The sequence below is a fragment of the Bufo bufo genome, chromosome 1 (assembly GCF_905171765.1).
Source record: "Bufo bufo chromosome 1, aBufBuf1.1, whole genome shotgun sequence".
Taxonomy (NCBI): domain Eukaryota; kingdom Metazoa; phylum Chordata; class Amphibia; order Anura; family Bufonidae; genus Bufo; species Bufo bufo.
The window spans coordinates 239,895,073-240,039,251 of NC_053389.1; the positions used below are offsets into that span (position 1 = coordinate 239,895,073).

At 43.8% G+C, this 144,179-nt stretch overlaps 3 protein-coding genes across 3 annotated transcripts; 2 read left to right on the forward strand and 1 right to left on the reverse strand.

Moving 5' to 3' along the window:
* The first annotated feature begins 58,871 nt into the window (after nt 1-58,871).
* Nucleotides 58,872-98,436, forward strand: LOC121005128 (sulfotransferase 6B1-like). The gene is made up of 6 exons (XM_040437697.1): nt 58,872-59,193; nt 61,047-61,231; nt 63,442-63,568; nt 96,469-96,563; nt 96,967-97,153; nt 98,101-98,436. The coding sequence occupies exons 1-6, from the start codon at nt 59,055-59,057 to the stop codon at nt 98,217-98,219; spliced, it is 852 nt and encodes a 283-aa protein (XP_040293631.1). The 5' UTR covers nt 58,872-59,054; the 3' UTR covers nt 98,220-98,436.
* On the reverse strand, nt 69,339-74,877 carry LOC121005120 (posterior protein-like). Its single transcript, XM_040437685.1, has one exon. The coding sequence runs from the start codon at nt 73,688-73,690 to the stop codon at nt 72,104-72,106; it is 1,587 nt and encodes a 528-aa protein (XP_040293619.1). The 5' UTR covers nt 73,691-74,877; the 3' UTR covers nt 69,339-72,103.
* Nucleotides 98,437-107,868: 9,432 nt separating the features above from the next.
* On the forward strand, nt 107,869-113,179 carry LOC121001862 (general transcription factor II-I repeat domain-containing protein 2-like). The gene is given in 3 exon segments (XM_040433120.1): nt 107,869-108,077; nt 111,422-112,074; nt 112,077-113,179. Coding segments are annotated over 3 exon segments (1,965 nt in total).
* The last annotated feature ends 31,000 nt before the right edge of the window (nt 113,180-144,179 follow it).

A 144,179-nucleotide genomic window follows, 5' to 3' on the forward strand; every position in this document is an offset into this window, starting at 1 on the left:
TGTGCCATCCGATATGAGTGGTGGGCACTGGCAGTGGGCACAGTACAGTCTGTGGGCCTGACACACACTGGCAGGCAAACTGCAATTATATTAAAGGGTTAAAAATTAAAATGACTTTTTTATCTGCAAGGTACTGTGCCACCTGATATATGGTTGTGTCACACAGTACAGTCTGTGGGCCTATGCCTCTCACACACGGGCAGGCAACTGCAATATGTATATAGAAAAAAATAAAATTAAAAGCAGACTGATGTACCAGCCCTAAAAAGGGCTTTTTGGGGTGCTGTCAGGACGCTGTTTTTACAGCAGATGAGTCTTTGAGGACTGGAGTGGACACAAAACACTGGCCTAGCTAACGATTTCCCTATTAATTCTATCAGCAGCAGCACTCTCCCTGCTCTAACTAACACTGCAGCTTCAGAATGAATCTAAGATGGATGCTGTCCTTGCTTTTTGATAGGAGGTGGGAGGGTCTGGGAGGGAGGGTATGCTGATTGGCTGGGAATGTGTCTGCCTGACTGTGAGGTACAGGGTCCAAAGTTTGCTCAATGATGACGTATAGGGGGCGGATCGAACATTGCATATGTTTGCCCGCCGCGGCGAACGCGAACAAGTGATGTTCGCCGGGAACTGTTCGCCGGCGAATAGTTCGGGACATCACTAGTTACAATCTTCTTGGTTAAGCTTGTAAATACTGATTATGTGTATTTATTTATTTTTTTACTTTTTTTATTGACACAAAAGAAAGAACAGCAACAACTTACAACCACATTGCATGTCATGGTGTACACAGATAAATCAAGTCCATTTTGTTTATATAATTCAGTTATCTGCTGCATTGCTATAATGTTTCTTATCTATTATTGGAAGTTTATACAGAACATTTTTGTGACTCCACTAAACCGACTGATCCGGAGATCCTTGGGCTGCCGACAGTGCCTGCGACATTCTTGGGACTGAGTGCAATGTATGCGGAGAGTTGCATCAGAGGCCCAAGACTTTCTCAAATTTTTGGGGTTTACAGGGAGTGCAGAATTATTAGGCAAATGAGTATTTTGACCACATCATCCTCTTTATGCATGTTGTCTTACTCCAAGCTGTATAGGCTCGAAAGCCTACTACCAATTAAGCATATTAGGTGATGTGCATCTCTGTAATGAGAAGGGGTGTGGTCTAATGACATCAACACCCTATATCAGGTGTGCATAATTATTAGGCAACTTCCTTTCCTTTGGCAAAATGGGTCAAAAGAAGGACTTGACAGGCTCAGAAAAGTCAAAAATAGTGAGATATCTTGCAGAGGGATGCAGCACTCTTAAAATTGCAAAGCTTCTGAAGCGTGATCATCGAACAATCAAGCGTTTCATTCAAAATAGTCAACAGGGTCGCAAGAAGCGTGTGGAAAAACCAAGGCGCAAAATAACTGCCCATGAACTGAGAAAAGTCAAGCGTGCAGCTGCCAAGATGCCACTTGCCACCAGTTTGGCCATATTTCAGAGCTGCAACATCACTGGAGTGCCCAAAAGCACAAGGTGTGCAATACTCAGAGACATGGCCAAGGTAAGAAAGGCTGAAAGACGACCACCACTGAACAAGACACACAAGCTGAAACGTCAAGACTGGGCCAAGAAATATCTCAAGACTGATTTTTCTAAGGTTTTATGGACTGATGAAATGAGAGTGAGTCTTGATGGGCCAGATGGATGGGCCCGTGGCTGGATTGGTAAAGGGCAGAGAGCTCCAGTCCGACTCAGACGACAGCAAGGTAGAGTACTGGTTTGGGCTGGTATCATCAAAGATGAGCTTGTGGGGCCTTTTCGGGTTGAGGATGGAGTCAAGCTCAACTCCCAGTCCTACTGCCAGTTTCTGGAAGACACCTTCTTCAAGCAGTGGTACAGGAAGAAGTCTGCATCCTTCAAGAAAAACATGATTTTCATGCAGGACAATGCTCCATCACACGCGTCCAAGTACTCCACAGCGTGGCTGGCAAGAAAGGGTATAAAAAAAGAAAATCTAATGACATAGTAACATAGTAACATAGTACATAAGGCCGAAAAAAGACATTTGTCCATCCAGTTCGGCCTGTCGTCCTACAAGTTGATCCAGAGGAAGGCAAAAAAACCCTGTGAGGTAGAAGCCAATTTTCCTCACTTTAGGGGGATAAAAAATTCCTTCCCGACTCCAATCAGGCAATCAGAATAACTCCCTGGATCAACGACCCCTCTCTAGTAGCTATAGCCTGTAATATTATTACACTCCAGAAATACATCCAGGCCCCTCTTGAATTCCTTTATTGTACTCACCATCACCACCTCCTCAGGCAGAGAGTTCCATAGTCTCACTGCTCTTACCGTAAAGAACCCTTTTCTATGTTTGTGTACAAACCTTCTTTCCTCCAAACGCAGAGGATGTCCCCTCGTCACAGTCACAGTCCTGGGGATAAATAGATGATGGGATAGATCTCTGTACTGCCCTCTGATATATTTATACATAGTAATTAGATCTCCCCTCAGTCGTCTTTTTTCTAACGTGAATAACCCTAATTTTGATAATCTTTCAGGGTACTGTAGTTTGCCTCCCATTCCAGTTATTACTTTAGTTGCCCTCCTCTGGACCCTCTCCAGCTCTGCTATGTCTGCCTTGTTTACAGGAGCCCAGATCTGTACACAGTTACTCCATGTGTGGTCCTGACCAGTGATTTGTAAAGTAGTAGGAATATGTTCTCATCACGGGCATCTATGACCCCTTTTGATGCAACCCATTATCTTATTGGCCTTGGCAAGCCGCTGCCTGACACTGTTTTTTGCAGCTTAGTTTGCTGTTTATTAAAATTCCTAGATCCTTTTCCATGTCAGTGTTACCGAGTGTTTTACCATTTAAGTATGTATGGGTGACTTTGCATTATTCCATTCCCAATGTGCATAACTTTACATTTCTCAGTGTTAACCTCATCTGCCCGACTTATCTGCCCAAGCCTCCAATCTATCCAGATCCCTCTGTAGTAGTATACTGTCCTCTTCAGTGTTAATTACTTTACACAGTTTAGTGTCATCTGCGAAAATTGATATTTTACTATGCAAGCCTTCTACAAGATCATTAATAAATATATTGAAGAGAATAGGGCCCAATACGGACCCCTGAGGTTCTCCCACTAGTGACAGTGACCCTATCTGTGTATGTTACCGTTAATAACCACCCTCTGTTTTCTATCATTGAGCCAGTTACTTACCCACTACAGACGTTTTCTCAGAGTCCGAGCATTCTCATTTTATATACTAACCTTTTTCTAGGATACAGTGTCAAATGCTTTGGAGAATCCAGATACACGACATCCATTGATTCGCCGCTGTCAAGTCTAGTACTTACCTCCTCTAGAAACTGATTAAATAGTTTGACATGGACCGATCCCTCACGAAGCCATGCTGATATGGCGTTATTTTCTTATTTCCCATAAGATGCTCTAACATAGCATCTCTCCAGAAAACCTTCAAACAGTTTTACCCACAACAGATGTTAAACTTACCGGCCTATAGTTTCCAGGCTCTGTTTTTGGACCCTTTTTGAATATTGGCACCACATTTGCCATGCGCCAATCCTGTGGGACATTCCCTGTCAGTACAGAGTCCGCAAATATCAGAAATAAGGGTCTGGCTATGACATTACTTAATTCCCTTAGGATACGGGGGTGTATGCCATCCGGTCCTGGCGATTTGTCTATTTAGATTTTTTTAAGTCGCTGTTGTACTTCTTCCTGGGTCAGACAGGACACTTTTAATGGCGAATTTATTTCAGCATTCAGCATTTCATCTGACAGTTTATTTTCCTCAGTGAATACATTGGAGAAAAAAATATTTAACAGCTTTGCTTTCTCCTCGTCGCTCTCTGCGACTCCCCCCTCATTACTCTTTAAAGGGCCGACACCTTCAGATTTATACTTTTTAACATTTATATAATTGAAGAACATTTTACGGTTAGTTTTACTCTCTTTGGCAATTAATCTCTCGGTCTCTAGTTTGGCCGCTTTTATTTGTTTTTTACATGTTCTGTTTTTTTCCTTATAGTTTTTCAGTACTTCCGTGCTACCCTCCTGTTTTAGGGTTATATATGCTTTCTTTCTGTCATTTATTGCTTTCTTTACAGTTCTGTTTATCCACATTGGTTTCTTTTTGTTCCTTAACCTTTTATTCCCATACGGTATGTACCTCTCACAATGGATTTTAGGATGTTTTTTAAGATATCCCCATTTTTTGGCTGTATTTTTATTTTTGAGGACTTTGTCCCTAGTTAGTTAGGCCTATGGCCCTCTCTTAGTTGGCTAAATTTAGCCTTTTTTGAAGTTTGGTATTTTTGTTTCTCCCTGTAGAAACGCTCTTTTGAATGATAATTGGAAGGTTATTACTTTATGGTCACTATTTCCCAGGTGTCCCCCCAACCTGCACGTCTGTTGTTCTGGTCAGGTCTATTGGTTATATTTAAGGTCCAGTATGGCCGTCCCTCTAGTCGGGTCCTGAACCAGTTTGGGAGAGATAATTGTCTTTGGTATTGCAAGAATCTGTTTCCTTTATGAGATTATACAAGTTTCAGTTTCCCAGTCTATATCTGGGTAGTTGAAGTCCCCCATAATAACCCTACTTAATATGGCCCTACTTGTTCACCTGATCTGAACGCCCATTGAGAACCTGTGGTCCATCATCAAATGTGAGCTTTACAAGGAGGGAAAACAGTAACACCTCTCTGAACAGTGTCTGGGAGGCTGTGGTTGCTGCTGCACGCAATGTTGATGGTGAACAGATCAAAACATTGACAGAATCCATGGATGGCAGGCTTTTGAGTGTCCTTGCAAAAGAAAGGTGGCTATATTGGTCACTTGATTTGTTTTTGTTTAGTTTTTGAATGTCATAAATGTATATTTGTGAAATGGTAGAGATGTTATATTGGTTTCACTGGTAAAAATAAATATATTGAAAAGGGTATATATTTGTTTTTTGTTTTAAGTTTGCCTAAATAATTATGCACAGTAATAAGTCACCTGCACACACAGATATCCCCTAAAATAGCTAAACAAAAAACAAACTAAAAACTACTTCCAAAAATATTCAGCTTTGATATTAATGAGTTTTTGGGGTTCATTGAGAACATGGTAGTTGTTCAATAATAAAATTAATCCTCAAAAATACAACTTGCCTAATAATTCTGCACTCCCTGTATTACGGTGTTTATACACCAACACTAAATATGGTATAATTTGGTTGATTTGCAATTTCCACATGGATATGGTCGGTTTATTGGGGTCATACCATCTCAGAGCAATAAATTTGCGTGCCATAAATAGTGATTCTCTCAAGAATATTGTCATGTAGTGATCCCAGTTATCTTCACCTATGAGTCCAAGCAGACAAATACTCAGGAGTGCACTCTAGCTGGAACCGACAACAAATTGGATAGAAAGGAAGTCACCTCTCTCCAAAAACGTGGCAATTGGACTGCAATCTGCATCTAGCTCCCCACATCACGAACAAGCAGTAGATGAGCCCTGCCTATTCTGTATAGCCTAGTTGCGTTATATATGTTTGATGAATAATGTATAATTGTATGATTTTGTTATTAACTGCTGGCGATACTTGTAGATGTGATTCCAATAAATCCGCTATGGACTCATCTGTGAATGTGATTAACTTTCTTTGGCATTTATCAATTACCTTGAGAGGGCTATTCTTGACCTTTGGTGGGAATAAATTGCTGACACTAGTCCTCTGGGGCCCGGGGTTTTAACACCCCCTATTAGTGGGTATTTTGAGATCGTGGTATTGGTGCTCGAGATTGTTGCTTGTATGGCTGACCTAAGTTGTAGGTATGAAAAGAAGTGGGTGGCGAGGAATCTTATATTTTTGGGTCAGCACTTCGATGTCATCAGTACACCCTGATTGTATATATCCCTGAGAGTCCTCACCTCTGCCGCTTGCCATCTATCCGCCCCATGACTACTTGTATCCGTGGTAGCGATTGATTGGCCTGTATATATTCACCTTTATGAACTGGGTAGTGTTTTTGCTTCTCATCTCCAGATAGACTAGCGCCAGCCTAATGCAGCGGTAACAATGGTTTCTGGAAATTAGGAGGCATCTCCAGGACTGGCCATAAGGAGTGGCAGTCCAGGAAGCACATTAGAAAGTACTCTGAAGTAGGTAGTTCCTCCGCAGTATGCTATGTTCTAACAAGTCTCAATTGCCCTGCAATATAATATAAATAGTAATCTGGTAGAGCCATGCCACCTTCTGTTTTGGGCCATTTTAGTGTATCTAAACTTAGTTTTGCCCGTGATCTTCCCCATATAAAAACTCTGGTCATGGAGTCTATTTCTCTAAATATCGGCTTGGGTATGGGTACCTCTGAATGTTGGAGGGCATACAACACCTTGGGGAGTATAATTATTTTGATTAGGTTAATGCATCCTGCTACTGAGATAGGTAGTGTTTTCCAATTTTGGAGCTTATTCCGTATATGATCCTTTAATGGGTAGATATTAAGGGATAGAGCTTGGGAGTGTCTTTTAGTAATATTTACCCCCAGATACTTGAATGTATCAACCACCTCTAATCTTTCTATGTGTGGGGGCCTGACAATTTGTCTTGCCTAGAGGCATATAAAACTGATTTCTCCCAATATGATTCGCAGGCCTGATAACTCACCAAATCCATTGATCAGGGTGACTGCACCATTGAGGGAGTGTCCGGCGTAGATAAATATAAAATCTGTCATCTGCATATTATCCTATGTGGACCTCTCTTTCCCCCCATGGTCACTCATTGTTATATTGTTGCTACTCCTTACCCTAATCGCCAAGGGGATCGATTGCCAATGTGAATAAGAGTGGCGACAGGGGGCATCCTTGCCTCGCACCTCTGTGAAGTAGAAAACTGTTGGATAGCTCTCCATTTATCAGTAATCTGCTGATAGGCCCTGCTGTATAGTATAGTAATCCATTTAAGAAATTGGTGTGCCAAACCCAAACTTTTTCAGGCATTCATTAAGATATGACCATTCTATTGATCGAATGCTTGGCAGCATCTAATGAAGCCAAGGCCCAGTCCTCGTTTAAGGAGAACCCTACCTGAGCAGCTACCTGGACCCTCCTAATATTTTCGGTGATGGATTTCCCTGGCATGAATCCTGTCTGGTCTGAGTGGACCAATGACAGGATTACCCGATTTAGCCAAGTGGCCAGAACCCTTGTCAGAATTTTGTGATCTAGTAACATAGTAACATAGTACATAAGGCCGAAAAAAGACATTTGTCCATCCAGTTCGGCCTGTTATCCTGCAAGTTGATCCAGAGGAAGGCCAAAAACCCTGTGAGGTAGAAGCCAATTGTCTCCACTTTAGGGGAATAAAAAATTCCTTCCCGACTCCAATCATGCAATCAGAATAACTCCCTGGATCAACGACCCCTCTCTAGTAGCTATATCCTGTAATATTATTAAGCTCCAGAAATACGTCCAGGCCCCTCTTGAATTCCTTTATTGTACTCACCATCACCACCTCCTCAGGCAGAGAGTTCCATAGTCTCACTGCTCTTACCGTAAAGAATCCTCTTCTATGTTTGTGTACAAACCTTCTTTCCTCCAGACGCAGAGGATGTCCCCTCGTCACAGTCACAGTCCTGGGGATAAATAGCTGATGGGATAGATCTCTGTACTGACCCCTGATATATTTATACATATTAATTAGATCTCCCCTCAGTCGTCTTTTTTCTAAAGTGAATAACCCTAATTTTGATAATAATCTACGCTTAGTAATGCTATGGGTCTATATGAGCCACAATCTAAGGGATCCTTATCCGGTTTAAGTAATGATATTATAGTGGCTTCCATAAAAGTATCAGGTAGGTGTTCTCTATCCAAAGAAAATTGGAGAGTAGATAGCAATTGAGGAGCTAGAACCTCCCCATATTTGGCATACACTTCTTTGGGGAGCCCATCCGGACCGGGGGATTTCCCATTATTAAGGTCTGTTATGGCTTGCATAACTTCTTCCAAGCTCAGTAATTGGTTGGTCTAGTTGTGTACGCTGTGTTGTAGTAAGAGTAGGTATAGTTATGTCTTCGTAATAGGCAGCTATTTTCGCGTCAGTTGCTGTTATGCTAGATCTTTATAGATCTTGATAGAAGTGTGTAAAGGCGCGGAGTATCGCCTCTTGCGTGTTGTGCAGTTGTCCCATAGAATCTCTAACTGCTAAAATTGTTGAGAATGGTGAGTCACGACAGACTAGTTAAGCCAATAGTTTAGCTGACTGATTTCCCAATTCGAATGCTGTCTGTTTCAGGAATAATAATTTCCTATCAGCCTTGTGTCACTAAATATTGTCTTCCCGCTTGGAGCCATGCGTTTCTATTGGTATCAGTTGGGTGGTTAATATATCGCTGTTCCAGTGTAGTACACCAGGATTCCAGCTCTGCCTCTGAACGTTTAGTGTCTTTTTTTTATATAGGATATATAGGATATGCTGGAGTGTAGGGACCCCCGAAGAAATACCTTTAGTGCTAGTGCCAGATTATGTTCATTTTCATGCATCATTAGAAACTCTTGTATTTGGTAGGAGATTCCGTCCACTGATCCTAAAAGGTTCAGCCAGAAGGGATGTATATGCATCTTATACATTATTGAAGGAGTGCCTCTTATCAGGGTGCCCAGTATCGGTGAGTGATCCGATATTCCCCTGGGGAGATATGTTATCGCCCTTAGATATAACATCATCACCTCATTGCCCAACATATAATCTATTCGGGTTAGGGAGTCGTGTCCGCCGCTGTGGCAGGAGTATACCTTATCGGTGGGGTACTTAGTTCTCCAGAGGTCTAGCCATCTAAATTTAGTCAGAAACCTACCAAGTCGTGAGGGAGTCCCTGCATTTGTTGGGTCTGCATTTCCCTGGTGATGGTCGAGTGAGCGGTCTAACATCATATTTAAGTCACCCATACAGATTACTCTAGATATGAGGCTACAAATGTAGCAGCCAGGTGAAGGACCTGCATAGATCCTGGGGGTGGGTTATATATCCCTATTAATGTATACTGTACATTATCAATTAGAGAGTGAACAAATACATTTCTTCTTTCTAAATCAATGACCGAGTTTTTCACCTCCCAGCGCAGTTGCTTGTGCACTAATAAGGACACTCCTCGTGAAGAAGAGGTGTGATATAAATGCGTGGCCCATTGTACCCAGGGTTTCTTTAATACCCGAGAGGTATTGGCGATGATATGTGTCTCCTGCAAGCACAGGAGCTGAAGATTATAGTTTCTAATAAAGGTAAGCGCCGTAGATCTCTTTTGTGATGTCCCCAAAAACCCCTAACATTCCATGATAGTATTTTTAGTTCAGCCATGGATTCAGATGCAGATATGAATGGACGGCAGTGGAGGCTAATGCAGTGGATGCAGTAACACGTAACATTGCTACATAAACAGTTATATGTAACGAATAAAACATAGTTATTATAGAACCAGTAGAAAAACCTTTAAAGGGCTTCTGTCACGCCACCAAAAGTGATATTTTTTTTTGGGGCTAGTTAAATTAGTTATATAGCGATATATGAAAATATAATTGTGTTCCTTACATTGATCCAGCAGTTTATTCATAAAACGAAGTTTTATCATATGCAAATTCAGTCTCTACCAGCAAGTAGGGCGGCTACTTGCTGGTAGCTGCTGCAGAAATCCGCCCCCTCCTCTTGTTGATTGACAGGGCCAGCCGGGATCTCCTCCTCCGGCCAGCCCTGTCGGCATTTCAAAAATCGCGCGCCTGTGTTGATTCGGCGCAGGCGCTCTGAGATGAGGAGGCTCGTCTCCTCAGAACTCCCTCAGTGCGCCTGCGCCGATGACGTCTTCTATTTCGGTGATGTCATCGGCGCAGGCGCACTGAGGGAGTTCTGAGGAGACGAGCCTCCTCATCTCAGAGCGCCTGCGCCGAATCAACACAGGCGCGCGATTTTTGAAATGCCGACAGGGCTGGCCGGAGGAGGAGATCCCGGCTGGCCCTGTCAATCAACAAGAGGAGGGGGCGGATTTCTGCAGCAGCTACCAGCAAGTAGCCGCCCTACTTGCTGGTAGAGACCGAATTTGCATATGATAAAACTTCTTTTTTGAATAAACTGCTGGATCAATGTAAGGAACACAATTATATTTTCATATATCGCTATATAACTAATTTAACAAGCCCCAAAAAAAAAAATCACTTTAGTGTGGTGACAGAAGCCCTTTAAAGTTGCGAACAATCAGTGTTTTCTAACGTTATACTGTCTGAGTATTAGATCTGTAATTATTTCTTATTTCAGACTATAAGCTAGTAAATCCAGGATGCCTCCGCCTATGATGTCAGTTGGTAGAGGCATGCGGGCCGCGGCCACAGAAATAATGTGTCCATACCAGTAAGCTGCCGGCATATAACAAAGCCCTATATTATTAAGGTAAGACAAAACCTAACAGGGAGGGTTTTGCCAGAAAAAACTATAATTAACACATATCTCAATGAGAGCAAACCAGTCCGACGACCGTGTCTAGATGTGCCAGATGTTTCAGCGTCTCTGTGATCGTCGCCGAAGGACCAGCCATTCGGAGACCTCTCCAGGAGAGGTGAAGAATACCGCTCTGTCGTCCTCCACCACTCTGAGTCTGGCAGGATAGCCCATTGAGTATGGGATATTAGCGTCCCTCAGGCGTCTTTTGACATTCATGAAGGTGACACTTTGTTTCTGTAGTTCCATAGAAAAGTCTGGGAAGATGGAGACTCTAGCATTGTCATATTTAATCTCCTGCCGCCTTCTAGCAAGAGCCAATATCTTGTCCCTGTCTTTGCAATTGAGGAGTAGAGATGTCCCAAACTATTCGCCGGCGAACAGTTCCCAGCGAACATCGCTTGTCCGCGTTCGCCGCGGCGGGCGAACATATGCAATGTTCGGTCCGCCCCCTATACGTCTTTATTGAGCAAACTTTGACCCTGTACCTCACAGACACATTCCAGCCAATCAGCATACCCTCCCTCCCAGACCCTCCCACCTCCTATAAAAAAAGCAAAAACGGCAGCCCTCTTAGATTCATTCTGAAGCTGCAGTGTTAGTTACAGCAGGGAGAGTGCTGCTGCTGATGAATTAATAGGGAAAGCGTTAGCTAGGCCAGTGTTCTGTGTCCACTCCAGTCCTCAAAGTCTCATCAGCTGTAAGGACAGCGTCCTGACAGCACCTGAAAAAGCCCTTTTTAGGGCTGGTACATCAGTCTGCTTTTGTTTATTTATATATATATATATATATATATATATATATACATATTGCAGTTGCCTGCCCGTGTGTGAGAGGCCACAGGCCCATAGACTGTACTGTGTGCACACCACTCATATAGGGTGGCACAGTACCTTGCAGATAAAAAAAGTCATTTAATTTTTCCTCTGTAATATAATTGCAGTTGCCTGCCAGTGAGTGTCAGGCCCACAGACTGTACTGTGCCCACTGCCCACCACTCATATAGGGTGGCACAGTACCTTGCAGATAAAAAAGTCATAAAATGTTTCCTCTGTAATATAATTGCAGTTGCCTGGCCTGCCAGTGAGTGTCAGGCCCACTGACTGTACTGTGCCCACTGCCCACCACTCCTATAGGGTGGCACAATACCTTGCAGATAAAAAAGTCATTCAATTTTTTCTCTGTAATATAATTGCAGTTGCCTGCCAGTGAGTGTCAGGCCCACTGACTGTACTGTGCCCACTGCCAGTGCCCACCACTCATATCAGGTGGCATAGAACCTTGCAGATAAAAAAGTCATTTAATTTTTCCTCTGTAATATAATTGCAGTTGCCTGCCAGTGAGTGTCAGGCCCACAGACTGTACTGTGCCCACTGCCCACCACTCATATAGGGTGGTACAGTACCTTGCAGATAAAAAAGTCATTTAATTTTTCCTCTGTAATATAATTGCAGTTGCCTGCCAGTGAGTGTCAGGCCCACAGACTGTACTGTGCCCACTGCCCACCACTCATATAGGGTGGCACAGTACCTTGCAGATAAAAAAGTCATTTAATTTTTCCTCTGTAATATAATTGCAGTTGCCTACCAGTGAGTGTCAGGCCCACAGACTGTACTGTGCCCACTGCCCACCACTCATATAGGGTGGCACAGTACCTTGCAGATAAAAAAGTCATTTAATGACCTTCAATGAGATCAGTGAGAACGAGGAACGGGACATGAGCAGCTCGGCATCCAACCTTGTGCAAATGGGGTCTTTCATGCTGTCATGCCTGTTGAGGGACCCTCGTATAAAAAGGCTGAAGGAGAACGACCTGTACTGGGTGGCCATGCTACTAGACCCCCGGTATTAGCAGAAAGGGGCTGAAATGTTACAGAATTACTGGAAGGCGGAAAGGATGCAGCAGTTCTAAAACAAGTTAAAAAGTATGCTTTACACAGCGTATAAGGGTGATGTCACAGCACAACGGGAATCTAACAGGGGAAGAGGTGAAAGTAATCCTCCTCCTACTACGACCATGCCGGCAAGGACAGGGTGCTTTACAGACGTGTTGTTGATGGAGGACATGCAGAGCTTTTTAAGTCCTACGCATCACCACAGCCCTTCGGCGTCCACCCTCAGAGAACGACTCGACCGACAGGCAGCAGACTACCTCGCCTTAACTGCAGATATCGACACTCTGAGGAGCGATGAACCCCTTGACTACTGGGTGTGCAGGCTTGACCTGTGGACTGAGCTATCCTAATTTGCGATAGAACTTATGGCCTGCCCCGCTTCAAGTGTCCTGTCAGAAAGGACCTTCAGTGCAGCAGGAGGTATTGTCACTGAGAAGAGAAGTCGCCTAGGTCAAAAAAGTCTAGATTACCTCACCTTTATTAAGATGAATGAGGTATGGATCCCGAAGGGACTGACAGTGGGGGATGCATTTGACTAAAAAAGGCCTGATAAGATGCCTTGGGCTAAAAATGGTCCCCACGCTGCTGTATTTAATCTCTGCATGCCGGATGACTTGCGTGACTTCTCCGCCACCAACTAGGGTTCAAGCCGCAATGTTTTAGTACACTTTATGCCTGGAAAACATCAATTTTTCCGGCCGCTGCTACAGCAGCGGCCGGAACAATATCCTAATTTTTACAGGCATGTGTACATGCCTATTTTTCTGGCCTATGGTGCTAGCACTGTGGCTGCAAAAACAAACTAAATAAAAAGGCACATACATGTGTCAATTCCCCTTCGTGAGCGTTACCTTGTTGTGGTGAAGGGGCTTGGCATATTCACAATGAAGCCATCACCTTCTATGAGTGTGTTGGTAATGTTGGCACACCCCCAGATGATAGGTCGTGCTTCATTGTGAACAGACCAAAAGCGATCGGCTGGATAATTTTTCATAGAAAAAACATTAATTTTCTTTTGATCATCTAAGGTGATCATTAAAGCCTACTAGGCCAACAATGGGCCCACACTGCAGGAATCATTGTTTTCTGGGTCACTTAACTGTCACTGAAACTACCTCAGCACGACCATAGGCTTTGAAAAACCCCCATCGCCTGCCATCTCCCAAACGTGCGCACGAAGCACAGTCATCACTACACCAAGATTGATGCATAGAGGAATAAAATTTATGTCATGAGTGTGTCAACTATTGATAGCGGGCGTAACCCTTACACTACCTGATCGATACAACATCATACCTGATCGTATACACACACTGGATGTTTTAAAGCACGTTATTCCAAACTATTTAGGAATGTTAGGTGATTTATGCCCTTTATGGATTAAAACCAGACTCTGCATCAACTACGTAATTTTCCATGGGAGTTTTGCCATGGATCCCCCTCCGGCATGCCACAGTCCAGGTGTTAGTCCCCTTGAAACAACTTTTCCATCACTATTGTGGCCAGAAAGAGTCCCTGTGGGTTTTAAAATTCGCCTGCCTATTGTTGAAGTCTATGGCGGTTCGCCCGTTCGCTAACATTTGCGTAAATTCGCGTTCGCTGTTCGCGAACGGAAAATTTTATGTTCGCGACATCTCTATTGAGGAGTCTTGCAAGCATTTGGCGAGGTGGTGCCCCTGGTGGAGGAGGTTTTGCCGGTACTCTGTGTGCCTGTTCCACCGCATAAGCCGAGGAGAAATTTACATCTGGGAAAAGTTCCTTCATCCAATTTTCTATGAATTCATCTGGCGCCCTGCCTTCAGCTCTTTCAGGCAATCCGATGATATTATTGTTTCTATGGAGTCTATTTTCTAGGTCATCTGCTTTCTGCTTCCATTGCTCCGCTTTGGTATTTAGTTCTGAGATGGATCTTGAAATAGTAGCGGTGGAATCCTCTATACGACGGGATATGCGTTCTTCTTCAGTATATTGGACTCGTGCTGCGCAAATTCTGCAGGTCTTGGCGCAGTAGACCCAGATCTATCTTGACTTCATCCAGTTTTCCTGTAAAGGAAGTCTTGCATGCGTGATAGCTTCCAAGGACTGAGTGGTTACTTGTTTGAGCGTGGGTTTTTCCTGGTCCTCCTCCTGGGGAGTTGTTTGGGACGGTGTTTCGGCCACTGTACTTGCTTTAGTGTGCACATTCCGTTGTGGTCATGGCGGACCGCTCGCTCCGTCCTCTGGTTGTCTGGAAAATCCGCACCGGTTTTTCAGTAGAGCTTTGTGGTTTTGTGGCCCATTGTGATACCAAGATAGCAGACAGTTCTATACTAATCATAGCAAAGATCAGGCCTCAATATGGTATAGCGTACTGTGCATATACAGTGTATAGGAAGCAGTTTCAAGACTTGTATTCTCTATGGATATTTGATTCTTTTTATATATAACTACTGAATTTGATGGTGAGACTCTGGCTTCAAAACAGAACTTCAGCTGTGTTTTAGGTGGCTACTCAGACACGTCTGCTTCAAAACAGGAAAAGGATATGTTAGACATGTTTTTGCTATTGTCTGATTGCAAATAAGCATAGGGCGATAAGGTGTTTAAATTTGTTGTTGGGGGAGGGAGCTTTTGTGGGAGTGTGTGTGTGTGATATATATGAACTAGCATTAGCTTGCCTAATATAGCTTGCATCATTGTCAAAGTGCAGCCATTTTTAAGTGCACTTTGGATAGTCAGGAGGTAATCTGGAGGTGGATACAATCTAAAAAAGTAGATTTGTTTAAAATCTTTCCCCTCTTTACCACCTCAGCCCCCCTAGCGTAACACCCTTAATGACCAGACCACTTTTTACAATTCTGCCACTACACTACTTTCACGTTTATTGCTCGGTTCATGCAACTTAACACCCAAATGAATTTTACCTCCTTTTCTTCGTCACTATATAGAGCTTTCATTTGGGGTATTTATTGCTGCTGACATTTTTACTTTTTTTGTTATTAATCAAAACTTACCGAAACTTTTTGCAAAAAAAAATGACATTATCACTTTCAGTTGTAAAATTTTACAAATAAAACTACATTTCTATATAAATTTTTCTCTAAATTTATTGTTCTACATGTCTTTGATAACAAAAAAATAAGTGTATATTTATTGGTTTGAGTAAAAGTGTTTTACAAACTATGGTACAAAAATGTGAATTTCCGCTTTTTGAAGCAGCTCTGACTTTCTGAGCACCTGTCATGTTTCCTGAGGTTCTACAATGCCCAGACAGTAAAAACACCCCACAAATGACCCCATTTCGGAAAGTAGACACCCTAAGGTATTCGCTGATGTGCATAATGAGTTCATTGAACTTTTTATTTTTTGTCACAAGTTAGCGGAAAATTATGTTTTTTTTTTTTTTCTTTACAAAGTCTCATATTCCACCAACTTGTGACAAAAAATAAAAACTTCCATGAACTCACTATGCCCATCACCAAATACCTTGGGGTGTCTTATTTCCAAAATGGGGTCACTTGTGGGGTACTGCCCTGGCATTTTAACCACCTCAGCCCCCAGTGCTTAAACACCCTGAAAGACCAGGCCACTTTTTACACTTCTGACCTACATTACTTTCACCGTTTATTGCTCGGTCATGCAACTTACCACCCAAATGAATTTTACCTCCTTTTCTTCTCACTAATAGAGCTTTCATTTGGTGGTATTTCTTTGCTGCTGACATTTTTACTTTTTTTGTTATTAATCGAAATTTAACAATTTTTTTGCAAAAAAAATGACATTTTTCACTTTCAGTTGTAAAATTTTTCCCCAAAAAACGAGATCCATATATAAATTTTGCTCTAAATTTATTGTTCTACAATGTCCTTTGATAAAAAAAAATGTTTGGGTAAAAAAAAAAGGTTTGGGTAAAAGTTATAGCGTTTTACAAACAATGGTACACAAATGTGAATTTCGCATTTTGAAGCAGCTCTGAATTCTCGAGCACCTGTCCATGTTTCCTCCTGAGATTCTACACTTGCCCAGACAGTACAAACACCCCACAAATGACCCCATTTCGGAAAGTAACACCCTAAGGTATTCGCTGATGGCATAGTGAGTTCATAGAACTTTTTAATTTTTTGTCACAAGTTAGCGAAAATGATGATTTTTTTAATTTATTTTTCTTACAAAGTCTCATATTCCACTAACTTTGTGACAAAAAATAAAAAGTTCTATAACTCACTATGCCCATCAGCGAATACCTTGGGGTCTCTTCTTTCCAAAATGGGGTCACTTGTGGGGTAGTTATACTGCCCTGGCATTCTAGGGGCCCAAATGTGTGGTAAGGAGTTTGAAATCAAATTCTGTAAAAAATGACCTGTGAAATCCGAAAGGTGCTCTTTGGAATATGGGCCCCTTTGCCCACCTAGGCTGCAAAAAAGTGTCACACATCTGGTATCTCCGTACTCAGGAGAAGGTGGGGAATGTGTTTTGGGGTGTCATTTTATATATACCCATGCTGGGTGAGAGAAATATCTTGGCAAAAGACAACTTTTCCCATTTTTTTATACAAAGTTGGCATTTGACCAAGATATTTATCTCACCCAGCATGGGTATATGTAAAAAGACACCCCAAAACACATTCCTCAACTTCTCCTGAATACAGAGATACCAGATGTGTGACACTTTTTTGCAGCCTAGGTGGGCAAAGGGGCCCATATTCCAAAGAGCACCTTTCGGATTTCACAGGTCATTTTTTACAGAATTTGATTTCAACCTCCTTACCACACATTTGGGCCCCTAGAATGCCAGGGCAGTATAACTACCCCACAAGTGACCCCATCAGCGAATACCTTGGGGTCTCTTCTTTCCAAAATGGGGTCACTTGTGGGGTAGTTATACTGCCCTGGCATTCTAGGGGCCCAAATGTGTGGTAAGGAGTTTGAAATCAATTCTGTAAAAAATGACCTGTGAAATCCGAAAGGTGCTCTTTGGAATGTGGGCCCCTTTGCCCACCTAGGCTGCAAAAAAGTGTCACACATCTGGTATCTCCGTACTCAGAAGAAGTTGAGAATGTGTTTTGGGGTGTCTTTTTACATATACCCATGCTGGGTGAGATAAATATCTTGGTCAAATGCCAACTTTGTATAAAAAAATGGGAAAGTTGTCTTTTGCCAAGATATTTCTCTCACCCAGCATGGGTATATGTAAATGACACCCCAAACCACATTCCCCCACCTTCTCCTGAGTACGGAGATACCAGATGTGTGACACTTTTTTGCAGCCTAGGTGGGCAAAGGGGCCCATATTCCAAAGAGCACCTTTCGGATTTGAACAGGTCATTTTTTACAGAATTTGATTTCAAACTCCTTACCACACATTTGGGCCCCTAGAATGCCAGGGCAGTATAACTACCCCACAAGTGACCCCATTTTGGAAAGAAGAGACCCCAAGGTATTCGCTGATGGGCATAGTGAGTTCATGGAAGTTTTTATTTTTTGTCACAAGTTATTGGAATATGGAGACTTTGTATGGAAAAAAAAAAAATCATCATTTTCCACTAACTTGTGACAAAAAAATAAAAAATCCAGGAACTTGCCATGCCCCTCACGGAATACGTTGGGGTGTCTTCTTTCCAAAATGGGGTCACTTGTGGGGTAGTTATACTGCCCTGGCATTTTCAGGGGCCCTAATGTGTGGTAAGTAGGTAAATGACCTGTGAAATCCGAAAGGTTGCTCTTTGGAATGTGGGCCCCTTTGCCCACCTAGGCTGCAAAAAAGTGTCACACATCTGGTATCTCCGTACTCAGGAGAAGGTGAGGAATGTGTTTTGTGGTGTCATTTTACATATACCCATGCTGGGTGAGAGAAATATCTGGCAAAAGACAACTTTTCCCATTTTTTTTATACAAAGTTGGCATTGCACCAGATATTTATCTCACCCAGCATGGGTATATGTAAAAAGACACCCCAAAACACATTCCTCGACTTCTCCTGAATACAGAGATACCAGATGTGTGACACTTTTTTGCAGCCTAGGTGGGCAAAGGGGCCCCAAATTCCTTTTAGGAGGGCATTTTTAGACATTTGGATACCAGACTTCTTCTCACGCTTTGGGGCCCCTAAAATGCCAGGGCAGTATAAATACCCCACATGTGACCCCATTTTGGAAAGAAGACACCCCAAGGTATTCCAATGAGGGGCATGGCGAGTTCATTGAAAAAAAAAAATTTTGTCACAAGTTAGCGGAAATTGATTTTTTGATTTTGTTCTCACAAAGTCTCCCTTTCCGCTAACTTGGGACAAAAATTTCAATCTTTCATGGACTCAATATAGCCCTCAGCGAATACCTTGGGGTGTCTTCTTTCCAAAATGGTGTTATTTGTGGGGTGTTTGTACTACCCTGGCATTTGAGGGTCTCCGAATCATTACTGTATGCCCGCATTAGAGAGTTTCTGCTATTCTCCTTATATGAGCATACGGGGTAATGAGATTTTTTTTTTCCGTTCAGCCTCTGGCTGAAAGAAAAAAATGACGGCACAGATTTCTTCATTCGCCTCGATCAATGTGGATGAAAAAATCTACTGCCAACAAAAGGAAAAAGGAGGGGAAAGGCGTCTGCCAGGACATAGGAGCTCCGCCCATCATCCATACCCACTTCAGCTCGTATGCCCTGGCAAACCAGATTTCTCCATTCACATCAATCGATGTGGATGAATAAATCATTGCCGGGATTTTTTTTTTTATATATACAAAGTGTTTGCCAAAGTATATGAACACCGCCACCTCCTCAGCTCATATGCCTCGGCAAACATATCTTTTACTGCAGAGGAGAAATCTCGTCTTGCAGCGCCGCATACACCGACTTGCGTGTAATCTGACAGCAGCGCAATGCTTCTGTCCGAATGCACATCAGTGCTGCAGCTAGTCGATCGGTTGGTCCACCTGAAAGGTAAAAAAAAACAAAACAAAAAAGAAAAAACCAGGCCGCAAAGCAATAACTTTATTAACTTTAGAACAGAACATATTAACTTTTTTAAACTTTTTTAACTTTTTTACTTACCGGTAATTTTTTTTTTGTTTAGTTTTTTTTACCTTTATAGAACAAACCTCTCCTTCCCCATGGGACAATGTGCAAAGCGCAAATAGCCCAAAGATGTGGCGAAGTACGTTATGCACTTTATCCCAGGTGAAAGGAGAGGTTTGCAGCAGCTGAGAGTAAAAGGGCCCTAATAGCCCTGTGTGCCTGTCCTGTGAGATGCAATCCCTATGCTAGGTGTACCTGTGTGTGGTACTTCCGGAAACACTCACCAAAGCATAGGGCAGGGTGGTCAGGACAGTCAGGACAGAAATAGCGGGTGTCACGCCTTATTCCACTCCTGCTACAGACACGACATCTTTTTCGGGGTGACGGTTGGGTTGAGGTACCAGGAACGACACTGGGGAAATGTCGCTCGTGTAGACGGCTAACTACACTGGTGGATGGGGCCACGGAACCTCCTGGGTAAAGGAGGTTCTCGATGATCTCTTCCTGGAATTTGAGGAAAGATCGTGTTCTCCCAGCCTTACTGTAGAGAACAAAACTATTGTACAGCGCCAATTGAATTAAATATACAGACACCTTCTTATACCAGCGTCTGGTTCTGCGGAAACTAAATACGGAGACAACATCTGGTCATTGAAGTCCACCCCTCCCATGAGCGCATTATAGTCGTGGACACAGAGGGGCTTTTCAATGACACGGGTTGCTCGCTCAATTTGGATTGTCGTGTCTGCGTGAATGGAGGAGAGCATGTAAACGTCACGCTTGTCTCTCCATTTCACCGCGAGCAGTTCTTCGTTACACAAGGCAGCCCTCTCCCCCCTTGCAAGACGGGTGGTTACAAGCCGTTGGGGGAAGCCCACGCGACTAGTTCGCGCGGTGCCACAGGCGCAAATCCGTTCTAGAAACAAATGCCTAAAGAGGGCCACACTTGTGTAAAAATTGTCCACATAAAGATGGTACCCCTTGCCGAATAAGGGTGACACCAAGTCCCAGACTGTCTTCCCACTGCTCCCCAGGTAGTCAGGGCAACCGACCGGCTCCAGGGTCTGATCTTTTCCCTCATAGATCCGAAATTTGTGGGTATAGCCTGTGGCCCTTTCACAGAGCTTATACAATTTGACCCCATACCGGGCACGCTTGCTTGGGATGTACTGTTTGAAGCCAAGGCGCCCGGTAAAATGTATTAGGGACTCGTCTACGCAGATGTTTTGCTCGGGGGTATACAAATCTGCAAATTTCTGGTTGAAATGGTCTATGAGGGGCCGAATTTTGTGGAGCCGGTCAAAAGCTGGGTGGCCTCTGGGACGGGAGGTGGTGTTGTCGCTAAAATGCAGGAAACGGAGGATGGCCTCAAATCGTGCCCTGAACATAGCAGCAGAGAACATGGGCATGTGATGAATCGGGTGCGTTGACCAATATGACCGCAATTCATGCTTTTTTGTCAGGCCCATGTTGAGGAGAAGGCCCAAAAAAATTTTACGTTCGGAAACTTGGACTGGTTTCCACCGGAAAGGCTGGGCATAAAAGCTTCCCGGGTTGGCGGATATAAATTGTGTGGCATACTGGTTGGTCTCTGCCACGACTAAGTCCAAGAGCTCCGCAGTCAAGAACAGCTCAAAAAATCCCAGGGCCGAACCGATTTGAGCCGTCTCAACCCGAACTCCAGACTGGGCGGTGAAAGGGGGAACTACAGGTGCGGCTGAAGTTGGTGACTGCCAATCAGGGTTTGCCAGCACCTCAGGGATTCTAGGGGCTCTACGGGCCTGTCTGTGCGGTGGCTGCGACGGGGTAACTAGTGCACGTGCCACCGTACCAGCTTCAACTGCCCTTCTGGTGCTCGCCACGTCACCATGTTGTACGGCAGTGCTGGTACTAGGTCCAGGGAGGGCTGCGCTGCTGGTGTATGCCTCACCACGTGATCCGGCAGCGACAGCCCCACTCTGCTGCTCTTGAAGCGGATCCTGCATAACCTGTGGTCTAGCGACACGGGGCCGGGTACGCCTGGTGCTGCCAGGGACCTCCACCTCCTCGTCCGAACTTTGGGTCAGAGAGCCACTGCTTTCCACAGGTTCATATTCTGACCCGCTAGATTCATCAGATGAAGGTTCCCACTCCTCATCCGACTGGGTCAGAATCCTGTAGGCCTCTTCAGAAGAATGCCCCCTGTTTGACATTTTGGACTACTAAATTTAGGGGTATTCCCTGAGACTACCCAAGAAAAAAAGCAAGCCTGTCTTACAAAGGGGAGGCTAGCGAAGTACCGGAGGCTGCTGATAAAAAATATCAAAACTGATTTTTTTATCGCCGCAGTGCGTGTAAAATGAATGTGCAGTGATCAAAAAATATATATTTTTTGTCACTGCGGTGGGGCGGGCGTGGGTGAACGCACGTGTGGGCGACCGATCAGGCCTGATCGGGCAAACACTGCGTTTTGGGTGGAGGGCGAACTAAAGTGACACTAATACTATTATAGATCTGACCGTGATCAGTTTTGATCACTTACAGATACTATAAAAGTACAAATACTGATTAGCGATACGCTATTCAGCGAATAAAAGTGACTGCGGTGCGGTGGGCTGGGCGCTAACTGACGCTAACTACCTAACCAAGGGGCCTAAACTATCCCTAAAACCTAACAGCCAATACTAGTGAAAAAAAAAAAGTGACAGTTTACACTGATCACTTTTTTTCTTTCACTGGTGATTGACAGGGGCGATCAAAGGGTTAATTGGGGTGCAGGGGGGTGATCAGGGGCTACAGTGAAGTGTTTGGTGTACTTACAGTTCAGTCTGCTTCTCTGCTGGATCCAACCGACGAAAAGGACCAGCAGAGGAGCAGACAAGCCATATAACAGATCATATTTACTAATATGATCTGTTATATGACTTTTGATTGGATTTTTTAAAAATCGCCAGCCTGCCAGCCAATGATCGTTGCTGGCAGGCTGGTGACGAACTTCTTCTTTGAATTTTGCTGGCCCGCGATGCGCATGCGCGGGCCGGCTTGGAGCGAAATCTCGCGTCTCGCGAGATGACGCGTATATGCGTGATTGTGCGCAGCGCTGCCACCTCCGGAACGCGAATCTGCGTACAGCGGTCCGGAGGTGGTTAAAGGCCCTAATGCGTGAGAAGTAGTTTGAAATCAAAATGTGTAAAAAATGACCTGTGAAATCCTAAAGATGCTCTTTGGAATGTGGGCCCCTTTGCCCACCTAGGCTGCAAAAAAGTGTCACACATGTGGTATCGCCGTACTCAGGAGAAGTTGGGCAATGTGTTTTGGGGTGTCTTTTTACACATGCCTATGCTGGGTGAGATAAATATCTCTGTAAAATGACAACTTTGTATAAAAAAAATGGGAAAAGTTGTCTTTTAGAGAGATATTTCTCTCACCCAGCATGGGTATATGTAAAAAGACACCCCAAAACACATTGCCCAACTTCTCCTGAGTAAGGCGATACCACATGTGTGACACTTTTTTGCAGCCTAGGTGGGCAAAGGGGCCCACATTCCAAAGAGCACCTTTAGGATTTCACAGGGCATTTTTTACACATTTTGATTTCAAACTACTTCTCACGCATTAGGGCCCCTAAAATGCCAGGGCAGTATAACTACCCCACAAGTGACCCCATTTTGGAAAGAAGACACCCCAAGGTATTTCGTGATGGGCATAGTGAGTTCATGGAAGTTTTTATTTTTTGTCACAAGTTAGTGGAATATGAGACTTTGTAAGAAAAAAAAAAAACATCATTTTCCGCTAACTTGTAACAAAAAATAAAAAATTCTAGGAACTCGCCATGCCCCTCACGGAATACCTTGGGGTGTCTTCTTTCCAAAATGGGGTCACTTGTGGGGTATTCATACTGCCCTGGCATTTTAGGGGACCTAATGCGTGAGAAGTAGTTTGAAATCAAAATGTGTAAAAAATGCCCTGTGAAATCCTAAAGGTGCTCTTTGGAATTTGGGCCCCTTTGCCCACCTAGGCTGCAAAAAAGTGTCACACATGTGGTATCGCCGTTCTCAGGAGAAGTTGGGCAATGTGTTTTGGGGTGTCTTTTTACATATACCCATGCTGGGTGAGAGAAATATCTCTCTAAAAGACAACTTTTCCCATTTTTTTATACAAAGTTGGCATGGGTATATGTAAAATGACACCCCAAAACACATTGCCCAACTTCTCCTGAGTACGGCGATACCACATGTGTGACACTTTTTTGCAGCCTAGATGCGCAAAGGGGCCCAAATTCCTTTTAGGAGGGCATTTTTAGACATTTGGATACCAGACTTCTTCTCACACTTTAGGGCCCCTAAAATGCCAGGGCAGTATAACTACACCACATGTGACCCCATTTTGGAAAGAAGACACCCCAAGGTATTCAATGAGGGGCATGGCGAGTTCATAGAAGGTTTTTTTTTTTTGGCACAAGTTAGCGGAAATTGATTTTTTTTTTGTTTTTTTCTCACAAAGTCTCCCTTTCTGCTAACTTGGGACAAAAAGTTAAATCTTTCATGGACTCAATATACCCCTCAGCGAATACCTTGGGGTGTCTTCTTTCCGAAATGGGGTTACATGTGGGGTATTTATACTGCCCTGGCATTTTAGGGGCCCTAAAGCGTGAGAAAAAGTCTGGAATATAAATGTCTAAAAAATTTTACGCATTTGGATTCCGTGAGGGGTATGGTGAGTTCATGTGAGATTTTATTTTTTTGTCACAAGTTAGTGGAATATGAGACTTTGTAAGAAAAAAAAAAAAAAAACAATTTCCGCTAACTTGTGACAAAAAAATGTCTGAATGGAGCCTTACAGGGGGGTGATCAATGACAGGGGGGTGATCAGGGAGTCTATATGGGGTGATCACCACCCTGTCATTCATCACCCCCCTGTAAGGCTCCATTCAGACGTCCGTATGTGTTTTGCGGATCCGCGGTGTCCGTGCTTTGCAGATCCGCAAAACACATACGGACGTCTGAATGGAGCCTTACAGGGGGGTGATCAATGACAGGGGGGTGATCACCCCATATAGACTCCCTGATCACCCCCTGTGATTGATCACCCCCCTGTAAGGCTCCATTCAGAGGTCCGTATGTGTTTTGCGGATCCACGGATCCATGGATCGGATCCGCAAAACACATACGGACGTCTGAATGGAGCCTTATAGGGGGGTGATCAATCACAGGGGGGTGATCAGGGAGTCTATATGGTGTGATCACCCCCCCTGTAAGGCTCCATTCAGAAGTCTGTATGTGTTTTGCGGATCCGATCCATGGATCCGTGGATCCGCAAAACACATACGGACCTCTGAATGGAGACTTACAGGGGGGTGATCAATGACAGGGGGGTGATCAGGGAGTCTATATGGGGTGATCACCCCCCTGTCATTGATCATTCCCCTGTAAGGCTCCATTCAGACGTCTGTATGTGTTTCGCGGATCCGATCCATGGATCCGTGGATCCGTAAAACACATTCGGACGTCTGAATGGAGCCTTACAGGGGGGTGATCAATGACAGGGGGGTGATCAGGGAGTCTATATGGGGTGATCAGGGGTTAATAAGGGGTTAATAAGTGACAGGGGGGGTGTAGTGTAGTGTGGTGCTTGGTGCCACTTATTACAGAGCTGCCTGTGTCCTCTGGTGGTCGATCCAAGCAAAAGGGACCACCAGAGGACCAGGTAGCAGGTATATTAGACGCTGTTATCAAAACAGTGTCTAATATACCTGTTAAGGGTTAAAAAAAATCGCATCTACAGCCTGCCAGCGAACGATCGCCGCTGGCAGGCTGTAGATCCACTCGCTTACCTGCAGTTCCTGTGAACGTGCGCGCCTGTGTGCGCGCGTTCACAGGAAATCTCGCGTCTCGCGATATGACTCGTATATGCGTGACTGTGCCTGAGTGAGCCGCCTACGGAACGCGATCCTGCGTTAGGCAGTCCGGAGGCGGTTAAATTGGCAGACCTGGTTCAGTGCAGGAATTGTTGTGCTTTTATTTCATGTTCCACTCTTCGGAGATTTGGATGCTGTCTGATCTGTAGACAGCTCTCCGTAATGCAGAAGGAAATTGCATGTTTGAAATCTGAGATTTGTAAATTAACTGTTAAACAAACTCAGGCTGGGAATGTTGCAATGCCACTGCCACAGAGGCCCCCTAGAAATGGAAGATGGGTTACTGCAGGTTCTGGTAGACTTAGAGTTGTTGATAGAAGACATGTCCCACAGTCAGTGGCTCTCCATAATTAATTTTCAGCACTTTCAGGGTGCAAGAGCAACATGGAAGATGGCTCAGGCACAGTGGGTGAGGAGCAATCATCTCCTATGCCTAAGGTATGCAAGACTGCAGCCAAAGACAAAAAGGATAAGGTGAGGACTGATAGTAAGCAGGTGTTGGTGGGCGATTCTATCATCAGAGGTGTGAAGTTTGAGAAAAATTGTTTTGTTAGATGTCTCCCTGCTGCTACCACTAGCAGGGACAGACAACGTATCCTTAATACTGTTAGGCAAGCAAAGCAGGAAAGGGAGGTGGATGTTATCCATCTTGGAGCAAATGATCTGGCTTGCAATGAGGTTTCAAAGGTGAATGAAGCTTTTTACACACTTGGTAATGATATACGGGAGGTTTCATCGACTGTTTCATTCTAGGCAGTTTTGCCTGTGCATAACCTTCAGCATGACAGGCAGATGCGCATTAAGGAATTCAATGTATGGCTTGGTGAATGGTGTCTGAACCAAGGGTTTGGCTTTGTGTCTCATGTTAGCTCTAGTTGGAATGGAAAAGAATTGCACAAGAAAGATGGTTTGCATCTTTCTCTCAAGGGAACAAATGTCCTCAGTGAACAGTTCAAAGTATTTGCTAAGGAGCATTTAAACTAGGAAAGGGGGGCAAAAGAGTGATAATCCAGCAGTCTGACTGCCCCCCGGACCAATGCCAGAAGATGCCAGTAGCACATAGGTTAAGAAATGACAAGCTCAGAGTCTTGTCTACAAATGCTCGCAGTTTAGGAAATAAGATCAATGAACTTGAGTCTATAATGGCATCTGAGAATATAGATTTAGTGGCTGTTACTCAGACATGGTTCAATGAGAGTAATGACTGGGATATAACAATACCAGGGTTCTCTCTATAGAGGAAAGTCAGAGAAGGCAAGAAAGGGGGAGGGGTGGCCCTGTATGTGAAAGATAGCATAAAATCTAATCTAATACAACAAACGTGTATCACCCGTATGGGTGATATGAGATACCGGCGCTGGGTGACGAGCTTAACAGCGCTCCCAATATAGAGCTTTAATGTTTTACTAGTTCTCCCTTTTCATTGTAGGGTCTGTGGTCTAAAGGGTATACTAAAATTGTCCTGTCAGTTTCCAATATAAAAAAAATAGCTAGTTTTACCAGGAGTACAGATATTCTAAATTCCCTACTAGGATTATCTCTACAGCAAGTAGTTGAGGAGCTAACCCGGAAGGAGGCCATTTTAGATTTAGTATTCACAAATGGGAATTTGGTACCTGATATTACTGTAGGGGAAAGATTGGGATCTAGTGATCACCAGTCAGTGTGGTTTACTATAAGTGCAATGACTGAGTCACACCACACAAAAACAAAAGTTTTAGATTTTAGAAAAATTGAATTTTCTAAAATTAGATTAGTGGTATACGAGTCCCTATCAGATTGGAACAGTTTCAATGGAGTCCAGGAGAAATGCAACTACTTAAAAGTGGCACTATTGAAGGCAACAGATAATTGCATTAGGCTTGTCAGTAAAAGCAAAAAAAGGAAGAGGCCACTGTGGTACTCTGCAGAAGTGGCCAAAATAATTAAAAACAAAAAGATAGCATTTAGTAATTATAAAAAACTAAACAAAATGAGGATGACAGGGAAATTTATAAGATTAGGCAGACAGAGGCCAAGCAAGTTATAAGAGCTTCTAAAGCACAGGCAGAAGAGAAATTAGCTCAGTCAGTGAAAGAAGGTGATAAGACATTCTTTAGATACATAAATGAAAAAATGAAACTAAAACAAAGAATTACCAAATTAAAAACAAAAGAAGGAAGGTATATGGAAGAAGAAAAAGAACTAGCTGACTGCCTCAATGAATACTTCTGTTCAGTTTTTACAAAGGAAAATGAAGGAAAAGGACCTCAGTTAGGGAGGAAGACTAATGAATCTTTGGATGCATGTGTCTTTACAGAGGAAGAGGTTAAAAGTCAGCTGTCTAAAATTAATACAAATAAGTCAAAGGGGCCTGAAGGAATACACCCAAATCTATTAAAAGAGCTTAGCGGTGTACTAGCAAAACCATCATCCCAAAAGATTGGAAATTAGCAAATGTTGTGCCTATTCACAGGAAAGGTAGTAGGGAGGAATGGGGCAACTATAGGCCAGTAAGCCTGACTTCAATAGTGGGTAAATTATTGGAAACCATATTTAAGGAGAGGATTGTGGAACATCTAAATCCCCATGGATTGAAAGATGAAAAACAGCATGGGTTTACTTCAGGGAGATCATGTCAAACTAATCTTATTGATTTTTTTGATTGGGTGACTAAAATATTAGATGGCGGAGGTGCAGTAGACATCGCTTACCTAGACTTTAGTAAGGCTTTTGATACTGTCCCACCTAGAAGGCTTATCAATAAATTGCAGTCTTTGTGCTTGGACTCCCATATTGTTGAATGGATTAGACAGTGGCTGAGGGACAGACAACAGAGGGTTGTAGTCAATGGAGTATATTCAGACTTGTTACCAGTGGGGTACCTCAAGGATCTGTTCTGGGACCCATATTGTTTAATATCTTTATCAGCGAAATTGCAGAAGGCCTCGATGGTAACGTGTGTCTTTTTGCTCATGACACAAAGATTTGTAACAGGGTTGATGTTCCTGGAGGGATACACTAAATGGAAAAGGATTTACTGTAGTAAAACTAGAAGAATGGTCAAAAATCTGGCAACTAAAATGTTGATAAGTGCAAGATAATGCGCCTGGGGCGTAAAAACCCAAGAGCAGAATATAAATCAGTGATACAATCCTAACCTCAGTATCTGAGGAAAGGGATTTAGGGGTCATTATTTCAGAAGACTTAAAGGTAGGCAGACAATGTCATAGAGCAACAGGAAATGCTAGCAGAATGCTTGGGTGTATAGGGAGAGACATTACCAGTAGAAAGAGGAAGGTGCTCATGCTGCTCTACAGAGCACTGGTGAGACCTCATTTGGAGTATTGTGTGCAGTACTGGAGACCTTATCTCCAGAAGGATATTGATACTTTGGAGAGTTCAGAGAAGATCTACTAAACTAGTACATGGATTGCAGGATAAAACTTACCAGGAAAGCTTAAATGACCTTAACATGTATAGCTTGGAAGAAAGACGAGACAGAGGGGATATGATAGAAACTTTTAAATACATAAGGGGAATCAACAAGGTAAAAGAGGAGAGAATATTTAAAAGAAGAAAAACTGCTACAAGAGGACATAGTTTTAAATTAGAGGGGCAAAGGTTTATAAGTAATATTAGGAAGTATTACTTTACTGAGAGAGTAGTGGATGCATGGAATAGCCTTCCTGCAGATGTGGTAGCTGCAAATACAGTGAAGGAGTTTAAGCATGCATGGGATAGGCATAAGGCCATTATTCATATAAGATAGGGCCAGGGGCTATTCATAGTATTCAGTATATTGGGCAGACTAGATGGGCCAAATGGCTCTTGTCTGCCGACACATTCTATGTTTCTATGAGACATGCATTTTGGTCCTGTTTTGAGAATATACACTGCTCAAAAAAATAAAGGGAACACAAAAATAACACATCCTAGATCTGAATTAATTAAATATTATTCTGAAATACTTTGTTCTTTACATAGTTGAATGTGCTGACAACAAAATCACACAAAAATAAAAAAATGGAAATCACATTTTTCAACCCATGGAGGTCTTGATTTGGAGTCACACTCAAAATTAAAGCGGAAAAACACACTAAAGGCTGATCCAACTTTGATGTAATGTCCTTAAAACAAGTCAAAATGAGGCTCAGTAGTGTGTGTGGCCTCCACGTGCCTGTATGACCTCCCTACAACGCCTGTGCATGCTCCTGATGAGGTGGCGGACGGTCTCCTGAGGGATCTCCTCCCAGACCTGGACTAAAGCATCTGCCAACTCCTGGACAGTCTGTGGTGCAACGTGACGTTAGTGGATAGAGCGAGACATGATGTCCCAGATGTGCTCAATTGGATTCAGGTCTGGGGAACGGGCGGGCCAGTCCATAGCATCAATGCCTTCGTCTTGAAGGAACTGCTGACACACTCCAGCCACATGAGGTCTAGCATTGTCTTGCATTAGGAGGAACCCAGGGCCAACCGCACCAGCATATGGTCTCACAAGGCGTCTGAGGATCACATCTCGGTACCTAATGGCAGTCAGGCTACCTCTGGCGAGCACATGGAGGGCTGTGCGGCCCTCCAAAGAAATGCCACCCACACCATTACTGACCCAATGCCAAACTGGTCATGCTGGAGGATGTTGCAGGCAGCAGAACGTTCTCCATGTCGTCTCAAGACTCTGTCACGTCTGTCACATGTGCTCAGTCTGAACCTGCTTTCATCTGTGAAGAGCACAGGGCGCCAGTCGCAAATTTGCCAATCTTGGTGTTCTCTGGCAAATGCCAAACATCCTGCACGGTGTTGGGCTGTAAGCATAACCCCCACATTTGGACGTCGGGCCCTCATATCACCCTCATGGAGTCTGTTTCTGACCGTTTGAGCAGACACATGCACATTTGTGGCCTGCTGGAGGTCATTTTGCAGGGCTCTGGCAGTGCTCCTCCTGTTCCTCCTTGCACAAAGGCGGAGGTAGCGGTCCTGCTGCTGGGTTGTTTCCCTCCTACGGCCTCCTCCACGTCTCCTGATGTACTGGCCTGTCTCCTGGTAGCGCCTCCATGCTCTGGACACTACGCTGACAGACACAGCAAACCTTCTTGCCACAGCTCGCATTGATGTGCCATCCTGGATAAGCTGCACTACCTGAGCCACTTGTGTGGGTTGTAGACTCCATCTCATGCTACCACTAGAGTGAAAGCACCGCCAGCATTCAAAAGTGACCAAAACATCAGCCAGGAAGCATAGGAACTGAGAAGTGGTCTGTGGTCACCACCTGCAGAACCACTCCTTTATTGGGGGTGTCTTGCTAATTGCCTATAATTTCCACCTGTTGTCTATCCCATTTGCACAACAGCATGTGAAATTGATTGTCACTCAGTGTTGCTTCCTAAGTGGACAGTTTGATTTCACAGAAGTGTGATTGACTTGGAGTTACATTGTGTTGTTTAAGTGTTCCCTTTATTTTTTTGAGCAGTGTATTATACACAGGAGGATATTGCAGAGCTGTTGTGTGTTTGGGGATATTGTTGTATGTGGTGCTGCAGGAGCCCAGGTCTGCTTATGTCCCTGCCAACTCTGAAGAAGACTCCACAAGATGGCCTTTTGGCAGGGAACTTCTGCAAGCTGGATTTGAAGCCACGTCTCCTTCCCACCACCTCAGGTATGCCTCCCGCGGTCCCCCTGGCTTGTTCCCATATGCCTCACCACTAAAAGCAGAGTGCCAGGTCTTGCTGCCAGTCCCTGGCTTGAGCCGGCACACGATCCACTCACTCCAGTCTCTGGAGCCGTCCTCCCCGAGGCTCCTGGCATCTCTCTTGTGTGCGCTCCTACCGGTCTTCTTGTATGGCTTTTGGTGGAATGCGTTGCTGGGCTGACTCAGGGTCTCTGTCCGGCACAAACGTTCACAGTTCTGTCAGGATTTGTCCCGCTCTGTGGTCGCAGCCGCTGTGCTCTCCTCACATGGGGCTGGCCATGTCGGCTGCTGGCTACTCCCCTATGTGTATATTATTAATGTATTGTATAGTGTAACCCTGCTAAACGTATTTTTGAATTTATATGTGTTGTAACATAGCTGCTTTTCTGTACGTTGTTTATCTGCTCAATAAAAATTTTCAATCTCTGCATTTTTGTTTGTGCTCAATTTGTATAGTGACAATAAGGGGTTTGCTGTGAATTTATATATGTGTTGTAACATAACCGCTTTTCTATACGTTGTTTATTGCTCAATAAACTTTTAAAGACTCTGTTTTTGTTTGTGCTTAATTTGTATACTGACAATAAGGGGTTCATTGGGCGGATCTCTAGACATGTCCAGGTACGTATCTACCATAAAAATTTAACATACGCTGTGCTTTTTAGACAATTTTAGACTTGCCCAGACACGTTTTTACCCTATGTCGCTGTATGGGAGGCTGTATGTAGTATGAGAGGCGTGTCAAACACTCGTTCATATATGCAGACAGCATGCGGTTCATTATTACTGAGAAAGCGTCAGCACCTGTAATTTAATTAATAAAAGAGATTCATATGATTTTAAGAAGACAGATACATAATATTTTAATAAATTCATAAAGATTTGGGCGGGGGTGGAGGTGGGTCGCAACTGAGAAAGCGTCAGCAGCTGTAATTAAATTATTAAAAGAGATTCATATGATTTTAAGAAAACAGATTCATAATATTTTAATAAATTCATAAAAGATTTGGGCGGGGGTAGAGGTGATAGGAGGTCGCATATGCAGACAGCATGTAGATATGTCCAGGCATGCATTATTAAGATTTGGGAGGGGGCAAAGGTGGAGGGTTAAGAAGACAGATTCATAATATTTTAATCAATTCATAATAGATTTGGGTGGCGGTCGCTATCTACCAAAATAATATAACGTGGTCTCTAGACATGTCCAGGTATGCATTATTCAGATTTGGGAGAGGGCCAAGGTGGGAGGGGACCTTTCAAGAGGACGGAAGGGACGTGTCGACGAGTGGGGTTTTGGCAGCTGGGGGGCGCGGCACCTGTCACTTTTGATTACTTATATGTACACTACTATTGTGTATTCCGTTCATGAAAATATTATTGAAATAAACAATAGAAGGGAGGTTTTATATGATTTTCAATAAAATGAATAATTATGAAATTACCTGCTTTATCAAAGCTGAATTTCACACCTGACGCATATTTAAAGGTGTATTTCCGTGTGATTTATTACCGGAAAAGAAAATCATCGACCGTCCGGCGGCCTATATTGTAAATACGGACAATTTGTATCAGCGGCAAAAGCACTGGATTTTAATTATATTATACCCAAATGACGTATCTATTTTTTTTTATAGTTATGGATTATTGCCAACGAACAAAATATTTCCTGGTGAATTTATTAAATTTTTATCTAAAAATTCTAAGATTATAAGGTATCAAAACAGACAAATACAGGACACAGCTAGTTCGGTCTGCGGGCATTACTGCATCTATATCTTACATTGTATCGCTAAAGGAATGTCTTTTGAAAATGTATTAAAAATATTTACGAGTAATTTTAGAAAAAATTACCGTGTTGTAAGTACCTTTGTAACAAATCTCATGAAACAATTATGTATACGTTGCTGTAATTACGCACAAACCTACCCTACTGAGTTATTGCAAAAATGTACCGTGATGCGTTATAAATAAAGACAATTTGCTTAAAACACGGACTCCTTCGATTTTATTAAACATAATTTCGTAACGAAGCAAATTTCCCTAAAGAAACTAAATTATTAATAAATAATGCCTTAGGACATGTCCGAACATGCTTTCATCATGCTCAGACATTCCCTGACGTGCTTCGCAAAATGTGGGGCCGTATTTCTCAAAACGAACGCTCAATCGGCACCCGGGAAAGTTGGGTGCCACGGCTGGCACTCTTAAATATGTCTTAGGACATCTGAATTACTGACAGTAAGTCTTAGGACATGCCCGAACATGTCTTCAACGTGTTATCGGCAACCGGGAAAGTTGGGTGCCGCAATTAGCTATTGTTAATATTTATAAATGATACGTATCTGCGTTAGATGCGGTGATCAAATATTTTGCTTAAATCACGGGTGTTCTGGTTTGCGCAAATGAAGTGCAGTACTGTAGACTGCAGTCATTTATATTATACAACATTCGGTAACTTTCCAATATCTGTTATGGTTCATTTCCTCACAACTGCAGAAATCTTTGCTTGGGACCTTTAATATTGATGAGAGTGGACTCTGGGCAACGTCTCGCGGGATCACGCGTCGCAGGACGGGATTGCGCACCGAAGTGACTGAACTCAGGCCCGCGCAGCCCGCAAGTAGCGGATCAGCGGAACAAGTGCAAGGGGGGTGGGGGGATGATCTGTGGTGGGTTGCCCAGGTCCAATCAATATTAAAGGGCCCTGGAATAGCCAAATAAATAAAAATGCTACCAGCATAACATTCGGGCACTGGACAAAACATCCGGGGCTTGCCCCTGATCAAAGGTCTTTTAGTTTTAGGATACTAGTTGGATCAAATAGCTATTGTCAATGTTTATAATAGCTTAATAAGATGTTAATACAAGCTTAATATCATTTTATTTTTAAACATATTCAGACATCCCAACCTGCAAAAACTCATTTCAGGGAGGTGCACTTCTCATTTCAGGGAGGATTTCTTTTTTTTTTCTTTCACAAACTTTTTATTACATTTTCCAAACATATGCAGTATCTGCACACTTTGCTCTATGGTGTGGAGGACTGGGCTCATTACCCTGCCCCAAATTATCATATTTATGTATATGATTAAAGGAATTCTGTCACCACCTATAAGCCCTGTGAGCTAAACATATGCTCATGTCCAGGGTAGCATTCTGATTTCTAAGGTGGCCTTATAAAAGCTATTTGTGGCTTTATTCTGCGGAAAAACAGGTTTTACTAACCTGTCAATAACTGAATTAAGGTGCCCAAGCAGGGGAGGTCTGTGGATGCATGGTGCCCGGCCGCACGCCCCCTCCCTCCCCCTCCTCCCGCTTTGAGATCCCGCGCGTGCGCACAGGCTCAGCCTGATGCGTCGTTGCGGACTGCTGGCATCGGATTCTTCTTGCACTGTGCGCACGCGCCGAGAAGGGGACACTGCTACAGGTTGCCGGAAAGGTTTACTGCGAGTAAACTAGAGATGGGAAGTTCGGATCTTTCACATGAATCGGTTCATTTGAATAAGTTCATTCAAATGAACCGATTCATGAATCGAATCTTCGGTTCATTCGCTGAGCTGACAAGAAGCAAGTGAACCAAAGCTTAGGTTGCTCAATGCGCATGCGCGGATGCTTCGATTCACTTGCTGACTCCCTGAGTCGGCTCTTGGTCTGAGTCAGGAAGTTTATTCTTTAACCACCTCAGCCCCCATAGCTTAAACACCCTGAAAGACCAGGCCACTTTTTACACTTCTGACCTACACTACTTTCACCGTTTATTGCTCGGTCATGCAACTTACCACCCAAATTAATTTTACCTCCTTTTCTTCTCACTAATAGAGCTTTCATTTGGTGGTATTTCATTGCTGCTGACCTTTTAACTTTTTTTGTTATTAATCGAAATTTAACGATTTTTTTGCAAAAAAATGACATTTTTCACTTTCAGTTGTAAAATTTTGCAAAAAAAACGACATCCATATATAAATTTTGCTCTAAATTTATTGTTCTACATGTCTTTGATAAAAAAAAAATGTTTGGGTAAAAAAAAAATGGTTTGGGTAAAAGTTATAGCGTTTACAAACTATGGTACAAAAATTTGAATTTCCGCTTTTTGAAGCAGCTCTGACTTTCTGAGCACCTGTCATGTTTCCTGAGGTTCTACAATGGCCAGACAGTACAAACACCCCACAAATGACCCCATTTCGGAAAGTAGACACCCTAAGGTATTCGCTGATGGGCATAGTGAGTTCATAGAACTTTTTATTTTTTGTCACAAGTTAGTGGAAAATGATGATTTTTCTTTTTTTTTTCCTTTTCTTACAAAGTCTCATATTCCACTAACTTGTGACAAAAAATAAAAACTTCCATGAACTCACTATGCCCATCAGCGAATACCTTGGGGTGTCTTTTTTCCAAAATGGGGTCACTTGTGGGGTAGTTATACTGCCCTGGAATTCTAGGGGCCCAAATGTGTGGTAAGGAGTTTGAAATCAAATTCTGTAAAAAATGGCCGGTGAAATCCGAAAGGTGCTCTTTGGAATATGGGCCCCTTTGCCCACCTAGGCTGCAAAAAAGTGTCACACATGTGGTATCTCCGTATTCAGGAGAAGTTGGGGAATGTGTTTTTGGGTGTCATTTTACATATACCCATGCTGGGTGAGAGAAATATCTCGGCAAAAGACAACTTTGTATAAAAAAATGGGAAAAGTTGTCTTTTGCCAAGATATTTCTCTCACCCAGCATGGGTATATGTAAAATGACACCCCAAAACACATTCCCCAACTTCTCCTGAATACGGAGATACCAGATGTGTGACACTTTTTTGCAGCCTAGGTGGGCAAAGGGGCCCATATTCCAAAGAGCACCTTTCGGATTTCACAGGTCATTTTTTACAGAATTTGATTTCAAACTCCTTACCACACATTTGGGCCCCTAGAATGCCAGGGCAGTATAACTACCCCACAAGTGACCCCATTTTGGAAAGAAGACACCCCAAGGTATTCGCTGATGGGCATAGTGAGTTCATGGAAGTTTTTATTTTTTGTCACAAGTTAGTGGAATATGAGACTTTGTAAAAAAAAAAAAAAAAAAAAAATCATCATTTTCCACTAACTTGTGACAAAAAATAAAAAATTCTAGGAACTCGCCATGCCCCTCACGGAATACCTTGGGGTGTCTTCTTTCCAAAATGGGGTCACTTGTGGGGTAGTTATACTGCCCTGGCATTTTCCAGGGGCCCTAATGTGTGGTAAGTAGGTAAATGACCTGTGAAATCCTAAAGGTGCTCTTTGGAATGTGGGCCCCTTTGCCCACCTAGGCTGCAAAAAAGTGTCACACATGTGGTATCACCGTATTCAGGAGAAGTTGGACAATGTGTTTTGGGGTGTCTTTTTACATATACTCATGCTGGGTGAGAGAAATATCTTGGCAAAAGACAACTTTTCCCATTTTTTTATACAAAGTTGGCATTTGACCAAGATATTTATCTCACCCAGCATGGGTATATGTAAAATGACACCCCAAAACACATTGCCCAACTTCTCCTGAGTACGGCGATACCACATGTGTGACACTTTTTTGCAGCCTAGATGCGCAAAGGGGCCCACATTCCTTTTATGAGGGCATTTTTAGACATTTGGATCCCAGACTTCTTCTCACGCTTTAGGGCCCCTAAAATGCCAGGGCAGTATAAATACCCCACATGTGACCCCATTTTGGAAAGAAGACACCCCAAGGTATTCAATGAGGGGCATGGCGAGTTCATAGAAATTTTTTTTTTTTGGCACAAGTTAGCGGAAATTGATTTTATTTATTTTTTTCTCACAAAGTCTCCCTTTCCGCTAACTTGGGACAAAAATTTCAATCTTTCATGGACTCAATATGCTCCTCACGGAATACCTGGGGGTGTCTTCTTTCCGAAATGGGGTCACATGTGGGGTATTTATACTGCCCTGGCATTCTAGGGGCCCTAAAGCGTGAGAAGAAGTCTGGAATATAAATGTCTAAAAATTTTTACGCATTTGGATTCCGTGAGGGGTATCGTGAGTTCATGTGAGATTTAATTTTTTGACACAAGTGAGTGGAATATGAGACTTTGTAAGAAAAAAATAATAATTTCCGCTAACTTGGGCCAAAAAAATGTCTGAATGGAGCCTTACAGAGGGGTGATCAATGACAGGGGGGTGATCAATGACAGGGGGGTGATCAGGGAGTCTATATGGGGTGATCAGCCCCCTGTCATTGATCACCACCCTATAAGGCTCCATTCAGATGTCAGTATGTGTTTTGCAGGTCCGATCCATGTATCCGAGGATCAGTAAAAATCATACGGACATCTGAATGCAGCCTGACGGGGGGGTGATCAATGACAGGGGGGGGTGATCAATGACAGGGGGGTGATCAGGGAGTCTATATGGGGTGATCACCCCCCCTGGAAGGCTCCAGGGAGACGCCTGTATGTGTTTTGCGGATCCGATCCATCTATCAGTGGATCCGTAAAAATCATGCGGACATCTGAATGGAGCTTTACAGGGGGGTGATCAAAGACAGGGGGGTAATCAATGACAGGGGGGTGATCAGGGAGTCTATATGGGGTGATCACCACAGTCATTGATCACGCCCCTGTAAGGCTCCATTCAGACGTCCGTATGCGTTTTGCGGATCCGATCCATCTATCAGTGGATCCGTAAAAATCATGTGGACATCTGAATGGAGCTTTACAGGGGGGTGATCAATGACAGGGGGGTAATCAATGACAGGGGGGTGATCAGGGAGTCTATATGGGGTGATCACCACAGCTATTGATCACGCCCCTGTAAGGCTCCATTCAGACATCCGTATGCGTTTTGCGGATCCGATCCATCTATCAGTGGATCCGTAAAAATCATGCGGACATCTGAATGGAGCTTTACAGGGGGGTAATCAATGACAGGGGGGTGATCAGGGAGTCTATATGGGGTGATCACCACAGTCATTGATCACGCCCCTGTAAGGCTCCATTCAGACGTCCGTATGCGATTTGCGGATCCGATCCATCTATCAGTGGATCCGTAAAAATCATGCGGACATCTGAATGGAGCTTTACAGGGGGGTGATCAATGACAGGGGGGTAATCAATGACAGGGGGGTGATCAGGGAGTCTATATGGGGTGATCACCACAGTCATTGATCACGGCCCTGTTAGGCTCCATTCAGACGTCCGTATGCGTTTTGCGGATCCGATCCATCTATCAGTGGATCCGTAAAAATCATGCGGACATCTGAATAGAGCTTTACAGGGGGGTTATCAATGACAGGGGGGTAATCAATGACAGGGGGGTGATCAGGGAGTCTATATGGGGTGATCACCACAGTCATTGATCACGCCCCTGTAAGGCTCCATTCAGACGTCCGTATGCGTTTTGCGGATCCGATCCATCTATCAGTGGATCCGTAAAAATCATGCGGACATCTGAATGGAGCTTTACAGGGGGGTGATCAATGACAGGGGGGTAATCAATGACAGGGGGGTGATCAGGGAGTCTATATGGGGTGATCAGGGGTGATCAAGGGTGATCAAGGGTGAATAAGGGGTTAATAAGTGACAGGGGGGGGTGTAGTGTAGTGGTGCTTGGTGCAACATATTACTGAGCTGCCTGTGTCCTCTGGTGGTCGATCCAAACAAAGGGGACCACCAGAGGACCAGGTAGCAGGTATATTAGACGCTGTTATCAAAACAGCGTCTAATATACCTGTTAGGGGTTAAAAAAATCACATCTCCAGCCTGCCAGCGAACGATTGCCGCTGGCAGGCTGGAGATCCACTCTCTTACCTTCCGTTCCTGTGAGCGCGCGCGCCTGTGTGCGCGCGTTCACGGGAAATCTCGGCCATCGCAAGATGGCGCGTATATGCGTCTCTGAGCGCAGGGCTGCCACCTCCGGAACGCGAATCTGCGTTAGGCGGTCCGGAGGTGGTTAAAACCCTGTGTAATTATCTACCCCACTGTAGGGGGAAAAACAAGCATCCAGGGGGTGTGAATTTAACACTGGGGTAAATAATATAATTAAAATGGAGGGTTAAATGTGTAAATGTATTTAAAAAAAATACATCTCTCTCAATAGTTATATAGCTACTGAATGAGACAGAAAAAGGGATGCCTTTAACATATATATCTCCTTGAGAAGCCAATTTGACCCTAAAGGGTTAATTCAACCTGTAATCTAAACTCTGTCCTGTCACTTCTCTTATCTCTCTGCTCTGCTATCAGTAAACCTTTCCGGATATATTGTTTCACATGCGGTGGTCAGGGAGACGCTATCTAATAGCGGGAGACTCCCTGAACGTCAGAGAGACTTGAGATCCCTGCATATTAATACTTAATTGAATTACTGCCACGTTATCAGATCTAACAGAATAAAAGGGTCGTTGAATGGGCGGTATGACATCTTTAAAGGTCCTAGAAAGATAGACGGATCAATTAGCTGCTGTCAATATCATTTTATTTTTAAAGATATTAAAACTTAATTAAATTACTGACGTTATATAATGTCTAACAGAATAAAAAGCGTTGAATGGGCGGCATTTAGGCGTGGTTAGGGAGGGGTTGTGGGTGGAGTGGGCAGGGTTATGGGCGGGGAAAGGGTGTGTCGACCTGTCACTTTTAGTTTGACGAGAACAGCAGCCCTTTACTACTGGTGGCTGTGGATGTAGTGTTTCTGGATTTTGCAAAGGCTTTTGATACTGTACCACTGCCTTATAGACATTTAATAGGTAAAGTAAGGTCTATAGGCTTGGAAAGTATAGTCTGTAATTGGATTGAAAACTGGCTGTAGGACCATGTCATACACTCGTTCATATATGCAGACAGCATGCGGTTCATTATTACTGAGAAAGCGTCAGCACCTGTAATTAAATTAATAAAAGAGATTCATATGATTTTAAGAAGACAGATACATAATATTTTAATAAATTCATAAAGATTTGGGTGGGGGGTGGAGGTGGGTCGCAACTGAGAAAGCGTCAGCAGCTGTAATTAAATTATTAAAAGAGATTCATATGATTTTAAGAAAACAGTTTCATAATATTTTAATAAATTCATAAAAGATTTGGGCGGGGGTAGAGGTGATAGGAGGTCGCATATGCAGACAGCATGTAGATATGTCCAGGCATGCATTATTAAGATTTGGGAGGGGGCAAAGGTGGAGGGTTAAGAAGACAGATTCATAATATTTTAATCAATTCATAATAGATTTGGGTGGGGGTTGCTATCTACCAAAATAATATAACGTGGTCTCTAGACATGTCCAGGCATGCATTATTCAGATTTGGGAGAGGGCCAAGGTGGGAGGGGACCTTTCAAGAGGACGGAAGGGACGTGTCGACGAGTGGGGTTTTGGCAGCTGGGGGGCGCGGCACCTGTCACTTTTGATTACTTATATGTACACTACTATTGTGTATTCCGTTCATGAAAATATTATTGAAATAAACAATAGAAGGGATGTTTTATATGATTTTCAATAAAATGAATAATTATTCAGAATGGTCCCGGGTTATAAGTGGTGTACCCCAAGGTTCAGTGCTGGGTCCTCTATTATTAAATTTATTTATTAATGATACCGAGGACGGGATTAATAGCACCATTTCTATTTTTGAAACAATATGAACAATGGCCAGCTTGCAGGTAAAAATATAAAAGTACAATTTATTATACCATTCACACAATCAATAGGATCTAAACCATCTAAAAACATCTAACTCATGTCAAATAATTAGTCTAGGTCCCTTTTTACATCCGATTGCGGAGCTCACGCAAACTGAACTAAAATCGGTTCATACAGTGCCGTATATAGTTGCTGCTCTCAGTATGAGTTCTTAATTAATCTTCATGTGCATTGTTTATTCTTAGTCAGTTTCTATAGTATTGTGTTACTTAGTATGGCACAGTTGAAAATAGAGCACTCTGATGTAGCAATAGAGAATAATCAAAGTGGCAAGGTAAATATGTTACGATTGTTCGTTACAGCAAGGGAGAGGTTTTGCTTTAGATATATGGTGTGCATCGAGCTAAAGCCCTTCTTACCAGTCCTAGGGTCTGTCTGCTCCGCTGTATTGCTTCAGGCAGTATTAGATGTATTTGGCTAGGATGTTCAGTACATACCTGGTTTGGTTTTGTTGCGATCCTCACTGGAAGCTGATGGCTGTTGGAGTTTGCAGTCCGGGCTTATGCCGGCATTATTTTTAGAGCATGTGGGATCTTAATTTCTGAACTCCAATTTCCGCTCCTCGTGCTTGCTGTGCCGAAAATAGATTAAATCCTCTTGATGAAGTTGCGATTGTGTTAGGTACAGAGATACCGCAGTGTACTATTCCTCCATAGATCTTTTGTGATTCATGTCTTCTTGACATCCTAGATGTAAAGTCCCCCCTCTCCAGTCTTTCTTTTCAGACTGGATTGTTGCAAATTTCAGTCCTGCTGGATCATTAGCAAGATGTACTCTGAAGTGGAAATATTTCTATGTCTTATTTGCTATTGTGCGGTGCAGTTATATATATGTATACAAGTGAGAAGTAAAAGGACGGCACTCACCGCGATGCGTAGTAAAACTTTCTTTATTCTTGGTAGGAAGCAGACAACATGTGTGAGTGCTCCAGCTGAATAGGCGACGGCCGTTTCGCACCTCAGTGCTTCATCTGGCCCGTAATCAGGTGAGGCACTTCACCTGCTCTTAAGAGATTTTAGACTGTGACGCAACTCACCCCGCACCTCCATCAGGCCAAAGCACCATCTGGCGCTTGCCTGGGTGCGTAAAGAGAATTGCGTCACCACGAAAAATACACATTAAAACAAAACATTTAAAATGTTACCATAACTGCTAGTCATCAGTGCAACATATCCATATGAGTATTAATATGCCTATAGGAAAATGCCCATATCAATCCTATCGTTTAGGTATAGGCAGTGGCGTAGGGATCGCCATAGCAACCATAGCAGTGGCTATGGGGCCCTACGCCACTGGGGGCCGCCTTCTGTTGATTTTTTTTATTTATTTTTTATTATTTACATACACACCACACACAGCGCCGCGGCTGGGGAGGAGTCAGGACTGGAGCAGGGCGCAGGGCGCACGCAGGGCCAGGCCGACACAGTGGCAGTGGTCGGGGAGGCTCCAGCCAGGCCACTGAGTAACTCAGAAGATCCGATGGTATATTCTAACCCCCAGGCGTTCCCATGGTGACGGGGACGCTTGCCTGGGGGTTAGAATATACCATCGGATCTGAGTTTTTTCACGAGCTCAGTGAGATCGTTAAAACTTAAATCCGATGGTATATTCTAACCCCCAGGCGTTCCCATGGTGACAGGGACGCTTGCCTGGGGGTTAGAATATACAAGGGCCACGCCGCTCACAGGAGTATATTTATAAACTAATCAGTAACTAACTACTTTAACTTTAATCATTGACATTGCTGATCTCTTTACTTGGATTATTTGGATATCTTACTCTGTCCCACTAGCTCCGGTAACAGCAGGCAGTGCGGGAGGGCGGCGCTCACTCACATGCCTGCGCCGCCTAGTGGGAGTAAGATATCCCAGTAAAGAGATCTGCAATGTCAATGATTAAAGTTAAAGTTACTGATTAGTTTATAAATGTACTCATGTGAGCGTCGGGGAGGGGGATCTGTGGATGTTACTGTTTAGGGGAGGGGGATCTCTGGATGGCACTATTTAGGGGAGGGAGATCTGTGGATGGCACTGTTTAGGGGAGGGGGGGATCTGTGGATGGCACTATTTAGGGGAGGGGGGATCTGTGGATGGCACTGTTTAGGGGAGGGGGGTCTGTGGATTGCACTATTTAGGGGAGGGGGATCTGTGGATGGCACTATTTAGGGGAGGGGGATCTGTGGATGGCACTGTTTAGGGGAGGGGGATCTGTGGATGGCACTGTTTAGGGGAGGGGGGATCTGTGGATGGCACTATTTAGGGGAGGGGGATCTGTGGATGGCACTATTTAGGGGAGGGGGATCTGTGGATGGTACTATTTAGGGGAGGGGGATCTGTGGATGGAACTGTTTAGGGGAGGGGGGATCTGTGGATGGCACTATTTAGGGGAGGGGGATCTGTGGATGGCAATGTTTAGGGGAGGGGGGATCTGTGGATGGCACTATTTAGGGGAGGGAGATCTGTGGATGGCACTGTTTAAGGGAGGGGGGATCTGTGGATGGCACTGTTTAGGGGAGGGGGGATCTGTGGATGGCACTATTTAGGGGAGGGGGATCTGTGGATGGCACTGTTTAGGGGAGGGGTATATGTGGATGGCACTGTTTAGGGGAGGGGGATCTGTGGATGGCACTATTTAGGGGAGGGGGATCTGTGGATGGCACTGTTTAGGGGAGGGGGATCTGTGGATGGCACTGTTTAGGGGAGGGGGATCTGTGGATGGCACTGTTTAGGGGAGGGGGGATCTGTGGATGGCACTATTTAGGGGAGGGGGATCTGTGGATGGTACTATTTAGGGGAGGGGGATCTGTGGATGGCACTATTTAGGGGAGGGGGATCTGTGGATGGCACTGTTTAGGGGAGGGGGATCTGTGGATGGCACTATTTAGGGGAGGGGGATCTGTTGATGGCAATATTTAGGGGAGGGGGATCTGTGGATGGCACGGGGGGGCCATACATTTTTTTTGCTAGGGGTCCCATTGCATCTGAACGTAGGATCCATTTACTTTCTCTCCTCAGGAGCTCTTTATGTCTATCGCCCCCTTGTGGTAGGCTGTGTACCAGCTCTATGGCCGCAAAGCTAAGAGAAATGGTTGCCTGCATGTTCCTCTCTCACGTGATCTATCAGCCGCAAACAGCCTTTCCCTGTGGTAAGTAAGTTAACATGTTCCCTGATCCTTTCATGGAGACTCCTGATCGTTTTACCTATATAAAACCTGCCGCAAATACACTTGATGAGGTAAACTACGTATTTACTTTTACATGTAATGAGGGTGCTGACTTTATGTTGTATCCCTCCAAAAATCAAAGTGTTCCACTGGGGATTCAGCCTACAGCATGAACAATGCCCGCATCTACGGTTTCCTTTTGGTCCCAAATTCTCCAGCCAGGTCATAGGTTTTTTCTCTTGAAATCTGCTACGGACCAACTTATCCTTCAGAGTATGACATCTCCTGAAGGCTATGATGGGCGCCACATTTTTTATATCCTTTAGGCACTCTTCTCTTTTAAGGATGAACCAGTTATCCTTAATGACCTTCCTGATTTGGGAGGCCATGGGTCCATACTTGAAAGAGAAGATAAAGGGATGAGAGCCATCAACAGCCACTCCCCCTTCTATTTGAGCATTTTCACTATCAGTGGAAGAAATACGGGGTTTTGAATATGCAGCCTTTTTCATGGCCTGGTTTAATAGTTTCAGAGGGTACCCCCTGGCCAGTAACCTGTTTTTTAATTCCAGGGCTTGTCGATTATAATCGACCTCGAGCCTATTAATCAGTTTAAGTTGGACAAACTGGCCGTAGGGCACCGCCTTCTGAACGCTAGGGGCGTGGTAACTAGAATAGTGTAAAAGCGAGTTGGTGGCCGTTGGCTTGCGATAACCCTCGGTCACCAGCTCACCCTCCCTCACGGAAATCTCAACGTCCAGAAATTCCAGACGGTCACCGCCAAATTTGTGTGTGAACTGCATGTTCATATCAATGACCATATTGAGATACTGTACAAAATCAGTAAAGTCAGCTTCTGTCCCTGTCCATACTATGATCACATCATCAATGTATCTTAAGTATGTATGTATGTATACGGGAAAGGAAAGGGTTAGAGAGTGCGTACACATATCTATCCGCGAATCTTGCTAAATATAGATAGCGGTGCAGTTATATGTTCTAAAGCATTTTTTGGCTTGTATTAGTGGGAAAAAAGGGCTTATTAGTAGAGTTTAGCGTACACCTGGATGTTCGGGTTTGACGGGTTCGGCCGAACTTCACAAATAAGTTTGAGTTTGGGACCCGAACTTGACCCCAAACCCGAATCCCATTCAAGTAAATGGGGACCTGAACTTTTGAGCACTAAAATGGCTGTAAAAATGTCATGGAAAGGGCTAGAGGGCTGCAAATGGCATCAAAATGTGGTTAAGAGCATGGCAAGTGCTCTGCAAACAAATGTGGATAGGGAAATGACTTAAAATAACATAAAATACGTAAAAGTAAAAAATAATAATCTTGATCTAGGAGGACGAGGTCCATATGGAGTAGGGGGTTGAGGAGGCGGTGGATGTGGTGGTGTAGGTGGAAGCGGCGGTGGAGGAGGTAGCCTACACTGCTTTTTGGTTTTACATTTATTTTTATTTTTTTAAATTAGGGTACACCCCAAAACATTGGGAAATATAACCTGTGATAACCCCCTCCAGTCGTGCTAAACACACGTTCAGACAATAAACTGGCTGCAGGGCAGGCCAGCACCCTCAACGGCGTAAAGGGCCAGCTCAGGCCATGTCCCCAATTTGGAGACCCAGAAGTTGAAGGGGGCAGACCCATCATTCAGTACGTGTAGGCGTGTGCACACATACTGCTCCACCATGTTGGTGAAATGCTGCCTCCTGCTAAGACGTTCCATATCAACTGGTGGTGCTGGTTGTTGTGGCATGCTGACAAAGCTTTTCCACATTTCGGCCATGCTAACCCTGCCTTCTGAGGTGCTGGCGGTGCCCCAGCTGCGTTGGCGACCTCTTCCTCCTCCTCCGCCTTCACCTTGTGCTTCCTTGTACTCGCGCATCTTACGATCACGCTCCATTGAGGGAATTAGGGACGGTATGTTGTCCTTGTAACGGGGATCCAGCAGCGTGGCCACCCAGTAATCAGCACAAGTTAGAATGTGGGCAACTTGGCGGTTTTTGCGGAGACACTGCAGCATGCAATCGCTCATGTGTGCCAGGCTGCCTAGAGGCAACGAAAAGTTGTCCTCTGTGGGAGGTGTATCGTCTGTGTCCTCTGTATCCCCCTAGCCATGCACCAGTGATGGCCATGAGCTGGTCTGGGTGCCACCCTGCTGTGAACATGGTTCCTCCTCCTCCATCTCCTCATCCTCTACCTCATCATCCTCCAGAACTGTGCCCTGGCTGGACAATTGTCTACCTGGCGTTTGTGGGTGCAGGAACCCACCCTCGGAGCCACTTGGGAATGACTGGCCGGAAACCCTATGAAATGATCCCTCTTCCTCCTCCTCCTCCTGTGCCACATCCTCTTCCATCATTGCCAGCAGTGTTTTTTCAAAGAGGCATAGAAGTGGGATAGTAATGCTGAGAACGGCGTTATCGGCACTGGCCATGTTGGTGGAGTACTCGAAACAGCGCAACAAGGAACACAGGTCTCGCATGGAGGCCTAGTCATTGGTGGTGAAGTTGTGCTGTTCCGCAGAGGGACTCACCCGTGCATGCTGCAGCTGAAACTCCACTATTGCATGCTGCTGCTCACACAGTCTGGTCAGCATGTGCAAGGTGGAGTTCCACCTTGTGGGCACGTCGCATATGAGGCGGTGAGCGAAGTTATGCTGCAGCGTTGACAGGCGAGTAGCAGCAGGGTGAGAACGCCGAAAGCGCGCACAGATGGCCTGCACTTTATGCAGCAGCTCTGACATATCGGGGTCATTTTTAAGGAATCTCTGCACCACCAAATTCAGCACATGCGCCAGGCAAGGGATGTGCGTCAAACCGGCTGCTACGAGAGCTGCGACGAGATTTCGCCCATTATCTCACACCACCAGGCCGGGCTTGAGGCTCACTGGCACCAAACACTCATCGGTCTGTTGTTCAAGGCCCGTCCACAGCTCCTGCGCGGTGTGGGGTTTGTCCCCCAAACAGATTAGTTTTAAAACTGCCTTCTGTCGTTTACCCCTGGCTGTGCTGAAGTTGGTGGTGAAGGTGTTATGCTGACCGGAGGAGGAAGCAACAGGAGGCAAACTGAAGCTCCCTGCAATCCTCGGTGGTGGAAGGACATGCGGCAAAGTGCTATCCGCCTCAGGCCCAGCCGCCACTGCATTTACCCAGTGTGCTTACTAGTCCACGTATCCGTAGTCAGGTGCACCTTGCCACAGATGGCGTTGCGCAGTGCACACCTGATTTTGTCCCCCACTTGGTTGTGCAGGGAAGGGATTGCACGCCTGGAAAAGTAGTGGCAGCTGGGCACAACGTACTGTGGGACAGCTACCACCATAAGGCTTTTAAAACTCTCCGTCTCCACCAGACGGAATGACAGCATTTCAAAGGCCAGTCATTTTAAAATGCTGGCATTCAGGGCCAGGGATCGCGGGTGGGTAGGGGGGGTACTTCCTCTTCCGCTCCAGTGTTTGGGAGATGGAGAGCTGAATGCCTCGGTGGGACATTGTCGAGATGCTTAGTGACACAGATGGTGGTGTTGCTGGCAGATCCTCTGTTTGCGGGGTGGCACTGTCACTCCAGAGGTGGATGAAGAGGCCGAACCTGCAGCAGAAGAGGAAGCAGGAGGAGCCAGAGACCGTTCTTGGTTTTTGAGGTGTCTACTCCACTGCAGCTCGTGCTTTGCAGTTAGATGCCTGGTCATTCAGGTTGTGCTCAGGTTGAGAACGTTTATGCCTCGCTTCATGCTCTGATTGCACAGCGTGCAAACCACTCGTGTCTTGTCGTCAGCACATTGTCTGAAGAACTGCGACGCCAGGGAACTCCTTGTAGCTTGCTGCGGTGGGCAGTAGCAGGCGTACTGTCTAGGGGACGGCCGCTCCGCTTTTGCACCCTGCTCACTCTTCTGCTGTGCTGGTGGCTCTGTGCGACCACCGCCTCTTCCTCCGAACTACACAGGTCACTCGCATGACCTTGATTCCATGTGGGGTCGAGGACCTCATCGTCCTCCACATCATCTTCCACCCAGTCTTCACCCCTGCCCTCCTTGTCGGTCTGCATACTTTCGAAAGCCCCAGCAGTTGGCACCTGTGTTTTGTCATCATCCGAGATGTGCTGCGATGGTCCTCCCATGTACTCATCTTGAAATAAGTGGTTGGGCATCGGTGCACTCAATATCTTTCCCTTCTGGGGCAGGGCTAGGTGGATGGCTAGGTGGATGGCCCTGGGAAACCCTGCTAACAGAGTCATCAAAAGCAGAAGAGACTGCTGCATGACTTGGGCTCAGACTGCTTGGCTGATTTGCAAGGGGGTGAGGTGAAAGACTGATGGACATCGGCTGCAGGTGCCAACTCTGATCTTTCAGCAGGAGACTGAGTGGGAGACAATGTGAAGGAACTGGAGGCACTGTCAGCAACCCACTCTACTATCGTCTGTACTTGTTCAGGCCTCACCATTCATAGAGCCGCATTAGGCCCGACCAAATACCGCTGCAGGTTCTTTCGCCTACTCGCACCTGAGGAAGGTGTTTCACTTTGTGCGTGTAGCTGGCACAGATTGACCACGTCCTCTCCCTGCAACAGGAGCTCCACCAGCAGCACCACGACCGTGGCCACGTCCCTTATTTGACACTCTCCTCATATTTCTCAAATTTAGGATCTTGCCCTAAATGGGTGTTTTTTTAATAGCAGAATAGAACAACAGTATCTAAATGGTGTATCTCACACGTACAGATGTAGAATAGGCCGCTTGTTAAGATTTTTGCCCTAAATGGGTGTTTTTTGAATAGCAGAATAGAACAACACTATCTAAAGGGTGTATCTCACAATGACATATGCAGCAAAGGCTAAAAAATGTATTTTTTTGCCCTAAATGGGTGTTTTTTAATAGCAAAATAGAACAACAGTATCTAAATGGTGTATCTCACACGTACAGATGTAGACTAGGCCGCAAATTAAGATTTTTGCTCAAAATGGGTGTTTTTTGAATAGCAGAATAGAACAACAGTATGTAAAGGGTGTATCTCACAATGACAGATGCAGCAAAGGCTGCAATATTAAGGGTGTTTTTTTTTACTAACAGAATATGACAGCTGTATATAACGCTTGAATTTCACACGTGCAGATGCAGCAAGGGCTGTAAAATTGTATATTTTGCCCAAAAAAGGTGTTTTTTTCAAACCCAGAAAATTATAGCTGTATTTCTAGCTTAAATTGCACACTGACTAATGCGGCAGAGGCCCCAGATGGAGGGTATTGCCAAAAATGGGTGTTTTTTCAAAGCCAGAAAATTATTGAAGTATTTCAAGCTTGTTTTTAACAATCACAGATGCAGCAAGGGCTGTAAAATTGTGTATTTTGCCCAAAAAGGGTGTTTTTTTTACTAACAGAATATGACAGCAGTATATAACGCTTGCATTTCACACGTACAGATGCAGCAAGGGCTGTAAAATTGTGTATTTTGCCCAAAAAGGCAAAGGCACCTGATGTAGGATATTGCCAAAAAAGGGTGTTTTTTTTTAAACTAGATTATTATTGCAGTATTTCAAGCTTGGATTTGAATGTCACAAAAGCACATATGCAGTGCTGGTGCCCTGAGCTTGCATAAAATGGCCGCAGCCGCCCACCTAACTAACAGACGGATAAAAGTTTTTTTTCTCTGTCACTGGGCTCAGGGCAGGGTAAAAAGATTGTGCACTGCACCCACACAACAAAATCTATGTAGATCGCTGAGTTCAATTCGAGTTCTGCTGTTTAGCGGTGCAGTTATATGTTCTAAAGCCCTTTTTGTCGTGTATTAGTGGCAAAAGAAAAAATGTTGCCGTTCAGCGGTGTAGTTATATGTTCTAAAGCATTTTGTGGATTGTATAAGTGGAAAAAAGAAAAATATATTTGCCGTTCAGCAGTGCAGCTATATGTTCTAAAGCCTTTTATGGAGTGTATAAGTGGAAAAAAATAAGGGCCTATATGTGGTTCAGCGGTGCAGTTATATGTTCTAAAGCCCTTTTTGTCGTGTATTAGTGGAAAAAAGAAACATATATTTGCTGTTCTTCGGTGCAGTTATATGTTCTAAAGCTTTTTGTGGAGTGTATAAGTGGAAAAAAGAGCCAGCAAGTCGCTAGCGTGGCCGGGAGTCAGCATGGTAGCAGCAGTGGGAGGTTGGTAGCCAAACGTGCTCTGGGTAGACCACCCGCATCCCGGGAGCCTACCTGCCAGGAAAGTAGTGGTGTACGGGTTCACGGATGCAGCAGCGGTAGCAGTCAGTCAGTGCATAGTGTTGGGGGTAAAATCACCTACTCGGCGCTGTGGCAGTTTTTTGTTAAGCCGCCGGCGGAGGTGAACATGGCCATATGTAGAATCTGTGGGCAGAAGGTGAAGCGTGGCCAGGGTGCCAATGTTGGCACCACGGCACTGCTTCAATATATGCAGCATTACCATAAAGTGGCCTGGGAGAACCGTGGCTCCGATGTGGTGGTCCAGCCTGCCGTAGCAACCGCTGCATCACCCAGTGGCAAGCACCCGGTTTCAGGCAGTCAAGGCTCCACCACCTCAGCTGAAGGGAGCTGTCTGTACTTCCTATCATCTTCTGGTCCTGATGCTCCTGCTTCTCCTCCTCCTCCGCCAAGAGACAACAGTATGGTTGCACTCATCCAACAGCGCAGAAGCTGAATGTGCTCCTGTCCAAGTTGTTGGTGCTGCAGTCCCTCTCTTTCCAAGTGGTGGACTCTGCACCTTTCTGAGAACTGATGGCTTGTGCTAAGCCACGGTGGAGAGTCCCAAGCCATAATTTCTTTGCCAAAAAGGCAGTATCAGACCTGCACACACATGTAGAACAGAAGGTGGGCCACTCCATAAGCACCAGCAACTTGGCTAGGTGACGCCGCTTCCTCCTCCATGTTGTCATGTCGTTGGTCCTGCGACAATGTCTGCCTCTGCCTCCTCATCCTCCACCATGTCCTCAGACTCCACTGCAGGGACAATTCACAGTGCCCCTCCAGCATACCATATACGCAGGGCACGGCGGTGTCACCCTGTTCTGCACCTCGTTTGCCTGGGTGAACGGAGTCACACAGGGGAGGAACTGCTCCGTGTCCTTCATCAAGAAATCAAATTTCCTGCCCGGCCAGTAGTGTGGCATCAGAGCGGGTGTTTAGTGCAGCGGGGGCCATAGTTACCCCAAGAAGAACTCTTGTCCACCTAAAATGTGGAGAGACTGACCTTTTTCAAGATGGATCAGCCAGGATTTCCACCCACCAATGCCTGATGCATCAGACTAGATCATCCATGGTGCCACACCAACACTTTGACAAAAGAGACCGGCTTATTCTGGCTACCTGCCTCAGCTACTATTCTGATGCTGCCACACCGCCTGATGCCACACATTTGATGCCAGGTGTTCCTTCTTTCACCCACCACCTTCAGCTGGTACTCGTATTGCCACCCACCTCCCCACTCTGTGGTCTCCTGATGCTGCTGCCACCTCCACACTATGTCACCTTGCCACTCTGTGGTCTCCTGATGCTGCTGCCACCTACCTCCACACTATGTCACCTTGCCACTCTGTGGTCTCCTGATGCTGCTGCCACCTTCCCACTCTGTCACCGGGTCACTCTGTGGTCTCCTGATGCTGCTGCCACCTCCACACTGTCACCTTGCCACTCTGTGGCCTCCTGATGCTGCTGCTGCCACCTCTACACTGTCATTGTGACACTCTGTTGCCTCCTGCTTATGCTGCTGCTGCTGCCACCTCCACACTCTGCCAATGTGCCACTCTGTAGCCTCCTGATGCTGCTGCTGCCACCTCCACACTGTCATTGTGCCACTCTGTGGCCTCCTGATGCTGCCGCCACCTCCACACTGTCATTGTGCCACTCTGTGGTTTCCTCCTGATGCTGCTGCCATCTCCAGACTGTCATTGGGCCACTCTGTGGTCTCCTCATGCTGCTTCCACCTCACCACTATGTCATAGGGCCACTCTGTGGACTTCTCATGCTGTTCCCACTCTCCCCACTTCATGACTGGGCCACTATTTTGCCTTTCGGCCTGGCTGACATCATCATTTATTTGACCCTTCTGATCTGTCAGAAGGGAGGAAAAATTAGACACACAATGGATCCTGTCTGTGTAGCAGCTGTAAGGCCTGTATGGTCCCATCAGAATTGGCTTATGATTTGGTAGCCAAAAGCAGGAGTGGGTACAAAACACAGAAGACATGCAAATATTCCATTCACGTGTCATCTCTGTTTTGCATCCACTCCTGTTTTTTTTTGCATTAGCAATACTGATGGATTACTGACCAAATGCTGACTGAGTGTAGGCGGGTGCTCAACAAACAGGATCCGTTTTTTTGGGGGTTTCTGTTCTGATGGATCAGAGGAAGGGCAAAATAATCAGTGAAGTCAACACAAACTTATTGTTGACACCCTCTCCACTCTGTCGGGGGGCTCTACTTGTATAAGCGTTTAATAGAACAGGTTCTATAGACATCTATGTGGAATCAGCTGACGAGGGTGTTACAGGCATCTCAAACTCCGGCCCTCCAGCTGTTGCAAAACTACAACTCCCACAATGCCCTGCTGTAGGCTGATACCTGTAGGCTGTCCGGGCATTGTGGGAGTTGTAGTTTTGCAACAGCTGGAGGGCCGCAGTTTGAGATCCCTGGAAAGGAGTGCGCTTCTTCTTGACGCTAACATCGACCTGTAAGGTTGAGTTCATACTTGAGTTATTTGGTCAGTTTTGGCCCCGTGACCGCCCAAATAAGTGAAGTGTGCAGTGATTCTAAGTATTATTCTCACAGTATTATTTCACTACCACAGCAGACTCCGTATGTGTGTCACTGCAAGGCTCAGTGTTCTACACCACTATAAAGGCTCTCTGCAGCCATGAAATAGCAGTTTTTTAACGCGATTTGCCGCAAATAAATTCGGCCGAATCGAATTTTTTTGAAATCCGCTCATCTCTATTTATCACAGATATTATTATTATAATACTACTAATAATAATAATAATAATAATTTGTGGAGCTCGTCAAGAGACATAATGTTATCTGGAGACTTGGCAGATCTTTATAATCTGCAGCTCAGACTCCACAGGAAGGAAGACAGTGTTTCCTCATCAGGCTGATAGATTTACACTTTAGGATGATCACTAATCTGTGCACAATAAACTCACTAACTAGGATAAAATGGGACCAGCACACTACCCGGCAACTGTAACTAAGAAACTGCAAGTTAACTGTCTTTACCCATACATGGTCTTTGCCATAGACAGCAGCAGCAGACAGGAAGAGAGAAGGGAGACAGCACGTGCGCACTGTGTGCAATATCTCCTCATACAGCTGATCGGTAGGTGTGGAACCCCGCTGATCAGATATTGATGTCCTATCATGAGGATAGGTCATCAAGAAGTAAAAGCCCGGACAACCCCTTTAAACCTTTAGCTGTGAACCTGGTATTATCTCTTCAGCAGTGAACCTCTGGGTCACTGCACTACTACAGTTTTGCAGATCCCATGAATATCTGACCACAGTGTAATATGGTAGGCAACCCAGGTAACAGCAGGGATGAAATATTGTATGTGTCGTGGTCTGAGTCACATGTGTATGTACCCATCAGTGATAACAGAAATTTTATTAGCGGATTATAAATTCTTCTGAGTAATTTTGCTGTTTTTTTCTTCTTTACTTCCTTCCAAAGAGTGGGGTGATTTGAGGGTGTATTTTGGCCCTTTGTTCAGGACTAGAAGAAGGAGAGGTAGGGGACAGTCAATGATTTGTTGGGCAGTCCTTGCAGGATATTTGCATTATTGGATTCTGACTGTTTACATTTAGCATATTTTATAATTTCCTGGAGTTTAATAAGTAATCTTCATATTTCCTGGATTAAGTATTCCCATCTGATGAAATCCTCCTCACCAAATAACATTTATAGTTTTCACAGCTCTGGCCGGTTACATCACATCCAGTCTATCATGTGATAATGACTTTATAACTTATAAAGAGTCTAACAGTTTTTACGGAAGGACATAAGGACATATCAGCAGCTCTAGTATGACCATATATCATCATATCAGTCAGTAATGATAACACTCCCTACAACACAAGCCTTAGAACACGGTTTTGTCCACAATGACCCACTAATATAAAGTATAAATTCCTTATGGACTCAGTGTCCCCAATCACCTAGTAATGTATTGCCCAGTCCGCAATGACCCAGTAATGTATTGTCCAGTCGGCAACGACCCAGTAATGTATTGTCCAGTCGGCGATGACCCAGTAATGCATTGCCTAGTCTGCAATGACCCAGTAATGTATTGCCCAGTCCGCAATGACTCAGTAATGTATTGTCCAGTCGGCAATGACCCAGTAATGTACTGTCCAGTCGGCAATGACCCAGTAATGTATTGTCCAGTCCGCTATGACTCAGTAATGTATTGTCCAGTCCGCAATGACTCAGTAATGTATTGTCCAGTCGGCAATGACCCAGTAATGTACTGTCCAGTCGGCAATGACCCAGTAATGTATTGTCCAGTCCGCTATGACCCAGTCATGTATTGTCCAGTCCGCTATGACCCAGTAATGTATTGTCCATTCTGCAATAACCCAGTAATGTATTGTCCAGTCCTCAATTACCCAGTAATGTATTGTCCAGTCCGCTATTATCCAGTAATGTATTGTCCAGTCCTCAAAGACCCAGTAATGTATTGTCAGTCCGCTATTACTCAGTAATGTATTGCCCAGTTGGCAATGACCCAGTAATGTATTGTCCAGTCGGCAATGACGCAGTAATGTACTTTCCAGTCCGCAATGACCCAGTAATGTATTGTCCAGTCCGCTATAACCCAGTGATGTATTGCCCATCTCGCAATGACCCAGTAATGTATTGCCCAGTCGGCAATGACCCAGTAATGTATTGCCCAGTTGGCAATGACCCAGTAATGTATTGTCCAGTCGGCAATGACCCAGTAATGTACTGTCCAGTCTGCAACAACCAAGTAATGTATTGTCCAGTCCTCAATGACCCAGTCATGTATTGTCCAGTCTGCTATGACCCAGTAATGTATTGTCCAGTCCGCTATGACCCATTAATGTATTGTCCAGTCCTCAATTACCCAGTAATGTATTGTACAGTCCGCTATTATCCAGTAATGTATTGTCCAGTCCGCTATGACCCATTAATGTATTGTCCAGTCCTCAATTACCCAGTAATGTATTGTACAGTCCGCTATTATCCAGTAATGTATTGTCCAGTCCTCAATGACCCAGTAATGTATTGTCCAGTCCGCTATTACCCAGTAATGTATTGCCCAGTCCGCAATGACCCAGTAATGTATTGTCCAGTCTGCTATTACCCAGTAATGTATTGCCCAGTCGGCAATGACGCAGTAATGTATTGTCCAGTTGGCAATGACCCAGTAATGTACTGTCCAGTCCGCTATAACCCAGTAATCTATTGCCCATCCCACAATGACCAAGCAATGTATTGCCCTGTCCACAATGACCCAGTAATGTATTGTCCAGTCCGCAATGATCCAGTAATGTATTGTCTAGTCCGCTATGACCAAGTAATGTATTGTCCCATCCGCTATGACCCAGTAATGTATTGCGCAGTCTACAATGACCCAGTAATGTATTGTCTAGTCGGTCCCCAATGATTAAGTAGTGCAATGTCCTGTCCCTAATGACCTAATTATGAACTGTTCAGTCCTTGATAACTTGGCAAGTAAGAATCTATCCGCCAGGTTCGCCAAAATGTGAATCTAGCAGATCACCTGTCCAAACATATCTCTTTGATTCATCAGACGTAAATCTCAAGCAAATCCATTCACCTTATGTTTACCATTAAAGATTCTGAGGAGCAATGTGGTAATGGAATCTACAAACCGGATTCCAAAAAAGTTGGGACACTAAACAAATTGTGAATAAAAACTGAATGCAATGATGTGGAGATGGCAAATGTCAATATTTTATTTGTAATAGAACGTAGATGACAGATCAAACGTTTAATCCGAGTAAATGTATCATTTTAAAGAAAAAATACGTTGATTCCAATTTTCACCGTGTCAACAAATCCCAAAAAAGTTGGGACAAGTAGCAATAAGAGGCTGGAAAAAGTAAATTTGAGCATAACGAAGAGCTGGAAGACCAATTAACACTAATTAGGTCAATTGGCAACATGATTGGGTATAAAAAGAGCTTCTCAGAGTGGCAGTGTCTCTCAGAAGCCAAGATGGGTAGAGGATCACCAATTCCCACAATGTTGCGCAGAAAGATAGTGGAGCAATATCAGAAAGGTGTTACCCAGCGAAAAATTGCAAAGACTTTGCATCTATCATCATCAACTGTACATAACATCATCCGAAGATTCAGAGAATCTGGAACAATCTCTGTGCGTAAGGGTCAAGGCCGTAAAACCATACTGGATACCCGTGATCTCCGGGCCCTTAAACGACACTGCACCACAAACAGGAATGCTACTGTAAAGGAAATCACAGAATGGGCTCAGGAATACTTCCAGAAACCATTGTCAGTGAACACAATCCACCGTGCCATCCGCCGTTGCCAGCTGAAACTCTACAGTGCAAAGAAGAAGCCATTTCTAAGCAAGATCCACAAGCTCAGGCGTTTTAACTTTAAATGTGTTTCTGTGCACTTAAATTACAACACCTGGGATGACCAGCATCGCCCTGACAGTTTAATGGGGGAGGGATTTTTATGCTCACGTCTATATATACACTGTGTTGGAAATTTATTGTGGAGGTCATGATTAAGAACCATCTGGTTCGAAACATGTAGACCGCATTGGGGCTTATACATTGAGGGTTCCGTTACCGCTGTATACTTGGTTTGTGGAATAAACACCGTCAAGCAAGAAAAACAAGGTGCTGGATTTTCTTTTCTTTCAAGTTCATTTGTTTGGGTCTCATCCCATCCGTGCACTCTTGAAACTGCTGATGCAGGTGAGCTGGACTTTTACTATTATTTGTTTTCACTGGGCTAGGGATCATTTAAAATGGAGTGTGGCAAAATGGAAGACTGTTCTGTGGTCAGACGAGTCACGATTCAAAGTTCTTTTTGGAAATCTGGGACGCCATGTCATCCGGACCAAAGAGGACAAGGACAACCCAAGTTGTTATCAACGCTCAGTTCAGAAGCCTGCATCTCTGATGGTATGGGGTTGCATGAGTGCGTGTGGCATGGGTAGCTTGCATGTCTGGAAAGGCACCATCAATGCAGAAAAATATATTCAGGTTCTAGAACAACATATGCTCAGATCCAGACGTCATCTCTTTCAGGTAAGACCCTGCATTTTTCAACAAGATAATGCCAGACCACATTCTGCATCAATCACAACATCATGGCTGCTTAGGAGAAGGATCCGGGTACTGAAATGGCCAGTCTGCAGTCCAGATCTTTCACCTATAGAGAACATTTGGCGCATCATAAAGAGGAAGGTGCAACAAAGAAGGCCCAAGACGATTGAACAGTTAGAGGCCTGTATTAGACAAGAATGGGAGAGCATTCCTATTTCTAAACTTGAGAAACTGGTCTCCTTGGTCCCCAGACGTCTGTTGAGTATTGTAAGAAGAAGGGGAGATGCCACACAGTGGTGAAAATGGCCTTGTCCCAACTTTTTTGGGATTTGTTGACACCATGAAATTCAGATTCAACATATTTTTCCCTTAAAATGGTACATTTTCTCAGTTTAAACTTTTGTTCCGTGATTTATGTTCTATTCTGAATAAAATATTAGAAGTTGGCACCTCCACATCATTGCATTCAGTTTTTATTCACGATTTGTATAGTGTCCCAACTTTTTTGGAATCCGGTTTGTAGATATAGGATTCAGTTTCTGCTGACCAAGGCAGCAGTTTTTTGTCCCTGATGTATTAGAGTACAATACCTAGTTTTCCTGTCTATATTGATGTTGTTCCCTAATCTATACTCCCTGGTAACTCAGTTGCATATGTATAGTCCCTATAGTGTATTGTATAGTGCATGGTCACACAGTGGTGTAACATACAGAGCTTGATGCGACAGTGGTATAATAGTTTTGGTGGTACAGTGGTGTCATGTATAGCCCCTGGTAACACAGTGGTGTAAAGTATAGTCGCCAGTAACTCAGAGGTGTAATTTACAGTCCCTGGTGCCTCACTAGTGTAACATACAGTCCTTGGTGACAGTGTTATAATGTGTACTCTCGGGTAACTCAGTGATGTAGTGTATAGTTTCTGATGGCACAGTGTCATAATGTCTAGTGCTTGGTTTATATTTCCTTGTTAGAGGTTTAAGACATAGTCCCCAGTAGTTCATTTCTATGATGTATAGTCCCTGATAACTCATTGGTGTAACATATAGTGCATGGTCACACAGTGGTGTAATGTATAGTCCCAGGTACGGTAGTTTATAGTTCCTGGTAACTCAGTGGTTTAATGTATAGACCCTGGTAACTCATTTGCATTATGTATAGTCCATGATAACTCAGTAGTGTAACATATAGTGCATGGTCACACAGTGGTGTAATGTATAGTCAATGGTGAGTCAGTGGTGTAATAGTTCATGGTGGCACAGTGGTGTGGTATATAGTCCGTGGAGACTCAATATTGTAACACAGTGGTATATTGTATAGTCCCCAGTAACTCTGAGGTGTAATGTACAGTCCCAGTTGACACAGTGGTGTAATGTAGGGTCTTTGGTAATTCAGTGGTGTAATGTATAGGAAAAGTCCCACCCCTTGTAACCCACGCATTTACCATCCTACCAGTGTAAAATAAAGCATTTCATCTACAAGCAGAGCATTTTATATTCCTTTCTTTGATTCTACAGACTTCTTCCATGAGGAGTCAGCATGACGCAGTGTAAAACACTATCATTATAGCTTGATTATTGCTTCCTTACATAACTGAATTGATTTCTGTCCTTGTTATCAATAAATACCAGCGAGATCCTCAGCATTAAGATAAGGGAACTTTTACTTTCCGTCACATTGTAGGGTCAGCAGGTTTTCAGTACATAGACGGTTCTAATGACAACTTATTACATAAGGTTCAACAATCATAATGATAATTACAATGTTCCCAATCTATATTGATCAGCAGACATTAGCAGCCATAAAGTTCCTGATAACTTCTGTTTATAATCAACTGGCTACCAGATAATAAGCTTGTGTGAAGGAGCCACCCCTTTACCTCTGCTACATAAATCCTGGCAACTGTGCCACTATTGATGCTGCATTCCCACAGGGCATCCAACCCCTAGCACCCATTTCTACCATGTCTCTCCAGTCAGATCTCATCCACGTCTTCAATGGGATCCCTTTCACCACTCGTTCTTCTGCGGAGTTGCTCATATCCTTGGATGATTTCCAAGCCCGGCATGATGACCTTCTTCTCGTCTCTTACCCCAAATCTGGTATGTCCAATCTTTTTTCCATCTTATATTTTTATATTATAAAATTTGAGCTCCCCAGATGCAACTACTGTTAATTTTAAAAAGTTGAGATATTGGTAGCTATTTGGTACATTCCTCAGACTGTAGAACTTCTATAGTTACCCCTGTGACAGAGAAGACATTGTGGTCACCAAAATTCTCCAGGCAGATCCGAGGCAGTGCTTCTTTGTGAGGACCACACAAACAGCTCCCCATATCTTAGCTTTTTGTGAATGAGGCAACTGCACTGATTTTGTATTTCATCTAGGTCTTTAGTCAATTATATGGTTGTAAATTCTGTAGGATAAAGAATCTGAGATTATTATTCCTGATCATAATCAACATCTAAATGAAACTGGGCACTGAGGACATCATCACCCTCCAAATCCCTGGATCACTCATAACAAGCACTCATAGAGCGGTCCATGGTAACAAACAGAGGTGGACTGAGTATTGGTAAAGTGAGGCAGTGAAGGAGGGTCTGACATTTGTCTATATAATAATATATGATAATGACTGAAATCTATGGCTGCTTCGACCTGCCATATATTTTATTCCAGCACTTGGACTGCTGGAGGAAGCAGGTAATTTATAAGGTCATAAATTACATGTCTCCTCCTACAACGCAACCTCTTCAAGATCGGTGCAGCAAGACCGCCGGCCTTGATGAATCAGGGCCTAAGTCTCTAGTGTGTCGAGTCTGCGATGTGTTCTCTTTTGCTTAGAACCAAATCTGGCAGGCAGTTGAGACATGAGTGCAATGTGGCTGGTAACTGTGTGGCCATATGGGTGGCAGCGGTTTTCTATAGATTGTTGAAAACTGATTGTCATTTACTTGCTTTTTTGTTTTATGAGCAAAGTTGGGTCTCCACAGGGCGGCAGCAATGCTGCAGCCCCAACCTCACCCACCCATGACCGACACTGGCTGCATGAATTTGTGGGTTGATAGTGTTATTACATATAAGTTTGTATACCTATTGGCCACAGGAGGTGGGCGAGGTTTTGGTTTAGCCATGACCTACGAAACTGAGTGGCTACCGAAAGTAAGCAAATGATTGATAATCACTTTTTAAAGATCTGTAGAAAACAGCTGGGTGCTTGCATAGCTCCTCGCCCCTAGGTAGCATCACAGCTGCCACCATGACTGATTCCATTCTTTGTCCTGTTTGAAAAGTTTAATTGGAAATTGTATATTTTCCAGGTAACTGCCAATAATCATCACTGCTGCCATGTTTACTCCTAATAAGAAACAACAAGCCCAGCTTATATGGACTATAGAGTGAAAAATCCCACAAAAAAGTAGTGTCAATAAGAATCTGCACATGCAGAAGTAAAGCAGGGGTAACTACAAAATCCTGCAGCAGGTGAAGTAGGGGTGTTAATAAAATTCTGCAGAGGTGATGCAGGGGTCACTAAAATAAAGCAGCTGCAGAGATGATGCAGTGTTGTCACTAAAATAATACAGCTGCAGAGGTGATGCAGTGGTATCACTAAGTTCCTGCAGCTGCAGAGGTGAAGCAGTGGTGTCATTAAATTCCCACAGCTGCAGAGGTGATGCAGTGGTGTCACAAAAATAATGCAGCTGCAGAGGTGATGCAGTGGTATCACTAAATTCCCACAGCTGCAGAGGAGATGCAGTGGTGTCACAAAAATAATGCAGCTGCAGAGGTAATGCAGTGGTGTCACTAAATTCCTGCAGGTGCAGAGGTGATGCAGTATTATCACTAAAATAATGCAGCTGCAGAGATGATGCAGGTGTCACTAAAATAATGCAGCTGCAGAGGTGATGCAGTGGTTAATAGTGAATAAACTCTTTGATTTGTCGCTTCTTCCAGGCACTCACTGGTTGGCTGAGATCATGAAACATCTGTACTCATCTAAAGTCTCCATTACATCCCCCATTGAGTTTGGAAATGTTTCAAAACTGGAAGAACTGTCCAATATAACAACCAAGAGGATCATCCCGACCCACCTGAACTTTAACATGTTACCTGCAGACATCAAAGCCAAGAAATGCAAGGTAAAGACAAACTGGTGGGGAAGGAGATGCAAGGGTGTGCAGGATCAGGGTGGGCCCTGGGGTTCCTTGGTCCCACCAGAGAAAACAATGTTGGGTTACAACCCTAATATCATCTATAAAGTCTAATAGGTTTTGAGACAAAAAAAACTGATCCTAGTAACAAGTTATTGTCTCCAAAGGCAGTTCCAAATTTTATTTTTGTTCTGAACCCTTGGGGCCCACTATGGTATCAGAGCGTGGACCCACCAGAGGATCCTGGTGGGCAGGTCCAAAGCTAGGGGTGTGATTATTTTTGCATAAGTGTCCTTATAACAGGTTTATACAATATGTACTCAAAGATTAATTGTATAATGAAGAATTCTGCAAATTTCATATAAACCTTTTTATTTATCTCAGTATTCAAAGATCTCTACTTGCAGTCAGTGAATAGGAACATTTATTGTTTACATTCAAAGGCTGATATTTGCAAATGAGCTTTCCCTTCTCACAGTTAAGGCTACTTTCATACTAGCGTTTTTTGCGGATCCGTCATGGATCAGCAAAAACGCTTCCATTGCAATAATACAATCGCATGCATCCGTCATGAACTGATCTGGTTGTATTATGTCTTCTATAGCCATGACGGATCCGTCATGGACACCATTGAAAGTCAATGGGGGACGGATCCGTTTTCTATTGTATCAAAGAAAACGGATTCGTCCCCATTGACTTACATTGTGTGTCAGGATGGATCCGTCTTGCTCCGCACCACATCGCGGACAGAAAAACGCTGCAGCGTTATTCTGTCCACGGTGGGAGCGCAACCAAATGGAACGGAATGCATTCTGGTGCATTCTGTTTCATTCAGTTCAGTTTTTTCCCCACTGACAATGAATGGGGACAAAACCGAAGCGTTTTAATCCGCTATTGAGACCCTATGATTGATCTCAATATCGGAATTGAAAACGCTGGTGTGAATGTAGCCTAAGCATTTGTCACAATTGTATATAGCTTAGTCGGTAACTACATTAGCAGCACAATTCTCTCTCTTGTCACAATGTATCAGTGCAGATAAAATCTATCAGTCTGGAGTCCAGGCTGTTTAAGTCAGAGAGTATCAAATCAGGACAGGTTTTCAGCTTCTGGATGGATATTCTCACTTACTGACAGCAAGCAGAGATTATAGAAATGGTGAGGAATTTAAAGTGTACCAGAAAGTTGCAGAACTTTTCATTCTCATAGTGTAGTGGCTTTGTCATCCGTTTCAGGTGTTTTTCACTGCTGAGTGGTGAATACAGTGGTCCACATTTACTAATGCACATAGATTCTTGTGTAAATTGTGCCTAGTCCAACAAGGGGCGTGGCTTAATGGAAAGGGCGTGGCCTGATATGCATCAAGATTGCACCACAGTTCTGGCGTAAAATTCTGTCTCAAGCTAAGCCAACTAATACTTGATATAGAGTTAGCATCACAGTTCTCATTCAGCCTCAGCCCCTTGTTCAAGCCATCTATAGGATTAGTAAATCTACCCCAGTCAGGGGTGCACCACCAATGAGGCCAGGTGAGGCGATCGCTTCAGGCAGCACCAGGTAGGGGCAGCCGAAGGGTCATGGGCTGAAGGGAAGAGGTTAGGTTAAAGTGAACCTGTCACCAGTTTTATGGTGTCCTAACTAAGGGCAACATAAATAAGTGACTGATTCTCTTAGCAAAATGCTGGGTCACGTTCTTTAATTGACCCAGTCAATCTGCCAACATCTTGTATTGAAAAGCTCCAGCTCATAATGATGAGTCCTGAATATTCATGAGCTCCTGACTCTCCCCGCCTACCTGCTGCTGATTGACAGTTATTTTCCATATGAATCAGCAGCAGGTGGGCAGGGAGTGGCTATATTGCTGTTAATTACATAAGACAATGACATGGATAAACAATGACATGACGCTATGGACATCAACGCTGGACTCAAATCAGCTCCTTAGCATGGCTGCAGCTTGGGGGTATATTATGAGGTAACCATCTGTGAATACATCTAAGGTACTTTTTAGTAGTTAATGATTGTATATAATTAGTTAGATTATAATCAAATATCCACATGACAGGTTCCCTTTAAGATATAGATATTGGCATTGGGGAGGGAGGGGCGCCATTTAAGTTTTTTCGCCTCAGGCAGCAGAAAGGTTAGGTGCACCCCTGGCCCCAGTGTATCTGACATTATCTGACACATTCCTGCAGGCCATTTACATCATCCGCAATCCTAAGGACACAGCCGTATCTTTATTCCACTACTACAGAGATAATCCCAACCTGCCAACCATCGAGGGCTGGAGCACCTACTTTGATATGTTCCTGCATGGAGAAGGTAACTCTCATCATTATCATTCTTTATTACTATTATTGATTATTTTTTATTATTATTGAATAATGATCACGTGTGGAGGCTTTAGAGCAGGGGTGCACAGCATTTTCTGGTTGGGGGCCACATTAGCAGGCTTAACCAATGACGAGGGCCGAAAATACATTTTAAAGGGGTATTAAAAACTGAAATACTGCATATTGAACATACAGTATATACCATTAATGTATAGTTACAGGTCCAGGACTCCCATCTAATGAGAGAATGCATGAAAGATAGATGTGAGCAGCCACAAGACATAGACATACATGTCTGTTACCAGATGGTTGGGGGCCACACAAAATTGCTTCGAGGGCCACAGGTTGTGTACCCCTGCTTTATAGGCTACCTCCTTGGGCTCTGGATTCATCTCTGACAATATTATGTTTTGGCTATTATGTTACATACATTATATTCTTATCTTAAAGGGGTTGTCCAGCTTTCTGATATTGATGACCTATCCTTATTAGTTTATTAAGAGCCCGCTGCAGCTCATATGGCCGCCTTGTACTGGAATACAGTGTGGCCATGTTACAATGTTGATACAACCATGCTATGTGGTCATATTTTAAAGATTAATAGGGTTGAAATGAATCAGTTAAAGGGCCAGTAACCCTCACAGCCCTAAAACAAGCTTAAACCTTTTAAAGTCTAAACCAGGACTGTAACCCTTAGAGGTCTGGAATGTATTGGATAACACTAACATAATGCTGTAAGTGTAACCCAATACATTCCAGAACTGTAAGGGTTACATAGCATCATAAATCAATATAATGCTATGCGACCCCGGCAGTGCTGGAAGTTCCGTACGGGAGCTGTCTTAGGGTACTTTCACATTTGCGTTTTTCTTTTCCAGCGCTGAGTTCCGTCCTAGGGGCTCAATACCGGAAAATAACTGATCAGTTTTATCACCATGCATTCTGAATGGAGAGCAATCCGTTCAGGATGCATCAGGATGTCTTCAGTTTAGTCTTTTTGACTGATCAGGACAGAGGAAAAACCTGCAGCATGCTACGGTTTTATCTCCGGCCCAAAAAACTGAACACTTGCCTGAATGCCAGCATTTTTTTCCATAGGGATGTATCAAATGTGTCCTGATCAAATGTGTCCTGATATGTGTGAAAATACCGGAATGCCGGATGCGCAGACCGAAAAAAAGGTGAAAAAAAGAAATGCCGGATCCATTTTTCCGGATGACACCGGAAAGACGGATCCGGCATCTCAATGCATTTGTAAGACCGATCAGGATCCTGATCAGTCTTACAAATGCCATCAGTTGGCATACGTTTTGCCGGATTCGGCAGGCAGTTCCGGCGACGGAACTGCTTGCCAGATCACTCTGCTGCAAGTGTGAAAGTAGCCTTATACTCACGCTCTGAGTCTGAAGCATACAACTCGCTCATCTGAAAGCAGCAGTTTACACCCTGCAACTACTGTATTTGGATAAAACACCGCCCATGTGTAGGAGCCAATGGCCACATGAATTTACCTGACTTTCCTGCAAAATCATACAGCCAAGAGGGGTGGACTGGGAACTGAAAATAGCCCTGGAAAAAAAAATAAAAGTTGCCCCATGTTGTAGGTGGGTCCAAATTGACAGAAGATGGGGCAACACAAGTAGGCAGGGTCAACACAAGTAGGCGGGGTCAACACAAGTAAGCGGGGTCAACACAAGTAAGCGGGACTGCAATACCATAATGCAGCAAAAAACATTGCTTCAGCAGAACCAAATACCTCAGTGCAGCACAAGATACTGCCACCCTCGCCACTGCATTCCTGAGGACGGTGATACAGTTAGGTTCAGGAGGGCACCTGCGGCCGTACCTGATGCTACCAGGATTAAAATAACGCTGAGAACATCAGATCATTATGTACCTGGCCAGCGGCCGTGAGAAGGGCTCAAGCAGCCCTCTGGGCAGCGGCCCGCCAGGAATTTTCCCAGTAGGTTCTATGGCCAGTTCGCCCCGGACTTCAATGGAATGGGTGGGGTTTCTGCCTCAGGGCTCAAGCACACGACCCAGCTCAAGACTTTATGCACCCAGATATGCCCATATTTCAGTCCACAAACAATGCAGCCAAAAGGGGATACCTTCCATGTGCATTCCAAGCTGGTCTACAGCTTTCTCACCCGATCCACTCACTTGTATGCATGTTCGGATGCGCATGCATATTTAGTGAATGAGGATAGGAGAGAAAGTCACTGCCAGACATCTGTGGCGGTGGCATTTCATTGGAGAACAAAAGGATGGAGCAGTTGAAATCCAACATGCTCGATCCTTATCTCTCCTCCTCAACGTCAGCCATCATTGAAAAGTTGTGAGGCCCCCATTCGTGTTAGATGCATGGCCAGTACACATCTAATGTGTACGACCAGGTTTACAGAAAGCCCTCCAAAACATGAAATGGCTGAAAACAAGGAGCAATAGATTCCAGAGTGATACATTGATGATATTTCAGGTCCTGTTCAGCCAAGTCTATTAAGAGATGAATATAGACAAACTCTTATGCTTGTCTGTTTTTTAGGTTGTGATTTTTAGACAGGCATATTGCATAAGATAGTCACTATTTTGCATAGTATTTATAAGAAGTCACACAGCAGATCATGAATTAGTCGGTGTGTCTTTGTACTTGTCAGGGCCAGGGGTGCACCACCAATGAGGCCAGGTTAGACGATTGCCCCAGGCAGCACCAGGTAGGGGCAAGAGAGGGCAGCGGAATGGCCATGGGCAATGAGTGCTTTCATTGTGGCAAAGGGGTTAGGTTAAAAAATGGCCTAGGGGGGAGCGCGGGTTAAGTTTTCGCCTCAGGCAGCAGAAAGGCTAGGTTCACCCCTAGTCAGGGCACAGGTGAATTGTGTACAATTAGACTACTCATTGCTCGTCTCATGAATTAGGGGCAAAAGTGCAGTGAAAAGGTTGCATATTAGATAAAAAGCCACATATTAGATATAAAAAGTTGCATATTAGAAAAGGCGCTTGTCTACCGGCTGATGTGACTATTTTAACAAAATTGTTGCATGGCCTTCCAAAAAGCTAACGAAAAAACAAAGGCACCCCTGGAGTGGAGTAAAAAGTAGTTGGTTTTGCACCTAATTCATGCGTAAAAAAGGTGCACCTACATAAATAGTCTGAAAAAAAGGCACAAAAAATACCCAATGCCACCGGAAAGTCTAAAACAGAAAATTGACGAATCAGGCACAAATGCCTCCAAAACAGGCACACTTTTATTAGTAAATGTGCCTAAAAACTAACGGAATCGTTTTTGCTGAACTCTGCAGGATCCAGCAAAAACGCAGGTGTGAAAGTAGCCTTATACTTTCACACCTGCGTTTTTGCTGGATCCTGCAGAGTTCAGCAAAAACGATTCCGTTAGGATAATACAACAGGCTGCATCGGTAGCATTTGTGTTCTAAAAAACTGATCCATCACCATTTACTTACATTGTGTTTCGTGCCGGATCCGTCTAGCTCCACATCCCATGACACACACAAAAAGTTGCTTGCAGCATTTTTCTGTCTGGCATGGGAATGCAACCAGAATACGTGGTGGATTCCATTCAGTTCAGTTTTGTTCCCATTGACAATGGGAGCTCAATACCGGAAAGCAAAAACGCTGATATAAAAGTAGTCTTAAAAAGGAAAAATTAGACTAAAGCAGGCACAAAACACTATAATAAATGATTCCCAAAATCTGCATTGTTTTTCATTGAATTCAATCTCATTGCTTTAAGATCAGGCTCGGACTGGCCCACAGGGGCACAGGTGGATCCCCCGGTGGGCCCCTGAGCAAGGTGGGCCCCTAGTCTCCCACCCCCTGCACAAGTGGAACATAACACAGTAGACTTACTGCACTATATAGATATACAGTCAGGTCCATAAATATTGGGACATCGACACAATTCTAACATTTTTGGCTCTATACACCACCACAATGGATTTGAAATGAAACAAACAAAATGTGCTTTAACTGCAGACTGTCAGCTTTAATTTGAGGGTATTTATATCCAAATCAGGTGAACGGTGTAGAAATTACAACAGTTTGCATATATGCCTCCCACTTGTTAAGGGACCAAAAGTAATGGGACAATTGACTTCTCAGCTATTCCATTGCCAGGTGTGTGTTATTCCCTCATTATCCAAATTACAATGAGTAGATAAAAGGTCCAGAGCTCATTTCAAGTGTGCTATTTGCATTTGGAATCTGTTGCTGTCAACTCTCAAGATGAGACCCAAAGAGCTGTCACTATCAGTGAAGCAAGCCATCATTAGGCTGGAAAAAACAAAACAAACCCATCAGAGAGATAGCAAAAACATTAGGCGTGGCCAAAACAACTGTTTGGAACATTCTTAAAAAGAAGGAACGCACCAGTGAGCTCAGCAACACCAAAAGACCCGCAAGACCATGGAAAGCAACTGTGGTGGATGACCGAAGAATTCTTTCCCTGGTGAAGAAAACACCCTTCACAACAGTTGGCCAGATCAAGAACACTCTCCAGGAGGTAGGTGTATGTGTGTCAAAGTCAACAATCAAGAGAAGACTTCACCAGAGTGAATACAGAGGGTTCACCACAAGATGTAAACCATTGGTGAGCCTCAAAAACAGGAAGGCCAGATTAGAGTTTGCCAAACGACATCTAAAAAGCCTTCACAGTTCTGGAACAACATCCTATGGACAGATGAGACCAAGATCAACTTGTACCAGAGTGATGGGAAGAGAAGAGTATGGAGAAGGAAAGGAATTGCTCATGATCCTAAGCATACCACCTCATCAGTGAAGCATGGTGGTGGTAGTGTCATGGTGTGGGCATGTATGGCTGCCAATGGAACTGGTTCTCTTGTATTTATTGATGATTTGACTGGTGACAAAAGCAGCAGGATGAATTCTGAAGTGTTTCAGGAAATATTATCTGCTCATATTCAGCCAAATGCTTCAGAACTCATTAGATGGCGTTTCACAGTGCAGATAGACAATGACTCAAAGCATACTGCAAAAGCAACCAAAGAGTTTTTTAAGGGAAAGAAGTGGAATGTTATGCAATGGCCAAGTCAATCACCTGACCTGAATCCGATTGAGCATGCATTTCACTTGCTGAAGATCAAACTGAAGGGAAAATGCCCCAAGAACAAGCAGGAACTGAAGACAGTTGCAGTAGAGGCCTGGCAGAGCATCACCAGGGATGAAACCCAGCGCCTGGTGATGTCTATGCCTTCCAGACTTCAGGCTGTAATTGACTGCAAAGGATTTGCAACCAAGTATTAAAAGGTGAAAGTTTGATTTATGATTATTATTCTGACCCATTACTTTTGGTTCCTTAACAAGTGGGAGGCACATATGCAAACTGTTGTAATTCCTACACCGTTCACCTAATTTGGATGTAAATACCCTCAAATTAAAGCTGACAGTCTGCAGTTAAAGCACATCTTGTTTGTTTCATTTCAAATCCATTGTGGTGGTGTATAGAGCCAAAAATGTTAGAATTGTGTCGATGTCCCAATATTTATGGACCTGACTGTATATATATTCAATGTACAGCACCTCCACCAGCCTACGTTCATATAAAAAACTTGATGGATTACTACAGAAACTCCCCAGTTTATTATTATTATTATAGACACAATCGGAGCTGAGATGACTTCTAGGTATAGAGGAAAGCTAGCCAGTGTCCTCCTTCCCCAGGACCTACTGTAGAATGTGCTCTGCTTTGCGGGTGCCTTAAATTACTGAAGAACAACTGTATCTTAACTCAGTGTTGGATTTATTTACAAATAGGGATATACCTACATTCTAAATACAATTAAGGGAATGGGAAAGGGGATTGGAGGGGGTCAGGATCCTTTAGCTAGCTACACCATTCTCTCTCTCAGTCACACATGCCATGGGCTTTTCTCTGTACTCAGAACACTCCTCTCCAGCAAGTCTCAGCGAATCACATTCTTAATTGTAGAGTCCAGGAAGACTTGTATTTGTAAGCTAGGTTATTGCAGGTAATTACACAGGAAGAAAGTTATATCATATACCCCTGCCATATCCCAGCATGTATGTCCTTGCTGACACAGGTGTGGGCAGTAAATACCAGCAGGGGGGTCGGGCTTTCCCCAGGATGCGACAGTCCTGGCAGATCTTCCTTTCATCAGTGTCCTGCCCCAAGAACCCTTTGATGGTCCTCATTTGCATATCAAGCAGACCAGGGCGGATTCAGTTCCAGATATCAAGGAACATCTTTGCATCAACGCTGTATCATAGATGTCAATTTTATCGGTTCCAACATTCCCTGGTCTTGTGCCTATTGGCACACACAATCAAAAAATAAACCACAGAAACTTGATATCTGCATTGCTCCAGTCCTGCAAACTTTCCGGCATTGCGGCCTTTCTTCTGAGACAGTTTCTTCGTCAACATGGGAAGTCATAGACAGAGCAGGAACCCTTTTATTCAAACAGTCACACGCTATTCATTCTGGATATTAATAAATAAATAACAAGTCACCAATATCCCTCATGATAATCACAGGAAAATCTACATATCCTACATTGATATCACATACAGTATATAACATTACACCATGCTAATTGACTCGATCCCTTAACCAGATTGTCATTTAACTACCAACTAGTCTTGCTTGTCAGCTGCCTTATATAACTGGAATATGGGCAAGCCCACTTTAGCAATATGTGACAGTCTGTGCATTGCAAAGGTCCAATCCAGCTGAATTCTACTTCTCACAAGATCTCATACAATAACAATTAAAAATCAAAAGATACATGATAGATGTATATATGTCTAATACAGGTGATTCTAATGTACGTTGTGCTCTATGTTGGTTATTACGCATAAAGTGAAACCTTGGACTTTTACCCATAATGCCGTACTCTGCATGATTTTAAACTAGACATGTGAAAATTCAGGCCTCATTCATGATAATCGAGTACATCATTTGAGTAAATTAATCACCAACCACATGCTACAAATGTCTGTCATACACATTAACAATTTCCAGAAGGCTGAATAATTTTTCTTGTTGGTCATTCTGCCTTCTTACCCCTGTATAATAGGTGTTGCAAGAGACCTATTATCTGGCTATTCAAGAAGTTTGAATAGACATGGCCATATCAGACTACGGACAATTAGTTTTTAGAACTTCAGTATGGCTTATATATTGATAGAAACTTTTGCTTTCTTCATTTTCCACTCACTGATTTAATGGTGCAAGTAAGAGAAAACAAGAAAACAAAAAGAACTCAGCAATATGTTGAATTTATGCAAAACAACCACATGTGTTCTTCTATTGTCCATGGCAGGCCTTCCCCCATGCAGACTTCTAGCTGATGTCTGTGCGCATTTAAATGGGGCACTGTCATCTTGTTTCAAATAATCTGCCACACCTCGCAAAAAATACCAGTCACTCTTTTTTTGTTAAGCAGTGTCTAAGATCTATCAATAACTATGTACAAGATGAACGCTACGAATGTAGTCCAATTGCCACCACAATATTGGGCTGCCGCTACTTCTCCAGGGTCCCAAATTTGGATATGTAATTTCGCCTCATTATGGATCCTGGAAATAAAAATCAAGAGCAGTATCATTATTCTTAGCAGTCAATACCTTTCTACACCTACATGTAACCTCACTAATATGCCTAGGGGCGGTAATCTAACTCCATCCTAGCTGGGGGGGTATTTGTAAACCACACAAAAACAAAATAAAAACAAACCAAAAAACATGGCTTCTTAGTGTAACTATAATTCTTTCAAACACATTCCCCCATTTGGTACCATACTACACTGGTACCATACTAACTAGAACATGACCAATCTGGTGAACAACTTTGAAGTTTAGTGCCTACCCAAGAAGTAGGTCTGTATATAAAAATAAAAATACAACAACTTGTTAATTTAAAAAATATTAACAAGGAAAACAAATGCAAAGGTAGAAAAGAAAAAAAAATCACATAAAAAAAAAATTCTGCTGGCCCTTAACACATCACACACAGACAGACAGACACATACTAACACCATCTCCCAACTCAACTTTTGTTCTAGTGTGTGAAAAAAGACATCTTCCTGTGAGGTCCATTGAAAGAGCAAATGCTATTTACACCTAAAACACAAAAAGTCATGGGGGGGGACGGGACACAAAAAAAAAATTCACATCACAAAGGTACAGTATACATGATTGTTTTAACCAACAAATGCCTGACTGTTATTTAATTGTTTGCAAACAATTACTAATTATTGAGCTCATGATACCACGTGGTGACTATGAAGACCTTTTTAAATTGATCTAACTAATGCTTAACTAAATGTAGTCAGTACCACTCCACCTAAAACCTGTGAACAAAGCAAAAACATTAGTCTTAAGCCAGCTTGACTAAGCTGCCTTTAGTGGCTCCTGAAAAAGAAACACAAAGACAATTATTACACACAATTATTATTACAGTCAAATCCTTATTCCCTAAGCCTTGTCCTGTTATCTGTATGGCTAGAATTTAAGTCCCATATTCTTCCTAAACTAAGCAGGCATTGCTCACAAAGTTTGCCATATTTTTTAAGAAAAATGGTAATGCTATTTGGGACCAACTGCATACCAGCCAAAATGGAAGATTAGTCCAGGGTGCAAACATTGGTATGCTCGTCCCCCATGGCTGTTGGCTATTCGGAGGGGGGCGGCCATTATTATCTGTAATCTCCTCCTTTTGCCCCTCAGCATTTCCAGACTCCCCAAGGCTGTTATCCATTACATCAGGCTCCTGTGGTATGCTTTCCTTGTCCTGGGTGGATATACCTTTATCATCCGGTATCAGGCTGAAAATATCGGGGGTTCGACAAAATCTCTGAATGTGCCCTGGTCTGTGACATTTGTAACACCTGATGAATTTCTTCCTTCTTGTACCTCTGCTCACTACTGATATATCTGCATCTGATCTATAACCATCACTGGATTCTTCACACCAGTCTCTAAGTATATTGATAAAGCTCTGGTATGAATTGGCATTTCTGAGGGCAATCCTATTAGGATAGTTCACATAACATATATTGGCCATTGAGTATATGAAGCCTGAATCATCAGCAGACATATCAGGGCAGTTATACACACTTTTGTACAGTGAAAGATATTGGTTACAGAACAATATAGGGTCATCTCCTCTTCTAAATCTCATTCTTTGTAACGCATTTATCCCTCTATCATCACGACTCTTTAACACACGCTGCAATTCTTTCATCCTTCCCTCTGCATCTAAGTTATCATTCTCATATGCAGATACCTGGGATGCTAGAGGTGCTGGTACCCAAGCCCTTAGAAGAGAGCATGCATCTTTATCAGTCAAAGTGTATTTCTGTACCATAGCCTCAAATTTATTAGACAGGCACACGGGTGACTCCAGTGTATTAAACTCACCCAGAATCTGGCACAATGTAAGTTTTTCATTAATTGTGAGTACACTAGTGCCCTCCCCTAAATATCCAGGAGAATTTGCTAATGCCACCTCATTGGATGTATTCACATCAGTGACAATACAGATATTGGCTGATGGACACTTTTTCTTCCGTTCATTGAGGGATAATATCCATTGCTCCTTTCTAAGTAGCTGGGAGTTTGCATCTTCCAATTTCCTCTCCAAAGACATTATCAATTCCTCCATATGAGATAATTTTAGTTGCAATGAACCAACAAGCCTACTCTTCATATCAAAGTTTGCATTGCATTGTTCCAATTGTTCTTGCAACTCACAATTTCTTTCGGATAAATTGCACACAGTAGCCCTCAAGTCATCCATTTCAACACTGGAGGCAGTTGCAATGCTACTAAGATTATCTCCAATTTTCTCTATCTGCTCTCCAAGATGACTCCTTTCTGCTCTCCATTGCTCCCCCATTTGCTCAGAAATTTCTGTGATTCTGAGCAATACCGCAATTTCGTTAGCCAATTTCTGTTTGTTACCTTTCTTTGTAAGTGGTCTACTCTGCAGCTTGTCATTATGTTGCTGACACTGAGACAACAACGCATTAACTTGACTCTTAAGAGGTTCATCTGCACATGAATGATACTTGGCAGAGGCATAATTCTTAACATAACTATAGGCCAGTTCCATTTCACCAATGTACACTCAACACAAGATACAACTATTAAAATAAAAGCTATTGTACTGCCAATACACACTCACAAGTGAACAAGACAAAGAACCAAACTTTTCAGTGTTCCCACAATGTCTTTACATACATGCACACACTTAGTCTGAACTCAAGTCAAGATTCCAAACAAGCACAAATTGTTCCTCTACAGAGAATCCACACTTTCCTCTGCTTTAACGCTCATTAACATACAGCATTCAATACTTTATCCACTATTACAACTCCACATACACTCAAGGACAACAAACAATTAGAACTTTTGCATATCCAATGAATAACTCACCACACTTTCAATCCTTCTACGAAGTCCAAAATCCAGCTGACTTCAGCACGGAATCTGTGCAAAAGGTCTGGTCTGTTCTTTCAGCAATTTGAATTAGAGCAATTCCGTCCTATAGGTTCTATGTGGATTTAGGAATTTCCACAGTCCCATCTGGGGTGCCAAATGTAGAATGTGCTCTGCTTTGCGGGTGCCTTAAATTACTGAAGAACAACTGTATCTTAACTCAGTGTTGGATTTATTTACAAATAGGGATATACCTACATTCTAAATACAATTAAGGGAATGGGAAAGGGGATTGGAGGGGGTCAGGATCCTTTAGCTAGCTACACCATTCTCTCTCTCAGTCACACATGCCATGGGCTTTTCTCTGTACTCAGAACACTCCTCTCCAGCAGGTCTCAGCGAATCACATTCTTAATTGTAGAGTCCAGGAAGACTTGTATTTGTAAGCTAGGTTATTGCAGGTAATTACACAGGAAGAAAGTTATATCATATACCCCTGCCATATCCCAGCATGTATGTCCTTGCTGACACAGGTGTGGGCAGTAAATACCAGCAGGGGGGTCGGGCTTTCCCCAGGATGCGACAGTCCTGGCAGATCTTCCTTTCATCAGTGTCCTGCCCCAAGAACCCTTTGATGGTCCTCATTTGCATATCAAGCAGACCAGGGCGGATTCAGTTCCAGATATCAAGGAACATCTTTGCATCAACGCTGTATCATAGATGTCAATTTTATCGGTTCCAACACCTACTTTCTCAAAGTCATCTGGTAGCATCTTGCTGCAGTGTGAGCAGGTAATATTTGAATGTACAGTGGGCCCCCAAATAAAATTTTACTGCTGGGCCCTAGGCACTACAGTCCGACACTGTTTAGGATGGTTTTAGGGCTATTGATTTTATGGGGTAACATAGTACATAACATAGTACATAAGGCCGAAAAAAGACATTTGTCCATCCAGTTCGGCCTGTCATCCTACAAGTTGATCCAGAGGAAGGCAAAAAAACCCTGTGAGGTAGAAGCCAATTTTCCTCACTTTAGGGGAATAAAAAATTCCTTCCCGACTCCAATCAGGCAATCAGAATAACTCCCTGGATCAACGACCCCTCTCTAGTAGCTATAGCCTGTAATATTATTACACTCCAGAAATACATCCAGGCCCCTCTTGAATTCCTTTATTGTACTCACCATCACCACCTCCTCAGGCAGAGAGTTCCATAGTCTCACTGCTCTTACCGTAAAGAACCCTTTTCTATGTTTGTGTACAAACCTTCTTTCCTCCAAACGCAGAGGATGTCCCCTCGTCACAGTCACAGTCCTGGGGATAAATAGATGATGGGATAGATCTCTGTACTGCCCCCTGATATATTTATACATAGTAATTAGATCTCCCCTCAGTCGTCTTTTTTCTAACGTGAATAACCCTAATTTTGATAATCTTTCAGGGTACTGTAGTTGCCCCATTCCAGTTATTACTTTAGTTGCCCTCCTCTGGACCCTCTCCAGCTCTGCTATGTCTGCCTTGTTTACAGGAGCCCAGAACTGTACACAGTACTCCATGTGTGGTCTGACCAGTGATTTGTAAAGTAGTAGGAATATGTTCTCATCACGGGCATCTATGCCCCTTTTGATGCAACCCATTATCTTATTGGCCTTGGCAGCCGCTGCCTGACACTGTTTTTTGCAGCTTAGTTTGCTGTTTATTAAAATTCCTAGATCCTTTTCCATGTCAGTGTTACCGAGTGTTTTACCATTTAGTATGTATGGGTGACTTGCATTATTCCTTCCCATGTGCATAACTTTACATTTCTCAGTGTTAAACCTCATCTGCCACTTATCTGCCCAAGCCTCCAATCTATCCAGATCCCTCTGTAGTAGTATACTGTCCTCTTCAGTGTAAATTACTTTACACAGTTTAGTGTCATCTGCGAAAATTGATATTTTACTATGCAAGCCTTCTACAAGATCATTAATAAATATATTGAAGAGAATAGGGCCCAATACTGACCCCTGAGGTACTCCACTAGTGACAGTGACCCAATCTGAGTATGTACCGTTAATAACCACCCTCTGTTTCCTATCATTGAGCCAGTTACTTACCCACTTACAGACGTTTTCTCCGAGTCCGAGCATTCTCATTTTATATACTAACCTTTTATGAGGTACAGTGTCAAATGCTTTGGAGAAGTCCAGATACACGACATCCATTGATTCGCCGCTGTCAAGTCTAGTACTTACCTCCTCATAGAAACTGATTAAATTAGTTTGACATGACCGATCCCTCACGAAGCCATGCTGATATGGCGTTATTTGCTTATTTCCCATAAGATGCTCTAACATAGCATCTCTCAGAAAACCTTCAAACAGTTTACCCACAACAGATGTTAAACTTACCGGCCTATAGTTTCCAGGCTCTGTTTTTGGACCCTTTTTGAATATTGGCACCACATTTGCCATGCGCCAATCCTGTGGGACATTCCCTGTCAGTACAGAGTCCGCAAATATCAGAAATAAGGGTCTGGCTATGACATTACTTAATTCCCTTAGGATACGGGGGTGTATGCCATCCGGTCCTGGCGATTTGTCTATTTAGATTTTTTTAAGTCGCTGTTGTACTTCTTCCTGGGTCAGACAGGACACTTTTAATGGCGAATTTATTTCAGCATTCAGCATTTCATCTGACAGTTTATTTTCCTCAGTGAATACATTGGAGAAAAAAATATTTAACAGCTTTGCTTTCTCCTCGTCGCTCTCTGCGACTCCCCCCTCATTACTCTTTAAAGGGCCGACACCTTCAGATTTATACTTTTTAACATTTATATAATTGAAGAACATTTTAGGGTTAGTTTTACTCTCTTTGGCAATTAATCTCTCGGTCTCTAGTTTGGCCGCTTTTATTTGTTTTTTACATGTTCTGTTTTTTTCCTTATAGTTTTTCAGTGCTTCCATGCTACCCTCCTGTTTTAGGGTTTTATATGCTTTCTTTTTGTCATTTATTGCTTTCTTTACAGTTCTGTTTATCCACATTGGTTTCTTTTTGTTCCTTAACCTTTTATTCCCATACGGTATGTACCTCTCACAATGAGATTTTAGGATGTTTTTAAAGATATCCCATTTTTTGGCTGTATTTTTATTTTTGAGGACTTTGTCCCAGTTAGTTAGGCCTATGGCCTCTCTTAGTTGGCTAAATTTAGCTTTTTTGAAGTTTGGTATTTTTGTTTCTCCCTGTAGAAACGCTCTTTTGAATGATAATTGGAAGGGTATTACTTTATGGTCACTATTTCCCAGGTGTCCCCCAACCTGCACGTCTGTTGTTCTGTCAGGTCTATTGGTTAATATTAAGTCCAGTATGGCCGTCCCTCTAGTCGGGTCCTGAACCAGTTGGGAGAGATAATTGTCTTTGGTTATTGCCAAGAATCTGTTTCCTTTATGAGATATACAAGTTTCAGTTTCCCAGTCTATATCTGGGTAGTTGAAGTCCCCCATAATAACCACCTCATTATGATTTGCCGCCTTGTCTATCTCGTTTAGTAGTAGATTTTCTGTGGACTCTGGTATATTAGGTGGTTTATAGTAGACTCCTATTAGTAATTTATTGTTGTTTTTAGCTCCATGTATCTCTACCCATAGTGACTCCACATGTTCATGTCCCTCACTTATATCTTCACGGAGTGTGGGCTTTAGACAAGATTTTACATAAAGGCAGACCCCTCCACCTCTCCGGTTTTGACGATCCTTTCTGAACAGACTGTAACCTTGTACATTAACTGCCCAGTCATAGCTATCATCCAGCCATGTCTCAGTTATTCCCACTATGTCATAGTCCTCCTCACACATCACTAATTCCAGTTCACCAGTTTTATTAGTCAGGCTTCTGGCATTAGTATACATACATATGAGAGGTTTATGTATATTTTTTACCCTACACCTTTCCTTCTGAACTGTTCTTGTCCCTCCTTCCATTTCTCCCCCAGTCCCACTACCTTGCCCCCGGTCTCTATCTGCACTATCTTCCCCTTCTATAGTGTAATTACCCTCCCCCCCAGTCCCTAGTTTAAACACTCCTCCAACCTTCTACCCATCTTCTTCCCCAACACAGCTGCTCCTTCCCCATTGAGGTGCAGCCCGTCCCTACGATAGAGGCTGTAGCCGACAGAGAAGTCGGCCCAGTTCTCCAGGAACCCAAACCCCTCCATCCTACACCAGTTCTTGAGCCACTTGTTAATTTCCCTAATCTCCCGCTGCCTTTTCTTGTGTGGCCCGTGGTACCGGTAGTATTTCGGAAAATACTACCTTTGAGGTCCTTGCCCTAAGCTTTTGCCCTAAATCCCTGAAATCATTTTTAAGGACTCTCCACCTACCCCTAACTTTGTCATTGGTTCCGATATGGACCATGACCGCTGGATCTTCTCCAGCCCCTCCCAGTAATCTGTCAACCCGATCCGCGATATGTCGAACTCTAGCGCCAGGAAGACAGCACACTGTTCGGCGATCACGGGCTTTGTGACAGATTTCCCTATCTGTTCCCCTAATAATTGAGTCTCCCACTACCAGCACCTGTCTGGCCTGCCCTGCTCTCCTGGTCCCCTGCTTACCGGAGCTGACATTCCCCTGACTGGCAGAGGAAGTGTCCGGCTGCGGCAGTGCCGTCCCTGGACTGATATCCCCCTCATCTGCCAAACGTGCAAACTTGTTGGGGTGTGTCAGATCAGGGCTAGCCTCCCTGGCACTCTTCCCTCTACCCCGCTTTCTAAATGTTACCCAGCTAGCTACCTCACTTTCCTCAGCCTCCTCTCTGTCACCCTCTCCCTCATCTACCCCAAAGAGTGCTTGCTCGGTGAGAAGCAAACTTTTTTGCAAATTGTCAATGCCTCTCAGTGTTGCAACTTGCCCATTTAGAGACTCGATTAGCGATTCCAAACGGGTAATTTGCTCGGGTGATGCAGTAGACAGTACAATAGAAGCCGTATATACGATATCTGGATGTATTATGCTCATGTGACCTTCCCCAGACTGTGGCTGGTTACCTGCAACTTTTCACAGGGGATCATTTGCAATGGGCGTTACACCAGTTTTGGAGTAAAAAATTAACAAGACCCGTTTTGCGACTTTTTAAACTCTGTGCGACAATATTTTGTCACACAAGCGTTTTTATGCTTTGGGTGCCACTTGGGAATGGAGAGGGAGTGAAGGGGGCTAGGCCAGGGCATCGGGCCCAACACGATTAGTATCTTTCATGCCTGGAAACAAGCTTAAAAGCGGGGAGCAGTCAGGGGCTGGAGTAGTTTATACTCCAGACACATGGACTACCTTAGGAGTCCTGAGCATTGTCATAAATTAGGCACTTTCTCTGCCAGCGCAGGGGATATCAAAGACTGGCGTAAAACCCGCACACCAGGACAATAAAGATAACTACAGCGGAAGCTGTGAGCCAAGAGAACTGTCTATTACTCTGTACGTATCTCATCTGAGCCTCTTCTGTTAACACCCAAACTGCCCAAAGGTCAGGATTAGAATCTCCCGTAGTCTTGGACTTTATCATGGAAGCTTCTGCAGTTGCATAAGAGCTTCCAACTGAGACATCGAATAGTGACATCCAGAAGCTGAAAATCTGGTCTTACCTGCTTCTCAGAGAAGAGGATTTGTTAGGGCTTATTCAGATGAGCTATTTAAAACATGTTGCTAAAAACAAAGAATTATTTTAATCAGACTGCACATGGATGGTGTACATGTGCTGTGATCCATTCACTTGAATGGGAGAGTCTTGAAGGGAAAAGTAGTACGTGATACTTATGGTCCGAAAGCTACACAAGTGAATTGGCCCATTGACTATAATAGGGCATATTTATTAAAAGGGTTTTCTGAGATTTTTTTTACTGATGACTTGTCCTCTGGACAGGTCATCAGTATCTCATCAGTGGGGGTCCGACACCCGGGAACCCCGTTGATCAACTGTTTTGAGAAGGCAGCGGTGCCGTACCAAGCACAGTGCTGTAAATTGCACCCTTTAAGCTTTAGGAGTAAAAAAAACACTAGCTTATTGTAATATGTCTCCAAGTTTTTTATATTTATGAATTAATAATATATCAACTTGATTTGGTAATCCTCTCCAAATCTAGTGTATGCTTATTTGGAGTAAAGAACACCCGGAGGACTTATCACCAGGATTCAACAAGAGTTATATAAAAAATGAATAATGCAATTTATTTTCAGTCTTCATAAGAGTTGATTACTTACAAAAATAGTTTAGGAAAAGTCTTAATGTCCTTGAAGTATCATTGTTGAAGGTTAGGAATCTTCAGGCTTCATGTGTCTTCATCTCTAGCCAGCAAACACCCCCAACAGAGTGAGTGTAAGAAGACGACCTCTTGTCTGTCGCTGTCAGTCATTTATACCATAGATACAGGCGTGTCTTAACCAATGTATGTGCTTCTACATAGAGACTTTAAATATAGGTCTTGACGTCCTCATACAGACCTCCCATAATCCATGAACATTACTATAGATGGTGTCAGTGTGTAATGTAATACATACTTTATATTAAATACCAATTAATATTATATCACATATTATTTAACATTTCCCCCTCTTGAGGGTAAGATAATCCTTTCGAACCCACAACATGAAATTTTACAATTATCTTCCTTCTTCTTTATAAATTAATTAATTGTCCATCAATTATTTATTTGACAACAAAATAATAATAGTTGCTGAACATATGCTAAACTTTGATTGAATGCCAATGAAATAAATTTAGGAACTAATCTAATATCTATTAGGCATCTTTTTCTCTTCATCATTTTCCTCTGGTCTCGCCATGGTCTTGATACTTTCATTTCACTTATTCATCTTAAATTCACATAAAGTCTATGATAGACTGATATAATTGTATGTAGATGATGTGCAGTCCTTCAATTGAATTGTATCATATTTTCCAATGATGTTAATGTGCAAGATCAATCACTTCTTACTACTTGTGGTGACACAGCTTTCCTGGACATAAATTTTGATCTCAGTACGGATCTCAGTACGGATCCGGATCCGTACTCACTGAATACTGAATATTCGCAGCCATCACTATTCAGCTTCACGTGAATAATGTTCTGCCATATAATGATGTACTAACATCCTATACTAATTGTGCTGCACGTACACGTGTCCATTTCTTCCCTCAATCTTGGGACATGCGGGACATCTAATGGACTGACTAACCGATTCAATTACTTTTATACCATCTCTATTTTTAACTGAGAGTACCATAGCGCTCGACACTACTATCAAGGACGCATCCATACACCGCTGTTTTTCATCCATTCTTTTTCATCCATTTACTGTTCACCAGTGACTTATCTTGGCTACATCTTTTAACCTTATTTTGATGATTAGGTTTTTAACCTTTCTAACCTTATCATTTTTTTTATTTCATTTTTTGTCTCATTTTCATTTTTTTTAATATCATTTTTATTGTATATGTACTGTTTATCTAATATCATGTTATTTATCTATTAAGACATTCGGTCTGGTGTAAGGCTACATTGATTTGGTTTTATATATGAGGAATAAATCAATTGTTTTTAATTAACTGGCTTTGTGTCCATTTGGCGCCGGATAGCCGAGTGCCCCCAATCTCCTTCTTACACTCGTATCTCCATTATATCCGACAATGGGTAGTCGGCGGGTGAGCACTAAACCATTGCGATCCAGATTGGTTGAGCCACTATAACCCAAACCAATTTCTGCTTTCAAATATAGTTGATATTTAACTTAATATTTAAATGACCATTGATGAGTTTCAATTCCTATCACTGATCCAGGATTAACTCCTTCCATATTTGGAACCTCTCTGGAATACAATATCCCAAATAACAATTACAGTAACTTCATGATCACCATGTATTTCATGTATGTCATACTCACATATCCTGATTAGATGATTCATACAATTGCATCAGGGTACTTTCACACTTGTGGCAGAGGATTCCGGCAGGCAGTTCCGTCGCTGGATCCGGCAATCCGTATGCAAACGGATGGCATTTGTCAGACGGATCTGGATGCGTATTCATCTAAAAAATGTATTGAAATACCGGATCTGTCTCTCTGGTGTCATCCGGAAAAAAGGATCCGGTATTTATTTTTTTAACATTTTTAAAGGTCTGCGCATGCGCGGACCGGAAGAATGGATCCGTCAATGCGGCAATACATTTCAATGGAAATTAATGCCGGCATTCCAGCAAGTGTTCAGGATTTTTGGCCGGAGAGAAAAATACAGCATTCTGCAGTATTTTCTCCATCCAAAAAACGTAAGAGGGACCGAATTGATTAATCCTGATGCATACTGAACGGAATGCTCTCCATTCAAAATGCATTAGGATAAAACTGATCAGTTTTTTTCCGGTATTGAGCCCCTGTGATGGAACTCAATACCGGAAAAGAAAAATGCTAGTGTGAAAGTACCCTAATAGATAACTACATAATATTTCATTATACCCTTGTATTTGCATACTTTCTTCCATATACCAATACTTATTGACTCAAATTAACTAAATTTGACTATTATTCTTAGACTTTAACCCCTTAAGGACACAGCCCTATTTCACCTTAAGGACCAGGCCATTTTTTGCAAATCTGACCAGTGTCACTTTAAGTGCTGATAACTTTAAAACGCTTTGACTTACCCAGGCCGTTCTGAGATTGTTTTTTCGTCACATATTGTACTTCATGACACTGCTAAAATTGGGTCAAAAAAGTTAATTTTTTTGCATAAAAAAATACCATATTTACCAAAAATTTTGAAAAATTAGCATATTTCAAAGTTTCAGTTTCTCTACTTCTGTAATACATAGTAATACCCCCAAAAATTGTGATGACTTTACATTCCCCCTATGTCTACTTCATGTTTGTAGCATTTTGGGAATGATATTTTATTTTTTGGGGATGTTACAAGGCTTAGAAGTTTAGAAGCAAATTTTGAAATTTTCAGAAATCTTCAAAATCCCACTTTTTATGGACCAGTTCAGGTTTGAAGTCACTTTGTGAGGCTTACATAATAGAAACCACCCAAAAATGACCCCATTCTAGAAACTACACCCCTCAAGGTATTCAAAACTGTTTTTACAAACTTTGTTAACCCTTTAGGTCTTTCACAACACTTCATGGCAAATGGACATAAATTTTTAGAATTTCGATTTTTTGGAAAATTTTCCAATATAATCAATTTTTTCCAGGAAAAAAACAAGGGTTAACTACCAAACAAAACTCAAAATGGGTTGCCCTGATTCTGTAGTTTGCAGAAACACCCCATATATGGTCGTAAACTACTGTTTGGCCAAACGGGAGGACATAGAAAGAGGGGAACGCCATATAGGTTTTGGAAGGCAGATTTTGCAGGACTGGTTTTGTTTATACCATGTCCCATTTCAAGCCCCCCCTTGCACCCCTAGAATAGAAATTCCAAAAAAGTGACTCCATCTAAGAAAGTACACCCCTCAAGGTATTCAAAACTGGGTTTACAAACTTTGTTAACCCTTTAGGTGTTCCACAAGAGTTAATGGCAGATGGAGAAACAATTTAGAAATTTCTATTTTTTGGAAAATTTTCCATTTTAACCCATTTTTTTCAGCAATAAAGTAAGGGTTAACAGCCAAACAAAACTCAATATGGGTTGCCCTGATTCTGTAGTTTGCAAAAACACCCCATATGTGGTCGTAAACTACTGTTTGGCCAAATGGGAGGACATAGAAAGAGGGGCACGCCATATAGGTTTTGGAAGGCAGATTTTGCAGGACTGGTTTTGTTTATACCATGTCCCATTTGAAGCCCCCTGTTGCACCCCTAGAATAGAAATTTAAAAAAAGTGACTCCATCTAAGAAAGTACACCCCTCAAGGTATTCAAAACTGGGTTTACAAACTTTGTTAACCCTTTAGGTGTTCCACAAGAGTTAATGGCAGATGGAGAAACAATTTAGAAATTTCTATTTTTTGGAAAATTTTCCATTTTAACCCATTTTTTCCAGCAATAAAGTAAGGGTTAACAGCCAAACAAAACTCAATATGGGTTGCCCTGATTCTGTAGTTTGCAAAAACACCCCATATGTGGTCGTAAACTACTGTTTGGCCAAACGGGAGCACGTAGAAAGAGGGGAACGCCATATGGGTTTTGGAAGGCAGATTTTGCTGGACTGGTTTTGTTTATACCATGTCCCATTTGAAGCCCCCTGTTGCACCCCTAGAATAGAAATTTTAAAAAAGTGACTCCATCTAAGAAAGTACACCCCTCAAGGTATTCAAAACTGGGTTTACAAACTTTGTTAACCCTTTAGGTGTTCCACAAGAGTTAATGGCAGATGGAGAAACAATTTAGAAATTTCTATTTTTTGGAAAATTTTCCATTTTAACCCTTACTTTATTACTGAAAAAAATGGGTTAACAGCCAAACAAAACTCAAAATGGGTTGCCCTGATTCTGTAGTTTGCAGAAACACCCCAAATGTGGTCGTAAACTACTATTTGGCTAAACGGCAGGACATAGAAGAAGGGGAACGCCATACGGTTTTTGGAAGTCAGATTTTGCTGGACTGGTTTATTTACACCATGTACCCTTTCAAGCCCCCTGATGCACCCCTAGAGTAGAAACTCCATAAAAGTGACCCCATCTAGGAAACTATGGGATAAGGTGGTTGTTGTTTTGGGACTATTTTAGGGGTAAATATGATTTTTGGTTGCTCTATATTACACTTTTTTGAGGCAAGGTAACAAAAAAAAAAAATCTAAAATTTTTCTACATTCGCTATTTAGTTTTGTGGAACACCTAAAGGGTTAACAAAGTTTATAAAGTAACTTTTGAATACCTTGAGGGGTGTAGTTTCTTAGATGGGGTCACTTTTTTGGAGTTTCTAGTCTAGGCTACATCAGGGGGGGCTTCTAATGGGACATGGTGTCAAAAAAAAACTGTCCATCAAAATCTGCCTTCCAGAAACCATATGTAGTTCCCTTCGTTCTATGCCCTGCCGTGCGGCTATATAGCCATTTACGACCACATATGGGGTGTTTCTGCAAACTACAGAATCAGGGCCATAAATATTGAGTTTTTTTGGCTGTTAACCCTTGCTTTATTACTGGAAAAAAAGGATTCAAATGGAAATTTTGCCCAAAAATGGGTGTTTTGGCACCGTTTTTATTTTATATTTTTAACGCTGTTCATCCGAGGGGTTTGGTCAAATGTTATTTTTATAGCGACGACTTTTACGCACGCGACTATGCCCAATATGTATGGCTCTCAGACTTTGGAGACACTAAGCAGGCATCCTAAAACTGCGGCCCTCCAGATGTTGTAAAACTACAATTCCCACCATGCCCTGCTGATGGCTGTAGGTTGTCTGGGTATGCTGGGAGTTATAGTTTTACAACATCTGGAGGGCCGCAGTTTGAGGATGCCTGCACTAAAACTAATATTTGTTTGGGGAAAAAAAATTGTTTCTGTGTCTCCAAAGTCTGAGAGACATAGTTTTTTATGTTCTCTAGGGGACTGTTGGAGATTATAAAAATGTTGTACTCCATGGAAGTGTGATACTCCCTGAAGCAATCGATAACGCAGAGGCCCGGATGATCGGGGCAAGTGTCACATTGAGTGGTGGTGTCCTTCCGTATCCCCCTCTTGTGACACACTCTGCATCTTTTTTGGGTTCGTCCCTTCTTTCCAGTATGGGGGACCACACCTGGAAAGTGTTGGCCAGGGACGATCCGGGCGCCTCCAGTTCCCGAGGTACTCCGGCCTGCTCTTTCCCGGTCCGAAAAGATCAGGTCTTTGAGGACTGCCTCATAGAACTGGAGGAATGTCCCTGTGCTGCCAGCGCTTCGGGATAGTACAAAAGAGTTGTACATGGCAACCTGTACCAAGTAGACCGCAACTTTTTTGTACCATGCCCGGGTTTTGCGCATGGCATTATATGGCTTGAGGACTTGATCAGAGAGATCAACTCCTCCCATATACCGATTGTAGTCGACGATACAAACGGGCTTGAGGACCGTTGCCGCGGTACCTCGCACAGAGACGGGGGTGGTGCCGTTACCGTGGATTGTGGACAGCATAAGGACATCCCTCTTGTCCTTATACCTGACCAGCAACAGGCTTCCACTGGTAAGGGCACGAGTCTCACCCCTGGGGATAGGTACCTGGAGGGGGTGGGCAGGGAGGCCGCGTTGATTTTTCCGCACGGTCCCACAAGCGAACGTGGATCTGGCAGCAAGGGACCTGAACAAAGGAATGCTGGTATAAAAGTTGTCCACGTACAAGTGGTAACCCTTATCCAGCAGTGGGTACATAAGGTCCCACACGAGTTTCCCGGTAACACCCAGAGTGGGGGGACATTCTGGTGGTTGAATCAGGGAATCTCGCCCCTCGTACACACAAAATTTGTAAGTGTACCCTGAGGTACTCTCACAAATTTTGTATAGCTTCACGCCATACCTCGCCCGCTTTGTGGGAATGTATTGGCGGAAACTGAGTCTCCCCTTGAACGCAACGAGAGACTCATCAACCGCGACCTCCCTTCCAGGTACGTAGGCCTGCTGAAATGTGGCCCCAAAGTGATCGATGACCGGCCGTATCTTGTACAGCCGGTCATAGGCAGGATCACTTCGGGGGGGACATGCTGCATTATCGGAATAATGCAGACATTTCCGGATGGCCTCAAACCGGGAGCGTGTCATGGCCGTACTGTACAGTGGGGTCTGGTAGAGTATGTCCCCACTCCAGTATTGCCTGACACTGGGTTTTTGCACTAGACCCATATGCAGCACGAGGCCCCAAAATGTCCTCATCTCGGCTGCACTGACCGGCGTCCAGCCACCGGGTCTAGCCAAAAATGAGCCCGGGTTTTGAGCGACGAACTGTTGGGCGTACAGATTCGTCTGCTCCACCATCAGATTCACCAGTGGGTTACTGAAAAAAAAACTAAAAAAGTCAATTTCAGTAAACCCCACTGTGGGAATCTGGATTCCTGGATTGCCAGCAAAATCCGGAATCTCGGGCTCAAAGTCCACTGGGGGACACCAGCTAAGTTCATCGGCAGGGGGCTCCGGTGGGCTTATTTGGTGGGCCGAGAAACCAGTACGAACCCAAGGGCGGCTCGTACTAGGGTGGGCCACAGGATCCCTAGCATGTGGGGCCCCTGGCTCCGCCTGGCGGCGTCTCCGCTGCCTTGGTGGCTCATCGTCATCCGATGATGATGAGGAGGATGCGGATGACAAAAGGAACGTGGGGTCATCCTCATCCTCACTGGGGCTCTCGGAGTCGGAGACAATCTGGGCGTATGCCTCCTCCACCGAGAACATCCGGCGGGCCATGGGTGTGTGTGTGTGCGTGTGCATGTGCGTGCGTGTAAACCTTTATTCTATGTGCGTGTGTGTGTGTGGGGGCACGGGTGTTCACGTACTAAAAAGTCCAGGCAAAAAAAATGGGCAAGTGATAGAAAAAAATAAATAAAAAAAGTTCAAACTTGCTGATCAGCGGGGGGGGGCAAGTGGCAGGGGGGGTCTGGGGTCTGAAAGCTGAAACAAAAAAGTTTAGAATAAATGTGCTTTTTTTTTTTTTTTCTAACTTTTCCCTTCTATCCCTGCCTAAATGTGCCTCTCCCTCACTGACCCTAACCTACCTGGGTGGCGATGGGTGCAGGAGGGTGATGGATGGCGATTAGGGGGACACAGGAGCTGGTGCTGGACGATGCTGCACGGTCAGGATGCTGGACAGGAAGAGGAGGGGAGAGAGGAGCGCAGGAAGTTTGAATCTCGCGCCTCTCTCCCCTGCACCAATCAGCACCCTGGACAGCGGCATTCAGCACCAGAGCCAGCACCGCCTCTCCAAATACTCGGACTGCGATAGGTGGTGTATAATTACGCCACCGATCGCAGTCTTTTTCCGGTTCATCGGGTCACAGGACACCCGAATGGACCGGAAACGCAGAAAACCGCAGGTCTGAATTGACCTGCGGTTTTCTGCGATCATCGATGCGGGGGGGTCAAATGACCCCCCCCTGCATTGTTACAGGATGCCGGCTGAATGATTTCAGCTGGCATCCCGTTCCGATTAACCCCCGCGGCGCCGGCATCGCTATTTAAAGCCATGACGTACCGGTACGTCATGTGTCCTTAAGGACTCGGGAAACATGCCGTACCGGAACGTCATGTGTCCTTAAGGGGTTAAAGGGCTTCTGTCACCCCCCAAACAGCAATTTTCAGTATTGGACTTAATATAATTGCTAATGTATGCAGAGTCCATATACACCCCTCTTACCTCTGGCTGTGCTTTAAATTCTTTAAAAATAGTACCTTTGTGATATGCAAATTTCTTCACTGCCAGCAAGTTGGGCGGTTACTTGCTGGTAGCCGCCGCATCCTCAGTCTAAAAAAACTCTCTACCCATAAAATCCCGTCAGCCTACACCTGGAAAAGAATCATCGGATGTAGGCTGACGTCATCGGCACAGGCGCACTGAGGAAGGAGCGGGCAAGCGAGCGTCCTTCTCTCAGAGCGCCTGAGCCGAATGAGAACCGGTACGGCGCAGGCCCGGGATTTTATGGGCAGAGAGGGCCAGCGAGAGGAGGAGAGCGCTCGCTGTCCCTGTCAATCAAGTGGAGGAGGGGGCGTTTTTTTTAGACCGAGGATGCGGCGGCTACCAGCAAGTAACCGCCCAACTTGCTGGTAGTGAAGAAATTTACATATCACAAAAGTACTATTTTTAAAGAATTTAAAGCACAGCAAGAGGTAAGAGGGGTATATATGGACTATGTACATTAGCAATTATATTAAGTCTAATACTGAAAATTGCTGTTTGGGGGGTGACAGAAGCCCTTTAACTCTTGACAGACATGAGTCTGCCTTGACCATCTGTGACCATCACTCCTGTATAAACAAAACATGAGTGCTTTACCATAAAGTAGGGATCTTGAAAACCTTACAAATGTTCAGTTTAAGGATATATATATATATATATATATATATATATATATATATACATAATATTTATTCACATTAAGACCAATATATTACCATCATGTATAAAATATATCCTCCTGTATATGTGGATATAGTTCTGTATATGAAGATATAGTTGTGTATGTGTGTGTAATATCAATAATAAATCATCAGTATAAATAAATAAAACCACTTTTGAAAACCAAAATAAACAATCTTATAGAAAGTAAATCCCATAAAAATATTACCATGAAACATATGTAAATAAAATTGAAAATTTTACCTATGAATCTTTATGATTCTATATACTGGATAATCAAATATTTAACTTAATATAACTTATAATGTTATAGAATATTTAACCTGTAACAATGGGATCAAGGGTCTTCTTGGACATATGTGTCACATTAATATTATAAGGCCTCAAAATTATCCTTATTCTTAACACGATTCAGACAAATTTCCTTTATCTCATTTCCAGTATAAATATTAGATATATAATTGTCAACACAAATAATGAAATATGTTGTATAATCCTACAAAATATCTGACAAGTCATTATAAATAATATAACCATCTTTTAACTAATAATTGTTTATTCATTTCTAACTCATATTGTATGCTCGGTCTTAAAATAGCATCCATACCTACTCACATGCGCATACTCACATAACACAGCAGCTGTTCACATCACTCTTACATCATAACATGCTTTTATAGCCAATTAACTTCAATTAATAAAATGATGTAATAAAACCCATACTTATGTATATTTTGTAATGCGCATTATAAAAGAAATTTCAGTTATAAACCTGAAATACCGTATTTTTCGCTTTATAAGATGCATTTTTCCCCCCCAAAAGTGTGGGGGGAGGGAAATGTCTGTGCGTCTTATAAAACGAATACTAGTGAGCGCTTCCATTATGGAAGCACTCACTAGTATGTATTAGGAGCGGGGAGCGAAGCGCCGCAAGCGCAGGTAATACTTACCCTCCCTAGTCTGCGCCACAGCTCCTCTTCAGCTGTCGGATGGATGGAACCATAATCTAAATGCATGGTTTATCCTACAATGTGCCGATCTTACAATAAGTATAACATTCCTCTGTATATACTTATGTTTACCATATAATAATTATGTCATACATTGTCTCATAATTAATCAGAACTTTTATTTAGCTAACTTTAATGGGAAAAGCTAAATCATATCCTTATCCAGGCCAAAACCATTACCAATATGTCTGTCCTCAATAGACTTATTTCTAGCCAATATTTAAACCTATTCTCATAACTTCTCTATTGATGAGATCCTGGAATATCCTGCTCGATGTAACTGGTTTAGAAATTTCAAAATCTTTTAGTTCATTTAAGAAATCCATTGACTGCTTTTTCTTTAATTTTTCATCAATAACAGAATAATAATATTTAAAACCCATCTGGTTTTGAATATCTATACCTTTGTCCTTTAGATTATCTGCCTTAGAAATCTGATCTTTTTCCCTCTGTAGATGCTTCTCTAAAGTCGGTCTATTTATATCTACCTCAGAAATCTGTTCAATGACAATTGGTGTCTGTGGATTTGTGTGTGTGACTGATTTTATCATATGATAGGGTCTCAACATTACATGTAATTTTCTACATTCCTCATAAAGATTATCTTTGCTTCTTTTACATGTATATGATATTTGGGTCTTCTTAGGCCGGAATCTGTCTATTTTTACATCTGCCTGTGTTCTCTCTATACTTATTTATCATTGAGACAGGTCTTGCTTCATTTGCTTACTCATAATGTCCAGAAACTTTGCAGCCTGAAATAATATTTGTTTCTCTGATGCCAACACTAATATAGAAGGCTCTAAAAATTTGAACTTTCTTACAAACATGTGAATGATATGTGAAAGTTTGGCATTCTTAATAACCATTTTGTATGTCCGTTGAAACATGGACATAAATCCAAATGTGGATTTCTTTCTGCCAATTTCAAATTCCTTTAGAATTTCATGTGTGGGCATGCTGTCACTTCTAGTGCACCAAATCAGCTCTTTTAATCTTTTTACATTCTTTTGAATCCTTATAATTAGGGTTGTCCCGATACCGATACTAGTATCGGTATCGGGACCGATTCCGAGTTTTCTCGGCGGTACTCAGCCGCCGATACCCCGCCCCGATACATAAATAGAATACTATGGGCGTAACTATGGGCGGGGCCCGGTGCAGTCACTGTACTCTTACACCGGGCCCCGCCGCTCACCGAAGTATTTATAAACGTGAATCCTTATCCTGTTGTTAAGTTGAACTAACGCTGCCCTCTCCCATGTTCCCATGTCCCCCCTGTATCCCCACAGCACTTACTTAAGCTTCCATAGCAGGCAGAGCAGACGGCAGCAGTAACGTCACTCACTGACGTAGAGCGCCTGCTCCGCCCACTTTATGAGTGAAGCAGGCGGAGCAGGCGCGCGACGTCAGTGAGTGACGTTACTGGTGCCGTCCGCTCTGCCTGCTATGGAAGCTTAAGTAAGTGCTGTGGAGATACAGGGGGATACAGGGGAACATGGGAGAGGGCAGCGTTAGTTCAACTTAACAACAGGATAAGGATTCACGTTTATAAATACTTCGGTGAGCGGCGGGGCCCGGTGTATTGGGGGACACTGTTATGAGGGGGATCTGTGGATGACATATAGCAGTGTCATCCACAGATCCTCCCCATAACAGTTCCATCCACAGATCCCCCACCAAATAACAATGCCATCCTCAGATCCCCCCACCCCATAACAATGCCATCCACAGATATCCCACCCCATAGCAGTACCATCCACAGATCCCCATAACAGTGCCATCCACAGATCCCCCATAACAGTACCATCCACAGATCCCCATAACAGTGCCATCCACAGATCCCCCATAACAGCACCATCCACAGATCCCCATAACAGCGCCATCCACAGATCCCCCATAACAGTGCCATCCACAGATCCCCCATAACAGTGCCATCCACAGATCCCCCATAACAGTGCCATCCACAGATCCCCCATAACAGCGCCATCCACAGATCCCCCATAACAGTGCCATCCACAGATCCCCCATAACAGTGCCATCCACAGATCCCCATAACAGTGCCATCCACAGATCCCCCATAACAGTGCCATCCACAGGTCCCCCATAACAGTGCCATCCACAGATCCCCCACATGACAGTGCGTCATCCACAGATCCACAGATCCCCCAAAACGGTCACATGACATTTAAAAAAAGTATCGGTATTCGGTATCGGTGACTACTTGAAAAAAAGTATCGGTACTTGTACTCGGTCCTAAAAAAGTGGTATCGGGACAACCCTACTTATAATCAACCTGTTTCATTGCTAGACTCCTAGAAAAATTCACAGGAAGCCACAATCTAAATAATTGATTCCTTTGTTCATTTGATGATTCAAATCTGTCTGCATGGCTCTCAAAAATCGAAGAATTCCTGCACACATGAAGGTTTGCATTATATGTGGGGATTTCTTTGCATATTTTCATCAATTGCTTTTGCAATTTTAATTGTAATCATATATGCTTATTTGGAGTAAAGAACACCCGGAGGACTCATCACCAGGATTCACCAGGATTCAACAAGAGTTATATAAAAAATGAATAATGTGATTTATTTTCAGTCTTCATAAGAGTTGATTACTTACAGAAATAGTTTAGGAAAAGTCTTAATTTCCTTGAAGTATCATTGTTGAAGGTTAGCAATCTTCAGGCTCCATGTGTCTTCATCTCTAGCCAGCAAACACCCCCAACAGAGTGAGTGTAAGAAGACAACCCCTTGTCTGTCTCTGTCAGTCGATTATACCATAGATACAGGCGTGTCTTAACCAATGTATGTGCTTCTACATAGAGACTTTAAATATAGGTCTTGACGTCCTCATACAGACCTCCCATCGTCCATGAACATTACTATAGATGGTGTCAGTGTGTAATGTAATACATACTTTATATTAAATACCAATTAATATTATATCACATATTATTTAACACGTATTTGAAACGTCTGTCATTAAATTGCCTCAAATTTATGATCCCTTAATAAATCAGCTTAATCGCATTTGGTTTAAGTCTGACCTCTGGTGGTTGCAATTTTAATTGTAAGCTGGCCCCTTTAATATGGTTGCAATTTTAATTGTAAGCTGGTCCCTTTAATATGCAATGTTTGCTGGTGTATAGACTTGTCATTGTCTACTGACACAAAGTCACCTTCAGCAGAGATCTGCAATGTCTCCTCTTGTTGTACTGACTCTTCCTCATCTATATGATTAAAGTCACCTTCAGCAGAGATCATACATATGTGTTTTATCTCATCCTGCTGAGTTCTCAAATCCTCATTATTCGTACTTTCCTCTACTTTATTGCCAATTCCACCCAGTAGATGCATTTTTACAGATTGCAGCATCTGTGGTTGGAACTTTACTAGTACAATTATCTATGGATCTATCTGACACTAGTCTGTGAAAACCTTCACCATATGGACAATATTCCTTATTTTCTCTTTACTGACTAAAATACGTTTACAATCTATCTTCTTAATATCCTGTTCACTTTCTGCATATAAACTAAACCATATCTTCTGCAGATCTAACTGTTTACTAGGCTTAAACGTAAAGTGTAAGCTACTCTTATCAGCAATAGAATTTATTAATTCCATACTCACAACCTCAGTAGATTCAAGGCTGGGCTTCTGTCATCAGCACGTCTTGGTACGTCTGGCACTTGTTGTCCTCCTTCAGAAGATTCTTCTTAGATTCTTCAACTTACTACAGTTTTTTTTTGCCTTCCTCTGGATCAACTTGCAGGATAACAGGCCGAACTGGATGGACAAATGTCTTTTTTCGGCCTCATATTCTATGTTACTACTATGTTACTATTAAAGCTTGATAATTATTTTTGAGTTCACTCTTCCCCCTCTTCAAGCTTGAATATGAGGTATGGTAGCTCGCCAATTGCAATATGTCTCCAAGTGTATTATATTTATGTATTAAAAATATATCAACCTGATTTGGTAATCCTCTTCAAATCTAGTGTACAGTATGCTTATTTGGAGTAAAGAACACCCGGAGGACTCATCACCAGGATTCAACAAGAGTTATATAAAAAATGAATAATGCGATTTATTTTCAGTCTTCATAAGAGTTGATTACTTACAGAAATAGTTTAGGAAAAGTCTTAATGTCCTTGAAGTATCATTGTTGAAGGTTAGCAATCTTCAGGCTCCATGTGTCTTCATCTCTAGCCAGCAAACACCCCCAACAGAGTGAGTGTAAGAAGACAACCCCTTGTCTGTCTCTGTCAGTCGATTATACCATAGATACAGGCGTGTCTTAACCAATGTATGTGCTTCTACATAGAGACTTTAAATATAGGTCTTGACGTCCTCATACAGACCTCCCATCGTCCATGAACATTACTATAGATGGTGTCAGTGTGTAATGTAATACATACTTTATATTAAATACTAATTAATATTATATCACATATTATTTAACATGTATTTAAAACGTCTGTCATTAAATTGCCTCAAATTTATGATCCCTTAATAAATCTGCTTAATCGTATTTGGTTTAAGTCTGACCTCTGGTGGTAGTTTTTTTGTAAGACAGGTTCATGTTCACTAAGACTTGTCTCATTGGTTTGTGCATGAAAAAGGTACACCAACATAAATACATTGGAAATAAGGCACAAAGCAAAGACGACTCCAAAAGTAGTCTTAGTTTTAGAAAGTCTTATTTTTTTTCATTTACTACTTTAATTGCACCTGTTTTGGAGGTTTTTGCAACTCATTCGGCTATTGTAATTTTTTAGACTAAGGTATCATGCACATGGCTGATGCTGTTTTTGTAGTCCGCAAATTTCAGATCCGCAAAACAGGAACATTGCCCGTGTGTTCCGCATTTAACAGAACATCCTGCTCTATAGAACTGTCCTATCCTTGTCGGTAAAACAGACAAGAATAGGACATGTTCTATTTTTTGCAGGACCGTGGAATGGACATACAAATGCAGACAGCGCACAGGTACGAGAAACACAACACACAGTAGTAATAAAGTAACATATCCAATAATAATGATAGGAAGTCGTGACCCAATGCAAGTTTCACCATAGCTTCTTACAGGGATTTAAAATAAAAAACTCAGAAATTTGTGTTGGCCTTAATAAAGTGGTATTTTATTTATTATATATTGGTGTACTGTATAGTTTTTTGTAGGAGGGTATAAAGTTATAAGGCCCTACACAGCTAAGTACAAACATGGCCTTTTTTGAATGTGTAACCAGGTAGTACTAGGTATGTTCAAGCTTCCAGATTTTGGATGTAAATAGATTAAACCTATTCACTGTCAGCAAGTAGAAATATTAAAGAGGACCTGTCACCATTCCTGACAAGCTAGTTTTAATAGCATCATGCATTCTCCATGTAATAACAATTCTGGAGCATCTGTTCTTATGACTCTATGTTGTGCGATCCCTTTATTATTCCTGCTAGAAGTTATGAATGAATTGCTAGCAGTGTGCAGTAAGGGTACAAAGGGGTGGTAACTCCTAGTAGAAATAATAAAGGAATGGCACAACACAGAGCCATAAGAATAGATGCTCCAGAATTGTTATTACATGGGGAATGCATGCAACTATTAAAACAGGCATGTCAGGAGCGGTGAAAGGTCCTTTTTTTAAATGGGGAAGAACTAAAACACAAAGTGGGGAACATAATCATACTGGCATTTCCTGTGCCATCTTAATAAAAAATGTAATGGTGTAAGAGATGTCATGTGTATTTGGCCAGTTTCACATGAGCGTATTCAGTCTGGGAAACAGGCTCTATGTGGTAGCAGTATTTCCTGGACTGAACACTGCTCCTCTAAGGTGAACTCACAATATAATGACTTATAATGCTGTGCATTTCCATCTCACCAGGGGTCTACAGTACTGAAATAATGCAGTAACTACAGTTCAGTAGACTTGTGGTGAGATGGGAATTCACAAAATTATAAAGCATTATGATGCTTTGAGTTTACTTCAGAGAAGCAGTATTCAGTCTGGGAAAATGTCTCTCACACGTGTATTTCCCCGACTGAATATGGCCTTAGAAGGGCAGAACTTTTAATAAATTTGGTGCATCTTCTGGCAGTCCATGCGCCAAAAAAGTAACTCTACACCACCTATCCGCTGGGGCAGATTTGCGCTATTATTTATGCGAGTTCTAGGGTACATTATAATAAATCTATAAGCCCTGTACACTTTTTAGTGTTGAGAGTGGCGTAACATTGAAAAAGGCACAATTTTTTTTAGCATACTTGGCATGCACCACAATTTGCGACTTTTTTGTCCCATGAAACTGGTGCAAGTTGCATCCCTGATCTATAATAATCTATATTTTGCAGTTACCTGCCTTTTAAATGTATTACTATATTATAATCATTTGCCACTGCAATAAACTTTTATAATCTGTATGTTACAGTTGTCTGCGGGTCGTGGTTTGATCACATTTTAAGCTGGGAAGAAAACAGGAATGAGATGGGAACGCTTTTCCTCTATTATGAGGCCATGAAGAAGGTGAAAACATATAATTCACAGTAATTGATTCCATGTATTTCGAGTTTCTATAGAAGTGAATGGGAGAAATCTCATGTTTGCACTGCCACCCTGGTCCCATTTACCATCATTGTAGCGTTAATTTCCAATACCATAATCATCTTTGCTCTAGCCTGGAACAAGTCCCTAGTATATTGTGGACATATTATTCAGAAAATACGCTGCCAGGATAACATAAGAAACATACCGAATATAATTCCCTAACATAATGTAATCTGCTCCTTAGTCTACAGCATCTGATTGAGACAGTTAGACCCTAAACTACAACTCACAGCCAGTCAGCACACATTGAGAGTGGTGGTTATGCAAGGTTTACATCCTCCATTGTCTTCTATGGTGGTGGTGACTGTTGTTCTGCCCACAGGATATCTTCCAGTCAGTGAAGAAGATCAGCCATTACCTGGGGATCAACATTACCGACAATGAAGTCCAAGAGATCTGCAAGAATACGTCATTCTCTGAGATGAAAAACAATGTGGAGAAGGAAAATACCGACCCGAGCAACACAGTCTGCTCCCTTACCTCCAACAAGAAGCTGATATTCCGAAAAGGTGAATGGCACTCACAGAAAGCTCAACACTGAGACCCACAGCCATCACATAATAAAACCCTTAGGATGGTTCAGTCTCTTAGCCTGCACAGTATTTCACCAGATTTTGCAGTAGTTTGTGCTTTAGCGCTGGATGCCAGTGGAAGCTACCACCATTGGCCACCATGTTTGAACCTATGGAAAACTATATTTGGTCACCCGGTCACTGTGCATATATGCTAGTCCCCTCTCTCCATGTCAGCCTAAAACCCAACACCATACAACAAGAAGGTGCTTCTGTAGTGAGAAAGGAACATCCGTCAGTGCAGTCTAATCCAGACATCCACGTGAAATTTAGAATAAAAAGCAGGAGATATGCTTTAAAGTGATCGGATTAGAATAAATAAAAAATCATAGAAAACTGGGTGACAACCATATGGCTAATAGTATGGCCAGAAGGATAGATAGCAGATTGCCGTGCAAAATCAAAGTCACTATAAGGGCGGCTATATTGTATTAAACAAATAAATAAGAAGGGACTGAATAGAATTGGTGACCTGACAGCGGACAAGACCCCCCCCCACAGTCCCACACTAAATATTCCAAAAGGTGACTGCGCAGGGAGAGAGAGATGTCCAGATGTAATCAGGGTTGCCAACCAGAATTTTTCTTTTTTTATGGACGAGTTATCCCAATATCATGGACAGTCAAATTTTTTTTACAGGCGAATTGGAAAACCATAATGAATGATAAAGATCATAAGTGATACATGTGTACACCTCATTAACAGCATTTATTGTGAGCTGTAAATGATGATAACTTCCATAAAATAGTCTTGTTATGTACCACCAGCTTAAAAAAAAAATCACAGGCACATTTTTTTTTTTTTTTCACGGACACAGGAAAAAAGCTGACTATTGGATGTAGTCATGATGACTATAAAATGTGCTGTCTTCTTTCTCCCTGCAGGGACTGTAGGGGACTGGAAACATTACTTCAGCAACAAGCAGAACCGACTGTTTGATGAGATGTACAACACAAAGATGGACTCCAGCAACCTGGCCAAACACATCCATTACGACAACTGAGGCCGCCACAACAGAAGCATCTTACACTGGGCCTTCATGTTCCATATAAAACACATCAAGTCGGATGCACAAACAGCTTCCTCAGTTACCCTAAATGGGGACTGTTAGGAACAGTGTACGAAACCAAACTGTGGGATGTTGCAGTCATTAATCTAATAGCACTTGGTGAGAGGGGTCGGGCGTCTTTCCTTTGTATAGAGCTGGGGCCATAAGTGTCACTGTGCCATATTTCTTGGACCTGGCATGAGAGAATCTTTGTATGTATATATATATATATATTTAGGTACATCTAGTGCTCCACCTCTTTAATATGTGTTAGAATATAGTCTATATGTAATACTGAGGGAAGGAGAAACTCCTTCCTGCTGCCAACTTTCCTGCTCTCGTGGAGTGCACGTCCAAATCCGTCCACCCATATATAAAAAAGAGCCAGCACCTTCTGCTTAGACCTCATTCAGACAGCTGTAATGTGGGCAGATTTTAGTGTCAGTACTACAGCTGAAAATCCCGACCTAACCATTGAGCTGATGATTCAAATATACAGCATAGCAGGGATCTATGATGCTGTAAGTTCAGATCTTTACATCTTTACCTATGGATGCTAAAACTCGCCCACAGTACAGTCAACCTGAACGAGGCTCATTTAGATTGCCATCAAAGGCCACTGCGCTGACGCAGTTTGAGCCATATACTGTTTCACTGGAGTTTCAGAAATGTATCTCTAAAATGCATCAGTGCAAGGTCTGTGGTTCTGATACATTAACCAGGAAGATTTTGTTACCGTTAAATACACTCACCTTAAACTAAAATGTTACAAACTGTACAAGGGAGGGTATAGTTTGAAACCCGTCAATGTACAAGGAATTTTTATACTAAAGAGATGTAATTGTGGTAAATAAAACCTGGTCTGACGCATTTCAGACTGTAAAGATAGTCATAACAACAGCATAGCTTGAAATACGTAGGTACAATTTTATTTTTATTTTTTTATTTTACCTATGGGGACAAGTTGGCATTGTTCTTACACTTGGATACAGGTTGTTCAATATGAACAAGTCCCTTGGCAGATGCCCATAGACTGGGGTGTCTGAGAGCAGACACACTAATACAGGGATGGCCAACCTGAGGCTCTCCAGATGTTGCAAAACTACAACTCCCAGCATGCCCAGACTGCCAACAGCTATCAGTCTACAGCAGGGCATGGTGGGAATTGTAGTTTTACAACAGCTGGAGAGCCACAGGTTAGCCATGCCTGCACTAATAGGTGTAAATGGAGACAAATGTAGTTTGCAGGAGCAGCCAGAAGGTGGCACTCTGGATAAACATCAAAAATGTACAAATTATACTTTTAATTTGTAAAGTATTCTTGAATTATCTGTCCAAGTGGTTGGAATAGTGTTACATTTGTCTGTAAGAACAGGTATGCATCAAGAGTTTTATACCTGGGAAACATGGCACAAGTAGAAGTTGACTGGCAGGAAGGTTACACCCAATGATTGTATATTTTATACATTGTGCAAAATATAGAAAATTAAAAGTAACCGTATATCCGCTGTATATACAAGCTTTAAATAAACAGTTTCTGCTCTTCATTGGTTTCTCATTTCTCATTCCATAATGTGAATTTCAGTCATGTCTAAGGAGAAGCCTGGGAAGTCAGAGTATTACACTGATGACAAATTCTGATAATCTGCCATGTTAAGGAAGAGGCAGAAAAATCCCAACACTGCAAATGCCAGGGTATCAGGTATGCCCACACAGAAGATCCTGGAGGAATCCCACATAAAAGTGGCCTGCAAGAGTCATCTGGACTTTACTTCGTAATGCTTCACCTCTTCCATACTCCCCTTCCCAGGCGTGGGATTCAAATTTTCCCTACTCAAGGGCGGACATGAGGTGTCACGACATGTTTACATATACATACACCATATATATGCAACACACATCCACATAAATACACCATATATATGGTACACATACATAAACACACCATATATACACTACACACATACCACCCAACTAAGGAGCTAAACTATCAGCGGCACGCAAAGCAATGGAAGCAAACATCTCCAGCTGCCCGCCAGAGCACCGGATCGGAACTTAGCCGGTAACATGGTTCTCCGATCCACTTGTAATTTTAACAACCGGATCTGGAGAACTGGAGGGAACTGGCTGAATCCCATGCCTGCCCCCCCGCCCCCAGTTTGATTTACACCTTGAGATTGGTCAGACCGCCCGTTCATGGTTATACACCATCACCATGTCTGTAAAGGCGATCATACATTTTAAACTTTGGCCAAACCAGCCAATGTCGGTGGAACCAACCGACTCACCCTTAACAGCAGATGTCAGGGGAAAGAAGGGTACTTGATTCACAAATAAAGTACGTCACCATCAGAAGGGGCAGGGAAACATGGTCTGGGGTGGGAGGAATTGGGACAAAGAAGTCTGGCAATGCCTGTCTTCCCAGAATGTGTGTGATATGGGGGGGGGGGGGGGGGGGAATAAACTTTGGTTACAGTTAGGCTTTTTGTGTGGCAAATATGCTTTACCTATAAATACAATTGAAAATTGTGTGTATAAAAAATTCCATGCAGTAATTAACTTTATTAACTGCAACGCAAAAAAAAATTAATTTACCGTATTGTGCGAACAGCGTGCAACCTTACATATGTTGCCTGCACTAGCAGACAGGGAAAGTATTAATGGGGCTTTAAATAAAAAGGCCAGCTATCCCTCCAGTGTATCCAAACACTTTAGAGAGGCACATTCTAGCGATTTATCTTGTTTTGTCTTTTCTGGTATTGAACAAGTTACCCTTCCCAATAGAGGAGGACATGCAAGAAGACACCTCCTAAATCAAGAGGGTACTGGATATTAATCCAGAATATATATTTTTTCTATATGGATTAAATCATAGGATGGACTTGGTTTTAATTTACTAATTTGTTTTTATATTGTTCATGTGTTACCAACTAGTGGGGGGATCTAATATACAGGATAAAACCTCATGACCGCCACATTCACTCGATCTATGATTAAGGGCCTGAATGGGCCAGAAACGCGTCAGAAGAGTGTTTGGATTACATGTTTGCTGTGTATAATGATAGAATAAAGGTCAAGTTTTATCTTTAAAACAGTGCTGGATTATTTTCCTACTTATTTGTACTATACGGATTGGGTTCTCGTGCACTGGGAGAGGTGCGCTGATTCACACATTTTTTGATGTGACTTTAATCATCCAATGTTAGATAGCTCCACCATGGAGGCAACTTCAAGCACAGCGAATGTTTAAGGCTACTTTCACACTAGCGTTAATATTTTCCCTATGACTGCTTTCAATACCGTAAAAAAAAGCTTCCGTTTTGTCCCCATTAATTGTCAATGGGGACAAAACGCAACTGAACAGAATGGAATGCTTCAAAATGCATTCCGTTCCGTTCTCATACCTGCTGTGGTTTGCTTTCCGTCTTGGGCTGCGGAGCAAGACCCACAATGCAAGTCAATGGGGACGGATCCGTTTTCTCTGACACATTAGAAAACGGATCCGTCCCCCATTGACTTTCAATAGAGTTCATGACAGATCCATCTTGGCTATGTTACAGATAATACAACCAGATCCGTTCATAACGGATGCATATGGTTGTATTATCAGTAACGGAAGAGTTTTTGCTGGATCCATCAAAAACACTAGTTCGAAAGTAGCCTTACATGGTATAATCATTGGTTAATTGTGTGAGATAAATAGCATGGGCCAGTTTGCTTGAATAGATAATTATTACACTTACTGGTAATTTGATTTCCTTATATATCACAATAAAACCGTCTCACCTTAGACATGTGTGCTTGTCACTTGAACATCATGGTCTTAGTTCTATTTTCCTAGGAGCCTCCATTTTTGAGAAGGTTGAGATTGATGATGATATTATGCAAATTAGCCCCTAGGAGCAACAAGGGCGGTGTTGTTGCTCTGCTCACTGCCCTTCATGCTATGCCCTTAAGTCTTACAGGAGCTCGTTAGGCCCACAAGCTGTACAGGGATGAATGCAAGCGCCTAGGAAGATGAGACCAAGACCATGATGTTCAACGGTGAAACAGTTTTATAACCCCTTTAAAGCGGCTCTGTCACCAGAATCAACCCTATTAAAGCAGACATACTGGCTGGTAAAGTTCATCATACTGATAAAAACAATACCTTTCTTTTTTCTGTATGCTAAACAGCTACAGAGAAATCTGAGCTTTTTATTCATATTGTAGTGTCCCATTACGTAAGGGTGGGCACTACTAAGGGACATGTTGCCCCCACCTCCTGTGGGAAATTGCTATTGTGTTTTGTATTGCATTGTAATGCGTATTTTCATGTTATTTCCTGTGTACCAGGCCTACTAAGGGTGTAGTTTCTCCTCCCAAGCTGTAGAGGGAGCTAGGGAACCCCCTAGTATATACAGTACAGACCAAAAGTTTGGACACATCTTCTCATTCAAAGAGTTTTCTTTATTTTCATGACTATGAAGGCGTCAAAAATATGAATTAACACATGTGGAATTATATACATAACAAACAAGTGTGAAACAACTGAAAATATGTCATATTCTAGGTTCTTCAAAGTAGCCACCTTTTGCTTTGATTACTGCTTTGCACACTCTTGGCATTCTCTTGATGAGCTTCAAGAGGTAGTCCCCTGAAATGGTCTTCCAACAGTCTTGAAGGAGTTCCCAGAGATGCTTAGCACTTGTTGGCCCTTTTGCTTTCACTCTGCGGTCCAGCTCACCCCAAACCATCTCGATTGGGTTCAGGTCCTGTGACTTTGGAGGCCAGGTGATCTGGCGCAGCACCCCATCACTCTCCTTCATGGTCAAATAGCCCTTACTTTCAACGTTTTTTCCAATTTTTCGGCTGACTGACTGACCTTCATTTCTTAAAGTAATGATGGCCACTCGTTTTTCTTTACTTAGCTTCTTTTTTCTTGCCATAATACAAATTCTAACAGTCTATTCAGTAGGACTATCAGCTGTGTATCCACCTGACTTCTCCTCAACGCAACTGATGGTCCCAACCCCATTTATAAGGCAAGAAATCCCACTTATTAAACCTGACTACCTCTTGAAGCTCATCAAGAGAATGCCAAGAGTGTGCAAAGCAGTAATCGAAGCAAAAGGTGTCTACTTTGAAGAACCTAGAATATGACATATTTTCAGTTGTTTCACACTTGTTTGTTATGTATATAATTCCACATGTGTGGATGCCATAGTTTTGATGCCTTCAGTGTGAATCTACAATTTTCATAGTCATGAAAATAAAGAAAACTCTTTGAATGAGAAGGTGTGTCCAAACTTTTGGTCTGTACTGTATAGTTAGGCCCAAACAGGAAAGAGTTAGTTAAGTCCAGTCCAGGAGGCTAAGTAGCTCAGTCTAGCCTGCCTGAAGTCCTGAGTAAACAAAGCTCAGAAGTTAGTCCAGGAGAAGAGGTTCCCTCCTGAAGTTATCCTGCATCTTACAAAGTACAGAGCAGTGCTAATTCTAACCAGCAAAGTAGAAAGCTGAAAGGCAGAAGGTTATTTGCAGCAAGTGGATTCATACCAGAGGAAGGTTCCCCTCCCAAGGATAAAGCCAGCTATTAGGCATCCGGGCCTTGGAGAAAGTCAGACCGGATTCTGCAGAAAGTACAGCCTGATCTGTGAGTTTATTCCCTCTGAGTTATCTTGCTAGGATTTTACCTGCCATTTATGTCAAGCCTGCCTGATCCCATTATTCTGCATATGGAACTTTATCTGAAGCCTGTAAATAGTTGAACTGTTCAGTACAAAGGAGTTCTGGTTCACTACAACTTTGTGTACCTCAATTATTCCTACAACAAATCGGTGTGCCACCGTTACCGGCACTGGCGTCACGAACTATAAGGGATCTTGCCACTAAACTTCCAACACCCAGGGCACCTCACCTACCACCCGGCCTGGTCCCTATATACAGAGAGTGCCCCAGAGGATCCATGTGCCAGCCTCTCCATCACTGCTGTACGCCTGCCCAGGGTCTCCTACAAATTGTGAGCACCAAGAGTAACCCTCGGTCTGCTAACTGACCCCCGTGACTTCACATTCGCTCACCCTGCAATATGCAAATTAGAAGTTCGAACACCAGGAGGCAGGGCCCGAATCCTTTGAGCACTGCTTTGTAACATCCCCTGTGCTCTTCACACTCCCCTTCCCCTTGATTGCAAAATAACCGTGGAGCTCCAGTTATAGGTCCTCAACACAACTGAGACTCTTAAATGAGGCTCCGCAGTTTTTTGTAGTTGGTCCCCCTAAGATCAACTATTGTTTTGTTTGAGTAGTCTCCAAGGCATTGCTCCTAGAATTCTACTCCATACTGATGAGGGAAAACACCCCGAAACAGCTGTCTGGGGAAGGATAACTGGCTTAGGTCTTCCCCTGTCAGATCCTTAAAGGGAATCTGTCACATGGTTTGAGCATATTAAAGTGTTACTACTGCCATGTACAATAAAATACCTTATTTTTGCTGTAGTCTTCATTTTTTGTTTGATGGTTTCATTAGCGATAAAATCCACTTTTTCTGTTATGCAAATGGCGTTATTATCTTTCTCTGGAGCCCAGTAACTCCCCCGTACAGTGCCCAACCCGCCTTCCTTTAGAGCCCAAGCACGCCTCTTCCAGCATAAGTAACTCCCCATACCCGAACTCTTTGCCGCCGCCCCCCTCCGCTACGTCATTATTTGGATGTAACTACGCTCACAGATTCCTTGTGTCCGCTCGGTGAAATCTCACGCAGGCGCAGTTCCGTGGACTGCCTGCGCGATGTAAAAGCTCCTGAGGGCAACAACTTCAAATGGGTCACTGGGCATGCGCCGAGCCCATTGACAAATTTAAAGCTATTGCCCTCAGGAGCTTCTACATAGCGCAGGCGCAGCAAGTCTGCAGTACTGTGCCTGCGTGAGATTCCACCGAGCGGACGCAAGGAATCTGTGGGCATAGTTGAACCCCACAGATTATGGCCTCATGCACACGACCGTATTTTTTCACGGTCCGCAAAACGGGGTTCCGTTGGTCTGTGATCCGTGACCGTTTTTTCGTCCGTGGGTCTTCCTTGGCCGTGCGGAGCCAAACGGATCCGTCCTGAATTACAATGCAAGTCAATGGGGACGGATCCGTTTGACGTTGACACAATATGGTGCAATTTCAAACGGATCCGTCCCTTATTGACTTTCAATGTAAAGTCAGGAGTTAATATACCATAGGATCGGAGTTTTCTCCAATCCGATGGTATATTTTAACTTGAAGCGTCCCCATCACCATGGGAACGCCTCTATGTTAGAATATACCATCGGATTTGAGTTACATTGTGAAACTCAGATCCGACAGTATATTCTAACACAGAGGCGTTCCCATGGTGATGGGGACGCTTAAAGTTAGAATATACTGAGAACTGTGTACATGACTGCCCCCTGCTGCTTGGCAGCACCCGATCTCTTACAGGGGGCTGTGATCCGCACAATTAACCCCTCAGGTGCTGCACCTGAAGGGGTTAATTGTGCATATCATAGCCCCCTATAAGAGATCAGGGGCTGCCAGGCAGCAGGGGGCAGACCCCCCTCCCTCCCCAGTTTTAATTTCATTGGTGGCCAGTGCGGCCCCCCCTCCCTCCCTCTATTGTATTATTTTCATTGGTGGCACAGTGTGCGCCCCCCCGCCCCCCCCTCCCTCCCTCTATTGTATTATTTTCATTGGTGGCACAGTGTGCGGCCCCCCCCCGCCCCCCTCTATTGTATTATTTTCATTGATGGCCAGTGTGCCCCCCCCAGCCCCCCCTCTATTGTATTAATATCATTGGTGGCCAGCGTGCGGCCTCCCCTCCCCCTCCCCAATCATTGGTAGCGGAGAGTTCCGATCGGAGTCCCAGTTTAATCGCTGGGGCTCCGATCGGTAACCATGGCAACCAGGATGCTATTGCAGACCTGGTTGCCATGGTTACTTAGCAATATTAGAAGCATCATACTTACCTGCTGCGCTGTGACCGGCCGGGAGCTCCTCCTACTGGTAAGTGACAGGTCTGTGCGGAGCATTGCTTAATGATCTGTCACTTACCAGTAGGAGGAGCTCCCGGCCGGTCACAGACAGCGCAGCAGGTAAGTATGACACCAATGATCGGGGGGGCGCACACTGGCCACTAATGATATTAACACAATAGAGGGGGGACCGGGGGGGGGGCGCACACTGGCCACCAATGATAATACAATAGAGGGAGGGAGGGGGGGCCGGTGGGGGCCGCACACTGTGCCACCAATGAAAATAATACAATAAAGGGAGGGGGGGCCGCACTGGCCACCAATGAAATTAAAACTGGGGAGGGAGGGGGGTCTGCCCCCTGCTGCCTGGCAGCCCCTGATCTCTTATAGGGGGCTATGATAGACAAAATTAACCCCTTCAGGTGCAGCACCTGAGGGGTTAATTGTGCGGATCACAGCCCCCTGTAAGAGATCGGGTGCTGCCAGGCAGCAGGGGGCAGTCATGTACACAGTTCTCAGTATATTCTAACTCGAAGCGTCCCCATCACTATGGAAACGCCTCTGTGTTAGAATATGCTGTCGGATTTGAGTTTTCACGAATCCGTCTGTATGAAAGTAACCTACGGCCACGGATCACGGACGCGGATGCCAATGGGTCCGTGAATGGGTCCGTGAACCGTTGTCCGTCAAAAAAATAGGACAGGTCTTATTTTTTTGACGGACAGGAAACACGGATCACGGATGCGGCTGCAAAACGATGCATTTTCCGATTTTTCCACGGACCCATTGAAAGTCAATGGGTCCGCGAAAAAAAACGGAAAACGGCACAACGGCCACGAATGCACACAACGGTCGTGTGCATGAGGCCTATCGCTAATAAAAACATGAAACAAAAAATGAAGACTACAGCAAGAAATAAGGTATTTTATTGTACATGGCAGTAGTAACACTTTAATATGCTCAAACCATGTGACAGATTCCCTTTAAGGCTGGATCTTGACATAGAGGCCACTTAATATGGTGTATCTGGTGATTTCTAAAACAAGGATACCCCTTTGCTAGGTTTTCCTTCCCTGGAGGGATATCTGGCTTTCACTGTGTTGAAGATCCATAACTGGGGCTCCATGGTTATATTGCATATTACTGTTTCCCAGGGAGTTTTGCACTTTGGATTGCTGTGTTGAGACTCTTAAATGAGGCTCTGCAGTGTTTTCTGTAGTTGGTCTCCCTAAGATCAGCTATTGTTTTCTTTGCATAGCCTCCCCTTGATTGACAGGGCTAGACATGCTAAGGACAGAGCTGTGTCCTAGCATCTACATATCATATAATCTATTACTTCTCTGCCTTTATGGCTAAGATCAAGTGTAGTATGCATTCTTATCAGACCCAGTGGAGCTTGCTCCTGAGAGCTGAGCTCCTGTTCATACAGGGCATACCCGAGGGTTGCAATATGGATAAGGAGGAGAGCAGTGAACCACACAGCATCCCTAGCGTGTACGGCTTGGGTTTAAAGGTACCCTTGCTAGGGGGGGCGGAGCCTGACTGCCGACCGAGTCAGACGCATGTAGGAGAGCTCTCCTCCGTGCAACCTTGCAAACTGGCTAAAATAGCAGTCTAACTTAGCACAGAATGGGCAAAATTGGCAGATACACGCCTAAAGATAAGCCTGACCCTACCAGACCAAATCGCTGTGTCTCCGACATGGAGAAATTCCTCAACAAGAAGTCCTCCACTATTGCGCCTACTGCCTCCAAGATGGTGCCGCCTGAACATGAGGACGAGGTACAAGACCCAGAGGAAGCGGACGGCTCCACCGCAGACCCTGCAGACGAGCTTTCGTAATTAAGCCCTGCACCGATCTCCAGGCAGTTCCTGCAGCAAGTATTAACAGCAGCACTGTCTCCGGTCCTCCATGACCTCAAGGCTGATGTCAAACACATTGGGCACCGTGTTAGTATCCCATTACCGGACCTTCCAGAGGCCTAGGGGTGGACAAAGGCATCGTCGAAGAAGAGGAATATGCACAGGCCTCGAGACTCTTAACTCACTAATGGCCTGAGCAGCTTGAGATCTACAGCCGAGTGGCCTAGCCAGAGGCACTGTTCGATAGCAGAGTCCCGCTAGAGGACTCACACGATCATCTCATTTCTGCCGTACATGCAAGTAACAGCAATTTGTTAAATGCAGTTTGCCCCCCCCCCCCTTTCTGTATATTCTAGCAGACCTCGGAGGACCCTACGCATAGTGGGACCGCTACCGAGATCTATTCTCCTGTTAGACAAATTCGCAAACACCATTGTTATTATGGCGCCAGGTATGCAGGGCGTGCTGGTTTAATACATTGATGAATTAGACGCTCACCGACCCCCCAACCCTCACCAGGATTACAATAGCGCAGACCTGGTGCGTGCGCCAACATAGGTGGCCTTCTGTGCCTGCCCCGCCATATCTAATTGAACTGCTATGGCGCTGCCGGCATGGGACCCACCACCTCATGCTCGCAGTTATCTTACCTACTGTTTTGTTGGATGTTATGAATGTTTATTGCTCACCCCCCTGGTCAATGATTTTGCCTGAGCGCTCCTATGCATTGTGTATCCTAAATGTCATGCCAGATGTCCAAATTAAGTGCACCTCTTTCAATGTGAGGGGTTTCAATACCCCACAAAAACGCTCCCAGGTTATTCGCCTCCTTAAGAAATCCTGTACAGGAATTTGCTTCCTCCAGGAGCTGCACTTAAGGGCGTCCAATGTTCCTAATATGCAGAAATCTTACTTCCAAGCCTGGTTTATTAGCGCCTTTGACAAAGCCAAAAGAGGGGTGGGAATAGCAATCTCCAAATATATCCCCTTTAAGTTGTTAACAACACAGACCGACCCTGATGGAAGGTTAATTTTTGTGAAGGGAGTTATAGGCACACAAAAGGTCACTCTGGCCAGTCTGTATAGTCCAAATAGGGGACAGAAACATAGGATTAAAAGCACCTTGCAGAAGTTTAGATTGTTTGCGGAAGGAGTTTGGCTGCTGGGTGGCGATCTAAATGTCACACTGAACCCACATGTAGACACATCAGATGGCACCTCACAGCTAACACAATCAGCAATAGGATGTATAAATAACTACCTCGCTGAAGTAAACCTGGCGTCTAACACACCCGGACGGACGTGATTATACCTTTTTCTCCGCCTCTCACAACACATACAAGAGACTAGACTACATATTTATCTCCAACAACTCCATAGATATGCTAGAAAGCTCCAACATAGATCCCATCACGGTCTCGGACCATGCACCGACTTCAACAGTAATACACTTTTCCAGCTTACCCACACAATATAAACAATGGCGGCTAAATGAAACGCTACTGGACAGACCCGCGGATGTCAAATCTCTAGAGCAAAAGCTAGCATGGTTCTTCTCTGAGAAAGCTACTTATGGGATGCCACACACAACATTGTGGGAGACACATAAGACAGTAATGAGGGGAGAACTTATTGCACTAGGCTGCAAGGTTAAAAGGGACCGGCAAAAAACACTGCACTCTCTTCTTAAGCAGATTGAGGAGAAAGAGTCCATCCATAAACGCTCCAAAGCACTAAGCGCACAGACAGATTTATGCAAACTTAGAACCCAAACTACAAATTGGCGTGGTATTAAAAAGCAGGAAGTGCTCAACCCCATATGCAGTGGTGCATCTATACTTAGAAGCCAACTTAAAGATCACCTTAATATTTGCCATGCGAAGGCCTACCAATACTCCCAGTTCAGATTTTACTCACATGGAGATAAAGGTACGAAGCTTATGTCCTCACTCATTAAGCAGAGGAAGGACTCCATGTACATACCCAGAATAAAGTCGGATCAAGGGGATATATTATATAAGACGGCAGACATTGCCAGCGAATTTCAAAAATTCTATAAGCAGCTGTATGGACTGGCGGATCACAACTCCCCCACAAACCCCCAACTAGACACAGCAATAGACCAGTTCCTGGAACATCTCAATCTCCCCCAAATCACATCACAAGATGGGGAGACCCTTCTGGCCCCAGTCACAGATAATAAAATCCAAAAAATTCTGTCTTCTCTGCCATTAGGCAAAAGCCCTGTCCCGGATGGGTTCCCAGTAGGATACTATAAAAAATTTGCCAGCTACCTGGTCCCCCACCTAACAGCCTGGTGCAATGTACTTCTTACTGGCTCACAATTACACAAACAGTTGCTGGAGGCCACTGTAACCATCCTCCCCAAGCCTGGGAAAGATCCCACACTCTGTGGTAGCTACAGGCCTATATCACTGTTAAATGTGGACATAAAAATTTGGGCAAAAACTCCTAGCCACACGCCTAAGCCTACTGCTACCAAAAATCATCCACCCAGACCAAGCAGGCTTCGTACCCGGTAGAGAGGGGAATCACAACTCCTGCAGGATAATTACAGCTATGCAATGGTCTATACAGCAACACCTTCCCCTGACCATCCTCAGTGTTGATGCAGAGTAGACCTTCGACTGGGTGAACTGGGACTTCATGACAAAAACTCTGCATAGGTTTGGCATCCCAGCGCGGTTTCAGGATGCAGTCATGACGCTGTAGACAAACATGAAAATCGCTGCAGCTCTCACCTCTCACCTCCTGGTGGAGCACGGATGAACAGACCTGGACTCAGTCTGGAGCAAAATGTGAAAAAGAACAAGGATTCCAGCTCTCCACAATTAAAGGCTTCTTTATTCCACTTCTTTAAAAACAGACATCAAAAGCAGAAAGGATGCTGTGACGCGTTTCGGGCTGTTACATCTTAGCCCTTCATCAAGACAAATAAACAAACTTAAAATCTCCTTTTTATACAGTGAGGAACCACCTCTTCCATCTGATTGGTTAATTTCCATACCCTAGAACATAGGTGTCAAACTCTGGCCCGCGGGCCAAATTTGGCCCGCAGTGTAATTATATTTGGCCCGCGAGGCTATACCAAATGACTACTAGAGCTAGCCCGCCGGTATTATACAGCGCATTCATTCATCGCTAATACTACAAATCCCATAATGCCTTGCTGATGTTTTGGCGCGTCAATAAGGACAGGTCCCAGAAACGCCCTCTCCTGTGTGACAGAAGTCATAGCGATCTCAAGCTACAACTGTCACTGTGGAACCCCTTCCCAAAAATGGAACTTTCTGGACAGGTGGGAGACAGAATATCTGTTTACATATGTAAAAGACGGACCTGTTTGTCTGATTTGTGGAGTCAACGTGGCTATAACTAAGGAGTACAACATTCGACGACACTATGAAACAAAACACCATGACAAGTACAAGGACCTGGACATGACTCAAAAGAGCCAGAAAGTGGAGGAGATGAAAAGAAGTTTGGTTTCACAACAGAATATGTTCAAAAAAGCCACATCACAAAGTGAGGCTGCTGTAAAAGCTAGTTATATTGTAGCAGTAGAGATCGCAAAATCAGCCCGGCCCTTTAATGAGGGAGAGTTTGTGAAAAAGTGCATGTTGAAAGTTTGTGACATCGTGTGCCCAGAGAAAAAGCAAGCCTTTTCAAACGTGAGCCTGAGCAGAAACACAGTAGCTGATCGCACATGTGATCTTGCCACCAATCTGTATGACCAGCTTTTGGAAAAGGGAAAAGATTTCGTTGCATTCTCCCTTGCTGTGGATGAGAGCAGCGACGCATCTGATACTGCTCAGCTGTCAGTCTTCATCCGTGGAGTGGACTCAAATATGTGTGTTACGGAGGAGCTATTGGGATTCAAATCAATGCATGGCACAACCACAGGAAAGGAAATCTTTGAGGAGGTTTCCAAATGCGTAACTGAAATAAAGCTGTCGTGGGATTAACGACAGATGGTGCGCCAGTGATGTGCGGTAAAACAAGTGGACTGGTGGGCAGGGTCCGGGAGAAGATGCAGGAAGAGAACTGTGCAGGTGAACTAACTGTTTATCACTGCATCATACATCAGGAATCACTGTGTGGCAAAGCCCTAAAGATGGAACATCTTATGACCACAGTAACACAAGTAGTTAACTTTATAAGAGCCAAAGGTCTGAATCACCGCCAGTTTAAGTCTTTTCTGGAGGAGCGTGGTTCGGCGTATTCAGACGTGCCGTATCACACAAAGGTGAGATGGTTAAGCCGAGGAAAAGTACTGAATAGATGTTTTGAGCTGCATGAGGAAATATGTCAGTTTCTGGAAAGCAAAGGGAAGGACACAGCAGAGCTTCGGGAGAAAAAGTTTCTGTGTGAGCTGGCCTTTCTGTGTGACATCTCGAGCCATCTCGATGCGCTGAACCTGCAGCTTCAGGGGCGCGGGCGCATCATCACAGACATGTACGCTGCAGTGAGGACTTTTAAAACTAAACTGTGCCTGTGGGAGAATCAGATGCTGCAAGGAAACCTTGGCCATTTTCCCTGCTGCCAAACCATGAAAACACAGTTCTTTACCAACTTGTTCCCATGCGCACAGTTTGCTGAAAAACTCAGTGTACTCGGCGCTGAGTTTAGCCGGCGATTTGCCGACTTTGATGTCCAGAAATGTAGGTTTGAACTGCTCAGTAATCCCTTCGCAGTTAATGTGGAAAACGCACCAACCAACCTCCAAATGGAGCTAATTGAACTCCAGTGTAATGACACACTGAAGTCAAAGTATGATGCTGTGGGCGCCGCACAGTTTCCACAGTTCATCCCTGACACAATGCCTCAGCTCCGCACCCAAGCTGCTCAGATGCTCTCCATGTTCGGCAGCACTTATCTATGTGAGCAACTTTTCTCCTCGATGAAGATGACCAAAACATCTCACAGGAGACGTCTGACTAATGAACACCTTTGCTCGTTACTGAGGATTTCCTCAGCTCAAAGCCTGAGCCCAGACATTGATGAACTATCATCCAAGAAGAGATGCCAGGTATCTGGCTTGGGCACATCAGATTAGATCAGTGTGCAGCAAACTGAGCAATAATTAATGTTTTCTTTATGCACTTTTTCTTGCTACTCCAAGACATGGGCTTGAATGGTTAATTGATTTTATTATTGTTATTTTATTTTAAAAATTATTATTATTTATTATAATTTAAATCTTATTTAATAAATGAATATGCTTGTTCCATATTCAATGTTAAAGCAAATCTTGTTTGGGTCCATGTTAAAAGGTTCATTTGTTCAATGCTGGCCCGCGGCTTTGTTCAAGTTTTACATTTTGGCCCACTGTGTATTTGAGTTTGACACCCCTGCCCTAGAACAATGCCAGGTGTCCCTGACCTGTTAATCACAGGGAGAACAACTCCAATCAGGTGGGAGGTGATTCCCTGATTCAGAAAAACCACTTCATTTATATTGTAAAGTTAAAGGGAGTCTGTCACCAGCATTTCACTTTTTTAACCCTTCCCACAGCTCCCTAGCATGCTTACAGTTAATAAAAACGTTACCTCTGGCATCAATCCTGGACCTATAGAACCCTCAAAAACGATCTTTATAAGATATGCAAATGAGGGCTCGCAAGTGCCCAGGGCGGCGTTACTCTCTTAGGTGCCCTGCTTGCTCAGCCTTCTCATTGCGTCCCCCCGCCCCTTCCTACCCTCTGCCCGCCCATCCTTTCCCTCTGACCGCCTTTGTACTAACTTGTTATGCTGCCGATATCCTGCGCCGGCGCACTCATTCCTTTGGCGTCGTTAGCCGAAAATCAGCGTCGTTAGCCGGCGCATGCGCAATAGTTACTGTGATGCCGTACAAGGAATGGGCATCGCAGTGCGCATGCGCCGGCCAAAGGAATGAGTGCGCCGGCGCGGGATATCGGCAGCATAACAAGTTAGTACAAAGGCGGTCAGAGGGAAAGGATGGGCGGGCAGAGGGTAGGAAGGGGCGGGGGGAGGCAATGAGAAGGCTGAGCAACCAGGGCACCTAAGAGAGTAACGCCGCCCTGGGCACTTGCGAGCCCTCATTTGCATATCTTATAAAGATTGTTTTTGAGGGTTCTATAAGTCCAGGATTGATGCCAGAGGTAACGTTTTTATTAACTGTAAGCATGCTGGAAGGCTGTGGGAAGGGTTAAAAAAGTGAAATGCTGGTGACAGACTCCCTTTAAGTCATGTTTCCTATTTAATCCTTTAGGTATACACGTTCCAAGATTAAACATCCTGTATGTTTCACGACTGTATAATTTTTGTCTACGGTCTCATCCTGCCATCCCCCACATGTGGCCAAGAACATACCCAGAGGGGAGATGTTAAGGGCACGTCGAAACTGCTCATCCTTGAACTTATTTGCGAAAGAAGCATCTGATATTTCAGTAAGGTTGCGGATCAGGGGATATTGAGAGAAAATATTCGCAAGGCGAAGGAATATGCAACGTCGGTTGACAGGGAGTCGCTTATATTCGCTCGAATAAAGAATGCGAACAGAAAGAAGAAGAAAAAATCTCGAAATATAAATAATCGAGTTCGCAATCAGGATTCGAGCGATCCTGCGACTTTTGTAACAAATTTCAGCGTAGAGTACCCCCTTATCTGCAACATTCTATGCAAGCATTTTCCAGTGATAGGCTATGATGAGGGTTGGGGGGATATTGCAGAGGCAGGCATTAGGTGCATTGCGAAAAAAGCACCTACTATAGGACAAAAAGTCAGTCCTAGCCTGTTTATGGAAAACGCAAGGTGTGAACCGGTATGGCTAACTACTAAGGGAAACTTCAAATGTGGAAGTAAAAAGTGTATATGTTGCATGCACATGTCAGTCAGTAAAGATATTGTATCTACATCAAATGGCAGTGTACATAAATTGCAGCAATATATTAATTGCAACACGGAATATGTAGTTTATGTCATCACTTGTCGTGCCTGCGCGCTGCAATATGTGGGATGTACGATTAATCAGCTCAAAGTGAGAATCCGAAAACATCTGAGCGACATCCCCCATATTGCAATGCGCAATGTCTCAGCAGCCACATCACACTTTGCGATAGTACATAAAGGCGATATCTCTGCGTCTTATGTACAAGGTATTGAGAGAGTCACTGCTCCGGTTAGAGGAGGAGACCGTAGACAAAAATTATACAGTCGTGAAACATACTGGATATTTAATCTTGGAACGTGTATACCTAAAGGATTAAATAGGAAACATGACTTAACTTTGCAATATAAATAAAGTGCTTTTTCTGAAGCAGGGAATCACCTCCCTCCTGATTGGAGTTGTTCTCTCTGTGATTAACAGGTCAGGGACACCTGGCATTGTTCTAGGGTACGGAAATTAACCAATCAGATGGAAGAGGTGGTTCCTCACTGTGTAAAAAAGGAGATTTTAAGTTTGTTTATTTGTCTTGATGAAGGGCTAAGATGTAACAGCCCGAAACGCGTTACAGCATACTGTTCTGCTTTTGATGTCTGTTTTTCAAGAAGTGCAATAAAGAAGCCTTTTATTGTGAAGAGCTGGAATCCTTGTTCTTTTTCACATTTTGCTCCAGACTGAGTCATGACGCTGTATATGGACCCGAGCGCGAGAATAAGAGTCAATAGCACTTTGTCACCATCCTTCCCCATAGGCAACGGGACGCGTCAGGGCTGACCCTTGTCTCCAGCTCTCTACATCCTGGTGATGGAGACTCTTCTCCAGGCAATCAGAGATCACCCCGCAATACGGGGAGTCAGAGCCAACAACGACTCCATTGAATACACCAATGTAGCATATGCAGACGATTTACTGATATTGGTGTCCAACCCTGTCGAGGCCTTCCCGAATCTCCTGTCTCTATTTGAACAGTACGGTAAAGTGTCAAATTACAAGATGAACTACTCGAAGTCCTTAAAGCCCCCCAGACTCAAACAAGTTGTTCCAACTTAACTACACACCACTACTTACGGAGATTCAGAAACAACTTCAATCACTGCGCATCCCTTACACCACATGGATGGGAAGGAAAAACCTGCTGAAAGCGTTTATACTCCCTAAAATCCTCTATGTTATGCAAATGCTACCCATTTTTCTCCCCAACTCATACCTTTCTCGCCTTAGGAGACTATTCTCCACATATCTTTGGGGAGGAAAAGGTGTTAGATTGTCCCATAATAGGTTAATACTGAGACGCAACCAAGAGGGTTTCACCCTACCCAATATTCACACGTACTACCATGCCATACACCTGAAGAGATGGCTACAACTGCACGTCGCCTGTCAACGCACCATGGGCACCGAACTAGAAATATTACAACTTTCCCAGGGTCAAAGGGCGGCTTTGTGGGACCTGACCTCCACATCACTACACACACAAGTGCTGCTTAAAGGCACTAGCTCAGTCATTAAACGCCTCAATAAGGAGCATGATTTACTTCCTACTCCATCAGCTAAGATGTCTGCAGACTTAGCCCTATTCGCAGCTAGACCCAAGGTAAAACAAACACCTCAGATCTGGAGCCGGTTCAGGGAATACGTGTTAGCAGATTTTCTTGAAGGTACTAGAGGCGAACTACCAAACCAGCACCCTCTTAGACAGGTTTGGGACAAATCCAATTTTCTGGACCTTATAGAGCTAAGATCCATGGGCAAAACACTTCTGTCTAAATGCAACAAGCACAATTGCTAGGTGACGAAGGGCTCTGCTGGATCGAGGCCAGGGGCTGAGATGTTTGAAAACCCGAGGTACAGAAGTGCCCCAGGAGCGGTGACCCTGGGCAGGGGCGTACATAGAAATCATTGGGCCCCATAGCAAGAATCTTAATGGGGCCCCACTAACTCCGTCCACTGGCCCATCCCACCACCTGCCCTGGCTTCTCCCCTGCCATACCCCCAGCAGTTGCAGCCGTGTAGACATTAGGAGCTACTGTCACACTTGCGTTTCTATTTTCCGGTATTGAGATCCGTCATAGGGTCTCAATACCGGGAAAAAACCCGCTTTTGATTGTCCCCATTCATTGTCTGAGGGCACTGTCCACTATAAGCAGCACACAGGCACAGCTCATTGGGGGTGCTATGGTGGTGCTGGCATAATAGTATACCAGTGCCACCATAGCCCCCCTTGCCTTATGAACTGTCAGAACCTCCTAATGCATACCTCAGCTGCTGCAGAACATATAAAGCTTCGTTCACATCTGTGTTGGGGCCTCATTCGTGGATCAGGTCATAAATGCTGGACACAATTTTATAGCCTGGAAGATGGAAACCTGACAGATCTCATCATAGTCAGCGGGATCCGTCAGGTGTTGTCGTCCATGAAGTGCCAGATCCGGAACTGCAGTGATTTTCGTTGTTGTGCTCCTATGACGGCAGAACAGCGACCGTCACCAGCACAGAAGTGAACAAGTAATATACACCTCAGCTGCTGCAGAACATTATAATAGTGACAAGGGAACTACAAGTCTCATCATCACCAGATTATTATTGGAAATTAGGGAGCAACACAGGGAGAGGTGAAAGTGGAGAGAACTACAATTTCCAGCATGTCCAGGCTGTTATGATCAGATACAAGTAGATATTACACAGAGTATAAGGCCGGGTTCATATCACCGTTTAGTTTTCAGTTCTTCTGATCCGTCAGATAAACAGAAAAATAAAGGGAAAAAAATGATCCTGTATTTCAAGCATCAGTTCTGCACATTTGGCATCCGTTTATGCCATTTCTGTCGGAGATCCGTTATTTTAAACAGAAAAAAGTCCTGCATGCAAAACGGAAAACTAAACTGTGATGAGAATCCAGCCTAAGAAAAGAGAACTACAACTCTCAGCATGTCCAGATTATAGGACATCATCTAGTTGTACCAGGTAAGAGCTTTAAAAAGAAATAACTATAACCCCCAGTATGGCCAGACTTATTATGGGTCATCAGTATACATTCCAAAGAGGGGGTATAAGAGGAGAGAACTACAACTCCCAGCATTACCAGCCTGTACTAGGGCATACGTTTAAATTACATTGAGAAACATATAATACGACAAAACTACAACTCCCAGCTTTTCTAGGATGTTATGTTATCCCAGAACACCACTAACCTCTCCTTCAGGCACCACACAGAAGCTCCGCCCCCTCACAGTGATATGCCACAGGTCTTTCACCAGTCCTCTGCACTGGTCACATGATGATGACATCACCAAAGGTCCTTTAGACTTCTTCTGCTCTGCTATTCATTGGCTTCCTGCACTGGTCACATGGTTGATGACATCACCAAAGGTCCTTCTCCACCTCTTACTTTCTCAGGTAGCCATACAAGTGTAATTAGTGGGCGGGGCCTATCCTCCACTGCGGGCCCCCTTCCCCCAGGGGCCCCATAGCAGCTGCGTGGTCTGCCTCTATTGGAGGTAAGCCACTGACCCTGGGGTGCCTTAACTCACTGGGGGTGGGAGCCCACTTAGTGACGGCACATTTGCACGCACTTCACTTCTCTCTTTGCTCGGCTTTGGCCTTGAAAAGAGGAGGCATTTTTATATTTTTCCGGCCGAATGTCCGGGCCGTAATGGCGCACATTCACCTTATTAAATTTTTTATGTTCACTGTGTGTTCACTTTCCACAATTGTGTGTACACTAGGATTTCTTGGGTTACGGCGCCCTTATGGGTACCCCCCTAGAGCTCTGGGGGGGGGGGAGTGTGGCCATCCCGGTTCCGCACCCCCCTGCAAAAACCCCTTGGGCCTAGCCTAGTTGTTGAAAATATAAAAAAATATAAAAATGGATTGCGCTGCAGGAGAAGATTCTTCTCTGAGTGTTACAGTTCTCTTTGTGCGATCTTCAGCTAATAGGACCACATGCACACCTCACATCCCAGCAATGGTATGGAAACCTGTAGTGTGATGAGAAAACGCATTATGATGTAGTAAGCCCCAAACACCTAACGCACCATGTGAATGAGCTGTACTCACAAAACTCCGCTAGCAAACACGTGTATAGGATCTTGATAGTGTCTCCTTTCGGAACTCTGTTACAAAGAAGAACACTATAGTGTAGTATGTTACAACACTTAACACGCCTTGCGAACAGAATGTACTCACAAAACTTCACTGGTAAAGTGCGTAGATAGAGATTTAATTGGAGTCTTCTGAAAGGAGCTTGGTGGATGAAGCAGGCGTGGGTCAGAAGCCGTCGGTTCAAATGATCTCATACCAAAAAACCGGTCCAACAGGTTGGATGCCGCTACACCTAAATAACACCAGACTCCAGCTTCCAAGGATCTCGTGGGAAGGAAGTCGCAAGTATAGTGAAGTGCCTACCAGTAGGTCAGATAAAAAATATTTAATATACTCACAAGAATACAGCTTAAAAAACGTATTAAAATACACTCACCTAAAGAATTATTAGGAACACCATACTAATACGGTGTTGGACCCCCTTTTGCCTTCAGAACTGCCTTAATTCTACGTGGCATTGATTCAACAAGGTGCTGATAGCATTCTTTAGAAATGTTGGCCCATATAGACAGGATAGCATCTTGCAGTTGATGGAGATTTGAGGGATGCACATCCAGGGCACGAAGCTCCCGTTCCACCACATCCCAAAGATGCTCTATTGGGTTGAGATCTGGTGACTGTGGGGGCCATTTTAGTACAGTGAACTCATTGTCATGTTCAAGAAACCAATTTGAAATGATTCGAGCTTTGTGACATGGTGCATTATCCTGCTGGAAGTAGCCATCAGAGGATGGGTACATGGTGGTCATGAAGGGATGGACATGGTCAGAAACAATGCTCAGGTAGCCCGTGGCATTTAAACGATGCCCAATTGGCACTAAAGGGCCTAAAGTGTGCCCAGAAAATATCCCCCACACCATTACACCACCACCACCAGCCTGCACAGTGGTAACAAGGCATGATGGATACATGTTCTCATTCTGTTTACGCCAAATTCGGACTCTACCATTTGAATGTCTCAACAGAAATCGAGACTCATCAGACCAAGCAACATTTTTCCAGTCTTCAACAGTCCAATTTTGGTGAGCTCGTGCAAATTGTAGCCTTTTTTTCCTATTTGTAGTGGAGATGAGTGGTACCCGGTGGGGTCTTCTGCTGTTGTAGCCCATCCGCCTCAAGGTTGTGCGTGTTGTGGCTTCACAAATGCTTTGATGCATACCTCGGTTGTAACAAGTGGCTATTTCAGTCAACGTTGCTCTTCTATCAGCTTGAATCAGTCGGCCCATTCTCCTCTGACCTCTAGCATCGACAAGGCATTTTTGCCCACAGGACTGCCGCATACTGGATGTGTTTCCCTTTTCACACCATTCTTTGTAAACCCTAGAAATGGTTGTGCGTGAAAATCCCAGTAACTGAGCAGATTGTTAAATACTCAGACCGGCCCGTCTGGCACCAACAACCATGCCACGCTCAAAATTGCTTAAATCACCTTTCTTTCCCATTCTGACATTCAGTTTGGAGTTCAGGAGATTGTCTTGACCAGGAGCACGCCCCTAAATGCATTGAAGCAACTGCCATGTGATTGGTTGACTAGATAATTGCATTAATGAGAAATAGAACAGGTGTTCCTAATAATTCTTTAGGTGAGTGTATATCTCTATAGTGCCCGACCCGGGTTTCGACGGGACGCATCAGGGCTGCCCCTTCTCTCCAGCTCTCTACATCCTGGTGATGGAGACTCTTCTCCAGGCAATCAGAGATCACCCCGCAATACGGGGAGTCAGAGCCAACAACGACTCCATTGAATACACCAATGTAGCATATGCAGACGATTTACTGATATTGGTGTCCAACCCTGTCGAGGCCCTCCCGAATCTCCTGTCTCTATTTGAACAGTACGGTAAAGTGTCAAATTACAAGATGAACTACTCGAAGTCGGAAGCAATGAACATAACAACTCCCCAACAAACTATAGCGGTCCTTAAAGCCCCCCAGACCCAAACAAGTTGTTCCAACTTAACTACACACCACTACTTACGGAGATTCAGAAACAACTTCAATCACTGCGCATCCCTTACACCACATGGATGGGAAGGAAAAACCTGCTGAAAGCGTTTATACTCCCTAAAATCCTCTATGTTATGCAAATGCTACCCATTTTTCTCCCCAACTCATACCTTTCTCGCCTTAGGAGACTATTCTCCACATATCTTTGGGGAGGAAAAGGTGTTAGATTGTCCCATAATAGGTTAATACTGAGACGCAACCAAGAGGGTTTCACCCTACCTAATATTCACACATACTACCATGCCATACACCTGAAGAGATGGCTACAACTGCACGTCGCCTGTCAACGCACCATGGGCACCGAACTAGAAATATTACAACTTTCCCAGGGTCAAAGGGCGGCTTTGTGGGACCTGACCTCCACATCACTACACACACAAGTGCTGCTTAAAGGCACTAGCTCAGTCATTAAACGCCTCAATAAGGAGCATGATTTACTTCCTACTCCATCAGCTAAGATGTCTGCAGACTTAGCCCTATTCGCAGCTAGACCCAAGGTAAAACAAACACCTCAGATCTGGAGCCGGTTCAGGGAATACGTGTTAGCAGATTTTCTTGAAGGTACTAGAGGCGAACTACCAAACCAGCACCCTCTTAGACAGGTTTGGGACAAATCCAATTTTCTGGACCTTATAGAGCTAAGATCCGTGGGCAAAACACTTTTGTCTAAATGCAACAAGCACAATTGCTAGGTGACGAAGGGCTCTGCTGGATCGAGGCCAGGGGCTGAGATGTTTGAAAACCCGAGGTACAGAAGTGCCCCAGGAGCGGTGACCCTGGGCAGGGGCGTACATAGAAATCATTGGGCCCCATAGCAAGAATCTTAATGGGGCCCCACTAACTCCGTCCACTGGCCCATCCCACCACCTGCCCTGGCTTCTCCCCTGCCATACCCCCAGCAGTTGCAGCCGTGTAGACATTAGGAGCTACTTTCACACTTGCGTTTCTATTTTCCGGTATTGAGATCCGTCATAGGGTCTCAATACCGGGAAAAAACCCGCTTTTGATTGTCCCCATTCATTGTCTGAGGGCACTGTCCACTATAAGCAGCACACAGGCACAGCTCATTGGGGGTGCTATGGTGGTGCTGGCATAATAGTATACCAGTGCCACCATAGCCCCCCTTGCCTTATGAACTGTCAGAACCTCCTAATGCATACCTCAGCTGCTGCAGAACATATAAGGCTTCGTTCACATCTGTGTTGGGGCCTCATTCGTGGATCAGGTCATAAATGCTGGACACAATTTTATAGCCTGGAAGATGGAAACCTGACAGATCTCATCATAGTCAGCGGGATCCGTCAGGTGTTGTCGTCCATGAAGTGCCAGATCCGGAACTGCAGTGATTTTCGTTGTTGTGCTCCTATGACGGCAGAACAGCGACCGTCACCAGCACAGAAGTGAACAAGTAATATACACCTCAGCTGCTGCAGAACATTATAATAGTGACAAGGGAACTACAAGTCTCATCATCACCAGATTATTATTGGAAATTAGGGAGCAACACAGGGAGAGGTGAAAGTGGAGAGAACTACAATTTCCAGCATGTCCAGGCTGTTATGATCAGATACAAGTAGATATTACACAGAGTATAAGGCCGGGTTCATATCACCGTTTAGTTTTCAGTTCTTCTGATCCGTCAGATAAACAGAAAAATAAAGGGAAAAAAATGATCCTGTATTTCAAGCATCAGTTCTGCACATTTGGCATCCGTTTATGCCATTTCTGTCGGAGATCCGTTATTTTAAACAGAAAAAAGTCCTGCATGCAAAACGGAAAACTAAACTGTGATGAGAATCCAGCCTAAGAAAAGAGAACTACAACTCTCAGCATGTCCAGATTATAGGGCATCATCTAGTTGTACCAGGTAAGAGCTTTAAAAAGAAATAACTATAACCCCCAGTATGGCCAGACTTATTATGGGTCATCAGTATACATTCCAAAGAGGGGGTATAAGAGGAGAGAACTACAACTCCCAGCATTACCAGCCTGTACTAGGGCATACGTTTAAATTACATTGAGAAACATATAATACGACAAAACTACAACTCCCAGCTTTTCTAGGATGTTATGTTATCCCAGAACACCACTAACCTCTCCTTCAGGCACCACACAGAAGCTCCGCCCCCTCACAGTGATATGCCACAGGTCTTTCACCAGTCCTCTGCACTGGTCACATGATGATGACATCACCAAAGGTCCTTTAGACTTCTTCTGCTCTGCTATTCATTGGCTTCCTGCACTGGTCACATGGTTGATGACATCACCAAAGGTCCTTCTCCACCTCTTACTTTCTCAGGTAGCCATACAAGTGTAATTAGTGGGCGGGGCCTATCCTCCACTGCGGGCCCCCTTCCCCCAGGGGCCCCATAGCAGCTGCGTGGTCTGCCTCTATTGGAGGTACGCCACTGACCCTGGGGTGCCTTAACTCACTGGGGGTGGGAGCCCACTTAGTGACGGCACATTTGCACGCACTTCACTTCTCTCTTTGCTCGGCTTTGGCCTTGAAAAGAGGAGGCATTTTTATATTTTTCCGGCCGAATGTCCGGGCCGTAATGGCGCACATTCACCTTATTAAATTTTTTATGTTCACTGTGTGTTCACTTTCCACGTTTGTGTGTACACTAGGATTTCTTGGGTTACGGCACCCTTATGGGTACCCCCCTAGAGCTCTGGGGGGGGGGGGGGGGAGTGTGGCCATCCCGGTTCCGCACCCCCCTGCAAAAACCCCTTGGGCCTAGCCTAGTTGTTGAAAATATAAAAAAATATAAAAATGGATTGCGCTGCAGGAGAAGATTCTTCTCTGAGTGTTACAGTTCTCTTTGTGCGATCTTCAGCTAATAGGACCACATGCACACCTCACATCCCAGCAATGGTATGGAAACCTGTAGTGTGATGAGAAAATGCATTATGATGTAGTAAGCCCCAAACACCTAACGCACCATGTGAATGAGCTGTACTCACAAAACTCCGCTAGCAAACACGTGTATAGGATCTTGATAGTGTCTCCTTTCGGAACTCTGTTACAAAGAAGAACACTATAGTGTAGTATGTTACAACACTTAACACGCCTTGCGAACAGAATGTACTCACAAAACTTCACTGGTAAAGTGCGTAGATAGAGATTTAATTGGAGTCTTCTGAAAGGAGCTTGGTGGATGAAGCAGGCGTGGGTCAGAAGCCGTCGGTTCAAATGATCTCATACCAAAAAACCGGTCCAACAGGTTGGATGCCGCTACACCTAAATAACACCAGACTCCAGCTTCCAAGGATCTCGTGGGAAGGAAGTCGCAAGTATAGTGAAGTGCGTACCAGTAGGTCAGATAAAAAATATTTAATATACTCACAAGAATACAGCTTAAAAAACGTATTAAAATACACTCACCTAAAGAATTATTAGGAACACCATACTAATACGGTGTTGGACCCCCTTTTGCCTTCAGAACTGCCTTAATTCTACGTGGCATTGATTCAACAAGGTGCTGATAGCATTCTTTAGAAATGTTGGCCCATATAGACAGGATAGCATCTTGCAGTTGATGGAGATTTGAGGGATGCACATCCAGGGCACGAAGCTCCCGTTCCACCACATCCCAAAGATGCTCTATTGGGTTGAGATCTGGTGACTGTGGGGGCCATTTTAGTACAGTGAACTCATTGTCATGTTCAAGAAACCAATTTGAAATGATTCGAGCTTTGTGACATGGTGCATTATCCTGCTGGAAGTAGCCATCAGAGGATGGGTACATGGTGGTCATGAAGGGATGGACATGGTCAGAAACAATGCTCAGGTAGCCCGTGGCATTTAAACGATGCCCAATTGGCACTAAAGGGCCTAAAGTGTGCCCAGAAAATATCCCCCACACCATTACACCACCACCACCAGCCTGCACAGTGGTAACAAGGCATGATGGATACATGTTCTCATTCTGTTTACGCCAAATTCGGACTCTACCATTTGAATGTCTCAACAGAAATCGAGACTCATCAGACCAAGCAACATTTTTCCAGTCTTCAACAGTCCAATTTTGGTGAGCTCGTGCAAATTGTAGCCTTTTTTTCCTATTTGTAGTGGAGATGAGTGGTACCCGGTGGGGTCTTCTGCTGTTGTAGCCCATCCGCCTCAAGGTTGTGCGTGTTGTGGCTTCACAAATGCTTTGATGCATACCTCGGTTGTAACAAGTGGCTATTTCAGTCAACGTTGCTCTTCTATCAGCTTGAATCAGTCGGCCCATTCTCCTCTGACCTCTAGCATCGACAAGGCATTTTTGCCCACAGGACTGCCGCATACTGGATGTGTTTCCCTTTTCACACCATTCTTTGTAAACCCTAGAAATGGTTGTGCGTGAAAATCCCAGTAACTGAGCAGATTGTTAAATACTCAGACCGGCCCGTCTGGCACCAACAACCATGCCACGCTCAAAATTGCTTAAATCACCTTTCTTTCCCATTCTGACATTCAGTTTGGAGTTCAGGAGATTGTCTTGACCAGGAGCACGCCCCTAAATGCATTGAAGCAACTGCCATGTGATTGGTTGACTAGATAATTGCATTAATGAGAAATAGAACAGGTGTTCCTAATAATTCTTTAGGTGAGTGTATATCTCTATAGTGCCCGACCCGGGTTTCGACGGGACGCATCAGGGCTGCCCCTTCTCTCCAGCTCTCTACATCCTGGTGATGGAGACTCTTCTCCAGGCAATCAGAGATCACCCCGCAATACGGGGAGTCAGAGCCAACAACGACTCCATTGAATACACCAATGTAGCATATGCAGACGATTTACTGATATTGGTGTCCAACCCTGTCGAGGCCCTCCCGAATCTCCTGTCTCTATTTGAACAGTACGGTAAAGTGTCAAATTACAAGATGAACTACTCGAAGTCGGAAGCAATGAACATAACAACTCCCCAACAAACTATAGCGGTCCTTAAAGCCCCCCAGACCCAAACAAGTTGTTCCAACTTAACTACACACCACTACTTACGGAGATTCAGAAACAACTTCAATCACTGCGCATCCCTTACACCACATGGATGGGAAGGAAAAACCTGCTGAAAGCGTTTATACTCCCTAAAATCCTCTATGTTATGCAAATGCTACCCATTTTTCTCCCCAACTCATACCTTTCTCGCCTTAGGAGACTATTCTCCACATATCTTTGGGGAGGAAAAGGTGTTAGATTGTCCCATAATAGGTTAATACTGAGACGCAACCAAGAGGGTTTCACCCTACCTAATATTCACACGTACTACCATGCCATACACCTGAAGAGATGGCTACAACTGCACGTCGCCTGTCAACGCACCATGGGCACCGAACTAGAAATATTACAACTTTCCCGGGGTCAAAGGGCGGCTTTGTGGGACCTGACCTCCACATCACTACACACACAAGTGCTGCTTAAAGGCACTAGCTCAGTCATTAAACGCCTCAATAAGGAGCATGATTTACTTCCTACTCCATCAGCTAAGATGTCTGCAGACTTAGCCCTATTCGCAGCTAGACCCAAGGTAAAACAAACACCTCAGATCTGGAGCCGGTTCAGGGAATACGTGTTAGCAGATTTTCTTGAAGGTACTAGAGGCGAACTACCAAACCAGCACCCTCTTAGACAGGTTTGGGACAAATCCAATTTTCTGGACCTTATAGAGCTAAGATCCGTGGGCAAAACACTTCTGTCTAAATGCAACAAGCACAATTGCTAGGTGACGAAGGGCTCTGCTGGATCGAGGCCAGGGGCTGAGATGTTTGAAAACCCGAGGTACAGAAGTGCCCCAGGAGCGGTGACCCTGGGCAGGGGCGTACATAGAAATCATTGGGCCCCATAGCAAGAATCTTAATGGGGCCCCACTAACTCCGTCCACTGGCCCATCCCACCACCTGCCCTGGCTTCTCCCCTGCCATACCCCCAGCAGTTGCAGCCGTGTAGACATTAGGAGCTACTTTCACACTTGCGTTTCTATTTTCCGGTATTGAGATCCGTCATAGGGTCTCAATACCGGGAAAAAACCCGCTTTTGATTGTCCCCATTCATTGTCTGAGGGCACTGTCCACTATAAGCAGCACACAGGCACAGCTCATTGGGGGTGCTATGGTGGTGCTGGCATAATAGTATACCAGTGCCACCATAGCCCCCCTTGCCTTATGAACTGTCAGAACCTCCTAATGCATACCTCAGCTGCTGCAGAACATATAAAGCTTCGTTCACATCTGTGTTGGGGCCTCATTCGTGGATCAGGTCATAAATGCTGGACACAATTTTATAGCCTGGAAGATGGAAACCTGACAGATCTCATCATAGTCAGCGGGATCCGTCAGGTGTTGTCGTCCATGAAGTGCCAGATCCGGAACTGCAGTGATTTTCGTTGTTGTGCTCCTATGACGGCAGAACAGCGACCGTCACCAGCACAGAAGTGAACAAGTAATATACACCTCAGCTGCTGCAGAACATTATAATAGTGACAAGGGAACTACAAGTCTCATCATCACCAGATTATTATTGGAAATTAGGGAGCAACACAGGGAGAGGTGAAAGTGGAGAGAACTACAATTTCCAGCATGTCCAGGCTGTTATGATCAGATACAAGTAGATATTACACAGAGTATAAGGCCGGGTTCATATCACCGTTTAGTTTTCAGTTCTTCTGATCCGTCAGATAAACAGAAAAATAAAGGGAAAAAAATGATCCTGTATTTCAAGCATCAGTTCTGCACATTTGGCATCCGTTTATGCCATTTCTGTCGGAGATCCGTTATTTTAAACAGAAAAAAGTCCTGCATGCAAAACGGAAAACTAAACTGTGATGAGAATCCAGCCTAAGAAAAGAGAACTACAACTCTCAGCATGTCCAGATTATAGGGCATCATCTAGTTGTACCAGGTAAGAGCTTTAAAAAGAAATAACTATAACCCCCAGTATGGCCAGACTTATTATGGGTCATCAGTATACATTCCAAAGAGGGGGTATAAGAGGAGAGAACTACAACTCCCAGCATTACCAGCCTGTACTAGGGCATACGTTTAAATTACATTGAGAAACATATAATACGACAAAACTACAACTCCCAGCTTTTCTAGGATGTTATGTTATCCCAGAACACCACTAACCTCTCCTTCAGGCACCACACAGAAGCTCCGCCCCCTCACAGTGATATGCCACAGGTCTTTCACCAGTCCTCTGCACTGGTCACATGATGATGACATCACCAAAGGTCCTTTAGACTTCTTCTGCTCTGCTATTCATTGGCTTCCTGCACTGGTCACATGGTTGATGACATCACCAAAGGTCCTTCTCCACCTCTTACTTTCTCAGGTAGCCATACAAGTGTAATTAGTGGGCGGGGCCTATCCTCCACTGCGGGCCCCCTTCCCCCAGGGGCCCCATAGCAGCTGCGTGGTCTGCCTCTATTGGAGGTACGCCACTGACCCTGGGGTGCCTTAACTCACTGGGGGTGGGAGCCCACTTAGTGACGGCACATTTGCACGCACTTCACTTCTCTCTTTGCTCGGCTTTGGCCTTGAAAAGAGGAGGCATTTTTATATTTTTCCGGCCGAATGTCCGGGCCGTAATGGCGCACATTCACCTTATTAAATTTTTTATGTTCACTGTGTGTTCACTTTCCACGTTTGTGTGTACACTAGGATTTCTTGGGTTACGGCGCCCTTATGGGTACCCCCCTAGAGCTCTGGGGGGGGGGGGGGAGTGTGGCCATCCCGGTTCCGCACCCCCCTGCAAAAACCCCTTGGGCCTAGCCTAGTTGTTGAAAATATAAAAAAATATAAAAATGGATTGCGCTGCAGGAGAAGATTCTTCTCTGAGTGTTACAGTTCTCTTTGTGCGATCTTCAGCTAATAGGACCACATGCACACCTCACATCCCAGCAATGGTATGGAAACCTGTAGTGTGATGAGAAAACGCATTATGATGTAGTAAGCCCCAAACACCTAACGCACCATGTGAATGAGCTGTACTCACAAAACTCCGCTAGCAAACACGTGTATAGGATCTTGATAGTGTCTCCTTTCGGAACTCTGTTACAAAGAAGAACACTATAGTGTAGTATGTTACAACACTTAACACGCCTTGCGAACAGAATGTACTCACAAAACTTCACTGGTAAAGTGCGTAGATAGAGATTTAATTGGAGTCTTCTGAAAGGAGCTTGGTGGATGAAGCAGGCGTGGGTCAGAAGCCGTCGGTTCAAATGATCTCATACCAAAAAACCGGTCCAACAGGTTGGATGCCGCTACACCTAAATAACACCAGACTCCAGCTTCCAAGGATCTCGTGGGAAGGAAGTCGCAAGTATAGTGAAGTGCGTACCAGTAGGTCAGATAAAAAATATTTAATATACTCACAAGAATACAGCTTAAAAAACGTATTAAAATACACTCACCTAAAGAATTATTAGGAACACCATACTAATACGGTGTTGGACCCCCTTTTGCCTTCAGAACTGCCTTAATTCTACGTGGCATTGATTCAACAAGGTGCTGATAGCATTCTTTAGAAATGTTGGCCCATATTGACAGGATAGCATCTTGCAGTTGATGGAGATTTGAGGGATGCACATCCAGGGCACGAAGCTCCCGTTCCACCACATCCCAAAGATGCTCTATTGGGTTGAGATCTGGTGACTGTGGGGGCCATTTTAGTACAGTGAACTCATTGTCATGTTCAAGAAACCAATTTGAAATGATTCGAGCTTTGTGACATGGTGCATTATCCTGCTGGAAGTAGCCATCAGAGGATGGGTACATGGTGGTCATGAAGGGATGGACATGGTCAGAAACAATGCTCAGGTAGCCCGTGGCATTTAAACGATGCCCAATTGGCACTAAAGGGCCTAAAGTGTGCCCAGAAAATATCCCCCACACCATTACACCACCACCACCAGCCTGCACAGTGGTAACAAGGCATGATGGATACATGTTCTCATTCTGTTTACGCCAAATTCGGACTCTACCATTTGAATGTCTCAACAGAAATCGAGACTCATCAGACCAAGCAACATTTTTCCAGTCTTCAACAGTCCAATTTTGGTGAGCTCGTGCAAATTGTAGCCTTTTTTTCCTATTTGTAGTGGAGATGAGTGGTACCCGGTGGGGTCTTCTGCTGTTGTAGCCCATCCGCCTCAAGGTTGTGCGTGTTGTGGCTTCACAAATGCTTTGATGCATACCTCGGTTGTAACAAGTGGCTATTTCAGTCAACGTTGCTCTTCTATCAGCTTGAATCAGTCGGCCCATTCTCCTCTGACCTCTAGCATCCACAAGGCATTTTCGCCCACAGGACTGCCGCATACTGGATGTGTTTCCCTTTTCACAACATTCTTTGTAAACCCTAGAAATGGTTGTGCGTGAAAATCCCAGTAACTGAGCAGATTGTTAAATACTCAGACCGGCCCGTCTGGCACCAACAACCATGCCACGCTCAAAATTGCTTAAATCACCTTTCTTTCCCATTCTGACATTCAGTTTGGAGTTCAGGAGATTGTCTTGACCAGGAGCACGCCCCTAAATGCATTGAAGCAACTGCCATGTGATTGGTTGACTAGATAATTGCATTAATGAGAAATAGAACAGGTGTTCCTAATAATTCTTTAGGTGAGTGTATATCTCTATAGTGCCCGACCCGGGTTTCGACGGGACGCATCAGGGCTGCCCCTTCTCTCCAGCTCTCTACATCCTGGTGATGGAGACTCTTCTCCAGGCAATCAGAGATCACCCCGCTATACGGGGAGTCAGAGCCAACAACGACTCCATTGAATACACCAATGTAGCATATGCAGACGATTTACTGATATTGGTGTCCAACCCTGTCGAGGCCCTCCCGAATCTCCTGTCTCTATTTGAACAGTACGGTAAAGTGTCAAATTACAAGATGAACTACTCGAAGTCGGAAGCAATGAACATAACAACTCCCCAACAAACTATAGCGGTCCTTAAAGCCCCCCAGACCCAAACAAGTTGTTCCAACTTAACTACACACCACTACTTACGGAGATTCAGAAACAACTTCAATCACTGCGCATCCCTTACACCACATGGATGGGAAGGAAAAACCTGCTGAAAGCGTTTATACTCCCTAAAATCCTCTATGTTATGCAAATGCTACCCATTTTTCTCCCCAACTCATACCTTTCTCGCCTTAGGAGACTATTCTCCACATATCTTTGGGGAGGAAAAGGTGTTAGATTGTCCCATAATAGGTTAATACTGAGACGCAACCAAGAGGGTTTCACCCTACCTAATATTCACACGTACTACCATGCCATACACCTGAAGAGATGGCTACAACTGCACGTCGCCTGTCAACGCACCATGGGCACCGAACTAGAAATATTACAACTTTCCCAGGGTCAAAGGGCGGCTTTGTGGGACCTGACCTCCACATCACTACACACACAAGTGCTGCTTAAAGGCACTAGCTCAGTCATTAAACGCCTCAATAAGGAGCATGATTTACTTCCTACTCCATCAGCTAAGATGTCTGCAGACTTAGCCCTATTCGCAGCTAGACCCAAGGTAAAACAAACACCTCAGATCTGGAGCCGGTTCAGGGAATACGTGTTAGCAGATTTTCTTGAAGGTACTAGAGGCGAACTACCAAACCAGCACCCTCTTAGACAGGTTTGGGACAAATCCAATTTTCTGGACCTTATAGAGCTAAGATCCGTGGGCAAAACACTTCTGTCTAAATGCAACAAGCACAATTGCTAGGTGACGAAGGGCTCTGCTGGATCGAGGCCAGGGGCTGAGATGTTTGAAAACCCGAGGTACAGAAGTGCCCCAGGAGCGGTGACCCTGGGCAGGGGCGTACATAGAAATCATTGGGCCCCATAGCAAGAATCTTAATGGGGCCACACTAACTCCGTCCACTGGCCCATCCCACCACCTGCCCTGGCTTCTCCCCTGCCATACCCCCAGCAGTTGCAGCCGTGTAGACATTAGGAGCTACTTTCACACTTGCGTTTCTATTTTCCGGTATTGAGATCCGTCATAGGGTCTCAATACCGGGAAAAAACCCGCTTTTGATTGTCCCCATTCATTGTCTGAGGGCACTGTCCACTATAAGCAGCACACAGGCACAGCTCATTGGGGGTGCTATGGTGGTGCTGGCATAATAGTATACCAGTGCCACCATAGCCCCCCTTGCCTTATGAACTGTCAGAACCTCCTAATGCATACCTCAGCTGCTGCAGAACATATAAAGCTTCGTTCACATCTGTGTTGGGGCCTCATTCGTGGATCAGGTCATAAATGCTGGACACAATTTTATAGCCTGGAAGATGGAAACCTGACAGATCTCATCATAGTCAGCGGGATCCGTCAGGTGTTGTCGTCCATGAAGTGCCAGATCCGGAACTGCAGTGATTTTCGTTGTTGTGCTCCTATGACGGCAGAACAGCGACCGTCACCAGCACAGAAGTGAACAAGTAATATACACCTCAGCTGCTGCAGAACATTATAATAGTGACAAGGGAACTACAAGTCTCATCATCACCAGATTATTATTGGAAATTAGGGAGCAACACAGGGAGAGGTGAAAGTGGAGAGAACTACAATTTCCAGCATGTCCAGGCTGTTATGATCAGATACAAGTAGATATTACACAGAGTATAAGGCCGGGTTCATATCACCGTTTAGTTTTCAGTTCTTCTGATCCGTCAGATAAACAGAAAAATAAAGGGAAAAAAATGATCCTGTATTTCAAGCATCAGTTCTGCACATTTGGCATCCGTTTATGCCATTTCTGTCGGAGATCCGTTATTTTAAACAGAAAAAAGTCCTGCATGCAAAACGGAAAACTAAACTGTGATGAGAATCCAGCCTAAGAAAAGAGAACTACAACTCTCAGCATGTCCAGATTATAGGGCATCATCTAGTTGTACCAGGTAAGAGCTTTAAAAAGAAATAACTATAACCCCCAGTATGGCCAGACTTATTATGGGTCATCAGTATACATTCCAAAGAGGGGGTATAAGAGGAGAGAACTACAACTCCCAGCATTACCAGCCTGTACTAGGGCATACGTTTAAATTACATTGAGAAACATATAATACGACAAAACTACAACTCCCAGCTTTTCTAGGATGTTATGTTATCCCAGAACACCACTAACCTCTCCTTCAGGCACCACACAGAAGCTCCGCCCCCTCACAGTGATATGCCACAGGTCTTTCACCAGTCCTCTGCACTGGTCACATGATGATGACATCACCAAAGGTCCTTTAGACTTCTTCTGCTCTGCTATTCATTGGCTTCCTGCACTGGTCACATGGTTGATGACATCACCAAAGGTCCTTCTCCACCTCTTACTTTCTCAGGTAGCCATACAAGTGTAATTAGTGGGCGGGGCCTATCCTCCACTGCGGGCCCCCTTCCCCCAGGGGCCCCATAGCAGCTGCGTGGTCTGCCTCTATTGGAGGTACGCCACTGACCCTGGGGTGCCTTAACTCACTGGGGGTGGGAGCCCACTTAGTGACGGCACATTTGCACGCACTTCACTTCTCTCTTTGCTCGGCTTTGGCCTTGAAAAGAGGAGGCATTTTTATATTTTTCCGGCCAAATGTCCGGGCCGTAATGGCGCACATTCACCTTATTAAATTTTTTATGTTCACTGTGTGTTCACTTTCCACGTTTGTGTGTACACTAGGATTTCTTGGGTTACGGCGCCCTTATGGGTACCCCCCTAGAGCTCTGGGGGGGGGGGGGGGAGTGTGGCCATCCCGGTTCCGCACCCCCCTGCAAAAACCCCTTGGGCCTAGCCTAGTTGTTGAAAATATAAAAAAATATAAAAATGGATTGCGCTGCAGGAGAAGATTCTTCTCTGAGTGTTACAGTTCTCTTTGTGCGATCTTCAGCTAATAGGACCACATGCACACCTCACATCCCAGCAATGGTATGGAAACCTGTAGTGTGATGAGAAAACGCATTATGATGTAGTAAGCCCCAAACACCTAACGCACCATGTGAATGAGCTGTACTCACAAAACTCCGCTAGCAAACACGTGTATAGGATCTTGATAGTGTCTCCTTTCGGAACTCTGTTACAAAGAAGAACACTATAGTGTAGTATGTTACAACACTTAACACGCCTTGCGAACAGAATGTACTCACAAAACTTCACTGGTAAAGTGCGTAGATAGAGATTTAATTGGAGTCTTCTGAAAGGAGCTTGGTGGATGAAGCAGGCGTGGGTCAGAAGCCGTCGGTTCAAATGATCTCATACCAAAAAACCGGTCCAACAGGTTGGATGCCGCTACACCTAAATAACACCAGACTCCAGCTTCCAAGGATCTCGTGGGAAGGAAGTCGCAAGTATAGTGAAGTGCGTACCAGTAGGTCAGATAAAAAATATTTAATATACTCACAAGAATACAGCTTAAAAAACGTATTAAAATACACTCACCTAAAGAATTATTAGGAACACCATACTAATACGGTGTTGGACCCCCTTTTGCCTTCAGAACTGCCTTAATTCTACGTGGCATTGATTCAACAAGGTGCTGATAGCATTCTTTAGAAATGTTGGCCCATATTGACAGGATAGCATCTTGCAGTTGATGGAGATTTGAGGGATGCACATCCAGGGCACGAAGCTCCCGTTCCACCACATCCCAAAGATGCTCTATTGGGTTGAGATCTGGTGACTGTGGGGGCCATTTTAGTACAGTGAACTCATTGTCATGTTCAAGAAACCAATTTGAAATGATTCGAGCTTTGTGACATGGTGCATTATCCTGCTGGAAGTAGCCATCAGAGGATGGGTACATGGTGGTCATGAAGGGATGGACATGGTCAGAAACAATGCTCAGGTAGCCCGTGGCATTTAAACGATGCCCAATTGGCACTAAAGGGCCTAAAGTGTGCCCAGAAAATATCCCCCACACCATTACACCACCACCACCAGCCTGCACAGTGGTAACAAGGCATGATGGATACATGTTCTCATTCTGTTTACGCCAAATTCGGACTCTACCATTTGAATGTCTCAACAGAAATCGAGACTCATCAGACCAAGCAACATTTTTCCAGTCTTCAACAGTCCAATTTTGGTGAGCTCGTGCAAATTGTAGCCTTTTTTTCCTATTTGTAGTGGAGATGAGTGGTACCCGGTGGGGTCTTCTGCTGTTGTAGCCCATCCGCCTCAAGGTTGTGCGTGTTGTGGCTTCACAAATGCTTTGATGCATACCTCGGTTGTAACAAGTGGCTATTTCAGTCAACGTTGCTCTTCTATCAGCTTGAATCAGTCGGCCCATTCTCCTCTGACCTCTAGCATCCACAAGGCATTTTCGCCCACAGGACTGCCGCATACTGGATGTGTTTCCCTTTTCACAACATTCTTTGTAAACCCTAGAAATGGTTGTGCGTGAAAATCCCAGTAACTGAGCAGATTGTTAAATACTCAGACCGGCCCGTCTGGCACCAACAACCATGCCACGCTCAAAATTGCTTAAATCACCTTTCTTTCCCATTCTGACATTCAGTTTGGAGTTCAGGAGATTGTCTTGACCAGGAGCACGCCCCTAAATGCATTGAAGCAACTGCCATGTGATTGGTTGACTAGATAATTGCATTAATGAGAAATAGAACAGGTGTTCCTAATAATTCTTTAGGTGAGTGTATATCTCTATAGTGCCCGACCCGGGTTTCGACGGGACGCATCAGGGCTGCCCCTTCTCTCCAGCTCTCTACATCCTGGTGATGGAGACTCTTCTCCAGGCAATCAGAGATCACCCCGCTATACGGGGAGTCAGAGCCAACAACGACTCCATTGAATACACCAATGTAGCATATGCAGACGATTTACTGATATTGGTGTCCAACCCTGTCGAGGCCCTCCCGAATCTCCTGTCTCTATTTGAACAGTACGGTAAAGTGTCAAATTACAAGATGAACTACTCGAAGTCGGAAGCAATGAACATAACAACTCCCCAACAAACTATAGCGGTCCTTAAAGCCCCCCAGACCCAAACAAGTTGTTCCAACTTAACTACACACCACTACTTACGGAGATTCAGAAACAACTTCAATCACTGCGCATCCCTTACACCACATGGATGGGAAGGAAAAACCTGCTGAAAGCGTTTATACTCCCTAAAATCCTCTATGTTATGCAAATGCTACCCATTTTTCTCCCCAACTCATACCTTTCTCGCCTTAGGAGACTATTCTCCACATATCTTTGGGGAGGAAAAGGTGTTAGATTGTCCCATAATAGGTTAATACTGAGACGCAACCAAGAGGGTTTCACCCTACCTAATATTCACACGTACTACCATGCCATACACCTGAAGAGATGGCTACAACTGCACGTCGCCTGTCAACGCACCATGGGCACCGAACTAGAAATATTACAACTTTCCCAGGGTCAAAGGGCGGCTTTGTGGGACCTGACCTCCACATCACTACACACACAAGTGCTGCTTAAAGGCACTAGCTCAGTCATTAAACGCCTCAATAAGGAGCATGATTTACTTCCTACTCCATCAGCTAAGATGTCTGCAGACTTAGCCCTATTCGCAGCTAGACCCAAGGTAAAACAAACACCTCAGATCTGGAGCCGGTTCAGGGAATACGTGTTAGCAGATTTTCTTGAAGGTACTAGAGGCGAACTACCAAACCAGCACCCTCTTAGACAGGTTTGGGACAAATCCAATTTTCTGGACCTTATAGAGCTAAGATCCGTGGGCAAAACACTTCTGTCTAAATGCAACAAGCACAATTGCTAGGTGACGAAGGGCTCTGCTGGATCGAGGCCAGGGGCTGAGATGTTTGAAAACCCGAGGTACAGAAGTGCCCCAGGAGCGGTGACCCTGGGCAGGGGCGTACATAGAAATCATTGGGCCCCATAGCAAGAATCTTAATGGGGCCACACTAACTCCGTCCACTGGCCCATCCCACCACCTGCCCTGGCTTCTCCCCTGCCATACCCCCAGCAGTTGCAGCCGTGTAGACATTAGGAGCTACTTTCACACTTGCGTTTCTATTTTCCGGTATTGAGATCCGTCATTGGGTCTCAATACCGGGAAAAAACCCGCTTTTGATTGTCCCCATTCATTGTCTGAGGGCACTGTCCACTATAAGCAGCACACAGGCACAGCTCATTGGGGGTGCTATGGTGGTGCTGGCATAATAGTATACCAGTGCCACCATAGCCCCCCTTGCCTTATGAACTGTCAGAACCTCCTAATGCATACCTCAGCTGCTGCAGAACATATAAAGCTTCGTTCACATCTGTGTTGGGGCCTCATTCGTGGATCAGGTCATAAATGCTGGACACAATTTTATAGCCTGGAAGATGGAAACCTGACAGATCTCATCATAGTCAGCGGGATCCGTCAGGTGTTGTCGTCCATGAAGTGCCAGATCCGGAACTGCAGTGATTTTCGTTGTTGTGCTCCTATGACGGCAGAACAGCGACCGTCACCAGCACAGAAGTGAACAAGTAATATACACCTCAGCTGCTGCAGAACATTATAATAGTGACAAGGGAACTACAAGTCTCATCATCACCAGATTATTATTGGAAATTAGGGAGCAACACAGGGAGAGGTGAAAGTGGAGAGAACTACAATTTCCAGCATGTCCAGGCTGTTATGATCAGATACAAGTAGATATTACACAGAGTATAAGGCCGGGTTCATATCACCGTTTAGTTTTCAGTTCTTCTGATCCGTCAGATAAACAGAAAAATAAAGGGAAAAAAATGATCCTGTATTTCAAGCATCAGTTCTGCACATTTGGCATCCGTTTATGCCATTTCTGTCGGAGATCCGTTATTTTAAACAGAAAAAAGTCCTGCATGCAAAACGGAAAACTAAACTGTGATGAGAATCCAGCCTAAGAAAAGAGAACTACAACTCTCAGCATGTCCAGATTATAGGGCATCATCTAGTTGTACCAGGTAAGAGCTTTAAAAAGAAATAACTATAACCCCCAGTATGGCCAGACTTATTATGGGTCATCAGTATACATTCCAAAGAGGGGGTATAAGAGGAGAGAACTACAACTCCCAGCATTACCAGCCTGTACTAGGGCATACGTTTAAATTACATTGAGAAACATATAATACGACAAAACTACAACTCCCAGCTTTTCTAGGATGTTATGTTATCCCAGAACACCACTAACCTCTCCTTCAGGCACCACACAGAAGCTCCGCCCCCTCACAGTGATATGCCACAGGTCTTTCACCAGTCCTCTGCACTGGTCACATGATGATGACATCACCAAAGGTCCTTTAGACTTCTTCTGCTCTGCTATTCATTGGCTTCCTGCACTGGTCACATGGTTGATGACATCACCAAAGGTCCTTCTCCACCTCTTACTTTCTCAGGTAGCCATACAAGTGTAATTAGTGGGCGGGGCCTATCCTCCACTGCGGGCCCCCTTCCCCCAGGGGCCCCATAGCAGCTGCGTGGTCTGCCTCTATTGGAGGTACGCCACTGACCCTGGGGTGCCTTAACTCACTGGGGGTGGGAGCCCACTTAGTGACGGCACATTTGCACGCACTTCACTTCTCTCTTTGCTCGGCTTTGGCCTTGAAAAGAGGAGGCATTTTTATATTTTTCCGGCCGAATGTCCGGGCCGTAATGGCGCACATTCACCTTATTAAATTTTTTATGTTCACTGTGTGTTCACTTTCCACGTTTGTGTGTACACTAGGATTTCTTGGGTTACGGCGCCCTTATGGGTACCCCCCTAGAGCTCTGGGGGGGGGGGGGAGTGTGGCCATCCCGGTTCCGCACCCCCCTGCAAAAACCCCTTGGGCCTAGCCTAGTTGTTGAAAATATAAAAAAATATAAAAATGGATTGCGCTGCAGGAGAAGATTCTTCTCTGAGTGTTACAGTTCTCTTTGTGCGATCTTCAGCTAATAGGACCACATGCACACCTCACATCCCAGCAATGGTATGGAAACCTGTAGTGTGATGAGAAAACGCATTATGATGTAGTAAGCCCCAAACACCTAACGCACCATGTGAATGAGCTGTACTCACAAAACTCCGCTAGCAAACACGTGTATAGGATCTTGATAGTGTCTCCTTTCGGAACTCTGTTACAAAGAAGAACACTATAGTGTAGTATGTTACAACACTTAACACGCCTTGCGAACAGAATGTACTCACAAAACTTCACTGGTAAAGTGCGTAGATAGAGATTTAATTGGAGTCTTCTGAAAGGAGCTTGGTGGATGAAGCAGGCGTGGGTCAGAAGCCGTCGGTTCAAATGATCTCATACCAAAAAACCGGTCCAACAGGTTGGATGCCGCTACACCTAAATAACACCAGACTCCAGCTTCCAAGGATCTCGTGGGAAGGAAGTCGCAAGTATAGTGAAGTGCGTACCAGTAGGTCAGATAAAAAATATTTAATATACTCACAAGAATACAGCTTAAAAAACGTATTAAAATACACTCACCTAAAGAATTATTAGGAACACCATACTAATACGGTGTTGGACCCCCTTTTGCCTTCAGAACTGCCTTAATTCTACGTGGCATTGATTCAACAAGGTGCTGATAGCATTCTTTAGAAATGTTGGCCCATATTGACAGGATAGCATCTTGCAGTTGATGGAGATTTGAGGGATGCACATCCAGGGCACGAAGCTCCCGTTCCACCACATCCCAAAGATGCTCTATTGGGTTGAGATCTGGTGACTGTGGGGGCCATTTTAGTACAGTGAACTCATTGTCATGTTCAAGAAACCAATTTGAAATGATTCGAGCTTTGTGACATGGTGCATTATCCTGCTGGAAGTAGCCATCAGAGGATGGGTACATGGTGGTCATGAAGGGATGGACATGGTCAGAAACAATGCTCAGGTAGCCCGTGGCATTTAAACGATGCCCAATTGGCACTAAAGGGCCTAAAGTGTGCCCAGAAAATATCCCCCACACCATTACACCACCACCACCAGCCTGCACAGTGGTAACAAGGCATGATGGATACATGTTCTCATTCTGTTTACGCCAAATTCGGACTCTACCATTTGAATGTCTCAACAGAAATCGAGACTCATCAGACCAAGCAACATTTTTCCAGTCTTCAACAGTCCAATTTTGGTGAGCTCGTGCAAATTGTAGCCTTTTTTTCCTATTTGTAGTGGAGATGAGTGGTACCCGGTGGGGTCTTCTGCTGTTGTAGCCCATCCGCCTCAAGGTTGTGCTTGTTGTGGCTTCACAAATGCTTTGCTGCATACCTCGGTTGTAACAAGTGGCTATTTCAGTCAACGTTGCTCTTCTATCAGCTTGAATCAGTCGGCCCATTCTCCTCTGACCTCTAGCATCCACAAGGCATTTTTGCCCACAGGACTGCCGCATACTGGATGTTTTTCCCTTTTCACACCATTCTTTGTAAACCCTAGAAATGGTTGTGCGTGAAAATCCCAGTAACTGAGCAGATTGTTAAATACTCAGACCGGCCCGTCTGGCACCAACAACCATGCCACGCTCAAAATTGCTTAAATCACCTTTCTTTCCCATTCTGACATTCAGTTTGGAGTTCAGGAGATTGTCTTGACCAGGAGCACACCCCTAAATGCATTGAAGAAACTGCCATGTGATTGGTTGACTAGATAATTGCATTAATGAGAAATAGAACAGGTGTTCCTAATAATTCTTTAGGTGAGTGTATATCTCTATAGTGCCCGACACGGGTTTCGCCGTGATGCTTCGTCTGGGGCGTAGGATTACTAAGTGGATACCACTGTGTTTTAAATTAACAGGGAAACCTCCCCTAAACCACGTCATGATCACATCCAAAATCCATGAAAAAATACAAGGCATAGAACAAACACATACAACAGATTAAAAATAAGTATAAAGATGGTAACTATCAGTAGAGGAGAACCCAACCAGCTCCAGGCAAGTGCAAAAACATTCAAACTAAGCAGGCATTACCATCACATTCGATATTTAACCCTTGAGGCTGAATGGTGCCCAGAAGGAACATCCACTCTACCTCCTTTTTATTTATTAAGGCAATAAAATCACCTCCTCGGATAGGGGTGTGTACCAATTCTATTCCAGTGAAACGCAGACCTCTTGGGTTTTTATCATGATGAATCTTAAAATGTAGCGAGACACTATGGGTCTCCAGCCCTTTTTTGATATTACGAATGTGCTCCTGAACTCGAGTCTTAAGGCTCCGTGTAGTTCTTCCAACATATTGGAGACCACAAGGGCACTCCAAAAGATAGATGACACCAACATTATTACAGAAAAAATCACCTCTAATTTTAAGGGTTACATCTTTTAATTTATTAGATGTTATTTTATCAGCAAACCTTTCTCGGTCTTTTAAGATGTGGTTTTTGCAAGGTATGCAAAAACCGCACCATGTGAACCTGCCTTTTTGTGTAATAATGCGCTTTTTATTGGTTGCAAGACTGGCACTGCGGACTAATCTATTAGTAAGATTGCCAGCTCTTTTAAAGACTACAGGAGGTTTGACCGGCAGATCCTTACTGAGTACAGGATCGTTCTGAAGAATATGCCAATTTTTGTTGATCATGTTCTTAATGCAACCTACTTTACTATTATATTGGGTCAGAAATGTATATCTAAAGTCTTTCTTTTTCTGTTCATTCTATTTAAACAATGTAATAGAAAAAGAATCCTTTTCACTAAATTATAAAATACTGTGGTGAAAATTAAGACGTTTATGGTGTTAGGGTCAATTCTGACCCAGTTATAATATAGGATTATAGGACACTAATAAGTGCCAAAACTGAAATCATAAACACTCTCTCTGCTTAGTAACACTGACAGCCTATCACCTCTCAACCCTGTGAGCTGTAGTTAGGGAGGGGCCTATCTCTTTGCCTGCAATATTCTATTGAGGTTTATTTTACCATTTTTTAAATTTGAAAATGAGAGGTATTCTATCAAAAGAAAGGTCTAAGGGGTCACACCAAAAATATTAAAACCAATCTTTTCAAGGATAAAGAAGCCTAACAAGGTAACCAAGAGGTAAGAAACAAATTGGATGATAAATAATTGTTCAGAGGGTATATTATGGCTGATTTAAGACACGGGTCAAAACCGACCCGTTAATATCATGGATAGTAACAGAAAGCTAACATAAGAGGAGGGTTAAATTTGCACCGAGCAATGGGATCAACAAATTTAGTCTATTTCTAGATATCCACAGATATATTAGGAAATTAAATATAGCTAAATATTATTTGAATACACAACCATCTTTGCCGGCTAATACTTCAACCACTTCGGGGGTCTCACATACTGACCTCCGAAATAGATCAAAATTTTGCCCCAAGAATAAGAACAACGAATGCATTGATGCGTTCAAAAGAAGTCTTCTAAACGAATTAGAGAAGATAGATCATAAACCCAGAAAACACAATCTCTCTAGGGAGGAGAAGGAGGCATTGAAACAGTTGAAAAAAAATGACACGATAGTAATAAAACCGGCCGATAAGGGGGGAGGAGTTGTTATAATGGATGTCGAACAATATACTTTGGAAATGGATAGATTGCTTTCGGATAAGGATACCTACTTGGTTTTGAATAGCAACCCGCCTAATCTGTATAAAAAACAACTGGAGGCAATTTTGAAGAAGGGTCTACAGAAGGAAGTTTTAAATAAAAAAGAATTTGATTACCTTTTTCTTAAAAATCCGGTTACCCCTGTCATATATTTTTTGCCTAAAATTCATAAGGACCCTATTCATCCACCTGGGAGACCTATTGTGTCAGGGATTAATTCCCTGAACAGTAGAGTCTCGGAATATATCGACTTTTTTCTGCAAAAATATGTGACAGTGGCCCCCTCCTATTTAAAGAATTCCACCAGTGTCATCGATCTCATTGAGGAGATTGGTGAAATTCAGGGATCCCTGTGGTTAGCCACAGTAGATGTATCGTCCCTCTATACCTGTATTCCACAGGATTTGGGCATCAGAGGGGTCCAAGAAGCCCTAGACAGTGACCCCGACATGGGGCCAGATCAAAAAAGTTTTATTTTGGAATGTGTGGTTTTCTGCCTTACCCACAACTATTTTCTTTATAAAGATTCCTTTTATCTTCAGTACTCTGGCGTGGCGATGGGGGCGAAATTCGCCCCTAGCCTCGCCAACCTTTTTATGACTATGTGGGAGAGGGAGAGAATTGACCAGGTTCTTAAAAAGGACCTAGGAAAGGGACAATTAATAGTATGGCGAAGGTATATAGATGACTGCCTCCTCATCTGGCAGGGTGAGAGGGAGGGTCTGGATACCTTTATAGCGGACATCAACTTAAATCATTTCAACCTGAAATTCACCAGCCACATCAGTGCCACTTCCGTAGATTTTCTCGATCTGGTTATTTTTGTAGAAGATGGTAGACTTAAAACCAAGACCTTTTTTAAAGCCATAGATGTGAACACGTATATTGAGCTCAGTAGCTGCCACCATCCATCATGGCTTAAGAATATACCTAAATGCCAGTTCCAGCGCATTTCAAAAAATTGTAGTAAAATAGAGGACTACAGAGAACAGGGTCAGATGGTCAAAAACAGATTTTTTGAAAAAGGATATGAAGAGAAATATCTAGACCACTGCAAAGAAGAAATAGAACAAAGACACACTGATGCCAAGTCACCAACAAACAAAAAGAATGAACAGAAAAAGAAAGACTTTAGATATACATTTCTGACCCAATATAATAGTAAAGTAGGTTGCATTAAGAACATGATCAACAAAAATTGGCATATTCTTCAGAACGATCCTGTACTCAGTAAGGATCTGCCGGTCAAACCTCCTGTAGTCTTTAAAAGAGCTGGCAATCTTACTAATAGATTAGTCCGCAGTGCCAGTCTTGCAACCAATAAAAAGCGCATTATTACACAAAAAGGCAGGTTCACATGGTGCGGTTTTTGCATACCTTGCAAAAACCGCATCTTAAAAGACCGAGAAAGGTTTGCTGATAAAATAACATCTAATAAATTAAAAGATGTAACCCTTAAAATTAGAGGTGATTTTTCCTGTATTAATGTTGGTGTCATCTATCTTTTGGAGTGACCTTGTGGTC

What these genes read in the sequence shown, in the direction of transcription:
- LOC121005128 (XM_040437697.1), top strand. Translation starts at nt 59,055, where the DNA reads ATGTCTCTCCAGTCAGATCTCATCCACGTCTTCAATGGGATCCCTTTC. An exon ending in ATTATGAGGCCATGAAGAAG is followed by an intron (nt 96,564 to 96,966) that starts GTGAAAACATAT and finishes TTCTGCCCACAG; the next exon opens with GATATCTTCCAGTCAGTGAA. An exon ending in GAAGCTGATATTCCGAAAAG is followed by an intron (nt 97,154 to 98,100) that starts GTGAATGGCACT and finishes TTCTCCCTGCAG; the next exon opens with GGACTGTAGGGGACTGGAAA.
- LOC121005120 (XM_040437685.1), bottom strand. Translation starts at nt 73,690, where the DNA reads ATGGAACTGGCCTATAGTTATGTTAAGAATTATGCCTCTGCCAAGTAT.